Source organism: Sciurus carolinensis, chromosome 8, assembly GCF_902686445.1.
Source record: "Sciurus carolinensis chromosome 8, mSciCar1.2, whole genome shotgun sequence".
NCBI classification, from domain to species: domain Eukaryota; kingdom Metazoa; phylum Chordata; class Mammalia; order Rodentia; family Sciuridae; genus Sciurus; species Sciurus carolinensis.
The window spans coordinates 127,515,934-127,659,369 of NC_062220.1; the positions used below are offsets into that span (position 1 = coordinate 127,515,934).

Consider the following 143,436-nt stretch of genomic DNA (forward strand, 5'->3'; position numbering starts at 1 on the left):
CCAGTAAGCTCAGGTCCAAGGTCCTTCCTGGCGTCCACAGATATTTATTTTTTTTCTTTTTGAAATTAAAAATGAAAATTACCCCCACCAAAAATGGGGCCCATAAATAAGCCCCGGGAAGGAGTATTTGTACAGGGTGGTGGAGTTTTAACAGGATTTTTCTGCAGGATCAGGTTGTTGGTCTGTGATTAAATATTGATTTTGTGTAATTAGTTTTCATGTGAACTATCCTCTTGCTGATAGCTTAGAGGTTTCAGAACTAGAAAAGAAATGGAATTGGACATGGAAATTATTACTTAGCAAAGTGACAGGGAAGGGAGGGTCAGAGAAAAGACGGAGGCCTGGCTGATTTAGGCACAAAGAAAGAAAGGAAGTGGGGAGGCCCCTGGTGACCCCCTCCCAGGGATCCTGGGTCAGAACCTCCTGGGGAGGAAGGGGGTCCAGTAGGGAGAAGAGCTGTGGAGAGGAGGACCCCTCAGGGGCAAAGGCCTTTGCAGGGTCTGTGACACCTGGTCACATACTTGGCTGTGGGTTGGGAGTGTATCAGGAGGCAATTGTGTGAACGGGAAAGTGGGGAGCCATCCGGGGCCCTGGATGGGGCGGCGCTGGGCTGAGGCATGACTTCACACCAGGGCTGGGTGGGAGTCCCCTGCACACCTGGGCAGGTTTCCTGTGGAATAATCCTGTGCGCTCCAGGGCGGGGGTGTGGGAGTATTTTTCTGGGGTTGTTTCCAAGAGTCAGCTCTGCGAGGTGTGTGTGCCTGAAAGGAGGGTGTGTTGGGCCGGGTCGTGTTTCTGTCCGGGGTGTGTGTCTGAGTCGCCTTTCCCGAACACTAGGTATGCTGTGCGGCCGTGTCCTGCACCGTGTCCTCACCCGTGGGAGGCGCCGGGGCTTCTGCGTGTCTGTCGCTGGCAGTGGGAGCCTGCACGTGGGTGCGGGGCAGCCCGGGCGCGCGCTCTGCGTGATCTGTGCGCGCATCTGCCTGCACCTCTGCTCGCGCGCGTGTGTTCTTCTGCGAGTGTGAGGGCGTGTGCCCCTGCCTGGGCCCATCTGGGGCCCGTGGAGGCGCGGGCGCCCCTCCGTGTGCCTGGCCTGCACGGGCCGCGGAGTTTCTTGGAAACGGACACACTGCCCCCTAGCGCTCAGATGAGTTCAGAGTCCCGCGGGCGCAGAGCCAGGAGCTTTGGGAGCCGCAGGGTCCCCCGCAGGCCTGCTCCTGCCTCTCCCCTCCCTGCATACGCCGCCCTCCAGGAGTCTGCTGGCACTGGCTGGAGGCGACTCCTGGGGCAGAGAAGGAGGGGACACAGGATTGGAGCCCCAGGGCCGGTGACATGTGGGAGACCGGTCTGGAATGGCCTCAGTGAGCTGTCCAGAGGCTCCCTATGCAGGACCCCGAGGTCGGGATGGTGGGACGGCCCAGGCAGGGGGGAGGGTCACGAGCGAACTTCCCACTCCATGAAAGCGGCACCCAACGCCGGTCACCCAGGGGCCACAGAGGCTCCACACCGGCCCAGATTCGCATTTTGTCTGCACTGCTTCTGAGCTGTGTGACCTGGGGCAAAATATTGCCTTCTCTGAACCTCGGTCTCCCTTATTGGAAAGGGAGAATCAAAGCCATTTCAAAGGGGCCATCAGATTGGAGGCACAGTGTGCCACCCGGTAGGCTTCCCTTCATTGGTAGCGCCTCTTACCCATGATGCTCCAGCATTTGAGCCTGAAGGGACGGAGAGCGAAGGAACTATCCCAGAAAGGTCGGGTTGCTTTGACAGTCAGGCTTTATTCCCCAGCCAGGTTTGATGCCCCCTCAATGCCCCCCATCACCCCCACGCTGGTGTAGATGCACATAGGCCCAGCATCTGTCCAGGTGGCACCTCTGAGAAGCCCCAGCTGCGGCCGGGACAGAGGAGAGAGGGGCTGATCAGAGGTGAGAAGGGATAAGACCCTCGTGGAGCCAGGGCTGGTGGTTGCTAGGCAACAGCATCCCCTCCTCCTCTCTACCCAGGATGCCTGACATCTTTGGGGACCTCTCCCATCCCATCTTGCAGCTAAGTACTTATTGAGTGCCTACTATGTGCTGGGATTCAGTAGGGGAACTCAGGAAAACAGTTCCAGCTCCTAAGCCAGATCAAAGGTCACCTAGTATTTGTGGTACAAAAGATCGTATCAAGAAGGGACGAAAGAGCTGGGCTGGGAGGAGAAATAGCAGGGAGTTCCCAAAGGTTGGTTTTGAAGGTAGAATAGGAGTTGGGCCGTCAGACAAAGCCAGAGGCCTTGGTGAGCAGAGGGCGTGTGGGACGGCGCGGGCAGCAGTGAGCGAGGAAGGGCAGCATCCGAAAGCCAGGAGGTCAGCAGGACCTGGGTACCAAGGGGAGGTTTGGACCTGGTTCTGCAGAGCCATGGAGAGGTGCCAAGCGTAGCCAAGTGGCCCGGACAGAGACGAGCTGGGAAGTTTCCTTGGAAACAGGACCTGGAAGAAAAACAAGTCTTGAGCGTGTCCCCAGGCGGCCATCCCAGCAGACAGGGCCCTTGACACAGAGGAGAGTGTCCCCTTGCCAGGAGCTTCGAACTCTGCTCCCTGGAGGCCAGGACTCTCCACAAGGGACGAGGCACAAGAAGGCCGGCCAGCAGATCCAGCCCTGGCCACTGGGCAGCGTGACACCCGTCTACCTGGTGTGGGAGCCAGCGTCTGGACAAGCCCCGGCTCGCGTGGCGGACAGACACAGCAGGTCACGCGCTGCCTTGTGAGGCAGGTTCTGCTGCTCTGTTCTGGGTCTGTGGCCCCAGGACCCTGCGCGCGCCAGGCCGGTGGTACCGCTGAGCTACCCCCCAGCCCTTTTCATTGTTTTGAGACAGGGTCTCGCTACACCTGGGGGTCTCTCCTGAGGAGTGGAAGGGGGAGGGGACCATTGAAGTGTTTGGAGGCACAAATAGCAACAGCCAGGGCCACCCCTTTCCAAAGTGCGCACTGCTCCTCAGACACCCTGGACCTCGACGGCAGCCCTAGGAGGTCCCTGTCCCCATTCCCCTCAGGACGGAGGCTGGAGGAGGAGGACAGGGACGTGCCCCAGGCCACACGTGGCGGGCCTGGTCACACATTTGGGTCCCTGGGAGCCTCAGGCCACTGCTCGATGCCTCCTCCTGTGTGGATCTCTCTGCCCCAGAAGGATCCAGCGATGAGCGGCTATTTTCCATTCTCTCAGCAGAGCTCGCTGAACCCAGGCCCTGGGCCCAGCTAACTCAAACCAGCCCCACAGGCTGGAAGCGAAGCCCGAGAAACTGCAGGGCCCCATCCAGCCTCCTCCTGAAAAATGTTCTCATGCAGCAGAGGAGAGAGAGAGAGAGAGAGAGAGAGAGAGAGAGAGAGAGAGAGAGAAGGGGAGAGAGGGGAAGAGAGAGACAGAGAGAGAGGGAGGGAAGAAAAAGAAAGAGAGAGGAAGGAAGCAGCCTGGGTGTGGCAGTGCACACCTGTAATCACAGTGACTCAGGAGGCTGAGGCAGGAGGATCGTAAGTTGGAGGCCAGCCTCAGCAACTTAGCGAGACCCTGTCTCCAAATGAACATTTTTAAACAGGGCTGGGGATGTGGCTCAGTTGTAGAGCACAGGGGAGCATGAACAAGGCCCTGGGTTCAATTGTCACCTACACACTCACTCACGCTCGCACGCGCGCACACGCACACACACAAAGAAGCCCGGATGCATTACACGCGCAGCCAGAAAATGCACACGCCCGGCAGGTTGGTGATTCGCCCCTGCGGGGTGGCGGCCTCCTCCTCCCACCCCCTCGCTCTCCGTCCCCGCCCAGAATCCAGCGGGAAAGCCAGGTTCATAAACTGAACCCAATAAGCAGATGCCGTCGGGAAGCCCGGGGGAGTCCGTCGCCAGCCGGAGCCTCGGCGCCTCGCGTGCGTGCTCAGCCCCCGCGCGTCCAGGCGGGCTCTCGGCGGCAGCAGCAGCAGCAAGGGCACCGTGCTGGGCAGGCCCCGAGGGCCCAGCACTGTCCAGCGCCTGTCCCACCAGGAGGCGCATCTGGGGCCCTCCGCGCTCTCCACCTCCTCCGTCCAGCGCCTTTCCAGCAGCCCCTGCGTCCAGGAGCCTCCGGGAGGGCGGGTGAGGTGCCCAAAGGTCGAGGTCACGGCCACCCCTGGCAAGAGAGGAGAGGGGACCGTAGGAGGCAGTCTGCTCCACAGGGCTCCCGAGAGCGTGGAAAGGGGCATCCTCCCCGGACCCAGGATAGGAGGGGCCGAGTCTCCAGTTCCTGGACATCCCCAGTCGCTGGGCACCCGTGGAGGCCCCTGGGAAACTTGTGTCCAGCTTCCCCTTTTGGGGGGGGCTGGGATCCCAGGAATTGAACCACATCCCCAGCCCTATTTTGTATTTTATTTAGAGACAGGGGTCTCGCTGAGTTGCTCAGGGCCTCGCTGTTGCTGAGGCTGGCTTTGAACTTGCGATCCTCCTGCCTCAGCCTCCCGAGCCCCTGGGATGACAGGCATGTGCCACCAAGTCCAGCTGGTTTTTTTTTTTTTTTTTTTTTTTTTAATTTTTTTTGTAGTTGCAGATGGACACAATACACTTATTTTATTTATTTATATGCAGTGCTGAGGATGGAACCCAGGGTCGCTCGCATGCATGCGAGGCCAGCGCTGTACCACTGAGCCCCAGCCCCAGCCCACGGTTTTCCTATCAACTCCACAGCAGGACTATGCACGTGCCCATTTCATAGACGGAACTCGAGGAAGGCGCACTGCTCTGGGGAGGGCCAGGGAGGCTTCCTTCAAGCTAAGGGCTCGAGGGATGAGCAGGGGACCCCAGCAGGGCCCCGCCCCCAGTCAGGCTGTGAGGGTGGTGAAGTGGACCCCGAGGCTGCCACCTCCCACCGCCGAGGAGACAGAACCTAAAGAGGGCGAGTCATGTGCTCCTTCCATGAGATTTTTGGAACAGTGCCCACCTCATCGCTGTTGGACTGGGACACTGTGACCAGCCGGCTCTTCTTCTAGAATGTGCACAGCAGGAAGGCAGTGTGGCCCAGAGGGGACGGGGGTCAGCCTCAGACCTGGCCACTCTTAGGCACTGTACTTCTCTGGGCCTCAGTGTCCCCATCTGTCCAATGGGAAGAAGAAGAGTCGTGGGTTGTCAGCCGGGCGGGTGGGGCCGAGACCGCACAGAGCTCTTAGCACATAGTTAACACTCAATAAACGGCAGCTACTGCGCAGGAGGCCCCAGCAGGGCGGGTGGCTCCCTGCGGGGAGCCCGCGGTGCCCCCAGGCCTGGCTGTGCTGCTCCAGGCTCCTGGCTCCTGTCCAGGAGGCCTGGCCGGTGGGGACACGCTGGCAACCAGGACCCGCCCCTGGGTCCTCGGCTGGCCTGGGCTGCGCGGGGCCCACCCTCTCTGGCCGCCTCCAGCGCGGCCCCTGGGCCACCTGGGGAGCCCCGGGCAGGCTCCAGACACCAGCCGCCCCCACCTCGGGCGGGATGAGCTCATCTGGGTTGGGTCGCGTCTCAAGCAGCCAGGCCGTTGCTCAGAGGTTCCAGCCCCGGCGGCCCTCCGCCCCTTCCCCAGGCGGAAAGCAATCTGCCATAACTCAGGGCGGCCTCCCCGAGCCCAGGAGATGGATGCGGCGTTTTGGAATCTATATCACCCAAAACGAAATGCCTCTTAAATCACAGCAGCCAGGAGCGAGTCGGGTGGGGGCGGGGCGGGGCGGCCGGCGCTCCACGGGGCCCTGGGTCCCCTCCCCGGGCGCCCCTGGTGGAGGGAGGGAGGGCTGGACACGTCCGCGCGCACGCGCACACACGACCCGGCGCACACGCAAGTGCACAGGCACACAGCCGCGGTGAGCCCATCCTGTGCAATCCCGGCTGCTGGCTCTTGGGATCTCCGTCCCCTCCCTCCCCTGGTTCTGACCACCGCCCGCCCCACCTGGATGGAAATCCAATCAAACCAGATCGCACACGAGCCGCACCCCGGCCTCCCGCGCCCTTAAAGCACTCAGCAGATAGTCGTCCTCTGAAAGTAAAAGTCAGGCGCCAGGACGCACGCGTCATCCCAGCAGCTCTGGAGGCTGAGGCAGGAGGATCACAAGTTCGAGGCCAGCCCCAGCAACTTAGTGAGGCCCTAAGCCACTTGGTGAGAACCTGCCTCCAAATAAAAATAAAAAGGGCTGGGGGAGGTGGCTCTGTGGTTAAGTGGCCCTGGGTTCGCTCCCTGGTACCAAGTATATAAAGAAAAGAAAAGAAAAATCAAAGCCTCGCTCCCACAGTCTTGGAGGCTTTGGCAACCTCAGGTGCTGCCTCCAGCCCAGCCCTGCTGGACCCGCTTCCTCCCTGCCTGGCTCTGCAGGATCGGTACCCACAGCTGCAGGGCTCCTGCTCCGGTAGGCTCAGCTGAGTCCGTCCCTCCCGGTCACTCACGCCTGATGGCCTAAACTCGGGTGCTCTCCCAGGTCCAAGGCCCGGCATGGTGACCACCACTGGACCCTCTGCCCTGGGGCCGGACGTGGAGTGACTTCCTGGGCACCATGCAAACCAAGTTCCCGGAGCCCACAGTCCAAAGTCCTTAACTGAGCACTTACTACGTGCCAGGTTCCTGGGCCCCCGGTCATCCTTGGCTCTCCTGGGCTTGTGGGCACCAGTCTCCAGTCTCTGCCTCAACATCACCGGCCTTCTCCTGTGTCCCTGGGTCCAGACGTCTCCCTTCTAACAAGGGCCCCAGTCCTGCGGGGATGGGGGCCACTGTAACCCAACATGGCTGCATTCCAATGTGAATCCGTCTACGAAGACCCTGTTTCCAAATAGAGTCGCACTTTATTCCAGAGGCCCCAGCTTTTCTAAGACACCCTGAAAATGTTCTGCACTGTCGCCCAGATGCAGTCGGGTGTTAACGTCTATTTTATGGAGTAATATGGCAAACCATGTCATTCTAGTAGAGTCCTCTGCATCACATCTCCGACGACATCTCATACGTCTGTCCACCAACTAACCAGAAAGCCCACGTCTGCCACCTGCGGCCGGCTTGGGTCTGTCCCGCTCAGACAGACTGTCCCTTCCAGGCAGAGAAGCAGCTTGACGGGTCTCAGTTCCCCATAGGATTCATTTCCCAAAATAATTTAGAACTGTTTCACGAGATGATCAGAATCACTTTCCCATCCCCACGGCCTCCCTCGCGTGCTGTGGTAACTGTGGACCGAGGTCTCATGCGTCTCTGTCGTCGGGATCCGCAGAGTGCCACGCGGGATGTCCCACCAGAACCTGAAGAAATCACCATCGCTCCCAGAGCCTGGTAATCGCAGGAAATGGGACAAATATTCAAACTTAAAAAGAGGTCTATGTGTGCGACCTCCCTCCTGGGCGGGAAGAGGGCTGGGACCGAGGGGGACGCTCTTGCTGCAGCAGGGGACACGGCCTGAGAGGCAAGACAGACCACAGTCACCTTGCTGGAGCTTTCTAGAACTCTGGCCAGAACACAGCACGGGGTTCAGAGCCCAGAGGCTGGGCCCCTCTCCGCGCCCTGCGGAGGGACTCGGCAGACTCTCTCCTGACTCCCAGGACAAGGGCCCGCGTATCCGTCCAACCCGGACCACCCCAAAGGACTGCCATCTTCCCAGTCTCCCCGGGTGGCCAGAGCATGGGGTGACCCGCCAGCTCGCCTGGAGAAGACCTGGGATGCGCCAGAAGGGGCCGCGCACCCCGTCCCTTGGTTGCCCGACCGGACTGTGCGTCAGGTTTCCAGAGAAACTCGCGTCTCCACGGCACAGACAGCGGGCGTGCGGGAAGGTGCTCAGGACAGACAGATGCCAAGAACGATTCGGCCGGGCGCCGGGGCCCACGCCTGCCATCCCAGCAGCTCGGGAGGCTGAGGCAGGAGGATCGCGAGTTCGAGGCCAGCCTCAGCAACTTAGCGAGGCCCTAAGGAACTCAGTGAGACCCTGTCTCTAAGTAAAACACAAAATAGGGCTGGGGAGGTGGCTCGGTGGTCGAGTGACCCTGAGTTCAATCCCCTGTACCCCCCCTAAAAAAAATGCTTCAGTGACAGCAGCGCCCCTCCCCCCACCGGTGACAAGCCCCCCGGGCCGAGGCGCAGCTCGGTGGTGGAGCGCCTGCCCAGCCTGTCAGGGTCCCGATCCCAACCGCAGCCCCACAAAGAAAGAGGCGAGCGCCAGACTTCTCTGGGGTCCTCGTTTCTCAGGCGAGTACTCGCCGGATTTCTGGTCCTGGGGTGCGGGGCATGGGGAGAGTTTGACATGCGCAGTTGGGCGGGGCCAGACCCCGGTCCAAGGCTGCTGCAGATCACAGGCGGGGCTGCCAGAGGACTGTGGCCCAGCCTCCTGCACTGAGCATGCCCAGCATCTCCAGGAGCCTCTCCTTTGTCACCTGAGATGCAGCAGCTGAGATCCTGTCCCTGCAAAGTCTGGAGAAAGCCAGTCCCCCCGGGGAGCCACATCCCAGCCCTTTACAGATTTTATTTAGAAGCAGGGCCTCACTAAGTCGCTGAGGCTGGCTTCGACCTGGTGATCCTCCTGCCTCAGCCTCCTGAGCTGCTGGGATGACCAGCGTTTGACACCCGGCTGGTCAAGTCACTTTTTAAAACGGGGTTGAAACACACCTATCCCGACATTATTCACCAGCAACGAGGACACCCTAGCTCTGTCCCTCCCCTGCCACCTAGCTCCAAACTCTCACATCCTTCCACAAAGGAGATCCCACTTCCCATTCCTCCCTCCCCTGGTATCCTAGCGACCACCAATCTGCTTTCTGTCACTAGGGCTTTGCCTACTTTGAACACATCATGTAAATGAAATCACACAATATGTGACCTCTGGTGCCAGGCTTTTTTTATGTGGCAAAATGTTTCATGGCTCATGCGTGTGGTAGCATGTTTCAGTGTCTTATCCCTTTTCACTGCTGCATACTACTCCGCTGCGTGGCTAGATCACACTTTTTTGATTCATCCGTTGATGGACTTTTTTGACTCATTTCTACCTTTTGGCTGTTGTGGATAGTGCTGCTGTGAACACGTGTGTACATGAAGTTGCTTCTGTTTTTGTTTTATTTTGCTTTGCCGTGCTGGACGTTGAACCCAGGACCTCCCACGTGCCCCTGAGCTACACCTCCCGCCCTACCGCTGTTTCTTTTTGAGCATCTAGTAATGTGCCAGGCCTGGTGCTGAGTATTCAGAAGCAACAGAGAAAAAGCAAGAAACACCCGGCTCCCCGGAGCCCTGGGTCTGTGCGCTATGGTGCGCGTGGGGCACGTGGATTATAACCCCGTCACCTTCTGAGTGGCTCCATTTTGGGTTCCCCAACTCCTGACTCCACGAATCACTGGAGGCTGAGTGAAGGAAGGCAGCAGAGTCTTTGTCTCGCCCCTCACTGCGTCTCCAGCGCCCGACGGGGTGACGCACAGTAGGTCCTCAGATGCCTGCAGGATGACCGGTCCTCAGCCCCGCGCCTGCTTCTGCCTCTTGGTTGCAAATGTGTTTTTAGATCCCTGAGGATGCGGGGCCTCGGGAGCGCGGGGAGGTCGGGTGGGGAGACCCGGTCCGCGGCCGGGAGGCCCCGCGGCCGCCCCTCCGGGACCGCCTCGCTCCGATTCAGACTGACGGCCCGTTTTGCAGATGGCGAGACTGAGGTGCGGCGTCGGCTGGGGCGGGCTTGCCGGTCCCCCCAGTGCCTCTCTGTTCCTCTTCATGCTGCTGACAGCTCAGTCTGCCTCGCAGGGCACCCGGGGGGCGGCCGAGGACCGCCTGGCCCCAGACGCGCCTTCAGGTTCACGGGGGCTCCTGCCCCATCTCCCCACCTGCCGCTCCCGCCTGGTCTGAGCAGCTCCATCCGGTCCAGGCCGCGCGCGCGGTACCCAGCATTTTTTTTTTTTTTTTTGGTACCAGGGATGGAACTTAGGGGCCTCGACCCCTGAGCCACCTCCCCAGCCCTATTTTGTATTTTATTTAGAGACAGGGTCTCACTGAGTTGCTCAGGGCCTCACTTTTGCTGAGGCTGGCCTTGAACTCCCGATCCTCCTGCCTCAGCCTCCCGAGCTGCTGGGATGGCAGGCATGCACCGCTGCACCTGGCTACACCGGGCTTTTAACAAGAGCCAGGGACAGTCCAAGAGCCGTGCAGTGTCCTAGAGCAGGCAGACTCATCCACACCCCCAGAGGCAGAGGAGCGCTGGGCAAAGATCTTGGACTCGAATCAGAAACACCAGCTCTGCTCGGGCCCATTGGTGCACCCCCATGATCTCAGCACCTTGGGAGGCTGAGGCAGGAGGATCTCAAGTTCGAGGCCAGCCTCAACAATTTAGCAAGACTGTCTCAAAATAAAAAATAAAAGGGCTGGGGATATGGCTCAGTGGTTAAGTCACCTGGGTTCAATCCTGGTACCAAAAAAAAAAAAAAAAGACAAGAAAGACACCAGCTTTGCCTCCATCCTCACCAGCTGTGACCGAGGGCGAGTTGAGAGTAGTTGGTTCAGACCATCAGGAAGGGAAACTCTGATGGCCATATGTGCTGGCTCTTCCACACCTGGGTGCCTCCCCAGGAGAATTGAAAACAGGTGGCCCAAACAAAACAGGAACACAAAGGTTTCCAGAATCATTCTTCACAACAGGCGGACGGATGAATGAGCCATGTGGTCTATCCCCACCGTGGAATAATATGCAGCCATGAAAAAGCAGCGATTGGAGCCCTGATACACGTGACCCCAAGGATGAACCTGGAAAACATTACATCAGGTGAGTGGAGCCAGACGTGGAAGGTCACACGTGGCATGATTCTCTTTACATGAAATATCTAGAAGAGGCAAGTCTGCAGACACAGGTTGCAGTTGACTTTCGTCTGGCATGCTGGGTGACCCCAGGCAGGTCATGTCCTGCTCTGAACACCTCCGGGCATTACAGTGATTGCCTTTGAACCTGTTGATGTCACTGGGCTTGCGTAGGCTCCCATAGGGGACCACAGGACACAGCATAAAGTGCCACAGCAAGGCCGTAATTGTTCAAAGGAACAGCAAGGTGGGCACGCGGGAACAGAGCCCCGGGGCTCCCGTGGAGACAGCCACACGTCCCTGCTGCTGACCCAACTTTCCCTCCATTTGAAAAGGGCCCTCATTTAACAAAAAAAAAAAAAAAAAAAAAAAAAAAAAACAGCCCAGGGAAGCGAGCGGATCCTCCCAAGTCTGACCTGCCAGCGTGTCTGCCTGGCTTTCCAAGGCGCGCCCCACGGGTGCCTGTCAGGAGGACCGCCAGCCTTCGAGGGTCTGCTCCTGCTCCTGCGGGTGGAGAGCAGGTCTGTCCCACGGGCAATGCATCCTGGGAAGGGCAGAGCCATGGACGCGCCCCCTGCTGGCACTCTGCGGTATAATCCTCGCTGGCTCTGGCCCCTGGGCCTTTGCACGAGCTGCCCCTCTGGCTGGAATGCTCCTCCCCGGCACTGGCTGCTTCTTGCTGCTCTAACCACACACCAAAGGCCTGAAATGGCACAGACTGCTCCTCTGACAGTTCCAGAGCTCGGAGGCCCGATGCAGGGTTTGCTGGGCGAGCCCTGGGTGTTGGCAGGGCCGGCTCCTTTCTGGAGGCTCCAGGGCAGACTCTGACCTCTGGCCTCCTCCAGCTTCCGGAGGCTGCTGCACTCCTTGGCTCCTGCTCCTCTGGGTCCATCTTTAAAGCCAGCGACGCTGCGTCTCCAACCTCCCTCCTACCCGCATCGTCCTCTGCACACAGTCGGGAGAGGCCCCTTAGGGACAGGGAGTGTGTCCCTGTCACCTGCATAGCCCAGAGCTCCCGGCAAGCAGAGACCGGGCTCTCAGGACACCTCCCCCGAGTGGGCGCACCTGGGTCCCCTCCGACTCTGCTGCTCCCTGGCTGTGGGGCCCCAGGCGGCACCTTCCCTCTCAGGCCCAGTGTGGCTGGCCCCAACGTGGGTTTATAAGGTGGCCCTTGACTTTGAGTTGTTGCAAGAACTAAATCAGGTCCACGATGCACATAGTAGGTGTTCAACTAAACGGCAGCTCCTTTTGCTCTTCTGACAGGAGGCAGGTTCTGAGTTACGTGACCCTGTGGGGGTGACCCCAGGCCTCCAATTTCTCCATCAAAGAACTGGGTTATAGGAAAACAAACACACCTGTCATCCCAGCGACCCAGGAGGCCAAGGAAGGAGGACCGGGAGTTCAAAGCCAGCCTCAGCCACAGCGAGGCCCTAGGCCACTCAGTGGGACCCTGTCTCTAAATAAATACAAAATAGGGCTGGGGAGGTGGCTCAGGGGTCGAGTGCCCCTGAGTTCCATCCTTGTACCCACCCACCAAAAAAAAAAAAGAAAGAAAAAAGAAAAAAATCCTAAAAAACAAGTACACACAGTAGGAGCTTCTATCCGGCACCGGCACTGGGCAGAGGTGGGAGTCTGGCCTGGAGGTAAGTTCCTGACCTTGGACCAGTGGGCGTGGGCGTCACTTGTGAGAATGAGCTAGGATGAGGGACAGAGTCGCCCCGGGCGCGGGGCCGGTGGGCAGGTGGGGGAGGCGACCCTGGGCCCTGAGGCCGGGATGGCCCGTGGGGAGGGAGGCGCGGTGCTGGGAGGCCCCACATGCGGTGACTCAGACTCGACTCCCTACTTGGGCAACTGTTCCCATCCCGCCGGTGCCAATGGCCTGCGCCCTCCCCGCTTCTTTTCCTTGTCCTCCTTCCTGACAGCCGAGTCCACGGAGCTGTGTCTGAATTTCAGGAAGAGACAAGCCCGCAGCCCAAACGGCCTCCTCCTGCAGGACACAGCGTCCCCTGGAGTCCCCAGCCGGAGGCCCGGCCTCACCCCCGGCCTCACAAACACCCTGCGCCACGGCGGGTTACATAAGCGCGGTTTGGGGCCGCGAGCTGGGGCCTGGCCTTGGCTTTCCAGAGGCCTTGGGGTGACAAGCTGTTTGGCTCAGAATAAATCCAGGCGATCAAGGCAAAGGAAAAAGTCCCCGAGCCCGGGGCACAGGCACCGTGGAGGCGTGGACAGTGCCACTCGGGCCGCCCTGTGCCCCCCGCCCGGGCCTCGTCCCTCCTGGGAAGGACACCAGTCTTCATGTTTCAAACACGCGTGTCCAGGCTTTCTGGGCGACTCCGGATGGCGTGACGCCTGCTGGCCAGCGGGACCCAAGCGGGACCCAAGCGGGACCCAAGTGGGAAGGGGAGATCTTTGTGTGTCCAGGAGAAAGGACACAGGTGACGCAGGGTGACCAGCTCCTCCCGGCTGGCCTCGGGCTGCACGCCGCCTGCCCTGCTGCCTGGGCAGACGGGTCCCACGTGCCCATTTTACAGATGAGGCTGTGAGGCTGGAGGACGATGTGGGGGGGAGGGCGGGAGGCAGGTGCTCAGGAGCCTCAGCACCTCTGCCGCACCTGCGTTTGTCACACACGCTGGTGCCTTCAGTGCAGACCCCAGCCCAGCGCTCCTGGAAATGGCCTCGGGACCAAGCACGGAAGGCTGAGTTCCGGGGGGACAGGCATTGGAGCGCAGGGAACAGCATGCGGAAGGGCAGGGGAGGGCAGTCGGGAGCACGTGTCGCTAAATGCAATGTCCTTGACCGGCCGAGGGGTAGAAGAGGCTGCCACTGACTGACCCCAGTCTGGAGAACTGGGACACAGGTCAAGGATTTGGGATTTTATCCTGAGAGCATAGGAATTCAACAGTAGTGAGAGGCCTAATGTGTACTTTGCAAAGATGATTTCAGTTCTTAGGCAGCAGTTGTGTGGGGAGCGGGTAGAACACTTAGGAAGAAAGTGATAGAAATCCAGCTCAAACTGGTCGATGGAAAAAAAAAAAAGGAAATTAACCAACATCCACAATGGACACCAGTTTCAGGCATGGCTGGATCCAGGTGCTCAGTTTTGAAACCCGTCTCTTTCCATGTGTTGGCTCTTCTGGTTTCTTTCCAGACAAGCCCTCCTGGGCGGTGATATTACCCCCGAAGCTTAAGGCTGAGCAAACCCACCAGAGAGAGACGGCCTCGCAGCCACGTCCTGGGCTGGCACCTGCTAGGTCCCACGGCCCCTCCCTCAGCCCACCGCGGTGTGTCTACTGGCTGGCTCTGCCTCGGCCCTCCCTGGAGATGGGGGTGGGATCTGCCCCACCCCTCGTCCCACGTAAGACCGGAGGTGACGTCCCCAAGAGGAAGGTGGCTTCTGTGTCCAGGAGCCTCGGTCAGGCCCCCTGGAGGGGAGGGAGTCCCAGCCTTGGGCGGGAACTCTTGGATGACCTATTTGCCCAAAGTGGAAACAGAGGCGAAGGACTCACAGGTCACACTGCCACCCAGCAGTTGGGACGGCCAAACTTCCTTCAGGCAACCATGGGGGCGACAGATCCCAGCAAGGCCCCGGGACGGACTTTCACACGCTTCCTGGGAATAAGCCCGAGAAACTGGACGGAGCTGGGTCCCTGCAGCCTGTGACGAGGCCTGGCGCCGTCCGCCTCTCCCGGGTGGCCCTCCCGGAGCCCTCGGCTCGCCCACCGCCCTGGCCGCTCCAGTCCCCTCTCCCCAACCGGGAGCCGCGGGCAGAGACACCTCCACGGCTACAAGCGCTGCTTGGATGTCCGCGCCGTCCCGTCCCGTTCAGACCTCGCGTGAATCTGGGGAGCAAAGACCCCGGCCCACCCCGGGCACCTCCGGGTGGCCACCTCTCCTGAGGACACGATTTAACTCGGACCAGCGTCGAGGTCAGAGGCTGGGCCTCAGGGACACAGGCGCTGGGCTCGCTGGGGAATCCCAGAGCGTCCTGCGCTGGAGGAAGAGCCCCCTCCTTTAGGGACAGCGGAGGAAGGGACGCGTCTGCAGACAGCTCTTCCCGACAGCACCCGAGGACGATGGGCAGCGCGAGGCTGCACGGCGGGCGGCACCGCCGACCCTGTGGGAGCCAGAGCTGGGCCCTGAGGGCAGCCTCCCGAGACCCGGGCTCACACTCACTCACACGCACACGCACACACGGGCTTGTCAGAGGCAAGGCGGGCCACGGGAACACGGGGCGGCAAAGGGCTTTCCCCAGGGGTTCCACAAAGGCAAGCGCTGAATGCTGGGCCACTGGGGAAATGACAAAGCAGGGAGAAGAGGGAGCGGCAGGCCAGGCAGCAGAAACAGCATGTGCAAAGGTCCTGCGGTGGGACCCAAACAAAACAAGACAAAAAAAGAAACAGTGCACGTGGGCAGCATAGTGTCCAGGGAACGAGTTTTGGCCAAGTTGGGTGGGGGTGCGCCTGTAGCCCAGCCACCCAGGGTGCTGAGGCAGAAGGACCCCTTGAGCCCAGGAGGTGGAGGCCGGCACCCTAATCCCTTCACCACGAACCAACTGGAAACGCCTCACCTCTGCTGGGCGATCGCTGCGCCTGGGCTGAGCTGCTCCACATCCTCACCCGCCTCCGCGCCGAGGCCATTTCGTCCCATTTGGCAGCAGAAAGGAGAGCGTCAGGGTGACAGTCCCAAGCCTGGCGAGCCCTGGCCAGGAGTGCCCGGCTCCCGGCAGCCTGTGACGCGGACTCCAGCGTGTGGGCCGCCCCGTGTGGACCAGTGAGGCTCTGAGGGGCGGGGGACTCGGAGCCGAGGCCCCCCGGGGGGCGTCACCCTGGCCCAGCGCGTCCCTGCAGCATCCAGTCCAGGCCCCGAGCTGCTGGGGACGCAGTGTGGCTCCGGCCCTTGGCCACCTCCAGCTCCATGCTGCCTGGGCCCCGCCTGGCCCACCGTCCTCCTCCTGGGGCTCCGTGTGGTTTTCCGCCCTGTCCGTGGCCACCCCAGTGCCCGGGCGTCCGGGGGTCAGGCTGCTCCGGTGCCTGTTCCCCAGCCGGGCTCCCCAAAGCAGGCCCTGTGGCAAGGGCCTGGGGACAGGAAGACGCGTCAGGAGGAGGGACGGGAGGGCAGGCGGAGCCAGTAAAGGACGCAGGGCGCCCGGGTGCAGGCCATGGGGGCCGCCGGACACTGGGTTGCACCTCTGCTGACCCACAGGCGGGCGAGGGAGCTGCGTGTCCCCAACGCCCTCCTCCTCTGGCTGGCTAGGGTCTTCTGGTCAGCTGCCTGCGTGCCTGGCGGGCAGCACAGGGGCCCTGCCCAGGTGACCTCGAGGGTGGCTCAACGTGGGTGGGGCACAGATGACAGCAAGCGGGTCCATCCGTCCAGTCGCTGGGCATGCACGTGCCTGCTAGCACTGCTCTGGACACACACAGTCTGGAAGGGCACGGCCACCAAGCGCCTACTGTGTGTCAAGGGCCATGAAGCACCTGCTGTGTTAGGGCCACCAAGCGCCTACTGTGTGTCAAGGGCCACCAAGCGCCTACTGTGTGTCAAGGGCCATGAAGCACCTGCTGTGTTAGGGCCACCAAGCGCCTACTGTGTGTCAAGGGCCACCAAGAGCCTACTGTGTGTCAAGGGCCATGAAGCACCTGCTGTGTTAGGGCCACCAAGCGCCTGTGTGTCAAGGGCCACCAAGAGCCTACTGTGTGTCAAGGGCCACCAAGCGCCTACTGTGTGTCAAGGGCCATGAAGCACCTGCTGTGTTAGGGCCACCAAGAGCCTACTGTGTGTCAAGGGCCACCAAGCGCCTGTGTGTCAAGGGCCATGAAGCACCTGCTGTGTTAGGGCCACCAAGTGCCTACTGTGTGTCAAGGGCCACGAAGCACCTGCTGTGTTAGGGCCACCAAGCACCTACTGTGTGTCAAGGGCCACCAAGTGCCTACTGTGTGCCAAGGGCCACCAAGCGCCTACTGTGTGTCAAGGGCCACGAAGCACCTGCTGTGTTAGGGCCACCAAGCACCTACTGTGTGTCAAGGGCCACCAAGTGCCTACTGTGTGTCAGGTGTCACCAGACTGTGCCCTTCCTGCTGTGGTAGAATGGGCTTGTGAAAGGCGCTGGAAACTCTGGCCTTGCCACCCGTAAGCAGGACAGGCGTAGTGAGCACCTCACGACTGAATCGTCAGGTCTGTGGAAACGGCAGAGCCCCCGTCGCTGCCATTCGTTCTTGTTTTCCTCTTCGTGTCACCAGAGTGCACCCCGTTCCGGTCTCGGCAACTGTAAACCTCGTCTCGATTTTCTTTCTTTTTATTTTTGATTCCAGGGATTGAACTCGGGCGCTCGACCACAGAGCCACATCCCTCAGGGTCTCACTGAGTTGCTCAGGGCCTCGCTGTTGCTGAGGCTGGTTTTGAACTCGCGATCCTCCTGCCTCAGCCTCCCGAGCCCCTGGGATGACAGGCGTGTGCCACCGAGCCTGGCCCATATATTGATTTTAAAGATGAGAAGAAAGGAGTGCTTCTTGGATTGACGGGTTATATGGCCTTCTTCAGTTTTGTTTTTGACATTTTTAGTTGTAGGTGACAATACCTTCTTCTATTTTACGTGGCGCTGAGCATGAGCCCAGGGCTTCACGCGTGCCAGGCAAGCGCTCACTGAGCCACAGCCCTGGCCCCACAAGGTGTTATTTTCTGGTCCTGGTGGTGACCCAGGAGCCCTGCATGCTGGCAGCTGGAGGGATGGAGGGACAGAGGTCCAGGGCAGGACCTAACGAGCCTGTGCCCTGCTCCTGCCCCCAGGTCAGGGTCAGGCAGAGCTTGCTGTTCGTGCCACACGGCAAGAGACTCAGCCGTGGATTAACTTGGTTTCGTCAGTCGGAAGCCGGAGTCTGCAGCACGCATGTCGATGGGCCACACCCGCCAGCGCCCTCCTGGTCTCCACCACGATGACTCAGCCCGAGCGTCCCCTAATTGTCCCACGCTGTGTGGACTCCCAGCGGGGCCCTCCTTCCCCAACCGGCATTACTGGATCCCTGGAGGCTGCACACGGGCAGAGGAGGACCGGGAACGTCTCCCCTTACCGCCTCTCCCGGCAGCGCGCCCTGCTCTGCGCACACAGCCGTCGTCAACGGCCTTGGCAAAAGCCGCTGCCTGGAATGACCTCACTTTGGGGGTACAGGCTGGTCCCCCATGGGCCCAGCTTTCCACTTGATGACCTGCTGGGGAAGGGGCGGCAGCAAATCTGGAGCCTCGAGGACACAGCTTTTAAGTACTGGGGACTTCATTCAGGGACGCTTCACCACTGAGCTACATCCCCAGCCTTTGCCAAGTTACTGACGCTGGCCTCCAACTTGGGATCCTTCTTCCTCAGCCTCCCGAGTTGCTGGGATGACAGGTGCGCTGATTAGGGATGTTCGAAATCTATGCGAGCATACCGAACGTTGAAATATCCGAAATCTGAAGCCCTTCTGGTCCCAAGCATTTCAAAAAAGGAATATGCAAAGTATTTGTTTTACGGATGCAAAAGTCCTGTGACTTGCACGGGGTTATTCTGAAGCTCCATGGTAAGGCACTGTGGCCCGTGGCCTCGCCGCCCAGGCTGGCTCAGGCTGGCTGGGAGTCACCCCACTTGATTATTTTTGATTGGCAGGCCATAGGAACGACAGCTTCGCTTAGACACACGTGTGGGTGGCTCGGTACCACCAGCCTGCTCCCCTCCCGGTGGCCAGACAGGCATCACGTGTGAACATGGCGTCACTGTCCCAAGCCCCCCACCCACCACACGTGCATCTAACACGCTCAGGACCCAGACAGCACTGGGCTGGGCTGGCTGTCCTCGCAGCTCATCTGCAGCTTCGTCGCTGTCAATCTTAACTTTTAAGATTCGTTTTTGCTGGTCAGCGTAGTAACAGGTTTGGGTGTTTGGGCAGGACTGGGAATGTGTCACTGAGAAACGTCCCAGTCCTTTTCATTTTTTGAGACTGGGTCTAGCTAACCTGCCAGGCTGGCCTCAAACTTGGGATCGCCTGCCTGAGCCTCCTAAGTAGCTAGGATTATAGGCGTGGCCACTGCGTGGGTCTGGGTCACTCCTTTTGCTGGCTGTGTGATATTCTACGCCATTCTCCTATTGGACAAGCAAGTTATTTCCAACGCTGCTCTACTAGACTTCTTGCTTTCTTAATTCATCTATAAACACGAGGTGCCACAGGTGGCTTCCGAGTGTCCAAGGGCTGGAACTCGCCTCTACCGAGTTCACAGTCCGGTTGGAAAGACAGGATTAGAAATTTCACACATGCGATCCCCCAAACCGCAGGCTGCATGCTCTGGTGTGTGGGTGCTGACACGGGTCCCCTATTAGGGGAGAACAGAAGTTCACTGGACTAGACACAAGGGGATGAAGGGAAGGGTGGGGGAAAGGGACGGGAGACAGTGGAAGGGCTGGGACGTGACTTTGCTCCGCTCCTGTTGAACGCGCCACATCACGTGCAGTCACGAGAACGGGAAGTTACCCTCCACGTACGTCTGTTCTGTCAGACACGCTCCACTGTCTTTTTAGTCATAACTAAAAAGAATACATCTTTTAAAAAATGTCACTACGTGGCTGAACGGAGCGCGGAGTAAGCACCGATCCTCTGCTCTGCCGCTGGCCTCTGGACCCTGCTCCTCACCGAGGATGCTCTGCACAGGGCCTGGCGCTTCCGGAAGGAAGGAAGGAAGGAGTCGCAAAGGCTGTGGGACACCTGCGAGCGGGGGAGGCGGGTGCAGCTCCGCAGGTGCCATCGGGGGCTCTGCGGGCGGGATGCACCCCGCCTCACGGTGGGAATCTTCGCGCTGTTACTCGTGTTGGCCACGGAACCCGGGAAGTCACCCCTGGATGTCTCAGGGTGGAAGGTCAGCATGAAGCCCACTCCGGCACTCCCGCGTCCGGACCAAGGCCCGCATGATGGCGATCCAGGCTAGTCGTTCAGGAAGACTCCGGAGCCCACGTGCAGCCAGCTCAGGATCAGATCGACGGCCCTGTGGAAACACTGCCATATGCTTAATTGTGCTCCAATTACGCAGAACGCTCCAGAAATCACCGCTCTGGGGTGGAGAGCGCTGATGGCCATTATCACATTTGGACAGCCCTGCTCGGTTTTATGCGATCTTTGCAGCGGCTGGGCGTCGCCGGCCGGTCTAACCTGGGGAGACGGTGGCATCACACGATCGCCAGTCTCACTGAACACCCAGCACCAAGCTGGTTCCAGGCCTGAAAGAAAGGGTGGCACAGGCTGGTGCAAACGTCTAGCCACACACACACACACCAGCAGCATGCCAGGGAAGAATTAAGGCAGGTCGAAGGTCCAGGAAGGTCTGCGTGGCGGGAGGGGGGAGGGAGCAGGAGGGGTCGCACAGATGGTTCCAGGCAGCCGAGGGACCGTCTGGGGCGGGAGGAAGCAGGAGCAGACCCTGCGGCTGCAGGAGGGGCGGGGCCGGGGGCCGTGCATGACATGCACTCTGGGTTTTGCGGGAGAGCCCTGAGCAGAGGAGGGATGTCCCGCCTGATCCTTCAGAGGAGGGGCCGGCAGGACTCTTCTGAGCAGTCACCAGGGAGGCTGAGGTGGCAGAAGCGTGGCATCTGACGACCCAGGGCGGAGCCGCAGGACCCGTGGGGCGTGGAGCTGGGGTGGGCCCGGGCTGCCCATCGTGCCGGGCTCTCCACCAGCATCCGGAACTTTGCGGCCCCCCTGCACCAGCATGCTGACTGCCACCACGCGCAGAGGTCGGACCTGGTCAGCAGGACCTCAGGCTTCCTCTTGCAGTTGTTGTGGACTCGACTCTTCCTCCTGGGCAGAGCGTGGGAACAATCACAGTCGTGCCACGGCAGATAAATCCCACAGGAATTATCCTGCGTGTCTTACCCACAATGCAGCAGGGGGTCTTCCCACCTCTGCGGCCCAAGACCAAGGGCAACTTGGAGTAACGCTGGGGGTTCAGCCAGGTCACGGGGCAGGGTCACCACCCGGGTGAGCCCTGCACAGGGTGGGAACTGAAGGACCACGGTGCTGGGCTCCTGCAGACGCCAGACTCGGCCCGGGCCTGGCTGCTGCGGGGTTCCCAGGCTCCGCCCATCCGGAGGCCTCACACCTGTCTGCATGCGCAGGCGTATTTGGGGGCACTATGGCTCTAAACCCTGGAAAGGCAGATTGGCCTTTGCTAATCAGGTACAAGGAGCCCAGCTTCCTGTTCTTTCTGCCCGTAGAGAACCCGTGTTGATTAGGGAAAGAGCAGTTCCCTCTGGACTGTTCACGGTTCCAGTCCGTTTCAGAATTTCTAAGATCTAACTCCTTATTTGTTCCATCTTGAAACTTTCAAGGTCTTCATTCCTTTCAAAATAGCCGAGATCTAATTCCCACGCTAGAATGCCCTTGGTCTCGTCACCAGTCAAGGCCACCCCAGAACTTTGGCATCCAATGTGAGCAAGAGTGTGGGTCACTCCGTTCCCTGAGTACCTGCTTGCGTCCGATGTTCCTTCTGTCTGTCTTTTCTGAGTGGCAACTGCAAGCCAGGGGCAGAGCTGGGGACTGAGGGAAGAGAACTGGGGGGTGGGGGACAACACCAGTAAGCACACGAGGGCACGGTGCGGGCGCGGAATCCACGCGGTTCCCCAAGTCCACTGGGAACCAGGCACAAGCATGAGACGCAGGGACCCTGAAGGCTCAGGATCATCGTTCCAAGTTCAAGTGCTCACCAGAACTTCCCATAGGAACTCCCAAAGCCTGCGCCCCAGGTTCTGCTTCTTCAGGTCTGCGGGGTGCAGGCAGAGGGCGGGTGGGCAGGGTCAGCCCTCTGCCCGGATATGGGGGGTTTGCCTGGAGGCGGGACTTCCGGTGCTAAACCCAGGACCACACATTCTGGGCCAACTGGGGCGGCTGAAACCCCTAGAGCCAGCCGCGGGCATTACTGGGGAGTGAGCCCAGGGCCTCATGCCTGCTGGGCAAGGGCTCTGCCGCTGAGTGGCGTTGGCTCTCCCCAGGTCGCGCAGGCTGGCCTCCTCCTGCAGCCCCTCCCCCGGGGCTGGGACTAGAGTGCAGCACTTGGCGAGCTGCAGGCTCCCCAGGTAGCTCAGACGGGGGGTCTCCCGGGCTGCATGGGTACGGAGGAGGCCTAAGCCCATGGTCCCTGAGCCAGGCTCTGGAGGCCCAGGAGTGGCAGAGGGCAGGTAATCCCAGACGGGGTCAGTCACACTGGGGGGTCTGGCACCCCAATTCTGCTGACCTAGATCAGCTTCAGGGCCCCCCAGCACAGCAGGACTGACTGGCCCAACTGGGGGGAACTAACCAGGCTCATCGATACTGAGGGGCACAGCTGAGCTGCAGCTTCCGGGAGCTGCAGGGTATTTGGAATAAAGGCTCAACCTTGGAGAAGTATTAATGAAAATGTCACAGGCACTAAAGTCAAAGCAGATGTGAAGCCGGCTACGTGGGCAGACACAGCTGATAAGAAACAGCCCAGGAGAGAGCAAACCTCCTGAGATTAGGTCAAGGGCAGACCAAAAAACAAGGCACCGGGGGTTCCCCATGGCAACTCGGAGAGCGCCGTCGCCCCTGCCGAACAGGCTGACATTTCTGTGCTGCTGCTGTGTTATATACTGACACCCGACGGGGCAGCGTCAGAGGCCTCCACATCAGCAAATAAATATTACGTCTCCATCTTCAGCTAAGCAGCGCTGTGGCGCATCCCTATTACTGCATGTGGATCAGCCATCTGGAAGTTGAATCAAGCCACGGAGTCAAGAATGGGATCCAATTTTGCATTCACCAAAATAAGCCGTACTAGTCTCAATTTATGGCAGATGGTTATGCAGTCTCAGCGGGCCAAAAAAATCTCTCTGCAAAAGAATAAAGTTTATGCCAATTACTGTAATAGGAACCAGCACCACAACCGTGTGGGGTTGACTGAGATCGCAGATACCGCTATACAGCTCGTAAACCGCAGGGGGCCCGGGCCGCGGTGGGGACCCAGTTAATTCATTAGGATAACACGAGCATCACGGAGCAGGGCTGGCCATAAAAGAGAACGATTTCCTCGCAAAGGACGGGAGAGCTGAGCTGGAAAGGCTTGGGTGGGGACAGGGCCTGGCCGTGCTGCAGGCAGGGTCAGGGACATGGTTAATGACGGCGGGGGACGGGAGGAAGGCGGTTCAGTTTGGGCCTCTCTGCCCCGTTCATTCAAAACAAACCTGCTGGCACGGTCTACCCCGTGGCAGGCCATGGGGGGCCCCAAGCCTGCAGTGGCAGTGCCACCAACACCGCGGCGTCTCCTCATGGAGCTCCCAGGTGGCGTCTGTGGATGTGGTCCTTACACCAGGCGCAAACAGGGGTCTGGTTTTACAGGTCACCCCGGGCTTTGGCCTCAATGGGAATGAGGCCATCGTGGCCGAAGCCTGGCGGTGAGGCGGCCCCTGGCGGGTGTGAGCAGGTGGCTGGGCAGTGCGTTTGTCTGTCCCGAAAGCCACGAAGGAATGGCCGGCCCTGCCTTCCTTCTGGAGAGTTCTGGGCTGCAGTTCTGCTCGGGGTGGTGAAAGGCCACGACGCTGTGCTGCAGAGGACGGCGACTCTTCTGACTAGTCGTCCTGCCCCCGGGTCTCCTGGCAGCACCTCCGAGTCGCCCCCACTCGCCCCGTCCCCCAACTCTGACCCCTGTGCCCTGATGGGGTTGGAGGAAGGGGGCTCAGGCAGATTTGGGACACAAAATAACACCCTCGTCTCCCGCAGGACCCTGGTGCAGCTTTTCAGTCTGTTTTCGATCAGTCGCTGGCTTAGACGTGCTGACGTTGGGGGCTCTCGTAGGTCCACCGACCGTCCGGGATCCTCGGGGTTCCAGCATCAAAAGCCTGGCTTCCCAGGAGTCCTCTGGGCCACCAGAAGGGTTCGTCACCTTAGCCACCTACAGACCAACCGAGGGCAAATCTAGAGTGTGGAGGGCCCGTCAGCTTCTGTGCTGCTGTGACAACCCTGACTTCCGCCCGCAAGATGGCCAGGCACAGCGGGGCCGGGGAGGACGTGATGACCCACTGCTCGGTAAGGGGATGTGGCAGGCTTGGAATGCGGGCACTGGAGCCCAAGGCCCGTGTCCAGGGTGGCCCTAGGAGAGAGCAGCCTCCTCCGCTAGTTAGAACCCTGGGATCGGTCTCGACTGCCGAGCTCCAGAGGCTGTGCACCGGCTGACAAGGAAGGGACGCGCTCTTCACCAGCACAGTGAGCCCGCTGTTCCCCGCCTGGCCAGACGCCGCCTCCTACTCCCTCAAAGCCTGAGCAAACAGGGCGCCATCTCATGCCGGTGGCCCAGAGCCAGGGCTTGGCCAGGCGATCCAGTCGCCCTGCTCCCCACCCCGCAGGACAGCGAGCCCAGTGCAGCCCATGAACAGCCTGGGGGAGAGAGGACCCGAGCAGGGAGCGAATTCCAGAGCAAGTGGGAGAAGCCACTGCCTGAGGCCCGGCACTGACAGGCGCGGGGAGCGGGCCAGCAGGAAGGCAGGCGCTGACCTCAATCGCACAAGTGGAAAATCTGAGCCCGCCGGCTTGGGAGGGGCTGGAGGAAGCCTGACGTCCCCTGTCGGGTTTCTGGCATGAGCCTCCTAAGAGCAGTGAGCTCATGGGCCACCAGATGCTGACCCGAAAAACCTCATCCCTGCAGAAGGCGGGGCTGGGCAGTCACGTGGCCGAGTGTTCTGGAGGCTGCGTGTTGCAAGAAGAGTCTGAAGGAAGACCTTCCGGGCTGGGGCAACTACCCACAATCCCACTGTGCTCACAAGACCACCTCGGTGGCTCCCTTCCAGGTGTGCACAGGTCAGGTGTCCTGCTCCGTGGCTGCAGGTATGACAAGGTCTCCCCTCGAGGACACAGCAGGTACCGCAGTTTCCACATGTCTAGGAATCGCTCCCATTGGCAGCAACTTTGGGAGATGAGGGCACAGAGACCCCGAACCCCATGTCCCAGCAAGAACACACATGTGCACGCGTGGCTGTGGGCTCAGGGGTCTGCCCCCCAGTGGGGTTTGAACACAGGGCCCCAAACAGCATTTTTATCACAGAGCTGTTGCTCACACCCACCCTCAGGGACGCCACGGCAGAGGTTCTCCATGACAACCCTGGCTCCGCCACTTTCAGCAAATCTCGCGGACCTGGGTCCCGGCCCCGCATCTGTGGGAGCGAGTGGCTGCAGAGACTCAACGAGGCCACCGAGGAGGTGTGCCGCATGCCGGCTGGCGTCTGTTGTGTTCGAAATGTGACGCGCTAAGAGAAACACCGGAGAACCTCACGGGAGCTACCAACACGTCTTGGGCGCACGGCCAGGCTGGAGGGCTCGGGTAACGTCCAAGGCGACTTTCGCATCCCAGGCAGGCAGGCGCAGCAGCGACGGAGACTCACGACTGTGACGCCCAGGTTTCCTCCTGCGGGTGCTCTCGACCCGACCTAAGGACATGGCCGACCCGCCTCCCGCCACGCTCAGCCTCTCCTGGATGGAAGCGCTGGCAGCGCTCTCGCTGGGCCTTGTGGGCGAGCGTGCCATCAGGACTCTGCCCCGAGGCCCAGGTTCAGCACACACGTTACAAACCCGGAAGCCGCCCCACTCCGCGCACACCCCTGGGTCTGGCTGCGAGGCCACGCTGCTGTGCGCCCACAGAGGGACCGCCACGGCGGAGGCTGGGCTCGGAGGTCCCAGGAGCGGCAGGCTCGGCCCAGGTCAGGTCTCTGGCTCACGAACACTCTGGGCTGATTTTCCAGGCCTGGCCCGGCTGTTTCAGGAGGCAGGACACTGGCGCCGAGGACCAGATCTGCATCGGGCAAAAGTAATCGGACATCTGTGACCCTTTCCAGCAGCAGAGCATTTGGTTTAATAGCTGCAGACGCCATTTCTGGACGAGAGAAAGTGAAAGAGGAGGGGAGAAGAGGGAAGGGGCAGAGGGACAGCAGAAGCACGGGACCGGCCAGCAGTCTTCGCTGAATCCTCATCGGCAGGCCCTGGTCCTACCCTGACTTGCAGTTTGTGCGGCTGGGAATCGCGCTGGGAGCCGTTTCTAGGGACAACATCCACGTTGAGAGCGGGTTCCTTTCACCTGTGACCAACCTGCCTGCGGCTGAGGTGGTGAGCACCCCGGGCTCAGAACGAGGCTCGCAGTGGTCACTGGTTCGGGCTGTTCTGGTCTCCTGGCCTCAGGGAGCCGTACAGATACTGGAGCAGGGCACAGCCCCGTTGGGGACGCTCGAGAAGCCGTCTGTGGCAGAGGCTGATGAAGGCCATCCACGCACCACCCCACATGAGGGCCTGGCAAACGAGACATGGCCTTGCTGGCCAAATCGGGCCTGTCGTCTGAAGTTTGATTGGAACAGACGCTCGCTTATGTATTATTGTCTCTGGCTGCTTTTGCACGGCAAGGGCAGAGCTGAGTAGCTGTCACAGACCATATGGCCCAAGAGCCTAAAATATTTACTGCTTAGCCTTTTATAGGAAGTATGTGGACATCAGAGACAGGAGAGTGGCCCGAGCAGGGCGTGGACAAGGCTGGCAGCATCTCACCCGCATCTGCGGGCGTTTTTTGCGACTTGGGGGCCAACGTGCATTCCTGGCTCGGGCAGCCTTGTCAGTGGCGGTTACTCTGGAGGAGGGGGATGGCCCAGGAGTCTGGTTCAGGCTTCTTGAGTTTGAAGCGTCCCTGAAACCTCCAGCGTAGGTGCCTGGAAGGCAAGGGCAGTGGGCTCAGGGGCCCCTCGCCTGTTCTCTGACCAACATCGTCCCCTCCACCACCGAGCTGCCAACGCCTGCAGCTTTCCTCCTGATCCTCTGTCCAGACCTCAGGACACTAAAGGGGCCTTTGCCGAGGGCCCGCAGACAACTATTGTGGGCAAAAAGGAGCAGGTTCTGGGACAAACTTTCCATCAAGGGAGGTGACTTTGGGGAACAACTGTGACATCTGCTGAGGAGTGCCCAAGCGAACGTGGGGCACAAGACACTAAAGAGGACCCCGATTAGCTACGGTGTGGACCGCTGCAGAGACTCGGCATCGCCCCCAGATCCAGGTCTCCCGCAGGATGGGGCACGTGCTTGGCCGCAGGGTGTGGCGCTCAGGCAGGACTCACGGCTCCCCGGACAACTCGTGCACCGCAGCGCGCTTCCGGGAGAGAGGGCGGGAATCTCCGAGCTCCTTCCTGCGCTTTGAAAAAGTGGCACCTGGGACTGAAGCCACAAAAGACCAGTGGGCGCGGGACATTGTCACAGGCTCCTCGCGTGGCTCCTAGAGCAGCCAGGACTGAGAACCGCTGGTTTCACAAGCTGGCTTTCTTCAAATCGATCTCTCAAGAAAAGAGAAGAGTCACCAAGACATGGAGTCCCAAACCCAGTTCCCGGACAATGAGAAGAGCCTGCCTGGAACGGCAGGGACACATCCAGGGACACATTTTAACTCACGATTTAACTAGCTGACAGAAATGCACGCACAAGTCAGGCAGCGTGGCTCGTCACGAGAGGACGCCCCTTCCGGGGAGCCTAAGCCATCCTGAGGGAGCGGGAGGCAAACAGAGCTCGAGGTTCCCCTCTGAACGACGTAGGGGGCCCTGCGACGAGGCGATGTTGGAGGGGAGAAAGGAAGAGACACGGGGCTGCTTCCCGAGCCTGCCGGGCCCTGGGACTGTTAGAGATCTGCACTTCCCGCTTCTCCTCGTGCAGTCCCGCGAAGAACCGGTTCTGAAGGCCACTGATGTTGCTTCATGTCTTCAAACCAGAAAACACAGCCTGAGGGGCACGCGTGGGCTTCCTGGGAAGCACCCCATTCCCGCAGGTGCTCCAGGCTCAGCAGGGCCACCTGGAACCTGGCCCTGGCACCCTCCCTCACTCCCAATCACCCCAAGTCCTAAACTCTCTAAATCACCAGTGTCACCCAAAAAAACCCATTCTGGCGCCACAGAACTCCTCTCCTAACCCCCGTGGCCCTCGTGACACCAGATCTGAGGGCCTAAGAACAAAGTGTGAACGTCCCCTTCCAGACAAAGGATCACAGGGACTCCCAGGCCAGGTCCCTGCAACCAAGCTGCTGAGAAGAGAAGGACAAAGCGCACGTTAGCGGACGCCTCTCACTTCCTCAGAGATAAGATCTGTGCAGGAAGTTGGGCTGTGAAACTTAAAAATCTAGCAAGTTGAAGAAGGGCCAGAAAGGTCAGTTTTAAAAGCCAGTTATGACGTCCACAAAGCCAGGAGACCCAAGCAATCTCAGTTCAGTAAATGAATGGAGCAGGAAGAGGGAGCTTGCCCGGAGAGGACCTATCATTTGCTAGAGGCCACAGGTCTCGGCTGAGCCCGGCAGACTCGTGGCTGGGTGTACTGACCTCCATTTCCACACACGCTGTCCACGGGTGAGGAGGAACCCGGGCTGCCCTGGGTGTGCTGCCCGTGCAGCAGCCTAAGAGCTGGCCCCGGGGCTCCTTGGCCCCCATACCTGGGGCCTGGGCTTCTGCTTTCTGGTCTGTACCATGGGGACGGTGTCCAACCTCGCCCTCGACAACCTCTCGCGCAGTCCTTCACCTATCCCTAGGTCTGTCACCCACACTGGCCTGCGCAACCGCTTTTATCCATTCTGGAACGTCCAGTAAGACCAAGTGCAGGGCGTGCAACTGCTCAGACTGCCCAAGGCACGAGCGAGCGGCTATCAGCAAAACGCAGACACCGCCTCTGAAACAGAACACCGAAAAGCTCGCCTCAGAAGACAAACCAGACACCCTGGGAATAGGACAACAGGCATTGAATCCACCCACACCGCTGGCCACCTCTCCTCCTGCCAAGGACTCTAGAAATAAACTGACACCACAAGAACACACTTGCTACTCGTCCACAAAGGGCAGACTAGAAATGACACAGTCCTCAGAGAGGAGAGGTAAAATTAGCCCCAAACCGAAAAGCCACGATCTTGAAGCGACCAGAATCTCATGGTGAAATCCTGATGGGAGTACTTAAAAAAAAGACTGTCGCTTTCCATATTTTCCCCTCTACAAATAAGTTTTAAAAACCGCTTTAGTTTACTGCCTAGCTTTTAAAGACAGAAAAGCATTTCAGAAACTGAAAGTAACAACTTGGTGGGGCACAAGTGCCTTTCAAGAAAAACTTTGCAATAAAAACATAAAACCCGTTTCTCCCCTTTTTTCTTCCCAGAGTGGGAGTGCTGCAAATCACAGAATTCTAGAAAGACCCACGAGGAGGGCTGCAGAGTGCCGGGCAGGCCGTGGCATCAGGGAAACAACCACTCAAGCACACAAGTGGCATTTTGTGATCAAATTTATTTTTGTTTAAATCTCATTTACTTTGTTTTACTGTAATTTACACAAGAGACTGCCAAGTCAACTAGGTATTTTACATTCACCACACATCCCCTCAAATCTCCACAGTTGTTAGAAAAACATCAAAACCTGCGCGCCGGACTCTGGCTTCCGCGTGTGCGCGAGCTCCCGGGAGACTAGAGACGCCAGCAAGGGTGGGTCCACGAACGGAGGGCCGGACTCCCGCTCCACGAACGAGCATCCTCTTTCGCCTGGCACTCTGCAGACAAGGATCGCCCCACACCTCGCTCCCCACAGTGCCCGGGGAGTGAGCAGCCGTCTCCACCATGAGCACACGGGACGTGAGACACATGGGGCGTGAGACACGCGGGGGTTGCTGGGACCAGGGCTCTCAGCGCGGCAGTGGTCCGCACCACCCAAAGCTGCAGCCTCCAGCCGGGACGCAGGACACATGCAAGCGCAGAGCGAGGAGGGCAGGACCTCAGCAAAGCAGATGCCTGACGGGTGTGACTGCAGGGGCTGGTGTGTTTTAGGAGCAGCGGGAGGTTAAAGACGACAGTTTGCTGCCCCAAGGCCTCAACAATGTCACTCCGCTCAGGCTCCCGGGACTGACAGGAGAACTGCATCCAGGCGGAGAAAGCTGATAAACATCTACCTGGCTACGGCTCCTTCTCAAACACAGAAGAACAAGAAAAGGTGGCAGTGACTTCGAACCAGCACTTTCCTGATGCCTACTCAGGGAATGTCGTTGGGGGTCCCACTTGAGAGCAGACCCAGAGTCGGGCCACCCGTCCGCAGGGCCTGCCGAGCGTGCGCAGCGAGCCTGAGCCGCACTGCACTGTCCTCCCCACGGGCGGGCGGCGCCCCCAAGCTCAGCTGTCACCGCTCCCGTCCCTCCTGCCGAGCGTCCACACTGTGACTGCAGAGGACAGCCGCGTCGGAAAGGAGGCTCGCGCCCACGGCACCCTTAAGACTGATTCGCATCCATCTGTTTACCTAACGAGAACCTGAAATTTTCTAGTGTTTATTATAAATCACAAACCATCATCTCCGTTTTTCTAGGTTTGATGTAGAAAAATACTTGAAATTTAAAATACAAAACTCCAATAAAAACCAGAAAAATTTTTTAAAAGGACTTTCCCCTCAAACTAGTAAAAACCAGCCTGTAACTTTACTCCTTATTTAATAGATATCATCAAATTTGGCTGGAAGATAATGACCATCCAGAAATAAATAGTTATAAATACATTCAGAGTTTACATTCCAGATTCATGGGAGTACCAAAAATTTTTGAAGAAATCTTTCTGTGGGAGTCTGTTGCTTATGGGACTAAAATTAAAATTTATAAGAGACTGATTTAAAAGAACAGAAAAATAACAAAAGGCTATATATATTGGTCCACAGCTTGACATTTATGAAACATACCAGCTAGTATCACATCGCAGTCAATTTGTCCATTAATGGTATTACTCTGATAATTATTAAAATCTGTTCCAGGTATATATATTGAAAATATTTTCTTTTGCATTCTTGCTGAAGACAGGTACAGTACTTTGGAGAAGTCGTACTGATCCCTCCAGTATGTCTGTATGTACATATGTACACGCGTGTGTGCATCTGCAGCTGTAGCTCCATGCCTCCCACCTACAGCTGCAGACACACACACACACACGTGGCTGGGAACCTGTGCAGGTGTGTGTCACCACAGCACACGTCGGAAACTTCAACACTGCAAGACACTGGTCAGATTCGTCGTCACTCGTCACTGGCTGCACTTGTTCCCCTCACTTGACCTTGATTACGTAACTGTAAGAAAAGCGGAATGAAAACGCATTACCACACAGACACTGGCAAGATCCAAGACAGCAGATTGTCACACAGTCTCCAGAAAAACGGTCAATGTGGCACAACTTTGGGCAGAACATTGACCCCACTATGGCACCTTAGATTTTTAATGTTTAAATAGATTCTGGCCGTATTGATAGCATAACATTTTGTTACATTAGATGGAAAATTAAATTAGAAGCAAAATAAATCACAGAAACTTAGCAATAACTAAAGGAAAACTTAAAAAAAAAAAAATGAGCACTATACAAAGAGAGGGCTTTTGGGAACCCTAGGAGAGCCCCTCCATTCACAGTTGGTACGATCACCCCTTTTCATGGCTGAGCAGCCCAGTCACCCCGGTTTAGCCACTGGAGCAGCAGCTTACTAAGTGGGAAAGCGAGGAGCCACCGAGGAGAGGGGAGCACCATGCCTGTTCCCCATGAACAGCGAGGTGTGGTATTTACACCTGACAGCCTGCTGCCCATTTCTGTTTACCCAAACTCATTTCAATATGTGGTTTAGGTTGTGGTGTTCATTCTTATTCCCCTTTAGGGCAATCTGTGATCTGGGCACACGAGCTTGTGTTAGATAAATAAGATCATGGGCATCTTTCACGCTGTAAGTTAAAGCCAAAGTGCATTTGCACAGAGTCAAGCCAATTGCAAAGGTAACTGAAAACCACGTGGGAACGCTCTGTGATGCACACAAAAAAATTTCGCCTTGTTTTTTTAAGCGACTTATTGAGGTTGGTTGGTCCTTATGGTATGGGATGAAGGGTCTTTTTTCATTGAAAACACTAACATATTTCCCTACTAACCCCACATGGCTCTACTGAGAAGCAGGCAAGTTACCTGACCACTGAATGCCAGCCAGCTTCTGAGAACGTGCCCTGGGATGAGCGAGGGCACGCGGCAGCTGGCTTCTGACCTAACACTGAGCAGGTGAGTGAGCTCGGCCTGTCGCACAGATACGAATGAGTCTTACAGGATAATAACTCAGGCATTCACTGTCCATTTCTAAAATATGTATCTTCTAAATTTTAAAAATAAAGTCACATTTAACCCTTAGCACCTCTGTGCTCAGCAAGTCAACTCCCCCTTACCAACAGGTACAGGTTTTTAAACGTTCTTTTTATCCAGGTCTTCACTTACACAGTTTGATATTGTCTCTGACCCTACAGGGGACTCATCTAGACATCAGCAGCCGACGTGCCTCGGACGGTACCCTTCTTACGCATCTAAACGTAAAATAAAATCATGAGCTGCTAAAATCAGACTCTAAGTAGGGGTTAGTAAGCAAAGGGAGAAAAAGGGCCTAGATGAGCTGATGAAGGAAGGCCACCTGTTGACAACCATATGCACCTAAGAATGAAGAGCCGAGGCCCCTCCGAGATTCTTGGCTTGAAGATAGTCTTGCAAGAGGCTCTCCTCACACAGCATGAAAAGTACCTATATTTGTATCGAAGAAACGAATGCCTACAGGCTGATAGGAAATGATCACAGACACCAATGGGTATGGGATGCACGGCTGCTGTCAATACAATGTGACCAACTGCCCCAGTGGTATGGTTTGTATTTCCTTAGTCCCTAGGCCAGCGGGAAGTCACGGAGGGGGGGCCACCTCTGCTGCTTCTGAGGCCAGGTCTCTCAGAGTTCTTTACAGGAAGGTCACAGAACAGAGGGAGAATAGAAGCAGCAAGCGAGCACAGAGGCAGTATATGGCAAGAAAGTCAGCACAGAAGGTCAAAAGAAAGGCCGGGCATTAGAGCAGCCCACAGACAAACCCCAAGAAGAAAACGAAGGACTGAATGTGACAAATGTACCTTTCAAGTTCAACACACACTGCCCTCCCCACACCCAGAGGCACGGCTGGGAACACAGGAGTAACAGCTGTCCCCGGAAGCCCTTCAGTGCTGCGCTCGACTCCAGAGCTCTGTGGTGCAGGCAGGGTGCTCCTCTCCTGCCCAGCCTCGCAAGGTGCCAGGCCTTCTCTACCTGACCAAACGCAGTGGAAAGAAAGCAAGCGGATTCTGAAACTATTGGTGAGTTGAGAGCACTAGCGTGCATCAGCTTATTCCCCCAGGTGTCAGGGAGGCAGGACCTGAGGGCTGGGGCAAGGTCCGGAGTGCTGAGGAGCACTTCCGACATCAGGCCTCGCGAGCACGCACGGCCCACTGTCTGCAGATGCTCAGGACTCAAGGCAGCAGCAGTACCATGAGGAGCGAGATGCTCCCCGGCCACGCAGCAGTTCAACTTCGACAGGATCCCATCTTAAGATGATGGACTGCACAGGGACTGATCAGCCCGAGCCACATGGGTGCAAGAATGCTGGCGCTCATCACCTGAGGCTCTGGGTGACTGTCCACCCCGCGCCTTCTGGGGCAGGAACTGACTTGCACGAGAAGCAGCTGAGCCTGCAGGGCCACTGCCACAGGTGGGAACGAGTCACCAGTTCCACATCATGGGTTCAGGTGATCAGGAGACTGAACTTGCATAGGCAAGAGTGGAGGAAGAAGGGGCTTTGGCCAAGTTCTGTCCAAGGACTTGTCCGAGGACTCAGAGTCAGGTGGGGAGGGCTGAGTCACCCCTGGCCAGTGCTGACTGCTCCTCTTCAGGTAAAGACAGTTCTTCAGCAAAACACCCAGAACCAAGAGAAGGGCTCTTTCCCAAGGGTTCAAACCAACAGAAATAAAGCCATTTTCTGTTTCCTCTGCGTGCGGTAAAGCCTCGCTGGCAGTGGCAGAGCTGTGCCATGAGCTTATGAATACATGTCACCGCGCAGTTGCGGATGCCCAGGACGCCAGCTGCAAGGAGGTGCCAAGTGGGGGAGCAGCCGTCTCTGCAGCCTGGGGCTCGACCCCAGGCAAGGCGGGAAGAAAGGGATTATAACGGGTGGGGTGGTGACAGGGATGCTTTTCTGGGGCAGAGGAGGACAGCTCACTGTTCAGAGCAGGGAAAGGAAAGTGGGCAAGAGGCAGGGAAGGAAGGAGGGAGGCACCCACAACTGCTCCGGCCTGTTTTGCTCGAAAGCAAAGGGCTGAGGGGCCTTCGACTCTCACCATTTCACCATCCCACGCCAAGGATCCAGAACTCCGAGTCCTACCATTTAGTATGAGAAACTGGGGCCAAACAGGTTCCTACTGGCTGGTCTAGAAACCAAACTCAAATTATGATGTCGTCTCTATGGGAAAATATGTTCCAAATTTCAAACAATCAACCTAAAAAAATTTGGAGCAAGATCCATTCATAAGCTGGAGTCTGCCTGTAGTTTACTTTATGTATAAGATAAGGTTAAAACATTTTATTGCCTTATAAAGAAAATACGTCCTGGTCCTCTCAGAAGGTTTGTGTAAAGCTAATTAGAAGCAGACCTGCTGCAATCACCAAAAGTAAGCAAACTTAAACACAGAATCTTTACAATGAGATGTGCCAGAGAAACAGGCTCCTTCTGTGCCAGACAACCTGACTCGCTGCTGCTCTCCTTGACTAAATGAGGTCCCCCTCCCACACAGGCATGTGTCACACACCCGCACCTGCGGGCTTCTGGAGGGGGGCCTGCTGGCAGGATTGGGGGGGGCTGATGGGAACCATGAGCAGGCCTGGATATCCCCTGGGTTCGCTTCCCCTCCGCGGCCTCGCTGCCAACTGCAGACAAGCGTGGCCCAGGGCAAAACCAAAACCAGACACAGGCAAGAGGAAGCCAGGGAAGAACTCGGCCCTGAGAGAAAGGAGACACCCACTGGCACAGGAGGAGCTGGGATGGGCTGAGTATCATGACGGCAGCTGACCTCCTGCCAGGGGATCACCGGATCTGCCCCAAGCTGAAAACAAGTAAGCACTCACTGCCGGGAGGGGAGGAGGGGGGCATTTCTAGATCAGTGGCCACACACGCCTCACCTTGTCTACAGAAGAGGGAACCAGGACTTTAAATGCTGACACCTAGAATCAGCCGTGACGGAAACTGAGCCGAAGGCTCTTGCTCTTGCTTCTGACAAAGGAACTCTAAAGGACAGTGACCTCATGTGCTAAGTCCTAGTTCCCTCCTTGGTAAGAGAACTAATGAATGAGAAAGGCGGCAAGACCACTGGACATCTCACAGCTAACGAAGTCTACATCAAGGATGCTCTAGTTCTCCTTCAGGAAAGAGCTCGACAGAGAGAAGTCAGAACACATAGGGCTACTGGTGTCTGAGAAACTCCATTTTGATGAAGAGAGTAGGGAGTGGCTTTCAGTGACACTCTTCTTAATTCTAAGTCTACACTGCTACCCATGTGCAGTTTCAGAAAGGGGGAAATTAGAGGATTCCCACAGAATGCAAGCCTTACTGTTTCTAGTTCTTTCTGAGTCTCGTCTTCCATTCTCCTAATGTCTTCCATTGTCAGATCAATCCACTTGTCAATCCAACAAAAGAGCTGGCGATGAAAGTTTGTAAATATCCTTTTTTCTTGCTTTTAAAACAAAGGAGAAAAGTAACATTAAGATGACAAAAACCTGAGATCAATGACACATTAACCCATGAAATTCACACATTTGCTTGGTTTGAAAGGACTACTCTATGAAGTTTAGTGGAAATCTTAATTCCATCCTATTATCATTTTGTGTGGCAAAATAAAGAGAAAAATTTCTCTGTGAAACGGGAAATAATCTCCCCTGGCAAAGGGGTAATGATCTAGTAGAAACTTAAAAAAAAAAAAAAAAAAAAGTGGAATGCACGATCTCTATTCAACATACTCCTGCTGGACCCGATCTATTTTTACCTTTTTCTAAATGTCAGTGAGCAAAGGCCGAGGAGATTTTTTTTCTGCTATAAAACTACACATTATCATTCTTCACTTCTCTGCATTTCAAGGGAATACTTGAGGTGGAATAGGAAAAAATGCACCGAGAGAAAGAGAGTCCTGGGTTCTCTGGGATAAAGATGTTTATTAAATTAAGACTCATTTCCTACTCACCATTAATTCTTCTAAGCTAGGTTAGTGCCACTACATACACAGGGCGTGTGCGTGTGTGTAAAACCATGTATACAGATAATGGTTTTAATTACCGAGTTATTTAAGTTGTACTCTATGTTCCTGAGAAGAGAGAAGCACACAAAAACAGCGAGCAGTCCTGGACGATCTTCAGGTTTTTAAAACTTTGTCCATGAACACAAGGGACTTTATCAATCACACGTGTGACTTCCACGTACCAGAACTGGACTGCTAACCTAGTCCTCTGCCCCAAGAGGAAGGAAGCCGGTATTTACACAGGGCCTGCCGTGGCCACCTGCAAGCAGGCCCCAGGACAAGCGGGGTCCCCGGCATTGCGGAATCCTTCCCCTAAGACACAGCCAGCTGGGGGAACCAGAAGTGTAACAGGGGCTTCTTTTTAATGATAATGAAATAAATACTCATTCTACAGAAAAAACGAAGACTGAGGACACTTTCCACGTTCCCTGTGGATTTCTAATCAGGGGTATTTTGGCATCTGTTTAGGCGCCGAGGACTGAGCCCAGGTCCTCGCGCGTGCTGCACAAGCTACGGAACAGGCCCTGGGTAGCCGCAGGTCTCCCACCTTCACAGATCTTAACTACTACATGCTGCTTCCCTTTTAGTAATAAAGAAGAAAAGCAAAAAGCCAGTTAGGATCTGGGCCCTCAGATCACGTAAGAGTAATCCAGAGTGTACCCATTCTCAGTGAGGACTTCTAAGGACCCCAGCATGAAAGGACGCTTGTGTGTCACAGCGGTGGGCTGGGGCAGAGGAACCTTCAGCAGGAAAAGGCTACCCTCTCCCTCCAGCCAGGACCAGGACCCCTTGGGGACATGCTGCACGTGGAAGTGCTGAGAAAACCAGCATAAAAGCATTCGGAACAAAACCACTATGCATGTCCCCAAAGAAAGTCCCTTAAAACCTCTGGCATCTGTTGTAGTTGTTTCTAAGGATAAAAAGGGCAGAAACTGATTGCACAAATAATTTTCATCTCATAATGGAGGGGGAAAAGTGGTAAAGGAGAAAATCTCCCACCAAAAGCTGTCTCAGATCTGAACCTAACCTTAGGCACCACGTGCTCAACAGACGTTACCTTCTGAATGAAGTTCTCTACTTTGCTCTGCAAGCCCCACCACTTGAACTTGATGGTCACCAGCTTGTAGGCACACATCCGAGGGCAGTCAGGGTTGTCTGCCAGCTCCTTCTGAATGAGGAAGATTGAAAAGGACAAACTGTTAAAAACCAGCAGTCGGGCAATATCACCACAGACATACGTGAAGAAAATCGCAGTCTCTTGGGTGTTCAGATATTCAAGATGTTTAGAAATTCAAAATCACTTCTGAAAAAACAGCACCACCCTACTATGAACACTCCTTCCACAGACCAAGTCGCTTTCCACCTCCAAAACTCAACAGGCACACTGCTTTGCCTCACGTCTGCCGTCCAGGTTTCTTATGAATCACCACGTGGGCTCTACTCACATCATATCCAGAGTGGGCTTTCACTACATATGGATTTTCCTAACCCAGTACCACACTCCCCCTGTGGATGCGGCAAGTCATGGCAAAAACGACAAGGACCTGCAGTCACCTCTGAACATCTGAACATGGCGAGCGGAACGACACTGATGATGAGCTGCACAGATGATTTTAAACCAAATAAGCCGATTTTAACTTCCACAAATGATTGTACCTCATGGTTTAAGTGGTGTAGCCAGGGAACAAAACCAAATCTTGTTCTGGTAAACGGGAGAGCAAGGGAAAGGACCAGAGAGAGGTGGAGGGACTAGCTGGATCAAGAAACTGAAGTGTCAAAATACAACGTCTGCAATCTACTTTCAGGAGATGACAAGACTCAATTAGCAGCTGAAGCCACAGACGTCACCCTATGTTCAAGAGTATAAAAATTTATTCTTGATTTGTAGGTTTCACCAAAAAAATGTTAAATATGTATTTGTGTGCAAAGAGGGGACAGGACAGAAGGAAGAGGGGACGGCAAATACAGCAAAGCACTGGCAACTACTGAAAGCGGCTGTGCTGGCTGTTCTAGTCTTCCTGTTTTGGAGACAGTTGTAGATTTTTCATTGCTGCTGCTGCTGGGGGGCTGCCACCCATGGCATTTCTGCCTTAGTGAGACCAGGAAGTCACCACATGTGTTTTCAGGAGGGGCTCGTGTTTTCACTTGGGCCCACTTAGCGGATGGGCTCCCTGTCAAGGGGTGTGTGCAGGAGACCCAGAGAGTCCCGAGCAGGCCCAGAGGAGGCCGGGACAGGCCTGCAGCAGGAAGCAGCACGGCATGCTCCTGCCCCGGAGCACCTACCAAGGAACACGATGCAGCAGAGGCAGAGGCGGGGATGGTCTGGAAAAGGACGATTCTATAAGCCCCCAAAGCTAGTGGCCTGTAAGGTGATATTTAAACAACAAAAGCCCCCAAAATGTCATACTGAGGACTAACTTAGGCAGAACACGTCCTATACTTGGTAGGACTCAAGGGCTTAGCACATACCAGTTCCCTCTCTCCTCACTCGTTAACAGCTTAATTTGTCACTTTCGAGCTTCGTACGGTTTCAACCAAATTCCCTCATAAGAGTAAAAAAGCCAAAGTCGTGTGCGTTGTAGGAACCTCTTTTTTTTGGTACCGGGAACTGAACGCAGGGGCACTTGACCACTGAGCCACATCCCCAGCCCTATTTTGTCTTTTATTTAGAGACAGGTCTCACTGAGTTGCTTAGGGCCTGGCTTTGAATGCTCGATCCTCCTGCCTCAGCCTCCCGAGCTGTTGGGACGGCGCTTGCCTGCAGGAACCTCTTGTAAGAACTAAATCACCACGTCCGAGGTGGAAGCAGCCTTGCAGCAGGGCCTTCCTCTCGGCTCCACCCAGCACTCAAGACACCACAACACCAGTGTCAGTCACACCAACAGCCACGGCTGCTTCCTTTGGTCTCAATCCACTTGTGCATCCGTCTTTCAATAAACTGAGTGCGCAAAGATCCCTTCCATTCAGACACAAAAATTCAGAAAATGATCAATATCTAGGTCTTACTAAAACTTACTCAAGGCTACTTTTCATTTATGCGACCACAGAACCACATCACATATCCCCCAAACTAGGATGTCCCAGTGTTTATTTATTTTTGGTACCAAGGATTGAACCCAGGGGTGCTTAACCACTGAGCCACCTCCCCAGTCCTATTTTGTATTTTATTTAGAGACAGGGTCTCGCTGAGTTGCTTAGGGCCTCGATAAGTTGCTGAGGCTGGCTTTGAACTCACCATCCTCCTGCCTCTTCTTCATGAGTGGCTGGGATGACAGCCCAGTCCAGTTCTCTCTTCTGGACCTGCAAGTCCCTGGCACTAAGCTGGGTCTTGCTGGGTGTGGAAGTGGTCACCAAGTCTTCCATAAGCCACTGCTGGCTTTGGAGGGCTCAGCTTTGTAGAAATAAGGACAGTCTTTCAGAGATCTTCCTTCAGTAAGCAATGAGCCAATGCTGAGGAACTTTCCAATCCAGGGAACACGATTTATGTACATGTAGAAAATGGCACTTGAACTGTGAAACACCTGCTGAGCAGCGGGGCCCTACTAGGAGCTCCCACTACACACAATAACTTCCTGTGTAACGTGACAGGATCCTTAACTTCTCTGGGTCACCCTTCTCTGTGAGCAGCGGGTAGGGCAGTGAGACCTAGCAGATTTCTTCACTTTCCACTGAGGTGAAACTAGGAGCAGGGGTGAGTGAACTTGGCTCCTCGAGGGTCAGGGTTGACCCAGGACTGCAGATGATAAACACAACATGTCCTTTACATTCAAAGTCTTGTCCTAAAACTTGTAATTTTATTTTTTTCTCTGTAATATGCCTTGACTTAATAAAACGCCCTGCCTATCTCCCCAGGCTGGAGTTCCTCTCTAGCTGACATTGCTCCCTCTCTTACTTATTAACCCTAAGATGCCTTCCCGACAGAACATTCAAAGGTCCTGTTAACCACCGACCGGTGACAACTTCTGAAACCCCCAAGCGCTGGACACTGTTCTCTGTAAAAACCTTGGGTGTTTCTGGTAGAATACTTCAGAACTCCCCCCAGAGGAGGGAGAATGGTTCCAATTAAGAGTGAGCAAAACGCTGTGCAAACATGCCTCTTCCAAACTCGGGCTCCAAGCACAGGGCGCACCCTGACTTCACGACTAACCAGGTTTGTTTCTCTCAAACTTTCCATCAGCTCTGGACAATTTGCTCAAATCAATTTATAAAGTAACACTGGCCTACACAACTTATTAAAAACTAAGCAATGTAACAAAAAAGAAGCAGTTTTTTGTCTCCCCAGATCTAAGATGTATATTCATTCTCAATCTGCTTTTTTGTTTTCCATCCATTTTAAAATATTATTAAAAAAACACACACACACCACAAAACATCTTTCAGGGAAGAACATGTAAACCAACTGAAGAACAAATGGATAAAAAGCCTGCTGCTTTGAATTTTTGGTCTATTTATCACAGTATCCCTTCCTCAAATAGAAGGAACAAAAAGTAACTTCTAGAACTATAATTCCAAACAGCCCTAGGAGAAAGTTGAGCACAGATAAGCTGCCTACTTCTTCTTCAACTGTTATTAGTATACACCCAATATTTAAGGTCTCCAATTATAAACACTTACAGGAGTCATCTCTTAATCTGAGCTGTGGCCTTTGAACTTGTGATTAAATCAAGGACAGGGCTTTAAAATTCTCCACTAGATGATGAAACAGAAAACTGTGAAACTGCCCAGAAACAGCAAACAAAACCCGAAAGAAACCTTTTGGTACCGTCCTTTGGGGATGTAATCTGATACTATGTAAAGTCTTAAAGTTGTTTATATCCTACCATAGACCCTTTAATCTGGCAATTTCACTTTCAGAAATGTACCCTATTCATCAGGTAAGGAAACAGCAACACCCTAGATTTATTTGTAACAGCAAAACCCCTATACTTATTAATTATTAACCTCAACACCACTAAGAGAGAGTGGTGAAATACTTCATAGGCCTTCCAAACAATGGGCTATTATGCACAGAGCCATTAAAGGCCATTTTTCAAAGAACGGCTAACAAGGGGGGGCTACCAACATAAATAAGGTATCTATATATGGTGTAAACATTTACAGCAAAATAAACTACAGGAATCAGGAAATATACCAAATAGTAGTAATTAAATGATAGAAATAACAACTAATTTTTATTTTCTTTTGAATACAATTTCTTAATTTCAAAACTCACATTTTATCATGGAGAGGAAACTATGTTTAAAAAAATTGGTTCTAAAAAGTGTGTTGGCACACAGCCATATATTTTAGGACAAAGATTTACTCTGTCCTTAAGTTATCTGGGTACTATTTCAAATTTTAGTTCTTCTTTAACTATAAACAAGCTAAATGTTTTTCTGCTTCTTTTTAAAGTTTAATAAATCAAAGCTACATGATATCAATCTAAAAGCTGAATTAAGATCTTTAACAGACTTAGTTCAGTCCATATTATTTTCCTAAAAGTACCCACAAGGTGTATATGCAAAGTAAAACCCCAAACAAGCAGGGGATGGGGTGTGCCTGTAGTCTCAGCGACTGAGAAGGCTGAAGCAGGAGGATCGCTGGCTTGAGCCTAGAGGTTTGAGGACCACATAGTGAGATTCCACCTCCCCGTCTTAAGAGTCGAAATCTGAATTAAGATCTTAATTCCAATCCAGCCCCAAACTCACTTTCCCTCATCTAAGGCAAGCCAGTTAATATTAATTCTCCTGATCTAGGAGCAGACAAAATTATTTTGCTGCACAAATGAATTTAAGCATGAATATTTCAAAGGACAACTTTTTAAAGAAGATAAAGACTTGATGGTTACAAAAAGAACCATCAGAAGTTCTCTAAGATGGGGATCATGGGTTAACAGGAGAATCCCAACTCATAACTCTTTTCTACATAATTTAAATTTCATCAGTAATATAGTGAAAGCACTAGTTGGTTCTGAAATGTTTCCAAAATTGTATTTAAATAGTTTGTATATTCACTGAATTCCTTACATTTCATCTTACTAACTATAAATAAAGCTCACAAACTCAAATCATGTTTTTAATTTAACGAGGCATATTAGGTTACTCTAAGGTATGTGGACCAGGCCTATGGGGGCATAATGTACACTGGAACCACACAATGTAACTAAACACACACAGCGTGCAACTGGAATGGGGAGCGATGGGTCCATGCTAGCCACGAGAACTAGTTTCTTGAATCGGTGACAAAAATATACAAACGCAAAAGAAAAAAAAAAATTCAATGGCATTCTGGAAACTAGTTTTCTAAAAATGCAGGCCTCTTGTAGCCCCTTGAGACATGTCGACTTTACATATACTTTTTCTGTTTAAAAATGTGTTGGGATAGACCCATCAGCACATTGCAAAGATTCAAGAATTTCTATGAGGTTCACACTACCTTCCTATTTTGATTTTTCAATTTCAGGCAGTCTGAGAGTTCAATTCTGGCAGTTCATTCTGTAATGTTAAGTTTCCAACCCAGAGTTCATTAAGAAAGTTGAGAGATACCCACCGCTGGGGCAGCTGCAGTGTGTGCATCAGTAAATACTGACCTGGCATCGCGGAATATGTGTAAAGTGCGTGTACTGAAATTTCAAGTGAAACCCCCACTTTCCAAATCAGTCATTATTTCAATGACTGATAGCTGTCCATTTTGGTGGCCATCTGGACAGACCCATGTTGGATATTTACCTTTCTGTAAGTACGTGGCAAATCCAACCTTTAATTGACTTTTATTTGGTGGAAGACAGTGAAGATGAATCCAGCAAATGCTTACTAAGTACCTACCATGAGCAAAGCTCTCTGCTAGCCACTGCCACACATCAAGGTGAGGAGAAGCCTGACATTAGGAGAAAGAAAGGTGGGGAAGGGTAGGCCGGTATGAGCACGCGACCCACACCTGACACGGGACATGTCAAGTGCCACGAGAAGGTCATCTATGAGACCCCAGTGGGGTCAGAGGAGAGTCCGGTCTGCTTGGATAAATGGGGCGTGTTAAAAAGAAGTAAATGTGACAAAGGTTCAAAAAGTCAAACTAACTATAGGTTAAATTAATTCTACAAAAATAGGCAAAATAAAATTCAGACAGAAATGCTTCTGGCCTGTAATAGGATAATCAATCACATTTTCCAGGTTCCTCCCAAATTTAACCCCTGCCGCCCTCCCCACCCACAGTGGGGACTGAACTCAGGAGTGCTCTACCGCTGAGCCACATCCCCAGCCCTTTATTTTTTGAGACAGGGTCTCACCAAGTTTCTTAGGGTCTCCCGTAATTGCAGTGGCTGGCCTCAAACTTTTGGTCCTCCTGTGCCAAGCCTGTGAGTGGCTAGGATTCCAGGCGTGCAGCACCCCGCCTGGCTTCCAACCTTGATTTTTGTGTAGTTCACGTCTGTTTTACTTACCAGGACTAGGACATGCGCTTCATGTTTGTGTTCATTTACTGTGGAAATGACACAATGTACGAGTGAAACCACAGGTTCACATTCAAACGCAACTCATGAAGAAAACCTGTGTTTCTGGCAGCGTCAGGAAGAAGCTCTGCAAGACGTCCACGTGGCCAGCCCCTTCTCACGCACCCATGCCTCCATCTGCTTCGGCCCCACCTAGAACAGGGACGTTCCGTGGCCAAGATAAGCTACGACTAATCATGTCTCTCAGGTTCTTTGATTCTTGAAGACATGGAGCGGCTTGTTTTGGCGTACTCCGTGGAAGTTAACATAATTAATAGAAAAGAGTACGGAGTGTATTTTGAAAATTTAACCAACAAAACAAGTCACCAAACCTGGTACTCAAAAATATCAAGGGCTGGGCTGGGGAGAGAGCTCAGTTGGTAGAGTGCTTACCTCGCAAACACAAGGCCCTGGGTTCAATCCCCAGCACCGCAAAAAAAAAAAAAAAAAAAAAAAAAAAAATCCAGGGCTGGGGCTGCGGCTCAGTGGCAGAGCACTTGCCTAGCTTGTGTGAGGCACTGGGTTCCGTCCTCAGCACCACAAAAAATAAATAAAATAAAGACATGCTGCCCACCTACAATTACAAAAATTAAAAAAACAACAAATATCAAAAAGCAAGTGAAACAAAACCCCAGCCATAACAGTAGGTCCAAATTATTATACTTTGTCCAAAATGTGGCTGAACCAGAAACTCATCCTTAAGCCCCTCTCTGTCACCCACCAAAGGGTTTCAAACATGACACTATAGGGCGGCAACAGATTTTCAAGTACCTTCACACGTTTCCTGAACCTCACAGACATTCTAGGCTAAGACAGGAGTGCACCATCAGTCTCTCTACTAGGGTGGCTGCCAGGAACAGGACAATGCCCAAGAGCCACCAGGTTCTGGGTCTCTTTCCTGCCAGTCACTATCACAAAATGGATTTCCACAGCTGGGTTTTAACTTCTCCCTCAGCGCCCACTTCTATTCTTCCTCTCCCTAGCCAAGGAATGTCACATTCTCTTTATCGTAGGCCACTGGTGACCAAGGCTACCACTACCTCTTCACAGATGTAGGGTAGGAAGAGGAACCTTGGCAACAAGACAGGAAGCAAACTCACATCTCTATCTCCACCACAAAATGGCGGCCCTTCTCTGGCTATCGTGGATCGAGTGGCCACTACTGCTATTCTAGAAAGTGTCTGAAATGTGACAGCAGGTAAACAGCACGAGACTGACAGGCCATGCCCCAACTGCTGGAGATTTTTCTCAGACTAGCACTAACACTGAAGACAAACAGGACATGCCTTCATGATTAACAAAGCATACATATGAAGAGAATGTACAAACCACCATAATTTCTGGATCAACTTATTGTTTGTCCCTAACCTCTTATACTGCAATGTTCAGAGACACTTTAAAGACATGGTGAGCACTGTTAAGGGACAGATGCTTTGGCAAAGTCTCCTACAAAGACCTTTATAGAGGCCTAATGATTAACTTCTGTACATATGTAGACACAGAAGCTTAAGTCTTCATGAGGTGTCTGGCTTAAATGAAGAAAGAAATGAGGCCATGCCATAGGATCAAAATGACACCATAATCTTCAAAGGTAGCATTTCAATTTGTTAAGATGACAACTCCTCACCCAGATCAGAGGCAGTGAACTGGAAAGCTAAAAGGAATCCACATATGAAACATTTTTGATAAACCATCCAAATAGGTAGTCATGTCAATGTCACGATACGCAAAGCCCCTGAAAGGTAAAGCAGAAGCATGTACACATGTACACACACACATACACACACGGTGCTGTGGAGAAGCAAGACATTCACATCCATCAGAAGTGCACGATTCTGCCTTGAAGCAAAAACTTTAATCAGGTTATAAATTGCTCTCCTATTACTATGCACATAGTCACTAATCAAGTGTTGAACACTCAGTAACAAAATATAATTCATGTGCTCAGAATTTTAAAATCTGTTCTTCAGAGGGAAAAATGAATGTATAACTAAGGTCTGCATCTCTAGGTCTGTAGTTTTAAAAAAACAAAAGCTACTATATCATACCACAGCTTTTTTTTTTTTTAAAGTGTGCACTCTTAACAAATGTGGAAAATACAAAAATCTTTTCCTAACTAGGGAAGGCTCTCTCCACTCTGAGGCCCTCTCCTCTATGGCCGACCCACACTAAACCCTCATGAAACACAACCACAAGGGTGAAGGACAGGAACTAGGAGACGTTTAACAATCCCAGACACTACAATGACAGAAGCTGCGGGACAGCAGACAGGGATCAGGAGCACCCAGGTCAGGTTGACAGATGTCATCAACTCCAAGAGATGACAAGTGCTGAACATTCTCTTTATTTTCAAAGACAAAAGCAAGACAATGACAAGAGGGAGGGAACAGTTTCTGTGCACTTGCTCTGCGTTGGGAACGTGCTCACTACTTCAATCTTTACATCCACCTTCTGAGGAACTCACTAATATTCCCATTTTCGAGATGTGGAAACTGAGGCTCAGATTAAAGGTTACTTTTCCTCTTTTAAAAAAAATAGCTGCATCAAAGTTGTACATAATGGTGAGCTCTGTCACATACTCATACTGCACACAACATGATGAGGTCCTGTTCCCCAGCATTCCCCTCACGGACTCTGCCTCTGTCCCCGTCCCACTATGCTGATCTCCCTCTGGTTTTCAACAGGCCCCTATCCCTCTCCTTTTTCCTCTAGCTTCCACATATGAGCAAAAACACTTTGATCTCTGAATTTGGTTTACTTCCCCTAACACAATATTCTCAAGTTTCATCCACTTTCCTGCAAATGACATAATTTCATTTTTCTTTATGGCTGAGTAATCTCCATCGTAGACATACCCACTCTCCTCATGCATTCACCTGCTTAAGGGTACCAGGCTGGCTCCATAGGCCGGCACTGCCAGCTGGTCCCCGCCTGGAGATGCACTACCGCTGCAGCACGATGGCAGTAACTCTTTGGGCTGAATACCAAGGAGTGGGATGGCTGGGTCACAGACGGTTCCATTCCTGGTCTTCTGAGGAGCCTCCACACTGATTTCCACAGTGGTTGTACTAACTGACAACCCCAAAGACAGTGCCCTTCTCCTCCACATCTCCTCCAGCATTCACCATCGTCTGTACTCTTGACGGCTGCCATTCTGACTGGAGTGAGCTCCAGCTCAGTGTGGTTTTCTCGTGTGCATTTCTCTAATTGCTCATTTGCCCACTTGGGTTTTTGTCTTCTTGGTGTTCGTTTCTGAGTTCTCTATATAGTCTAGATATTAACCTGCTGTCAGAAGAGTAGCAAGCCAAGGTTTTCTCTAAGGGCTAAGTTACCCAAGCACACCTTGTATAGACGCAGCGTTTCTGATTCACCTCCGCTAGTGCTCCTGTCACTCACAGACCCTGATCAAGGGAGAGGCAGCACTGGTGGGAGAGTCCTGGACTCTCAGGAACACCAGGCACTCGCAGAGCCACACCTGCCAATATGCAACAGTGCGCACGGTGCGGACGGGTGACCTGTGGGTCACTGGATTAAGAGTTGGGATCTGCCGCATCCCTACCTCTTACACACACATTTCAGAGTAACACAGAACCAGGTGACACTGCACTGCCTCTCCTACGGCTCCTGCCTGTGTTTCTCAGGCCACATACTCACGTATGAAAGAAGCAGCTGTACTCGCCCCACAGGAAAGTCGTGGAGATTAAATGTGACCCTGTTGAGTACCTGACGCCAAGGAAGCTTTTCCTTGATCCAGTCTAGTGCAGACAGGCAGCAAATACTGCAGATGGAGGGGAAGACGCCAGCCCGGAATGCACAGGGACAGTTCCACAGAGCTCACGGGGCCGAGGCTCCGCAGCAGGGTGCCTGCCTAGTGTGGGTGAAGCACGGGGTCCGTCGCCAGAACCCCAAACAAAAACAAAACCAGAGGCCGCAGGATTGGCTCCTGGCCTTCAATCTTTGGAATGTGCACTGCTGAGGTGCAGCCGGCTGTGGAGTGTGAGAGGCTCATGGTCGGCCTTCTGAAGAGCTGCAGACCTCGCAGCCAGCACTCACCCTGCGCTGCGAGTCCAGAGCAGGATTTCCTGTCCTTCCCATGACTACTGTGTATTTCTTGCCTATCACCTCCTCTTATTCAGGAAGTCCAGAGTGCTCCACCTGTCATCCCTGCCCAGGGTCAGCCTCAGCACAATGACAAGGACAGTCTCAACAAAGAGTTTGCTGAACACATTCGCAAACCACACTGTTAGGTCAAGCCCACAGGTGCCTGCTCTCCCCCATGTCGTCCTACCTGCTACCAGTCGCCCTTATTTCCTTCTGCAGCAGTAAACGAGTGGGTTAGTGATTCCTGATTACCCCCGCTTTTCCCGAGATCATGGAAAGTCACTGAAATTCAGTTAGGCAGTATCTCAGTTTGTACGAGTGCTGCATCCCCCATCCCAGCAGAAGTTCTTAGAAAGCTGACAATCAGCCAGGCGTGGTGGCACATGCCCGTAATCCCAGCAGCTCAGGAGGCTGAATGAAGCAGGAGGACCGTTGAGTACAAAGCCAGCTTCAGCAAAAGCAAGGCGCTAAGCTACTCAGTGAGACCCTGTCGCTAAATGAAATACAAAACAGGGCTGAGGAGGTGGCTCAATGTTCAAGTGCCCTTGAGTTCAATTCCCAGTACCAAAAAAAGTAAAGTTGACAATAAGGTAAAAGTCCCAGTGCCAAATACTTTTGTGACCTAGGTTAGGCGTTAGGTTAGGCGTTCCCACAAGAAAAATATGAAATACAGCCTAATAAGCCCATCATGTGATGCAGTACTGCCTTTTAAAATCTATACCTGAAATACTGACAATGTGAAGAAAATTCAGAATTTAGTTCACCTCCAAGCCTCAACCTCACGCCCCTTTGCGTTCTATGGAAGCAGCACCAGCTGCCGCCAGCGCCCACCAGAGCAGGACACCCTGGAGCGGTGAAGGTGGCCCTGGAGGAGTTGAGGGCTGGCCCGCCGCTCTGAAGGCCAGTGCTGAGGCTCCTTCCGCCTCGGGAGGGAGTCCTGAGCCTGCGGCCAGGAGCCTGGGAAAGGGTGGGGGTGTCCTGCAGATCCACTGGAGAAGACTGAGCCATGCACTGAATCGGCTCTTCAATTCATGAATGACGTACAGCACTCTCTGGCTTTTGAGTTTCTAGTCATGGTCATTAAGTTGGGACAATTTTGACCTGAACTCTACCCAGAGAACGAACGTGAACATAAAATCAATTATAGTCATTTCTTGTAAAACTAGTGAGATTCGCTCCTCCTGGGAGATGTGTAAGACAGTCCACAAATCCCTCGACACTGACGGAGAGCCACTCACTGAGTTCTTGGGGGGGGGTGTCAGAATAACCCTCTACCTAGAAGCGACGACCTGCACTTAGACGTGGCTTCCTGATGCCCTCCGACTGTGGGTGGGAAGTCTGCTCAGGGCAGTTGGGTCTTCCAGCTCTTCTCCTGTCAAATCAGCTATAATAACGTGCCGTCAACACCAAGTCTTCATCAAGAGTCCTCGTTTAGCTCAGTGGCTATCTCTCAAGTGCATTACGCTTCTGCAGCAATTCAACTCACCACCTCGGCACTGCTTTTCTTACTTCCATGAATAAAGTAAAGACATCCTCTACAGTCAGAACTACTACCTGCCACAGAGCTGCTCTCTGGTATCCCACTTCCCAAAAATGTAACCATTCAAAGGGCAGAACGGGAGCTTGGGTGGCGCGAACCTGCTCAGTTTTGACTAAGATGAAACTCCATCCAAAAGCCTTCACTTAACAGGGATTTTTGTACCGTTTCAAGTCTCAAAAGAGAACACTTGTCTCTTTTACGAGTCATCAGAATAGCATTGTGCTGAAAGTGACAGGCTGGCTCTGTCCAGCAGCACAGACTCGCTGGCCAACTGCAACTGGTCCTAAGTCCTTATCACAAATAAAACAATTTTTGTGCCATTTCTATTTTTCACTTAAACGTCCCCAGCTTTTCAAGACTCAGGACCTGTCAAGTGTTGTGTTGCCAAGACTCTGCCTGTCAGAAAGGTCAGCCTCCAGTACCTTCCAGTTGGGCCCCAGAGGGCCTCTCTTGGTCTTGACTGACTGGAACAAGGCTGGGTCTTCATCAGCTTTGTAGTCCTGCAAGAAAAACAAAGCCAGAGGCTGAGAAGAAAACCAGAGAAGATTCTTTAACCTTACCAGAACAGGCCTCTCTGCAGCTCCCCAAACCCATGACGCTCACCATGCTTTTGCACACAAGTAGTAAAATACTTTTGTATGAAATTAAGTTTGCAGTTTGGTTCTCCTTGCTTTAAACTTTTATCTTAGGCAACATGGCTATAAAATAAAAAGTAATAAAAGTCCCGACGAGCAATCCACAGTGACTGGTCACCAGAGAGCTATCTGAGAACAAATCTGCCAATGCTTTTCAACAGTCTCAGCATTTTGATAAGCATGTAATCACATTCAAGAAATGAAACATGCCACCTCATCTTCCACAACACCTGTAGATGATGGCCCTGGACTCCCGATGCCTAGAGAGAGCACCCACGGCGACACAGATCAGAACTCCTGATGCGGCACACCCCCATCTCTCCCATGGTGGGGTCTGCTCTGAATAGCTCCAGTTCTTGGTCAGCCTCTCCAAAGGGGTTGTTTACAGAGAGCTTTAGGGGTCACAGAACTTGGTTCCTCAGAGAAGAAGAACTACATTCCCCTCAGATCCTCACTGTCGACAACAGTAAAGGTCAGGTGTCATGGGACTGCCTCAGCTACATCATGCCACAGGAGACGGGCCCTAAACTCTAGACTTTGTTCAAGGGTCTAGTGCATGTAAATTCCATTTGCCTTAATACCTTCTTCCTGCCAAAATGGAGAAAATGAAAGGAGGAAATCTTTTCTCACCTATCTGCTTTATAAAAGTTTTTGTCATCACATACACCACATACACACTCCATGGATGGGAATAAAAAATTGTGAAGTGCTTAAAAAAAAAAAAATGAGTTGTGGTCATGTGTGGCAGTGCACACCTATAATCGCAGCAACTCGGGAGGCTAAAGCAGGAGGATTGCAAGTTTGAGGCCAGCCTCAGCAACTTAGCAAGGCCCGATCTCAAAAAAAATAAAAAGGGCTAGGGAAGTGGCTCAGTGGTAAAGCACCGTGGGGTTCAATCCCCAGGACCCCCTCCTCCAAAGTTAAAACAACAGCATACAGAGGTCAGAGGAGAGGGTTGGTTTAAAATACTGCACAGAGAGAGAGAGAGAAGGGGAGGAAGGAGAGAGGGAGGGAAGGAGGGAAGAGAGAAAGGAACGGAGAGGCGAGAGAGCATGCGCGCAGATTTCCTGGGCAAGTGTTCCTCACAGCATTTGTGAAGAGACCACAGACTCTGGGGAAAATGCCGGACAAGTCAGATACGAAACTCTGCCTAAAAATCACTGTTTTGGAGATAAGGGCAGTCCCAGCACAAAGTGGGCACCGAACATGAACTAAGATCTAACACCAACTTTCACAAATCAATGAAAACATGTTGAGAAGCAGCCATTCAAAACTCGATCATTATTTAGTAGATGCATATGGTATGTTAATTTGTAGGAAGAAAGTCATAAATGAATTATGCAAAGAAGAGTAATTGTGAGGGTCAGGGAGAAAATAAAACTTTAAAGAAAAATAATTGGGTAAATAAGTGACCTTGAACTTGAAGACCGTCTAAAGGTTGTCAACCCACATGGGTTAAAAATATTAAACAAGCAAACTTAGCTGGCTACATTGAGTCAATGCTTTAAAACATGCCATGTGGTATAGCCATGGGCAGTAGGTCAGTCAGCATTACCTAGGAACAACAAACTGGGATGAGCTGCCCACCAGGAGCCAGACAGCTGAAGTTACCTCATAAGCCTGGGCCAACAGCGGAAAGTTCAGTCACTGCCAGCAAGTATGAACTCTTTAAGTTCCAACCTAGAACTGCATCCTCAAAATCAAAACTAACAACTTTAACTTCTGACTAAAAGAATCGACTGCACAAGTGGTCTCAAGACTTGAATTTGAAATCAGAAATAAGCTACTCTGCTAGCATAAACTGAACTGTATCTTACCAATCATCACTAGAACTGCATTAACACATACTTATATGCATCCTAATCTTGCATCTAACACAGTTTAGTAATAAATGATTTTTAAGTAATACTGGCATAATTTTTTCCGAAAAGCTTCACTTAGTGGTCACACCCCACTTTTTTGCAAAAAATCTGGCATAAAAACTGCAAGATTATGTGTTTAAATACAACAAATCAATAACAACAACAACAACTACAACAAAAACCCTTTTCTTTTAGGTCAGAAGCTTGGAATTAAAACCCCCAAACAGGCTTGCTTTTCCCCCAAATTAAAAATTAACATCATATTAAATAATCACTTTCAGCATCATTTCCCTCAATCAAAGTCTATTTACTGAACAGCCACCATGTAGAGGGCACACAGACAGGATGTTATTACAAGGAGTCAGAGGAGGTAAGCAGAACCAACACATCCTTCTGGCTCCTAAAGAAGTCAATCTGGTTGGGAGAAACAAAGAGAAGCAAACAAAACAAAACAAGATAACCCAACCCCCAGGAAGCACATGTTAGCTGCCAGAGATTGGAAGGAATCATAGGCAGGACTAAAACCGAATGGAACCAGTCAAGAAAACCCATTTTTAAAATGAAATTTAAAACATATTTTAAAAACGGAAAACCTTATTGTTGTTTGTATTGTGACTATATTTTGATGATTAATTTTTTAAATATATACATATTCAGTTGTAGATGGACACAATACCTTTATTTTTTTAATTTATTTTTACGTGGTGCTGAGGATCAAACCCAGGGCCTCACACGTGCTACGCCAGCGCTCTACCACTGAGCCACAACCCAGTCCTGATGATTAAAGTTTAATCATCAGTATAATGCTCCAAAGCCTGTCCAGCGCTTACCAGTTTATTCCATTTGAGGGCAAAATCCTCTTCCCCTCTTTCGCAACTGATGGAGAGTGCCGTGTCACACCATGGGCATGGCACTTGTGTCTTTGTTTTTACAAAACCTGAGCTGCTAGGGAGTCTGAATGAGCTGAAGAGAAAATACCATACATTTCCTGCATCTAAGAGGCCATCAGTTATAGGATGCTCCATTATTTTATGTACCATTAGGAAGAATACTACTCAGTCAATAAAACATGCCACAACTGGAAGACAACTCCTGAGTTTGGATTTATTAAAATAGGAGGGGCGGGGAAAGGAGGTGGGAATGAAGAACTGATATACAGACTGCAGAATTACTGTGGATTTTAAACTTGTCCACTTCAAGAGGAAGATAAAATATATCCACAAAATAAAGTATACATAATTACTGTGAGGGTTAAAGGAATAAATGCAATGACATTACATGATAAGGGCAGCAGTCCATAAACCAAGAAACAACCCATTTAACAAAAGAGAACTTGGTCTAAATTGTGGTCAGCATAAACCATTCTCATGTACAAGTAAATTAATTAAGGGGCAACTGGCCCCTGGAAATGGACCTGGGCAGGACTACAGGCCGGGTGAAGGTGTGACTCGACTGGATAGATGAGGTGGGCTGCGGGCAGCATTCCTCCTGCCTAACTCCAGCCCCATTCCGGGCTGACAGCTTCAGAAGTCACAATTCATATCTGACACAGACGAACTGACTAAAGAAAGTGTAACCAAGATTCAAAACTTCTCTGCTTTTGACCACGTACACTGTTCCAGAAAGTCCATTTCTGAACCTTCACCATCAGTGCTAGGTGATCAGGGAGATGCTTTTCTCAGCTATGGATTCACACAATCACCGAGGTGAACTGAACCTTAGCACCCAAAGCCCCTCATTTTCTAGATGAGGAAGCCACAGTCCAAGAGGAGGTGGCCTGGCTCCCCTCCCTAGGACTCCCCATCAGACCCTCTTAGCCTGTCCTGGGCTCATTTTGGCACACCACACCAGATGATGGCAAAAGCTGCCAACAAATTCTACCTCATCAGAACATTTCAGGAGCACCAAGAAGCTGCAACGCCAGAGATATCAAGGTGGATTTATTTTCCTGTGAGGCAGATACACATACATGTACACGGGGAAACTGAGTTTCCTCTCTCTGCCTTTTCCTCTTGAATGCAAAACAGCTAACATTAAAGATATTATACGGAAAATGTAACGAAACCCAATTATTAACAATAGCACTTTAACCTTGACAGTTGAGAATAATGTGTCTTGTCAAAACCTAGGAATTTTTTGTGCTTTTTAATGTTAGTCTGAATGTGTAAATGTTTAATCAGTTGAATTAAGTAGCAAGATATTAAAAAAGCAAGAAGCAGATGTAGTTTTAACAACCTCGGTTTTGCATCCCTACAATAAACATTTAATTTTTTGAACAGTATCTTCTTTGCTACAATTTTATTGTTGAGTATCTGGTTTGGTCTTTCTGTATTTGAAAACCGGCCGATTTATATCCGTATCACAATGAACAAATATATTCCTTCATGTATGACAGTTTCAGTATACAGAATGCAACCTCAGCTACCAATTATAGCTGCAAATGAGCAATAGTGTGGAATGAGACAGCCTGCTGGCTTTGTTAGTATTCTGTCTCCTCTGGGATCCCATGGGGAAAGGGGAGGCTCTGATGAAGAGAAGCCCTTGGCTCATGGTTTATTGTGCTTGCCACCAGCTGCAGACTTCTCATCTCATTAGTTCTTTTAGAATACTGTGGGTGAAGACAGCTGTAGCCTACTTGAGTCTTCAGCTCCTGGGTATTCTGAAGGCTGAATTTGCTATGCACTCTCTGTAATCCTTGGGAAAAAAGAAAGCAAATTCACTAGGCCAAGGAAATGCATTTTAAAAATGGGGTTTAAAATCATGTTTAAAAGTAGAAAAACCTTATTGCTAAGGTGCAATGGGTTTAAAATTTTTTAAGATCCAATTTTAATAATCTGTATCATGCCCAGAGGCCTGGCCAGGATAAGGGCTTAGTAAAATCATCATCACCGAGTTAGGTGTGACATCCCTAGACACTACTTGCTCCACCAATAAGTGTCTGAACAACACAGAAATACAGTGGTATCAGCATAAGGTAGATTCGAATTAGTGTTAATACAACTCTATTTAATTGAAAACTCTTATGTAAGTAAAAACGAAAGTGAGTCAAAGTCAAGACACCCTTTGGAGAACAAAATAAAATATAATCTGGCAAGTAAATGGATTACCGAGTCTTCACGCTGGAGCTACAGAATACATTCATTAAATTCTTATAAATAACTGTTCTCTGTCACTGGAATACAAAAGTTGTGCTACCTCTTGGGTGTACATCTGTTACTCACTGCAGTCTCAACAGAAACTCTCAACAGAAACCAGATTCATTTTGAAGATAAAGAATATTAGTTTATGAATCTTTTAGCACAGTGGCTGTCCCCCAAAATCCAAGTACGAAATCTGTGCTGAGCCAACCTAAGTATGTCCTTGAGCCCAGATTTAACTCATGATTATGAATGGGAAAATGAGGAGGAGGTGAGGAGCATGCTGGTAGGAGTTTCTTGACAGCTTGTGGAAAAAAATCAAGATGCGCTCCAGACACCAGAAACTGCTTGAAGAACCAGGCCCACGTTCCCAGAGGTGAGGCTACGAGCACACTAAGGAAAGAGCATGCAAACCAGCAGGACCAGCAACTCCCGGACACCTGCTCATTTCTAAGGATCAAGGCCTGCCCTGTATATCACCCCCACCCCGCCCCAGAAAGGGGGCATTTTACAAAGTCAAAATAAAAACTTGAGAGGGCTATTAGGATCGTGCAGCCTGCCATAAAATACTTTCCTTTAGCATAAGATGATTAATTAGGTGTCTATTCAAACAGCTCAAAGATAATCACCAAGTTAAAAATGAATGGGCACTGCCGCCCGACTAAGCGAAGCTCACTCAAAGCTCTAATCACATCCTCAAAAATAAAGCCCAGGATGGAAGAAAAGGCTGAAAGAAATATGAAAATAAACAGCAAACATAATTTATTAGCATTGCTCTGCATTTTTTCAGTGTAGCTGTACTTAAAAAACCAAAAGGTTTCTGGACCCTATCACCATGGACCCACCAGAGTGCAGAACGTATAACTGAAGCTGATGGAATTCAAGCCAGACCCCAAAGGGTAAGCCCATTTAAAAAATATTTGCATTAAATGTTGTAACAGCAAATAACAGAGGTGTAAAGAGAAATAACATTTACTAACTTGTTTAAGAAACTGATTTCAACAGTTATTTTCCAATAAGCAGCTTTCTTTTCTATTTTTAATTACATCTCCCCAGTGACTCCTCACCCTTTCAGGTTCCCACAGAGTACCATTAATATAGTATAAGTAAATCTCATTAATTCAGGTCCTACCACCTTGGAATTCATAATCACTCGGACAGGGGCTGGGCTGAAGTTTATCTTCGCATGATCTATGAAAAAAAGATTTGCTACACAAATTAATAGAGTAACAAGATCTCAGGAGGGCTGTTTAAACAGTTCAGAAGTGTTTTAGAGCAATTCAGAAGCATTCATTTGCATATAATTATTATGCTAATTACAAATCATTCTTATCTATTCATTAAAGCAGATTCCCAAAGGACCACTAATTGTCAATAACTTGTTGGCCTAGTTTCTGTTACTGAATGTACCTCAGAGGAACAAAAATGCATTAAAAAATATTCTACAGTTCAGCCCTCTCATTAATCCTTACTGGCTTTCCACCAACGAGTCCTACAAGCTGCATTTTTAAACAACTGTACCGGGAACTGAGAACTGCAATCAGATCTGCACCTCAGACGGAGCACTTCTGTAATCTTCTAATCTCACACTCTGCCAAAGAGTTCTGGTGGACAGGATGATCCTGACATCTAGGACGCATTCACAGGGGTCCTCGAAAGAGCTCTATGCTACCCGTGGTCGCTTTGATGGGTAGAGCACGAATCTTCCTGCTTTCTGATCTCATCCTTTCCACAGCCAGAGGTCACCAACACTGCCATTTATGAAGGCACACCTCTAAAGCCTTTGCAAGGTTACAAATTAATAGAGAAGGTGGTGGGAATTTTAGCTCTTAAAAAGAAAACTTACAAGAAAATGCCTGATATGATACATTTTATATGCCACAACACAGCAAGGGAAACCAATACTGTACTACAGAATTAGATGGGCATGTGAGGTCAAAGGGAGCAAGCCCGAAGCAATTAATAGCCTATGGGTCCCTCAGGGGAGCTGGGTTATCGATTTGGGTTTATCTCAAGTACAAATATGCAATATATGTATTATGGTAACATCATACTTACTATTACTATGTATTTATATATTTTAATTATGGCATTAAAAATGAATACATTTAAAACCCAATAAAATGAGTTTTAACATTAACATGCCATTATCTTTAAGGGTGCTTATCTGTTAAACAATCATCTATTTCAAAATTAAATTGCATATACCTGAATGTAAATAATATGTTTAGGGAAGTTTTAACAATGCATCTGTTTTCTTTTAAATGATAGTAGATCACTGAGCATATCACACTGAATTCCTTCAACTAAAATGAGGAAAAATATCCTATAGAAAATTCCGAGTGCACCTTCTCCAGTAAAATGTTAGCTCATAACTTGGCCTTCAGTTCCCAAATCCCAGGATCCATTTAACCCATTAGCACTAATTTAACAGACATTAAACAGGAAAATTACTAGGAAAAAAAAGAAAAGCGGCATCATTTCTTTACGGTAAGAGCAAAATTTAACAAGCAGCATCATTCTTGCTACTATTTTCAGAGCACTTACCTACCAGGAACAGGCAGCACCTGTCCCAGCCATGAGTATGGGGCCAGGGCAATGAGTATCTGTGCCCAAGCCCACCCTGCAGAGCACAGGCACCGGGACCCAGCTGCTGCCCTGTCTGACACCAAAGCCAACCACAATACTACACCGCAAAAGTGTTTTACACTTATCTTTGATTACACTCTGGTCCCTGAAGGGCTCTCTGCTCCTTCTCAGTCTAGAGAACCTTCTCTAAGGAAGAGTTTACATTGCTGAAGAGAGGCTTTGTTTTGAGGAACACACTTTAAAAACTTGACTTGGAGCTGTTCACACTGAGTTCTTCAAAATTATCTGCCATTAGCGGCTAACAACAACACTTCCTGGCTCTCACTAGGGAATGTGTTCCCCACCGAGGAACTGGAGCAGACCCTACTTCACACACCACCCTCTCCACCTTTTCAGCTTAAACCACGGAGGAAGTCAGGAAGGAGCATTGGTACTGGGTTCTACTGAGGAGGCATTTTGTGCAAAATATGCTGTACACACGGATTTTTAACAGGAAGTCAAAGATCCTTGCTAAGATTTAAGCAGCTAGAAATAAGCAATATGTTACTTTCCCACAAGAGGGCACTGCCACCCAGCTGTGCCTTCAAACATACCGGACGTTCTCTAAATCCACTACTGGAAGTGATCTGAAAGTACTTGACCATGTAAGGCAACAGAATAAAGTGGGAAAATATTTTCACATTTCTTTATAATAGGAACCATGTTTACATTTATTTATATCTTACTTGCAGATGGGGGGAAAATCCTCTATAACTTACCACAAAGAAAGATCTGGACAATGGTTTTGTTGTATGGCACTGCAAAGGCAAGAAGGGACGAGCGTCTGACAGTGTAAATGTTTAAGTATAAGCAAAATCACTGCTACCTCGACATGCGCACACGTCGTTTTCTCCGTTCAGGAGGCCACTATTGCACATCCATCACAAGCGGGAGCCGGGTCACACTTCTCACGTCTTCACAGTGCACGCATCAGTACAGAGCCCTAGGAACGCTCCTACACATGCCAGTGGTAAGTTATGAACTTTAGGACAGAAATCGATGTCCAGGCTCGTTAACAGCAAAAGGAAGAAGCACTCCGCTGAGATCAAGTGTCCGCTCCTGTCGGAGGGAACTACCCAAAGCAGCATTTGGCAACCACAGGACTTGTTGGAGCTCAGCCACAGGATTCTCATCAACAAAAGCTCTTTTCAGATCTAAAGACCGGGAAGCCACAGCACAGTTCTGAGAGGCAGAAAGCCCTTCTTAGGAAATAAGAAGCAACAGTTGGAACAAATGTTAACACCAAAAGGCAGCTGTGAGGGAGAACCAAGTGGAGGGATGGTCCTCGGTGGCCGTGAGGTTCCCACCCACCAAAGGCTAACCTGGAAGCTACCTTCCATTCATCCACAAGAAAATGCCATTTTGTAGCTCAAAAGCTGACAAATATTAACAATTTCACAAGGCGTGATCAAATATTTAACTTCTGCCAGTCAGATTCCTCTATTTTTCTAATTTTGAAGAGAAAAAACTTAAGCTTACTCAGATTATCAATGTAGGATTCCTCATGTCTTTAAAATTAAACTTTTTTAAAACATGCAGTGCAGTAAAACATATATTACTAAGATTATCTACTCAAATATATAACATCTGGGCACTAAATAAAGACATGCCCAACCCCTCTGAAAGCACAAGTAACAAACTCTGCCTAAGGTGCAGCTAAAAACTACAGGCCTCCAAGCACTCTAACCCAAGTTTCATCAGCTTGCCAGGGTTATTAACACTTAGAATAATACTCTTTTAAAAAGAGCAATATATATATATATATATATATTTTTTTTTTTTTTTAAACAGTACACACTCAAGATTTAAAGCAAAAGGAAATCATGTTTGTTTTCAAAGGTAACTGGAATTTCAAAGAAAGAAAGAAATATCAGGTTTATTCCTGACCTCATCTAAAATAGAACATTGTCTGCCTACTAAAACAGATCCAACAAATAAAAGGATCATAACCAAAGAACAAATGGTAAATGGTAGGGAAAAAAAAATCCAAAGGTACAAAATTTCAGAAACCACTTCATTTTCCATGATATCTCAATCCTTAAAAAATATAGATAGACAGATAATTATTTTCCCCCCACCAGGACTTCCATAAGTTGATTAGAGAGCCAAACAACCTCATGGTTTTTTTTTTTTTTTTTGCGGTACTGGGGATCGAACTCAGGGCCTTGTGCTTGCAAGTCAAGCACTCTACCAGCTGAGCTATCTCCCCAGCCCAACCTCATGATTTTTTGACACCATGATTTGTGGTGGTGGGCTGCTCATTTAGCGAAGTTCAAATCTCCAAACTTACCAATTCTGATTAGCTTATGGACCCTGACTGTGGCTGCAGCCTGGAGATGGGCACTGGTTTATGCCCGTTGTGCCCTTTGGTGAAGAAACACCCAGAACCATCTTCTGAAGAAGCAACTGTTGAAACAAACTAACTCCAGGTCACTTGGAAACACTCAAGCTTGTTCATAGATAAGAATCTTGAACTTTTTTTAGACAGATATGATTATTTCTTTATCTGGGAAAATCTAGCAGAATACCACACGCAAATACCAAGTAAATAAATAAACATTTATTAAATTAAGTAAATAAATAAACATTTATTAAAAGAACAAATGAGAAAATGGCTGAGTGGTGTTCCCTGTGAAAAATCATGCCAAAACACATCTTTGGGTCTCCAAGCCTTTTATTCTATTGCACACACATAAACCAAAATATGCCAGAGTCCGGCAGTGGAGGGGGGAAGTGATCAAGGCCACGGAGGAAAACTAGTGTTTCAGAGAACTAGGGAAGACGAATGGAAAAACAGGCGGTTGCTTGTTTGCTTTAAGTAAATTAAGAACATTTTCAATCAGCGAAGGAAGGGAAAATTGCATGATCACATGCTCTGGAGAGGCGGAAGGCTGCCACTGAGTTGAGTCCTGACTCCCCACCCACTGGACACATGACTGCTGCTTGGGCTACAAATTCCTTACAATAAAAATAAAGGCTGAGGTGAATGTTGTTGGACCATGGCCTCCAAATGAGATTCCTTACTTCCCAAATCCTAGAAGGGTGCCTGCTCAATGACCTTCACCACTAGTGGTGTGTCAGAACACTGCTTCTCAAAGGCGAGCCTGGGCAGGAAGCACCTGGAGAGCTGCGCAGACCAGAGCCTCACCCCAGAGATTCTGAACTTGGAGTCGGACACGAATTTGCATTTCTAACAAGTTTGCCAAGGGCAGACCGTGCTTGAACTGAAAGGGCCTCAAGTTCTTTGGCCTGGGTCCTAAGGGCTCTGACAATCTCAGAAGTTGGCCACAATGCTCCCTGGAAATCCTCAGGGACTCAAAAGAACGACCTCTTCATGTCCAAGGAATGCACTGAGACTGGACTTGCCCACAATGGGTACTCACACTCTGACAGACGTGCTTTCCAAAGACAAAACCAGGCAAAGAAGAGGCGGAGGTGCTGAGGGAGATGTGATTCCAGGTGCTGCAAGTGAGGCCGAGCTTTATCAACAGCCCATTCCCAGTCTGTACCCTTCAGGGAACTAAAGAAAGAAGTGACTAGTGAGTGGACCTCCAGCTCTGTGATAGGAGCCTGTGCTGAAAAGGCTGCCCACAGAAGTTTTTCTGCTGGAAAGAGATGGTGCAGTCCAGAGTCTGGCAACACAGGACCCGCTGTCCAGGGAAGGAAGGGTGGCTACCTGGGGCGGGTACCACGGCTGCAGAGGAGCTGTGGCACTCTGAGCCTACACTTTGCCTATTACTCCCAGGGGAACACTGGCGACTGGGGAAAGGCACCCAAAAAAAGGAGGGAGATTCAGGGCAAATAGGACACGGACATTGTAGTCAGATTCAGGTAAGAACAAGAGGCGTGGGAGTAATTAAGGTGGAGGGTGGGTTCGAACCCCGACTGGGAGTAAACAAAAAGCAAGCACCATGAAAGGAATCTGAGCTTTATCTGAAGAGCAGCCAAGCTTACTGGGTAACCCAAAAATGAGGCCCCTCTGGGCTCTGTAGTACAGGAAGTCTGGAAGTCCTGGTATAGGAATGTATCAATCAGGGCACCCTGTACATTCCTTCTGTGACCCAGAAACAATACGGAACCCCAGTTTCTAACTTGTGTCGCTTCAATTCTGGGGAAACCATCTTCAGTGAAACATCACTATGATCCCCAAAATGTTCAACTCTTGGTTTGGAAATGCCTCATAATGGAAAAACATTCCACCACAAATTAAAGCATTACACATGAGGGAAACAATTTTCTTCTCTTTAAGCTTCCTGCATTTTAATATGGAACTGAACTACAGTTTTCAGCTACATCTTCCAAACAATTTAATATTTTTATGTCACTAATAGTTGTCTTTTACTGATATCTACAAAACACATTTTAAGATGTATTTTTAGAAGAACACAACTAAATATTTTGAATTAACATTATTTCTACTACCAGAAAAAAAGCCTCTAAGTCACACAATATGTACTATAGAAGAAGGCTGATACAATCCTTTTTGGTTTCATATAAATACCTTAAAATATGGTTCCAATTTCTCTCCTTTTTTAAAATAGTGCTCATTTTCTTTCAAATTACTTCCAAAAACGAAGGTCTCTCTGATGTTAATCGTGTGTACACTTCAGCTTATACTTTAAAGAGTCTTCCTCTCCTGGGAAGTGACTTTTGTATACAAATCATGGAAAGCTACTTAGACAAAGTGCTGGGGATGATTAAAAGGGGCCAGATTCAAATTTATACCTTAAAAAAAGCAGAAGCAGATGTCAAGTGACTCATTTGTGTATATTTTAGAAATGAGTTGAAGATATGCATGTGCATTTCATCAGGACATTTAAAGAATCCCCAACTTTTTCTGTGGTTATTATCAATGACAACTAGAACCTGGAAAAAAAAAAAATTTTAACTAACATTCTGGTGTTTATGCTGAAACCTCTTTAATGTGACCAAAAAGGTATTTGTTCATTTAAAAAGAATTCAAAATTTTTAGAAATGAAGGCACATCATTATTTTTATAAATTAAAATTAGCAAAGAACAAAAGTAGCATTTTGTTCATGTACGACTTGAATAAAAAAAACTTCAACACCTCCAAAATGCCTCCCCAACCTTTTTGTTTTGAGGCTATTATTATCTTGAACTCATGGGCTGAGGTGATCCTCCAGACTTTTTCTAAAAAAAAAACACTACAGATGAAAACACTCTGCAAATTCCGATCCACCAAAACTTGATTGAAAAGCTCACTCCATGTTAGGAAGCAAGCACCTTGCTAGGTTCTAGAAACACAGAATTGACGGGTACAGTATTGTCATGGTCCTCAAGAAGCCCCCAATTCACTGGGAAAATAGACTTAAAAGGCTGGTGGGGGGAGGGGGCATTGGAGGGGCTGGGGATGGTCAGGGATTGTGGGAAAGGAGGTGTGTTCCGCTGGTGTGCTTTGTGACTGTTGGAGTGCCAGGCAGAATGACCCTTCCTTCCTAAAGGATATGACATCTTAATGATCCTTCACCTCTGCCCCTTGAAACAGGAAAATCTATTTTGTATGGTGGATACATTCTCATGGGCCAAAAGAAACTGAGAGGAAACATTTAAGCAGAAACCCCAGGCTCCTCACTTGTTTCTTCGGAAATGTTATCTTCTAGCAAATTACAGAGAACAGTGTATAGAGCAAGTCATACACAGATTTCCCATAAAGTATCCACAAAAAACCCTAACAACCCACGTACTTAAACACATGGGATTTCTGTAGCAACTACTCTGTGAACCTGGGTCACACTGACAGATTTCTGCAACAAATCCTTGTTCCTAGAGTTACTGTGACAATGTCACTCTTTGATTATGTAAACATGTCAAAGCATCTAGTCAAGTATTCAGTTACACCATGGATCAAATCACATCTCTTCAGAACATGATGAAGTGAACAGTTCATAATAACGACCAAAACACAGCAAGCCTACAACACCAGTGATATGGAAGCCATCTGACAACCTAGCAGAGTTAAACCCTGAAAGTAATCAACAGTCACTCTGAATTAAAATGTTTGGGGCTGTCTATATTAAATCCACCTGCAGTGACAGAAACTCCCACCAGGTGGAGTTGTGTCAAGCTACACTGAAAAATTCTTGGTTTCTTGTACTCCCCAATTATTTTGCTGTCAGATTCTGATGGGACTTAACTATTTACTCTCTCAAATTTTTAATGTAATTATTCATGTTTATAATGCAAGTGATATGAAAGAATTCAAGCACTTAAAGTTGTTTAAAAAAAAAATTTGCTCACTCAAAAAAACCCAGAGCAGGGCTGGGGTTGTGGCTCAGTGGCAGTGTTTGCCTAGAACGTGTGAGGCAATGGGTTTGATCCCCAGCACTGCATAAAACTAAATAAAACAAATAAAGAGGAAGGGAAAAAAAAAAAAAAAAAAAAAAAAAAAAAAAAAAAAAAAAAACCAAACCCAGAGCAGTTAGAAAGAAAGAAAGAAAGAAAAAAAAAAAAAAAGAAAGAAAAAAAAACCACTCATTTGAGTCAGGCAAGGAAGGACAAAAACTCCCAGAAGCTGAAGCGCCAGTCTGGGTGCTGAAAGATCGCCACATCTGCATCGAGTCGCGGATTTTTTTTTCTTTCTTTCTTTTTCCAAACCACCACTAATACATTTATTTGAAGGAATAAGGGTCAAATCTTATCAACTTTTAAACGGGGTAGGACAAGACAGACACACTGTCCTACCTTCTGGGCATTCACAACAGCACAGGTCACCAGATCTGGCACAGATGAGGGGGACAAATTCTAATTAGGTACGTGATCTCCCACGTGGAGGAAGGTGCTCTCGCCCTATCACAGAAGTAGGGCTGAGAAAAGAAGGTGGAAGCCACCAGAGCCTCCAAGCACAGGCCTCGATGAGCCTGGTGAAGATGGCTGCCCAGTGTCAGACAGGACGGGGATGCCAGGAGGGCGGGTCTGACCACGAGTCAGTGCCCTGTCACTGCAGGCCTCCACCACTCTGGTCCTCTACCCAAGCAGACTCAGCGACTTTGGGAAGAAAGGGACTTCTACCCAGTTCCCCAGCCCCTCCCCCACCTTATTTGGCTTATTATCACTACCCAGCTACCCATTCTAATGTCATTCCCACCCTCAAGGAACAAGTTTCTGGCATTAAAAATTGACTACTGGTCTGGCAGTAAGGGATCTAAGGTGATCCCTGCCCACAAAGGAGTCATGCTCTCATATAATGCCCTCCCTCAAGTGCAAATGGAACCTCTGACTTGTCTCTAACCAACAGAGAGTATCTAACCATTGGCCAGGGCTGATGGGAAGTCATTCCCTTGATGAGGCTACCTTGCCGGGGCACTGATCTGGTGCTCTGTAAGACAGTGACAGAAGACCAAAACAGTTAACCAGGCCACTGCCCCCAAACCTTTGCCACATCTCCCAGTCCTCAAACCTCCCACCCTAGTGCCCACTTAAGGGAATCACTATTACCGGCAGGGCCTTGAAAATTCTTCACCATCTAAACATCAGCAAGCAAATACATGCACAAGGATATATTTTTCTCCCTTTTAAAAATGTTACAAAGGCAGTGATTAGGGAGGCCGAGGCAAGAGGATCACAGTTTGAGGCCAGCCTCAGCAACTTAACAAGGTCCTCAAAAGTGAAAAATAAAAAGGGCTGGGGATGTGGCTCAGTGGGAAAATGCCCCTGGGTTAAATGCCCAGTACTAAAAAGTTACAAATGAAAGCATATTATACATACCCTTCTTTGTCCTTTTCCCTTTAAATTTATCTTAAAAATGTTTCTGTCAGTACAAATTGAGTGCACACCCTTTAATGCCTGCACTGAACTCCACCATATGTATGTACCATGATGTTCTGAGCCAGCTGCTGACGGAGGGAGAAACACTTGGACTTCAGACAGCTTCCAACCTCAGGTTTGGATACTTACCCCATCACATCAGGTAAAACCAATTCCTGCAAGTGGGATTTTGCTGGTCAGAGGACAGGTGTACTGTTAATTCTGCGAGACCAGTTTCACTGATGTGTAGTCCCACAGGCAAGCAGTGTGGATGCTGCGCTCCTCACCCCCTGCCAACCCTGACATTATCAGATGACATCAAGCTGACTTTGCCTTCCAGGGGAAGCCCTCCCTCACAGGTCAGTCTCCTCGCCGTCCTCGAGCTCCTCAGGAAAACCTGAAGTCCCCCTGGAGAAAGTGGGATCCGACCTAGATTCTGAAGGACACACAGGCTTTGGACAGAGAGCAAGGAGTCCCAAAAGGGAGGTGGGGAAGGGCAGTGTGCCGGGACAGGACAGCACAGGACACAGTTGGTGGCAGGCCAGTTTGAGGAAAGGAAGATGACTGACAGGCTGGGCCCTCGCCTGGAAGGAGTTAGAGGAGCGGACAGAGCTCTGGATTGAGGGTCAGAATGTCCACTTTGGCACTAGCCCAGCCGTCTTGAGAAAACCTGGGCCCCAGGTTCCTCCCTTTTAAGACAGACAGCGATCCCTGAAAACACGTCCGTAGCTACAGAACCGTGAGTTCCGATGTCAGGGGTCAGCCACACAGAACGGCAGGGGTAGAAGGGGACAGGCAGGACGTCTCAGCCCCATACTCTAGCCACTCCACGCCGACAAACTGAGGGGTGCCAAGAGACTGTTGACACACAACTGGAAAGCAAAGCCTAGGCGGCCGAGGTGCTCCTCACTCCCCAAACTCTTGCGCTTTCTCCATGTTAAACAGCAGGCCTTCAGAGTTCAATTCTGCTCTGCCTGATGGCGACTCCCTCCTGCCCGTCACGTGCAGTCCCCAAGTACCTACTAAACCTCAGCTTCCGTCGTAGGGAAACGGGCTAATGTACAGAGACCCCTCCCTCCGAGGCTCTATTTCTATTTGGAAGAGAGAGAGAGAAATGAACCAAGAAATGTCTGTGTCAGGCTAAGGAGGCCAGGAGGGAGAAGGGTGAAGAGCGGGGAGGGGGCACGCCAGCCCCAAAGCCACCCAGCCCCACGGGCTTCCACCCAGCCCCACGGGCTTCCACCCAGCCTCTTCAGGTCCCCGTCTCTTCTCTGCAATTCTTCAGCACTTGGCTCCAGGAGGAACCCTCTGCTGTCTATGAGCTATCTGAGGGCACTGGGCTTGTCTGGCTTGGACCTCGAGCCTCTGGGGGCCACGCCTACCTGGGACAGCTACCCCAGTGCTAAGCTGGTCCCAGCACTCAGAGGGCACTGCTCACCTGCTGGTTGCTCTAACACTGCCATTTTAGAATTGCAAATGCACTCTTAAGCCTTTCTTCCTTTCCGCAACAGAATGGACTAGAACTTTCAAGTAAAAAAAATCCCATAAAAAGAACAGAGTCAAAGGAACAAACTCAACAAAACTGGACTGGTAAAAAGCAACAACCTGCAGGTAGAGACCAGGTGTTTGTGACAGAAGCTAATCCTAAAAGAAATGCCAACCAGTCAAAGCCAAACCGCCAGGGCCTCTCCTAAAGAGAAGAGTGCGGGGCACTGTCCATGCCAGGACGGGACAGGCGAGGATGTGCAGGAGACAGCCCAGGAGCTCTCACTGTGACCTCCTCCCTGGACCCAGGCCTGGCCAGACGCTCCTCCCCACCACTCACACCAGCCTCTGACATCGCCAGGCCGAGCAAGGCTCTGCTCCGGTCACTTTCAGGCTTAAAAGGTGTTACAGGCCCTTCACCATCAATGGTGCCCTCGTCCTCTTTTTATAGCAGAAAAATGTGCATATTTAGTTTTTTTTTTTTTAATGTCAGGTTTTTTTTTTTTTTTTTTTGGGGGGGTGCTGGGGATCGAACCCAGGGCCCTGTGCTTACAAGGCAAGCACTCTACTGACTGAGCTATCTCCCCAGCCCCCTAAATGTCAGGTTTGACGATTCCTACATACCAGCTGTACTTTAATTATCCACAACTGAGAAAGCACACAGACAAAAAGCTGGGACACAAATGTTCACACCAGCACTATTCACAACAGCCAAGATGACTGTGGTCAGATGAGTGCCCGAGCAAAACACATCATGTCCCACAGTGAGGCACTGCTTCACCACAAAGAAGCACCCACACCCGCTACAACGTGGATTAGCCTTAAAAGTATCAGGCAAAGAAAGAGGCCATCCTCTGAGGCCGACAACAGGCAAATGCCAAGAGACCGGAGAGACGCGTGGTTGCACAGGCTGGGAGTGAGGAGCAGCAGTGGGCAGTGTTAGCGCTGCAGGCTGTCCTTCTGGGGCAACAACCATGCCCCAGGACTAGACAGCAGTGGAGGCTGCGCGACACTGAGCACGCGAAGCGTTACTGAATTAACTGTACGTTTTAACATGGTAAGTTTTATGTTGTGTGTGTTTTATCAAAATTAAAAAAAAAACACTACTGCAAGTTCAATACAATTTAAAATAAATTTGCATCTACTCATCTTTAAACTGTAACCTGGAAAACCTGAGCTATGAACACTGGAAAACAAAACCACAGGCAAACAGACACCCACAGAAGGCAGGCTCTTGAAAGCCCTCCACCACTCCAGGTAGCGGACAGAAGGACCAGGAGCTGGTGAACTGCACTGCTCTACGTGCTCCCGGGGGACCCGAGGAAATGAAGGGCCTTTCCTTCACGTGAGGTACTGAGAGTGCAGAGGGTCACCTAGCCCCGCCACGATAAAATGGCCCAGTCAGACGGCAGTTTGAAGGCAGTCTCATTTCAGAAGGCTCTGACCAGCTCCACTGCTCAGAGAAACACCTGTGGACTCTGCCCTCTCAAGCGCTGCCCTGGGTGGTCTCCAGGGGGCACCCTGGGAGGGAAGGAAGAGAATGGGCTCTGGGGCTCTCTCTAACCTGCCTCACTCCAGTGCTCCGCGCACAGCCATCTCTCCTGAGCCCAAGAACAAAGAACTGCTTTTATGTCCCCAGCAAAACCAAAGGTGCCCTTGCTCTGTTGGTGAACAACAGGGTCTGCAAACCTGCAAGCCGTAAGATCAGAGCAGTGGAACCATCCTGATTGGCCACCACGGTGTTCAGACACCAACATCTCGATGCCTGCTCCAGCGTGCCCTGTCCCAGGGTGCCACCGTCCTCCTGCTCAGCGACTTCAGGTCTGTACACTGACTCACTCCTTACTCCCAGTAACTGTTCCTCCTATCACCATTCTGTCGCATAAAGCAAACCATGGCTGGGAAAGAGGCTGAGAAATAAAAGACCTTAAAACAGACATCTCATCTGAATGACCCTTACTTCTAAGGTTAAAAAAAACACTCCATACATAATTTCAAAGGTAGAAATAACCTTAAAATTGAAATAACTTCCAACCACAGCATAACTAAGATTAAAAGGGCTCCTTATCTGTATCTGCTCTTCTAAGTTGGGAAGGGGCTCTGGCAGTGTGGGGACCAGTCAGGCACTGGGTCCCTGCTGTCAGCTCCAACTCCAGTGATTCCTGGACCTTTGTTTCAGGTCTACCTTTCCAGACGTTCACTGTTTGAGTTATTTCTGTTCAGCTGACAACACGACTCAGGTTCAGAGAATAAACACTAAAAATAGAAAAGGAAGGGGATGCTGACTGAACATATTGTGCTTGACCGTGACAAAACAAGGGGTGCTACTGCTTCCCCAAAGCTTTGGCTCTCTCCATCAGCAGGAAGAGGATCATGGGTTGTCTTCATACATAAAAAGTCTGTGACTGTGCCCTGCAAATCCACCTGGCACTTGGCATGCTGTAGAGTAAGATCTGAGTTAATATTCACCAACCTCAGCAACGAAACATGAGGGTCTTAGTTTGACAAGTGGAGTGTTTTTATGGTAAACATTTATTTTAAGTCAAAGGCCTGAAGAACAAATATTTATATTTAATAATAATCAAAACAGAAAGTTAAACAGCATTAAAGTAAGCCACTGCACATGGAACATTTTCCACAAATGGTAACTTCAGCCTTCGTTCAGTTACTGAAAACTTATATGTAAATTAAATTTTTGCCTTCTTAATCATACATGAACTCGTGTTAAAGAAACTCAAGAGAACACTTTTGTAAACAATGTTTCTTCAATGAAAACACACACCTACGTACCCCAGGTATACTGGAATTTCTTAAAAAGGCTCACTTGCACAGAGGCAAGATTCACACAGAAACAAGTTGCCCTCCCTCCGAATCTCCCTGCTGAGGCTGAGCTCCAGACTTATTTAGGTTTGCAAATACAGGCCATACATGAGAGAAAGACAATCATTTTTATATGTCAAAGGGAACACATTAAAATGCCAAGTGGCATTTTACTTACTGCTGGTTCAACCTGACTTCGATCTGCAATATCTATGTGGACAATTTCAACAGTTTTCCATGTGTTTGGATCCAAACTGTGTACCTATAAATGACAAATTTAAATGAAACAACAAAATCTAGATTATTCTTGTTAGGTAAAACTATTACACTTATATACATAATCTCTATCTTGGATCAGACAGAATACAGTATGGGGAAAGAGAAAATGCAAATTACATATCAGGTTAGCTGTCTGACATCTTGAGAGATCTAGGAATTATTACACCCTTAGGCACTCCCCCCAAATAAGTGTGGGGGGGGGGGGTGGAGGGCACTGACAAATGAACAAAAATCTGTCAATATCATCTTTTGGTTGTCCTTAGATGTAACTTATGTAACCAAATGCATCTGACCTGTGTTAACTCAACTGATAAACAACAAAGTTTTGAAAGCTGTCAGTCACACTCTAACATGAGGGAGTCTCAGAATCAGGCTCAAAGCTGCATTATATGCTCCAAAATCCCTCCTGAGTTTAACCCAAACCAGTTCGTTTTCAGTATAAGGTTGACTCCTCTGTCTTTAAGTTGGTCATTTATTTCTGAAACTCTATGAACCAATTAAGGATTGTTTAAAAACTCCAACAGATACACCTACTTAAGAGCTGAAAATGGCAGACTAACCCACACATGGATTAAAACATACCAAATCATTTCATTTAGACCCTAAATTTTAGAGAATTATTATGAAAAACAACGTGAAATGTCAAATGATCACTTGAAAGAAAACTAAAGTCAAGTGCTTCAAATTAAAATTCAAAAGTTCTATTAAAAGGCATCAATTACAAAATAGAACAGTAAGAATAGAACTTGCCACAATTATTAATTACACTCCTCTAATACTATCCTATCCCACGACTGGAACAGTAGTTCTCAAACTGGCGTGTGCATCAAAAAAATCAACTACTGGCGTCCACTCTAGAGCTTGTGACCCAGGAGCTCTGGGTTGGGGCCTGAGTATCTGCCTTCCTAATGAGTTCCCAGGTGCTACTGCTGGTCCAGGGACCACAGGTTCTCAGTGCATCCACCAAGTATGCCAGATGCCCTTCCAAGTTTCCCATCAAGCCTTAAGGATTACAGGTCTCTGAGTCTTAGCAGATGTTCTTGAAGCATGCTTTGGGGATAAACATGCATCACCTCAGAATAAATCAGGAGCCTGTAAACACTTTTGTAAATTACTCAAAGTACCTTCTCCCTCCTCACTTTTGGTCATTTCTCTGCATCAACCCATGCCCCAGTAAGGTGGAAAGGAGGTGAAAATGAAAGCAAGCATTCTGCTATGTTAGAGCAGCTCTGGCAAATATACCGAGATGAAGGCAATCTACACTAATGGTTAAAACTGGGTTTGGAGGTTATCTGTGATTTTTCACGATCCGCTCTCCTTGTTCCCACAGAGCTGCTGATAAACTGAACAACCTCACCAAAGTCAACTCAACTGTCTAGGCAAAGGACTGACAGGGAAAGCCCATTTGTTTCTGGCTGCTTCCTAAATCTGACACGGTCTGAGGTGGCCAGCAGCCAGTCTAATGCAGGTAACTTCTCTCTTGATGAAACACAGACTAAATTCCTTTTCATGGGATTTCTGTGCTGACAGTGACGAGTTGCAACTTACGTTTTCTAATGTTCCCAAGTCTGGTTTGTGCCATGTCTCAATTTTAATGAAGAAATCATCTTTCATGTATTCATTCTGCAGAAAACACAAGAGGAAAATGACAGTGATCTCTCACCAGCTCTCTGGGGCTTGTGAATGCAGGAGCCTTTCCCAGCACAAGCACCGTGCCAACAGGTGCTTTGACTACCAACAGACCTAACCTCAAGTGACAAAGAATCATTAGCTACTGATTTTTATAGACTTGTCAAGCAAACCAAATGCTGCATGCTTTTAAATTTAAACAGTCCTACTTGTCATGCAGCGTATAGGGCTGATAAAGAAGCTGTTGAGGTTTGGTCAGTAAATATGGCATTCAAAGGAGGTGGCAAAAGCAAAATGAAATCAACAGGAAGATTCTGAGTCAAGACTGGAAAGAGCCCATTACCCTGGGGGCATGTGGTGGAGCACAGGGGAGGAGCCATGCAGCAATGGGTAGTTTTAGTTTTAAAAAACAAAAATAAGAAAGGCTGAAAATAATTACATGTGCGATAAATAAAGATGGAGAGTATGGAACACAAAAAAAGTTTTACTCACCGTTACAACTGAGGCATAATGCAGAGGCAGGCAATAAAACAGGAAAAATTTCAGAATATTAATTGGAGTCAAAACAATCTGTCCCAATATTTTAAGTCACAAAGACTAAACTACCTGAAAACACAGAACATTTAGTAGCTTATGCCTTCAAAATACAGTTTGTACACAAGTGACACCATAGGATACCTTAGATTATGGGGTACAAATAAAATAGAAGACTAACTTTAAAATAATGCTAAGAATAAAGTCACATGAGCAAAACACTAGAGTCACTTTAGCAAATGACAGCAGCTGTTTCAGAAGTCCGTCTCCCTCTCCTATCATGTGGCAACCTAAGTAGACTACCGCTGAAAGTACACCAGAAGGCGCTTCTGGGTGTGGATGGGCTTTCTTTGTGATCTCAAAGGATCCGTCTGCTCACCCTAGAGCCAGCACAGTCAGCAAAGACCCAGTGGCTGCCAGCTGGGAGTAAACCCATGCCCTTCGCAAGGTCTGGGAGATGAACCCGATGTAGCCATTCCTCTGCCACCAAACAACTCTTCTCAAGGACCTGGACACTGGGAGTCCTCTCTCCTCATCCTCAGGGTAGAGGGTGAAATGCTGCTGGGGACTAGGCTTACTTGTTCTACAGTAGGGGTAGGCGTTCCAGGCTTTCTCGTGAAACACCAAGGAGCCCTCGGGAGCAATCATCCTCACGAATGTAGGAACTTTGCTGTGAGGAGAGAGATATTGGATATATTTTCACCTGGATCAACAACTTTTCTGTTGGTATCAAAGAATACTATTATGTAATGTGATCATTTTTGTGTTTGAACAGTGTTCAAGACTGTTATCAACAGTTTACTTCAATCCCAGAATAATCAGGTAGAAAATTAATGTAAAAGATAAACAAAATGATGGAGAAAGTTAAACGATATAGAGGATTTCTGTTGTTTTTTAATTTTAAATAAAAGGAATTCTTCTTAGAGGCTTTTTCTCTATTCCCCGGCGTGCAATCTGAGTTAACCACAGCTGCCTAAACTACACATTAACACAACATAAAGTTCTTCTCCTAAGACTGTACTGTGCAAGTTCATAAAACACACAAAAAGCCCCAGAATAAGAGAATATCTCTAAAAAGAGTCTAACACACTTTATAGAAAAGACCTAATGAATAGTGACACTGGGAAGGAACATATTGAAGTGAGAAATTAAAGCATATCCAATTATAAAGTTCTACAGGTTTGAAAAGTGCCTGTCACACTTGCTGCCTATGGTATGATAAAGGAATAAAAGGGTTACACATATGATTAGTACCCACCAAGCCTATGCAAATTCCTCATAATCGGGAGCAATTCCAAAAGACAGACAAAGGACATCCACCAATGTATTACCAATAGAAAACACTACTCACAGGGCTTGGAGAGTAGCTCAGCATACAGCACTTGCAGGCACAAGGCCTTGGGTCTGATACCCAGCACTGCAGGTGCGCATGCACGCGCGCGCACACACACACACACATACACACACACAAATAGGGCTATAGCTGGGTGATAGACAACTGCCCATAAAATGCGATCCATTAACAAACAAATGGAAAATCAGTTTTACCAATCTTCAAAGAAATGCAAACAAAATGATCATTTTTACTGACTGGAGCCTTCTGTAAAGAGAGTAGCTTCAACACAAAGGGTTTTCACACATGCTGGATTCAAATCTCAACATCACCACTGAGAAGCTCTGTGACCCGGGCATGTTACTGGTTTCTCTGAACTTCTCATGTATTAAGTGGAGTCCATATTACCTACTGTGCAGGTACTGAGAAGATGCAATCAGATAACATCTGTGATGTATTTAGCGCACTGTGCAGTACAATGGGAACTCAAAAAATGGTAGTTACCGATTTTAACTATGAATTGCCATGAAGCTACATATTTTTACAAGCCTTTATTCATTTAAGTTGACCAGGAACATCGTGTGGTATTATTTCATCACTTCAGTCAGCAGGTGGCCAACTATCTATACATCAAAACTATATCTTCCAACTTCAAGCACTATATATATTTTTTTTCTATACTCTAGCTATTTCTCTGAGAATTTGTAAGTGCAACTTAGTTTCAATTAAAAGAACAAACCCAGAAGACCTGGCATCCAGCAAGGAGTTCTGGTCCTGTAATAAGATTAAGCAGCTGGCCAGAGCTATTCCTGTGTTGGATTCTGGAAGCGAAGCAAGGAAGATGGCGAGGAACCTCACACCAGCCAGGGAGCTGTGGGCTCACAGAAGAGGCAGTGTGGACAACCTTCTCCTTGGAGCCCTCAGATTTCAGACCCAAGGTAATAGGAACAGGCGCACAGCTTGGGGTTTCCACTATTCTGGCAAAATGACTCACAGGAAAAGAAAAACTAATGTACGAGTAGGTGTGACAGTGCAAGTGAGAGTCCGAGGGCTGAGGGGTTCACCTGTGCCGTCAAAGACTTCACAGATGATAACGCAGAGCTGACTCTCTGGTCATTTACGCTTTTCGAATCGTGGGATGATTCAAACTCAGAAATACGAAGCCAGGATAACTGAAAAGAGTATCACCTTAAAAGTCAAAAGAACATCTAGTACAAAAATCTTACACTGCTAAAGAACTAGAATCAACAGCCCTTTAAATATGGGCGAGGCTTAACCCAAGAACACGGTAGCACATGCAGTTAACTGAAGGCGAGCTACAAGATTACAGACTTACTATCGGTAATTCGGTTGATTAACTTAGAAAAGACAGACCAAAAAAAGGGCTATGAAGCACACAGCCATTTAGTTCAGAAACACATTTAACGACCCCACAGTGGCCGACCATGACGACCTTTAAATATTCATAAAATTTTCTAAAATTTGTTGACTCAGGAAAAAAAAAATGTCAGTCATTAAACAGGCCATCAGAAACCATGTCTACAAGAAAGTCTTGCTACTTCTTCATCCTGATCCCATCTGCCCACTCCTACCTCCAGGATCCTCCTTCCACCATGTGATTCCAACAATCCATTTTTTGTTTGTTTGTTTTGACTTATTTAATAAAGTCCAATCTTTGAGCTAGTTGTTTCAGATTTACTGTCTCTCTTGCGTTTAACCTGAAGAATATTAACGAGTACTTTGCTCCTCAATGGATCTAAGGTAAGCTTGGGGGAAAGGCACAAATGGAGTAGATAAGATCCTACTTTAAGAGGAGGACCTGTCACCAATGGCGACCTTGATATAGTCCTAGCGAGGCAGCTCAGGTGTGCCATTCATATATAATTAAAAGCATGCACATCATTTTTCCATCAGAAAGTCACTTTAATAAAAGGAGAGACGGGACAGTGGTCACCAGAGGGAGGGCAAGCAGGGACTGCACGGGAAATGGAGGGAACAAAATGGCCAGATCCTAAGACAGCACAAGACTTGGGCTGCTGGAGCCCCTAAGGCCTCTGCACTACTGCACTGTGAGGACCATAAGAAGAGCAGGGACAAGACCAGGCTGGCAGATGGGACAGGAGCCAGCAGGTCGAGGGCCAGCCCACCTCCGAGGCCAGAGTCTGGATTTTGTTCTTTGTAAGATGGGAAGCCTGTGAGGACCTTAAGAAGGGAAATGACACAATCTGATTCTAAGTTCTGAGATCATTCTGGATTTGTGAGGAAAATTAATCAGAGCAAACAATAAAATGGTGATAAAAATTGATTCAAAATGGAAAACAACCTAAATGGAAGCCAAAAATATAACTCTTAGAAGAAAACATGGATGTAATATCTTCATGACCTCTGGAAAAAATAATATATATGACACCAAAAGCATAAACAATGAAAAGACCAAAAAAAAAAATCAATAAATTGGACTTCATCAAAATTATGAACATTTAAAGCTTTTAAAGACACTATCAAAAAAGTGAAGAGACTTCACAAAATGGGGAAAGAAAACTGCAAATCACATATCCACAAGGTTCCAGTATCCAGAATAAAGAACTCTTAAATGCAGCAAAAAAGAAAACTCGAGTCAAACACAGGTGAAAGATTTGAATACACAGTTCTTCAAAGACATACAAATAACCCAAAGCACAAAGATGATGCCCAACGCCACTCATCATAAGGAAAATGCAACTCAAAACCGCACTGAGGCTTGCTTTTCTCTCCCCCTGACTCTCTTTCTCTTCCTCGCTTTCCACTCTCTCTAGCGCGCACCCTTTCTCTTTTCCCCTCATTTTCTCTCTTACCCTGCAGGGAGACACTGTTTGCTTAATAAACTCCCTTATGTGGGGAAAAAAAAAAAAACCACACTGAGCTGGGGTTGTGGTACAGCGCTTGCCTGGCATGTGTGAAGACCTGGGTTCGATTCTCAGCACCACATATAAATAAGTAAATAAATAGATAAAAGATCCATTGACATCTAATAAAATATTTTTAAAAAAACCACACACAATGAGGTCTCATTTCTCCCCCTCAACACACACACAGATGGCTATAATCAAAAAGACAGATAATAACAAGTGTCGCTGAGGTGATAGAGAAAATGGAAATCCTGTAGCCCCCTGGTGGGAATGTAAAATGGTACAGCTGCTGTGGAAAAGTTTGGTAGCTCCTCAAGAGGTTAACCATACTTAAGTGACCCACCAACTCCACGTGCTGGTACCCTGGAGGAATGAAAACATGTTCACACAAACACTTATGTACAAATATTCACAGCATTATTCGGAATAGACAAAAAGCCAAAACAACCCAGATGTCCAAAAACTGATTAACACAAACAAAATGTGGTACTTTTACACAATGGAATATTCTTTGGCAACAAAAATAGTGGTACTAATACACGCTTTAACATGGATGAGCCTCAAGAATATGCTAAGGGAAAGAAGTCAACCACAAAAGGCCACAGCAGGACTCCATTTCTAACAAGAGCCACAAAAGGCACATCCGCAGAAGAAAGAAGGTGAGCAGTTCCCAGGAGCTGGGAGCAAGGGTGACCGACAACCCCTGTAAATGGGAACAGGATTCCTCTTTCTTTTGGGGTGTAGAAAATGTCCTGAAGTTAGATGGAAATGATAGCTGCACAGTTCTGTGAATGAACTAAAAACCACTAAGCCTTTAAAAGGATGAATTTTATGGTATACGTTATCTCTCTGTATTTTATGAAAACACAAACAATGGATGGCTGAACAGCCTTCTGGAGATGACTGGAGGGGTTCGAGAGCGACGGAGGAAAGAAGAAAAAGAAATGCATAAGGGGAAAAAACAGAAAATGATTTAAAATCTGAAATTGTGGAAGGGGAATAAAATAACCAGGCAAAATTTGACTAACTTCTGAGAGATATATGACTCTACAATATTAGAGAATTATTGGGGAAAAAAAAAAACTTTTGCCTAATTAGAGAACAGTAATGAAAAATGAGATGTACTATAAAGAAAAAGAATATAATTCAGAAAACACTTCTGATATTCTTCTGGATTAGAACTATTATTGATTCAGAAAACTTTCTACTGTGTAAAATATACGACTGAACTACATACAAAGAAAAAAATGACGTCCATGATGACTAATTTCTGCCTCAGGAATAAATTGTGAGTACTTATTTATTTTCAAAAAATTTTTTAGATGTTGATAAGGGTTTTATTTTTATTCATTTATTTTTATGTGGTGCTGAAAATCAAAGCCGGTGCTCACACATGCTAGGCAAGTGCTCTACCTCTGAACCACAACCCCAGCCCCATGGTTATTTATTCATCTACTTCTACAATATGTTCTCTGAATGTGAAGCACCATACATACTGAATCTTTCTACTTTCTTGTGTCTTAATGTCTCATTTTAAAACATAATTTAAGTTCCTGGAAAATGATTTCTTTTGCTTACAAAAATGAACTTTTCCTCGAATAATGAAATTTTATACAACAAAACCCCTGCTGTTTTACTTCTGGAAAACAGGGCCATTCTGGAGTTGGCAACGCTTTACAGACCCTCTACATCTAGGGCTGACTGAAGATGGTGTCAGTATAATGCTTACAAGAACTCAAAAAGAACAAAGCTTTCCCCAAGAAGGGACAAACACAAACTAACAGAAAGAACAGATCAGTGTGTTTGCACAATGAAGTCTCCAGAGAGCTAAGATTTTTCTCCTAACCATTTCAAAAACTGCAACACATTTCGTTGTCCTGTTTCAAAATTCTTTGCCAAGGCAGGCGTGGTGGTGCACGTCTGTAATCCCAGCAACTCCAGAGGCTGAGGCAGGAGGATCACAAGTTCAAGGCCAGTCTCAGCAATTTAGTGAGGCCCTAAGCAACTTAGGGAGAACCTGCCTCAAAATAAAAAATTAAAAAAAAAAAAAAAAAAGAACTGGAGATGTGGCCCAGTAGGTCAAGTGCCCCTGGGTTCAATCTCCAGTCCCCCCACTACCCCCCACCCCAAAAAAATTTAAATCTTTACCCATTAAATTCCCTCTTTCTTCACCATCATCTACTATACTAAGTATTATTAAATGTGGAAAAGGAGGTACAAAACAAATATGTTCACATATGGAAATATATGATCAGGTGTCAAAATGAGTATAAAAGACAAAAAGTGATGAGTTTAGAGAAGAAAGGTTAATATGGTATATGAATATGAATTCAAGAGGCCAAATGCTGTGCACAGGTTACAAAAGGCCCAACATTTAAAAAAAAAAAAAAAAAAAATGGGTTAAAGGGCTGAAGAAAAAGCTGGGGAAGACAGGAGACACCGAACAACTGACAAGTTCCTTCCGGAAGACAGCAAAGAGACTGGCCTGCTTAGATCTCTGGGTTTTCAGTCCGAGTGGAGGTTTAACAACTAAGGTCATGTGGCTAATCTTGACTACCTTGCTAAGTTTACTCTGGAGGACGTTAGACTTTAAAGACGTATGAGAAAATGAGATATGGTGGAACCTAGGATTCCAGAAGAATCACTCCATGGAGTCCACTGGCATTCACATCAGGAAAGGGAAAGTACGCTGACTCTCCCTGGGGATCAGAAGCAGAGCAGAGCAGTGAAGAGGCAGGCTATAGATGGCCACTCAGGTTCCTGTCCTCTCTGCTACCAAATGCAGTGAGACAGGGCCAGTTACTGAAGATTCCAGGAAACCAGACTTATGAAATAAATATCCCTCGCGGAGTCACTAATTTGAGGGTTAGTTACCTTTTGCCAACACTGTTTTTCAATCTTCTGGATGAGATGAAGTGTATACACTTTACCAAGAACTGTTCTGCTAGTGAGAAGACACACTAGCCAGGGAATCCGGAGACTTTGGTTACTCTGGGTAAAGTGAACTTCAGAATTTCAAGCCCCTCAAGTGTAAAATGAGGTGCTGATGACCTTAACCAACTGTGAAATTCTCCTGACGTTACACAGGGACAGTGCACACAGCTTGGGTCAACTAACGGAATCGATGCTGAAAAAGAAACACATCCTGGAACTAAGGTAACTTCCTCAGGGAGAGAGCTCCATTAAGTCTCTAGGGACGGCGGGTGCGCCTTCAGCATGCTGACCTCATGCCCCCGAGGAAACTGAAGAGGATGCGCCACCAGCCTTGGCCCTGGGTTGGGGTTTTTTACAGTACAGCAAAGGCCTCGGGCACTGATTACTAAATTAGATGTTCTGAAATTCGACAGAAATTTGTCCTCCCACAATAGAGTTGTCTTGCGGTCAGTGTGCTTTCGGTGTGACACTTATGAATTCGAGTACTGGCATCTGACTGCCCTGGCCCCAAGAACTGTCCTCTCTCTTAGGCTGACCACCAATCCCTGATTTGTCTTCATCAATGGCTAGGATTTGGGCCACTTCTCATCCTCACCTGGGTGGCTGCTGTCTATACCCGCCTTCCCTGGGCTCCCCCACCTCTCCGTGCCGCCATGCGCCGTGTGTGAGCTTGCGGGGTGGAGACGACCACACAGCCTCACCACCCAATCCCTGCCCCTGTTCCTTTTCATGGGAGACTTGGGTTCTGGTCTTACTACAGGCACCTGAGATTGCCTATTTCAACCAAAAAAAATCACCGTTTTGCCACTTACTAGCTATGTAACCATGCCTTTCTGACAGTACCAAACGAGTGTGGGGAAAGGGTAAAACCAAAGGGTGCTTGGAATGAGTGTAGCTCCTTCTAGGACTGAAGAAGCTGTTCCAAAAGCCCCAGTGTGCAGGCGGGCTGGCCTCTAGAGAGCCTCGACTTGACTTAACCCACGAAAAGCCTAAGAGGAATTCTGAACCTCAGACCCAAATAAGCAATTAAGTAAGAATAACTTACTGACCATATTTTTAGGTCCCTTCAACTACAGAGCGTTATTATTTATGGCTGTAGTGCTACCTAAATCAGATGTTTCAAACTGGTATTTAATAGTCTTTTTCCCAAAAAAATAAAAACACAAAAGAGTAAAAATGTTTTTAAATCACCCATATCCTACCATCAACTGATAATAATCATTCTTTTCATTTTAATAAATCTCTTTCTAGGCTCTTTTCAAGATTAGTTTTTTTAAAAAACATGAAACATATTATGTATATATAAATTATTTAGTATCTGTTTCCATATAATAACCTAGTAAACATTTCACTGTATCAAACATTTCCCCAATATTCAAACTCTTAACATTTAAACCAGAGGGCATCGCGAATCTATTTCAACCTGTTATTCACACATGGAATACCGATTTTAAAAGAACATCATACCCAGGCACACTGTCCCAGCCCTGTCATCCCAGGGCTCGGGAGGCTGAGACAGGACGATGGCAAATTCAAAGCCAGACCCAGCAACTTAGTGAGGCCCTAAGCAACTTAGTGTGATCCTGTCTCAAAATAAAAAGTAAAAAAGGGCTGGGGAAGTGACTTAGAGGTTAAACGCTCTTGGATTTAATCCCTGGTACCAAAAAAAAAAAAAAAAAACCACAAAAGAACATCATAGACTAATGAAAGAGTTTATACATTAAACTTTCTGGTTCATTTTAAAATTCCCAGAAAGAATTGAACATTTATAAGAGGAAGTCTGATGTGTCAGTAGAATTCGATTAATGGGTAAATTAAAAACTTTAGAAGAAGAAAGCTAAATATGCATAAACAAATTCAATATAGTCAGTGTTAGATTATGCCATCTGGAAAGCCAAAGTTTTCTATTAGGTGACACTTCTTTGGCAACACTAAGTTGTTAACAAATTTAAAGACACCATAAGACAATCTCTGATAACTGATTGATCAGTCACCAACTTGATTATTGCTCAGGTCAAACCTGCAACAGAAGCAAAGAAATGCTGTATTCTAACAGAGAATAATGATAAAATTTAAGGTCTATAAGGTGATTACCTACTTTATATTCATGCATCATCATGAAACAAGCTATAGAGTTAAACTGAGAAAATCTGAAAATCATCAAATACCACAGCTCATCCATAATTGTAAGGAACTCTACAAAACACGAGCATGATTTACTGTACTATGAAGAAAAAATAAAAGCAAGCAGAAATTATCTCCTGCTCTTAAGAACCTGGGAGACTACTGACAGAATGGACTTTTAAAAGCCATTACTCGTCCTTAGCTCTTGGATAAATACTGGCATGCCTTTCTATTTTAAAATATTTATGGCAGAGATCAGACTGCCAAACTTAGGAAAATGTGCAAAAGAACTTGGACAAACCAAAAAAGCAATGAACGGTCAAGTCCTACAAGAATTTCAAATGGTCAATTACCACTCAAGGACTTTCGCCCTCACTTATGAAGAAATACAAGCTTAAATAAGAGGATATTTTCTGTGTATAAAATTGGTAAAAATTAAAAAGGAAAAATATAGAAAAATGAACACCATTAAACTCTTGGGAGGGCAATTTGGCAGTACTGTTGAAATTTAAAATGAGTATGCCCTCCCAGAACTCCTACTTCTATGAATTTCTCCTAGACAAATAGTAATCTAAGGCATAAGGACATACATACAACCAGGTTCACTTTACAGAAACATTAACAGACAAAACTAGGCAACACCTAAAAGAACCTGTAACATAGGGAAGGTTAAGTAAACTATGGCATGCCCATACTAAAAAATTTTATTCAACTTTTAAAAAATCACATGGATATGAAATAAAAACATGAAGGATGTTTATGACCTATTATTACACAAAAATAAACTGTCCAGTATGAGTCTAGTCATTTTAGCAGAAAACTAAAAGTGATAAAAATGATCTTTCTATACATATGCTTATTTTTAAAAATATCTTTGAATAAGTACTGAAAATGATCTGGAAAGATAAACCCTTAACCCACTTACTGCTAGTGTTCCTCTCTGTGGTTGTGGATATTTGATGACAAGGGGTGAGGACCAAGTTATCTTAAATTCTTCTCTATTGTTTGAATTTTTGTTATAAACAAATTCGTTTTACAACTTAAAAAAAATCAATAAAGAGGAAATTCTCTCAAGAAGTTAAAATGCAAGGGTTTATCACATTGAATTAAAAACTATACCTCAGCATGTCCACTAGTAAGGTGGGTAGCTTTGACATAAGGAAGTTGGGTAGTTATGGTTTACTGACTTAATGACTGGGCGCCAAAGATGAATACGTCACTTACCTTTTCAGGTGATAGATTTTGTGTGTATACTGTCCCTTTTCTCCATCCTTCTCATAAGGCTCGTTCTTCAAGACTTCGATTCCTTCTCCTCCACCAGTCTCATTCTTACTAGCTTCTGCAACAGAGTACAGCTGCCCAACCTGATACTAAAATGTAAAAGAGCACAGATTTTCACTAACTCAAGACTAAGTGCAGAAATGTCCTATACTAAAACCTTAATAGAGAAGAGTTAGAAAAGAATATCCAAACCATGCAGCAGCATATGTGATCTCTATAAAAATACAACCCAAGTTGGAAATTAATGTTTAAAAAAAGCAGGTGATCATATAGTTTTCAGAATTTATACACTTTACAGGATTTCCAATATTCAAAAACAAATGCCCTTACAAATATTCTGTTGCTTTAATACATGCTACCCTTTTATCAAGAAAATTTCTTGATACTGTTCAACTTCTGAACAATATATATTTGTACTTTCCAAAGCATTTTTACTTCTATCATATCACATTTAACTTTACAAAATTCTGAGAAAGTATGGCAGGAATATAACGGTTACTGTGTCAATTAAAGCTGGGCAACCAGAATATTGTTCTCAATAAGGAGGAGGGATACAAAGTTTAATAAGAAAAGCTTGAAGATTCAAAGAACAATGAGGGTCCAAACTTTAGAACTCTGTTTTTTTTTCTTTTCATGACTTATGTATGACATCCCAATTTGGCCCTGGCTCAACTAAACAGAAACAGTATTGGATACCCAGAATCAGATCTTTAAAACAAAGTCTTCTAGTAAACAGGAACTGCTTTTAAAGTATTATAAATATACAAGTATTACCATTAAAGGCAGTTCCTTGCTGACGAGTTTCGTTTTCATTAGTCAATCTGAACCCTCAGCGGCCCGCACCAACACCCGTGAGGAAACAGCACTGATCTCTGCCACTACCAAGTCCCATGAGCAGCAAAAGGCACAGTTCTCATGGTTTAATGCATTCTAATGACAAGCCACAGCTCGGAACCAGCTCCAATCTCTTCACATTTGACTAAACTTCTTTCTTCCACTGAAGACAGTTTAAAGAAGCATATTTTTTTTCCTTTATATTATCAAAGTAAAGGCACAAAAATATATCTCCAATAACTAAATAATTCAAAACTAAAATTTTGAGAAAATAAGGGTTACTATAAACTGAAAATAATCTTATCTAAAAAACTCATGGGGATATGATGCTATCTGGCAGATTAATTTAAAACACACACAATCTTATTCAATTTGAAAGGGTTTAAGGAAGCTGGAACCAAACAAACTTCTTTAATGCTCCAAAAATAAGTATTCAGAGATTTTAGATCGCAAAGAGGGCTGATACACCACTAGGGTTAGTCTAGTCATGCCACAGTCTTAAGGTCTTCAAAATGTACCATTTAACATTGTCACATACACGAATAGGATGAAAATGTCTCAATCAAAAGGTAAATTTGGTCTTGATCAACACAGAGTAACAAAAACTCATACAGAAACAACTAAATAACCATATCCAAAAGAAGTGATTAATGTACTGATAAGTTGTGGCATGCTACTAGGCTTCCCTCCTGTTCTCATTTAAGAATAATCTCAGTAGAGACAGGAGACATGCTTATTAAATCTGAATATAACAAAAGGCAGTGATTATTTTGGTTGACAATACCAAGACTCAGAAAGATTTCAACAAACTGATTCAACCAGCTGAAGCAAACAAAAAATACCCTAACAAAAACAAATGTCAAGTTTCACACTCAAGTTCAAATAGTCAATTGTGCAAATAAATAGGGGTCCTGACTTGTCTCAATTGTGTTGTAACACAGTGAAACTTCAGGCACTACTGAGGTTCATACAGCTGTGCTCAAGTCTGCATTAAACAGTGCCAGACAGCTGCTCTCTGAGTCCCTGAATTTCCCCTGGTCTTCCGTCAGCTGTCACGTCTTAGGTTATCAGTTTGTTTTGTCTCACTTCCAATTTGCTGCTTCTAATCTACTGACGGTTCTAGGAAAACCAGATAAGCAAGCAGGAACTGTGTGCAAGAAGGGCCCAGAACGTTTATGAGGTCTGCTACACATATCTTAATTTTACAGACAGTCTTTGCTTTTTTTCATCATTTCTGGCTCTACTACAGGTGGCGGCAACTGCAGGACACAGGTCCTCTGTAGGTGATATATTTCTATGGCACCTGCAAATCAAGGAAGACAATAAGCTCTCACAGGCAGAGGTTGGTCAGACTGTCTGGAATACTGTTTTCAGTTCAAAGAAACAACTATGCCACATGCGGTAGGGAGACCAGTTAGTTAAGAAGTCTAGAGGTCATGTTATATTAAGCCAGATAAATGTGCTGGGATGTTTAACCTTATGACCTTTGAAAATGGAACAAAAGGTCTTGGCAGGTAGCAGAGATGGCAGGAGAGCCACCATCAGGAGGTCTGAAGGGTTACCACAGGTAGAACAGGGCAGGCTTGATATCCACTGCCCAAGAGGGATGACGTGTGAACAACAGTCAAGAATTAAGGGAAAGCTGATTTTGGCTTGAAGAAAAATGGGGCTGTAGCTCAGTGGCAGAGCGCTTGCCTAGCATGTGTGAAGCACTGGGTTCGATCCTCAGCACCACATTAAAAAAAAATAAAAGGCATGGTAACCATCTACAACTACAAAAATTTTTTTTTAAAAAAAGAGAAAAGACAAATGTTTAAAATGTCGTTTAACTGTTGAGTAACGCAGTTGATTTTCTAGGCAGCAAGCTACTTAACCTGAGAAGCACTTAAGTTGAGACTGGAGCCTCACTTCTCTCAGATGGTGTAGAAAGAATCCCTGCACTGGTTACACTTTATTCTTCTGGGGAACTGAACCCAGGGCACTTTATCTCCATGCTACATTCCCAACCCTTTTTAATATATTTTGAGACAGGGTCTGGCTTAGTTGCTTAGGGCCTCTCCAAAACGCTGAGGCTGAACTCGAACTTGCCATCCTGCAGCCTCAGCTTCCTGAGTAGCTGGAGTTTATTCTTCAAACTGCCAAAACAAGGCAGCATATCAGAAATTTGTTTGCAACTGAAAAACTGTAAAACACCACAATTCATTTTGCTACAAAACGGGAATAAAAAAATGAAGACTACCAAGATATGAGTTTACATTAACATATCAAGCAAATCATACCAATAAAATGATTCAGAAGAAAGACTTACCTCCTGTACAGAACATGGCAAAACCACACGGCTAAAATGATAAAAGAAAAGAATACATATTACACTTGAATGACTTTAACACACGGAACTCTAGATTTAAAGGATCTTTTACTTTAAATTCAATGCTAAAACACATAGGACTCTTAAATCTGAAAATAAAATTATGCCATTTATGCATGAGTCTTAGAAATTCCTACAACCCTAAATAAGGGTCTTTAAACTGCAGAAAAAGAGCTATCTCTCCTGAATCCCAATGATCATTTGTACTGAGTGTCTTCATTGTTCTAGGACCCCAAAGATGCAGTTGCAGCAATTCTTACGAGTAAAGAAACAAGAAAAAACTCATCACTGAAAACTGCAGGGTACAGAATGTATTATTTGTCAGGACGCCCTTGTGAAAATTTTAGATGGTTTCACTGACCATCTATACACCGTGCATTTTATGCTACTTCTCACAGAACACGTCTTGAATTTCACAAAAAAATGTTTCCAGAAACTGTTTCTCTACTACAAACTGTTCGAGTTTAATAAGGTAAAAGTAAGGGAGCCTTTCAAATTAATACAAAAAAACCCTTTTATTAAGGAAACTACCTTGAACTTTATAAATACAATAACTTTTTTCAGAGTAGACTCAATAAGGTTGATAGGTGTTTAATCCTGTCCAAGAATTTTGTTATTTGACATACTAAAAGGATATCTCTATAGCTCCATTTTAACTACAATGCTGCACTGAAGAATTATTTAAAATATATACATTATGGTATATTATTATATATCAGAATGCATTTTCTCTAGGTTTTTACAGAGCGATCCCTTATTTCCACCCTTAACCGTTTCTACCATAAAATCTGAAAATCAATGTCATCTCTGTATATTAATTGTCTCATACTGAGTTCCAAAATAGCAACTTCCTTTTCCCCCTACTTAGTTCTTAGTTTTTTTATAAAAAGGAGGAGGGGGGAGAAACACAAAAAGCAAACAACCTCACAGTCACCTCCACTGTCATTTTATAGAAAATGCCCAACAGTTTTACTCACTCCAATTTCTCTTTAGCTGCAGCCTCTTTTTGCTTTTCTCTTAGAGTCATTTAGTTTCTTGCTACTATTAGTGATGATTTTTTTTAACCTAGACATTCTTAGTGTCTTTCTTTAACAAAACGTGAAGAGGGCATTATTATGCCCCAGAATATTACATCTTCTTGTCATTACAGCAGCACTACACCTCCTCCCTCCACATGCCCTCAAACGTTTACCTCAATGTTCACACACCTTAATCTCCAACATGAATTGAACCTGTCTCCTGTTATTCCCTCCCCTTCAACTTGGAGTCATTTGTCGCTCTCTTTGAAACCGATAAATGATGACATAAAAATGATGACAATCTCAAAGTTACAACGGTCACTAGTTTCAATTCTCATGAAGAATAAACTTGTTCTAAGTCCCCCCATAACTAAAAATCGCTAATCATCTTAGCTGTCTCGGTAAACAGGACATAAAATTGGAGAGGAAAAGTTAAAAAGATAGAGGTTGGGACACATTTTCGGGGCTTGGAACACTAGGGTAAGAATGAAATGAATTAATCAGGCAAAAAGGAGTCCTGGAAGGCTGTAACTACAGATGACCTAGGAAGTCGGCGGGAGGTGGTTAAAAGCAAGGAGGAGAAAGAAAATGAGGAAAAGTCGTCTTTTGGGAGGCTCTTATTAAGAAAGGCCTGAACCAAGAGGTCTGTAGAGAGGAAGATAAAGAGGAAAGAAAAATATTCCCTGAAGTCCCACAAAATCAAAAAGAATCATAATTGAGTAATTTCAACAAATATGTGCTGGTATGAAGATCCCCTATTTTTGTTTAGTAGCACTTTCAAAGAAACATCTTTCGCAAAACGAAAGTGATTAAGATATTCAGAGTGATGAGTCAAGAAACTTCTTCAAGATTTGCTTAGTAAAAAATAAATGGGGGGCTGGGGAGATAGCTCAGTTGGTAAAGTGCTTGCCTTGGAAGCACAGGGCCCTGGGTTCGATCCCCAGCACTGCAAAATAAATAAATAAATAAAATAAAATAAAATAAATGAGAAAAAGAACTGACAAGTTTTGATCTTCCAATATTATTCTAAAAGCAAAATTCAATTTTCAGAGTAATTTGAAAATTTACAAACTTCTCTGAAAATCCTCATGAAATTTTTTCCATTACACTAGTGGCAACCTCTACTGCTTTAGTAATAAATGGATGGGGACTCACCCACCCTGAAAGTCATTACTGACCTTTTAATTTTTATCAAAAATAGAGTTTTGTAGGACAACAAATATTTGCCAAAATATTTTAGTTTACCAATATCTTTATATAGGAATGACCTATTCACTGCTCCTGACCGAAAACAATTTTAGAAAGTTGACTGGAGAGCAGGAAGAATCATTATTTCATTCAACATTACAGAGAACTTAGACTATGCTGGGCCATATTCTGTAATAGACACTGGGAATGCTTAAATAAGAAATAGTCTTTACTTAAAGAAAAGTCTATAAGGTGGGGGAGAACCTAGAAGAGACACACAAGAGAAGTAAGAGAAGTAAACATCCAAAAGGGCAAAGCACAGCTTATGAAAAATAATTAGACTCTGGGCACACTTCAACTTTCATTATCTCAGTTCATTCCAATTTTCATAGGGAAAGGAAAGATCTGCAAAAAGGCTAGTGTGCAAATTCTCGGTGGGAACTACTTTCTATGAGCTACTTTGGTACTACTTACATAATTGTCAAAGGATCAAATGAACACTTAATTCACATTTTTGGAGGGAGAACATAATTTCAATAGAAGAAAGAAATGACTATACATCTGATCTAAAAGCAGTTCTACTACTCTCTAAGTGGTTTGGGCCAAGTCAATTTCCTCCTATTTTACACTCTCAATCTGTCTTAATATCTGCTACTAACTACATCAGATATTAAAATAACAAATGTATGATACATTGTTATAAAATACTTAGAAGAAAAGTTTTATATAAACCCAAAGTTCAATATTATAAACGAGCTTTAATCAGAAAACTTCACTCCAGCAAAAGGCAAAAATATCTATTCACAGAATTCTTATAATTGACAAAAGTTGTAGCTTTTCATCACTTCATTTAACAAATGTTTGTTGAGCACCTACTATATGCTAGGGACTATTTAAAATTTGGGGGTAGGAGCGTGAGAAAAAGGGGAAAATTTGTAGAGTTTACTTGTATTAAGAATATATCTAGCCAGGCAGGGTGGCACATGCCTATAATCCCAGCACCTCAGGAGGCTGAGGCAGGAGGATGATGAGTTCAAAGCCAGCCTCAGCAATGGCGAGGCACTAAGCAACTCAGTGAGATCCTGTCTCTAAATAAAATACAAAATAGAGCTGGGGATGTGGCTCAGTGATTGACTGCCCCTGAGTTCAAACCCCGGTACAAAAAAAAAAAAAAAAGAGAGAGAGAGAGAGAGAGAATACACCTAGGAAAATAGGAATTCCCTGAGAAGGTGTCATTTGAGCAAAGACCTAAAAAAGTGAGTAACTGAGCTGAGGGATGCGAACTTCAGGCAGAGGGACAAAAGCAAACAGGTCCTTAACTGAGCTCATATGTAGATCAGTGAAGGAACAGCAAGGAATCTTTTGAGGCTGGTCTGGACACAGGAAAAGTACTAAACGGGATTAGAGCAGGAAAAAGTAGTGTAAGGCTTTGGAGGCTGTTGTGAAGACTCTGATTCTTATTCTGAAAAGGCAGTGTGTCTTTGGGTCGTGATTTTTTAAAGGTTGGACAATTAACGCTAAAAGTAAGATGTCTGGCAACAGCTAAAATTAAATCAAAAAAATTTTTTAAGAATTTAAAATGAAAACATGAATTTGGGATAAAAACTAAAAATAAAGAATGGGCCATACTAAAATTTCCCAGCTGCCCAAGATAGGGATGCTGAGGTCAGGAACCAGGTGTGACAGCTGAACATCCACTGTCAACCAGATTTTCTGCGATGTTAACAGATTCCGATCGTGGGAAAAACCTAAGTTCTCAACAAAGCCCCTCCATTTGACAGGGCATGTGTCTGAGCCCTCACCTGAACCCCGTGAAGCAGGTGGGGCCCCGAGAGCCAAGCGACCCCTCCCAAGGCAGCCAGCTGCCCGGCGAAGCGCGGCTTATCAGGTCTACCGGCTGCCACAGGAACTTCGGGGCGCCAACCTCGCGCAGCCGGCGATGCCTTCACCTGGCAATCACATCTCCCGCGGGTGACAAGCAGACTCCGCCCCGGGCGACAAATCACTGTCAGACCACCGCGTCTTCCCCCACCCCGGAAGTTGCGGCTCCGACCCACCGGCGGGCCTGGGAACGGGCCCAGACCCAGACCGGGGGTGGGGAGGGCCGCGGGAGAGGCGGGTCCCAGCGGAAACTCCCGGCCGCGCCTTCCAGAGCCACGCGCCGGGGCCCGCACGCCGCCGCCAGCGCCCGGCGGGAGAGGGCGGCCGCGTTACCACGGCAACGCCCGGAGGGTCCGTGGGGCGCGCCGCTGAGGGCCCTAGGGTGGGCCGGGGGAGCACGCCGGGGAGAGGGGGAGCGCCCGGGGAGCGGCCGGCCGGGAGCTCACTACGTCTTGGGAATATTCCGCCATTTCTCAGTCAGTGGATCTTCCACCGTCGTCGTCCCAGACCCTCCTTCGCGCCCACCGACCCACTCACAATTCCTTAATCAGCACCATCTTCCCGGAACCCCCTCACAGCTGCCGCCGCTACCGCCGCCTCTGCCGCCGCCACCGCCGCCGCTACCGCCTCTCAAGACGCATGCGCGGCCCCGCCTCCCTAACCTTCGGGCCACCGCCGCGCCTGCGTGTCTACACCCTTCCGCCGCTACCCGTTGCGTCAGCGCGCCAGTGGGAGGCTAGCTCCGCCCAGTTGCATGCCCCACCCCGGGCCCACGAGGCCTCCATTGCAGCTGCGCGACGCGCGGGAGCTCCAGTGGTTTCTATTGCGCCTGCGCAAGCTCCGAGCGCGCACGCCCGTCGGCTTTCAGCGACTTCTCCCACCAGCCGCTGGCGCTCGGGGCGTGTGTGCCGCCTACGCTTTCTGGTGAGTGTTTCAGTCGGTTCCCTGGAAGGCGTTTTTGCGGCTATCAGTACTGTACTCTCACAGCTCTGAGACGAGGCCCTTCTCAACCGACACCCCACTTCCAGAGTCCTCATTGGAGACTGACGGGTTCTTGAGGTCGACCATGCTGGGTTCTGCCCCGTCCCGGGTTCTGTCTGCTCAGATTCCGCGGGAGGCTGATCCACATGCCCAGAAACGCTCTTCCTAATTGCAATGTCTGTCGTTCCTTGCCCTGACTTTTAGTCCTCAATGGTAACTTTGCATCCAAACAGTCCAGCTGAACTAAACCAGTTCTCCCAGCCCCTTACAATCTCTAATTTCAGAATTTCCCTGTATGTTGTAGAGTACACAGCTCATTATAATAAAAATGGAAGTGCACTTTACTGAGGCCGACTAAAAGATTTCTGAACAGTGTGTGAAACATTGAGTGCGTCAATTGGTATAACACAACTCTGGTCAAAGACTTCCCCCCCTAGAAAGTAAAGGTTCTTTACCTGGAATCTGAAGACTTGTTAGGCTCCCAAGGAATTTGAACCGTCAGAATTTGCATGCATCATTTCATGTTTTTGCACACTTTTTTTGCGGTCTCTAGTGTTCGTTTGTTTCCTTTGCATTTTGTCATTCCATTTTTCCCCTTTTTTCCAGGATGATCTTGATTGAAAGTATTTCCATGAAGAACGCTTTAATTTTGTGAAACATAAAAGCATAGGACAAAGCATTGTGCCACTGTGGGAAAGACAGGGTTGGTCTTTAGAGTAGAAAGACCTGGGCCTGAATCTTGGCTCTTCCAACTCAGGATACATATGACTGTCAGTTGCACAATTGATGCATCTAAAAAAGGAGACAGATCTGTCTACAACAGATTGGTTTAAAGGAATAAAGGGTGTGAAGTAATTAAAGTACCTTTGTTACACATTACCTGATGTATAATAAGTGTTCAAAACCATTTATGTTTCCAAAGAGCAGGTGCAGTAATGTAAATAAGATGTAAATCCCAAAGAGCAAGATGGCAAAATAGAGAGGTTGGGTTCCTGGCTGCTCCATGGGGTGAAACCAAGAAAGCAGACAAGCAGCTTCTCCATAAGGTGGGTGAACAGGGCTGGGGAGAGAGCTCAGTTGGTAGAGTGCTTGCCTTGCAAGCACAAGACCCTGGGTTCAATCCCCAGCACCGCAAAAAAAAAAAAGGTGGGTGAACAGAAAAAGCAGGAGCAGGGGGAATTCACTGGAATATAGAACTGGACATCCAAATCAGACAGGTGACAAAGGAGGTTGGATATAATAAAATAAGGAAAAAACCCTCAGTGGCACAGCTGCTGCCATGGTCAGGCCAGAAGCACCAGCCAGAGAGGTCCCTCCGTGAGCAAAGTGGAAGGATAAGGGAATTAAAGGAACCCGCGTTTTGGGGAGGCCCAAGGCATGTTTGGCCAGAGCACAAGATCAAGGACATTGCCCAACAAACTTGAAAGATGTGCTGCATGATATCTGTGTGCGGGGAAAGAAGCCTCCATCTGTCCAGGTGGTGTATGGAGGACAGAGGAAGGGACCATTTTGCAACTGCTGTGCATGGGTCTGGCAGCTGAGGGAGCCAATTCCTGGCAAACCCATTTGGCCCGAAATAGAGGCCCAGTAAACACACACCACCCAACATAGAGTGTGCGTAAGTGACCAGGAAAAAATTGAATGTGGAGAGAGGTTTACACAGGGGACAACCGGTTGTGGAAACCCACCTGGGTCTACCCTTCCCCCTCCAATCTGGTTGCTTGCAGGACCAACAGGTAGAGATGCATCTGGCCAGGAACTCAGAAGGCCTGGGTGGGGAGAGATTGGAGGCTAAACCTGAGATCAGGAAACATGGGGTCCGCAGGTGATGTAGATGATTAGGAATTGGCTCTCCCACCACACAAGTGGAACCCAGGGGAAATCCCTGGGGTACAGTCTTTCAGTGTGGACCAGCAAGTACTGGGCACTCGAGGTGCACCGATTGAAAATCTCCAGACCAACTGGCATTCAGCCAAGAGCCTGGAGCCTACCTAAGTCTAAACCCTGCCTCCAGGAATTCCGCCTACAGTATTACCTCTCTCTCTCCAGCAGTTCAGAGGGCGGAGCATTACGCTCTGCAAGACCCCACCTAAAACTGCTGAGAAGAGCTGAGAATACTCTGAACTCCAATGGAAAGAATTTGTTAACTTTTCATCAAGATTTTTTTTCTTTTCCTTTTTTCAAAAAAAAAAAAATTATTTTTCTGTTTCATTGTGACCTTAATGATATGTAGACATTTATACATTTTCATATTTGTTTTTTCTCACTTCTGGCTTTTTTTCCCTAGTTGTAGATGGACACCATACTTTTATTTTATTTATTTATTTCTACATGGTGCTGAGGACAGAACCCAGGGCCTCACCTGTACTAGGCAGGTGCTGTACCACGGAGCCACCCAGCCCATCATTTCTAGCATTTTTGAAGCCAGTTATTTTTTGTGGATAGTTTTTTGAGAACTAGGATGTTTGATTATTATATTTTAGTTTTGTGTTCTTTTTTATTTTTTAAATTACTACTTTATATATATGTATTTTTTCTGTTCCCCTTGATTCTCTTTTCTTCCACTAATAGCCAATCTTGATTGTTCTTTCACTCTTCCTTTAATTTTTTACTTCTGTCTTCTCCTCCCTCATAATCATCACATCCTATATCACTTCGTTCTCTCCCTGTCCACCAATTGAAATTGTAAACCCTTTTGCAAACTTGCTGTTTTTATTGCAAGTAATAACTGATCATATCATTTCTGTTAATTGTAATAATTAAAATTGTAGATGTTATTGTAGTAACTATTTGGATTAATGCTGTATATTGTTTGCATTGGTGGTTGTTGTTATTTGTCTCCCCCTAAACATTGAGGTACTGGAAACCTTCAGGGACACTGTGAGTCCACAGGGTGGGAACTCTACTACCTCAAATCCATATTCTTAGATTGGTAAACACAAACAACATAAAAAAGCAAGGGAACAAAATCACCCAAACAAACCAAGATACTCTCATAACAGAATCCATTGACACCACAGTGGAAGAAATGTCAGGAAAGGAGTTTAGAATGTACATAGTCAAACCAATCTGTGAAGTAAAAGATGGTATAGGGAATGAAATCAGAGAAGAAATATGGGAAGTGAAAGATGACTTCAATAAAGAGATTCTGGAGGGGAAAAAAAAGCAGAAATCCTCAAAATAAAACAATAAGCCAAATTAAAAATTTAATAGAAAGCATCACCAACAGACTAGACCAATTGGAAGAAAGACCCTCAAGCAATGAAAACAAAATATGTAATCTTGAAAATAGAGTTGAACACGGGAGAAGATGTTAAGAGACTATGAACAGAACTTCCAAGAGCTATGGGATGAATATTAGAAAATTTCCCAAACCTAAAGAATGAGATGGAAAATCAAATACAAGAGGCTTACCGGCAAATGTACAAAATTGCAAAAGACCTGCACCAAGGCACATTTATAATGAGAATGACTAACATACAAAAAAGGGATAGAATTTTAAAGGCTGTCAGATAAAAATATCAGATTATGTAAGGAGAGGAGCAGGAGGGGGATTTCAGCCCAGACCCTCAAAACCAGAAGGTCCTGGAATAACATAAAAGTTCTGGAAGTAAATGAATGCAAGCCAAGAATCCTCTATCCAGCAAAATTAAGCTTCAGATTTGAAGATGAAATAAGAACCTTCCATGATAAGAAAAAGTTAAAAGAATTTGCACTAGAAAGCCTGCACTACAAATCATTCTTACCAAAATATTCCATAAAGATGAAATTTTTTAAAAAAAGGGAAAACCAGCAAAGGGAGGAGCTATACTAAAGGAATAGTCAATCAAAGGAGAAACTAATTCAAATTAAAAACTAGAAATAAAGCAAAATGACTGGGGATACAAACCATATCTCAAGAATAACCTTGAATATTAATGGCCTAAACTAATCAATCAAAAGATACAGACTGGCAGATTGGATTAAAAAACAAACCCAAGGATAGGCAGTCTCCAAGAGACTCACTTCATAGGCAAAGACATCCCCAGACTGAAGGTGAAAGCATAGGAGAAAACATCACACAGTGAATTGCAGAAACCAGTAGGGGTTTCTATCCTCATATCAGATAAAAATGGACTTAAAGCCGAAGTTGATCAGAAGGGACAAAAAAGGACATTCTGTACTGCTTAAGGAATAATAATCAGCAAGACATAATAGTCATAAATATTTATGCCCCAAACAATGGAGCATTTACGTACATCAAACAAACCCTTCACAATCTCAAGAATCAAATAGACCACAACACAATAATACTGGCTGACTTCAACACACCTCTCTTAGCAATCGATATGTCTTCAAATCAAAAACTAAATAAAGAAGCCATAGAACTAAAAAACGCAATTAATAATTTAGACTTAGCAGACATACATACAGTATTCCATCCATCGAGTGAATATGCTTTCTTAGCAGCACATAGATCCTTCTCTAAAATAGACCATATCTGATGCCACAAAGCAACTCTTAGCAAATACAATTTAAAAAATAGAGATATTTCCCTGCATTCTATCAGATCATACCAGAATGAAGTTAGATATCAATGATAAAATAAAAAATAAAACCTGGAGACCAAATAATATGCTATTGAATGAGGAAAGGAGAGCAGAAGAAATTAGGGATGAAATAAAAAAGAAAAACTTAGAGGTAAAAGAGAACACCCCTACAACATAGCAAAATATCTATGAAGGCAGTGTTAAGAGGAAAGTTCATTGCATTGGTTTCATTCATTAAAAGAACAAAAAGTCAATGAAAAAATGACAGCATTACATCTCAAAGCCTTAGAAAAAGAGGAACCAATCAACACCAAAAGCAGAAGACAGGAAATATTTTTGCCAGTTTATGAATTTTCATGAATGTTACATATTTTCACTTACTTAGCTTTGCAAATATTTTGTTAAATCTATCTTTAAGTATTTCATATTTTTAGATGCTATTTTAAATCTTTTTTTAATTCCCAGGGATTGATAACTTATGAAACTATGCTTGATTTTTATATATTTTCCTTGCTGGACTCACTTATTATAATAGTGTTTTTATGTATTTAATAATTTTACACATAAATGTTTTCTGTGAATAGGGTGGTTTCATATCTTTGTTTTGGTCTTTATGATTTTTATTTTTTGTGCTTCATTACACTGTTTAAGAGCACTAGGACAATGTTGGTAAAAGTAGTAAAATCAGTCTGACTAAAGTTTATCAATTTTATGGATTGCTTTCTTCAATTTAAAACATCTATTTTTCTTAATTTTTCTCTATTGTTTTTTATTTAATTGATTTTGACATTTTTATTCTGCCTAACTAATTTTGGTTTAATTTTTCCTAGTATTTGTTTAAAGGTTGAAACTTCTATAATTGCTTTTAGACTTTGTTTTCAAATAGAAACTTTTAAAGTGATAAAATTATCCCTAAGCTCTGCCTGAGCAGTATTTCACAGTTTTTAATGTTTTCATTTTCATTCTCTTCAAAATATTTCCAAATTTTCTTACAATTTCTGTTTAACCTTTGGACTACTTAGAAGTGTATTGTTTAATTACCAAATATTTGCACATTCTCCCCTATTTTTGTTTTCATTTCCAGTTTAACTTGATTATAGTTTCTAAGAATATATTGGGGAATATTTTAATCCTTTCAAATTGGTTGAAACTCGTATTACAGCCCAGTTTTGTGTGTTCACCTCATGTGTTTTGAGGTTCTGTTAGTAGATGCACACACCTTTAGGGTTGTGATCTTCTTAATTATCTTTGTGGTCACGGTGAAACTCTGTGCTTGCTTTTCCCTTTTATTCCCCTCACCCTTGAGACTTTTTTTTTTTTTTTTTTGCGGTGCTGGCGATTGAACCCAGGGCCTTGTGCTTTCGAGGCAAGCACTCTACCAGCTGAGCTATCTCCCCAGCCCACCCCCTTGAAACTTCTTGTTCTGACGTCTGCTTTCCCTGATGTTAATGCAGCCACTCCAGCTTTCTCATGATGTGTGTTTGCATGGCACCTTCTCATTACCACCTTTAACCTGCCTTGATATCAGTAGTATCTTGTGTGCAGCGTGCAGTAGGATATTGCATTTTAATCTGGCCTGACAATCTCTGCCTTTGAAGGGGAATGTTAGTCCATTTACATTTAATAAAGTTGGAAAAGTGATTGGGTTAAATCTGCCAACTTTGTGTGTGTGTGTGTGTTTACTTCAGCTTTAAAAACATGCATCTGCTGGGGATATAGCTCAGCTGGTAGAGTGCTTGCCTTGCAAGCACAAGGCCCTGGGTTCAATCCCAAGCACCGCAAAAAAAAAAAAAAAAAAAAAAAAAAAAAATCAATAAAAACATGCGTCTATATTCAATCACGGTCTACCCTTAAATCGTACTGTTTCACGTCGAATGGCAGCAACTTACAAGGATATACATCCTTCTCCTGCCTCCTTAAGACCTCCTCTTAAGACCTCACAGATGCATCCATTTTTAATTTTGCTTTAAACTAGTCTGTCTTTTAAAGAAATTAAAAATGAGGAAAAAAGTGTTTTTGTCACCTGCGGATCCTTCATTCAGTACTTAGTGTGTGCTGGGTGTCCTAAGTGCTTTGAATGACTTAGCACATTTCATCCTCTGAGCCAAAACACCAGGTGTAGGTACTACTGTGTATTTTATTTTATTTTTTATTTCTTCTAATTTGTTGTACATGACAGTAGAATGCATGTGTACATTTCGATAGATCATACATACATGAAAAGTAGAGTGGGAGATAGAAAGGTGATTAACTAACTCAAGGTTAGTCCGCTGGCCAGAACATGAACTCGGGCATCTGGTACCAGAGCCTGAGTTTTCAGCCTGTGCACTCCACTGCCCCCTTAGACTGGCCGTACCCTGGCATAGCGGGCTTGAAGGCAGGCATGCTTACCTTGATCTTCACTTTAGTAAGACTGCTTTAGGAGTCTCCTTAAGTATGTTTGCTATAGGTTTTTTAAACATTTTTTATTTGTAGATGGACACATTATTGATTTATTTATGTGCAATGCTGAGGATGGAACCCAGTGCCTCACACGTGCCTGACCACTCAGCCCCAGCCCCAGCCCTGCTGTAGGTTTTGGTTGCTGCCCTTTATTAAAGGTGTTCTCTTCCTAGTTTGAGTTTTTGTCATTACTTAGTGTTGTATTTTGCAAAATGCCTCTTCTGGTGTTTTGAGATGATAATGTTTGTTCTCTTCTGTTTGCTTAGTTTGATGTCTTCTGTTACTAAACTTTCTGATGATGAGATGTCCTTGAATTTTCAGAATAAAAACTAGCTAATAGTGATTTATATTTATTATTTTTAATTTCTCATTTGTCAGATAACCCTGGGTTAGGTTTGCTTAATAGTTCAGGAAATTAAGATTGTGAAAATGAGAGATCTTTATAAGTAGTACCGATTTAGCCTCAGATGGCAAACTAATTGCTTATTAGCTAGTTTAAAATGAAGAGGGGCTGGGCTGGGGCTCAGTGGTGGAACGCTGGCCTGGCACCTGGGAGGCCCTGGGTTCATCCTCAGCACCACACAAATAGATAGATTAATTAAAGGTTCATCAACAACTAATAGGATGCTTTTAAAAAATTAAACTAAATGAAGATGACTACTATATGTTTGTTTTCACTCAAGGGATTTTTTAAAGCACTTAATGCAGTAACATTTCATAATTCAAAATGTACAGAAGAGTATGTAGTCTTGATACCTACAGAAAACAATCCCTCCAATGTCTTTATATCCTTTGGGAGACTTTGCATATCTAAGAAAACATGTATTTATTTGTTTATTTTTTGCAGCGTGGGACCTTGCAAACATCTGTCACGTGCTAGGCAGGCACTCCCACCACTGAGCCACATCCCCAGCCCTTTCTATTTTGTTTTTGAGACAGGCTCTCACTAAGTGGCCCAGGCTGGCTTTGAACTTGCGATCCTCCAGCTGTGTGAGTAGCTGGAATGTACAGGCGAGGACCACAGTGCCCACCTCTCCCTGATTTTTTTTTTTTAACATATTGTGGTATAAACACCATTCTGCATCCTCATTATTTTTTTCTTTGTTTTTTTTCTTTAAGGACTGGATGAGACACGGGCCAGTCAGAGGAGTGGAGCTCTTACGTGTGTACGGTCCGTATATCAAACAAACTGGCCCTTCCTCACTTGACGTTGCTGGGAAAATGAAGGCCCGAGGAGAGCTGGAGATTGAGACAAGCCAGGCTTCGTGAGGACGGGTGTGGTGACAGTCAGAGCTCGCAGTGACTCTGAAACCAAACACACCCCTCTGGAGAAGTGGCACCACAGACGGGAGCTGTCCTTGGAGAACCCTCGCCTCTGCGCCATTGCTGCCGCCATTGCTGCTCTGGATCCCGGGCTGCTGAGGAAGCGGAGCCGGCGGGCATTGGAGGAGAATGTGGACAACCCAAAGCCCTCCGGGTGCTTTTCTCTGAGTTTGTCCCTGTACCTGAATCCTGAGACCTTTATTGAGTAACGACCACAGCTTTGCTGCTGCTGCTGAATTTGGTACAAATTCCTCTTGGTCAAATCTAACTCGGAGCCATACATGGAAGGGTATTCCGAAAGGCAGGTCCAAGCTTAACTGCAGTGACAGCGTGATCCAGCCAAAGAGCATTCCGTGTCAGCATGTGAGGGGGTTTCCTTTTTTTCCTAACCTTTTATTGTGGTAAAATAACACAAAAACAAAATTTCCCTTCTCGCCCCTTCCCGAGTGTACAATTCAACAGTGTTCCATGCGTTCATGATGTGCGACATCATCAGGATCCACCTCCAGGACGCCTTACTATAAACTGAAACTCTGCACCCATGAAATCGTGATTCCCGTTCCCCTTCTCCCTGGTCCCTGATAACCTTTAACCTCTCTGTGTAATTGGATCACTCCAAGTACTTCGGTAAGTGGAAGCAGGGCACGTGCCTCTTCTGGGACTGGCTCATTGCACTTAGCACAACACCCTCAGCCTGTGCACTGCGTGGCACATTGCTCAGTACCCTTCCTCTTTACGGTCCAGTGATGTCTTGTCACATGACACACACTGCTTAACTGCTCATCCACCCGTGGACACTCGGTTGCCTTCATGTGTTGGCCGTTGTGGACAATGTTGCCATGCACATGGATGCACAGGTATCTCTCTGAGACACTGCTGCTCTGGTTTAAATGTCCCCCAAAGGCCCATGTGTTACAGGCGTGGTCCCCAGGTGGCACTGTTGGGAGGTGGGACCCGTGAAGGGAAGTCGGATGGCTGAGGTGCCCTTGAAAGGGACTGTGTGACCCTGCCCCTCCTTGCCCTCTGCTCCCTGGCTTGTGATGTGAGCAGACTCACTTCTCCATGTGCTCTCACTGTGACGGCCCCAACGCCAATGGGGCAGTTGGTCCTGGACTGGAATTTCAAAAACCATAAGCAAAATAACCTTGATCTCTTCATAAGTTAATTATCTCAAGTTCCTGTGCGTGTGTGTGTGTGTGTGTGTGTGTGTGTGAGAGAGAGAGAGAGGGATGGAGGGGTGGACAGCTAACACACCTGCTTTCAGTTTGGGGATGTATACCAAGAAGTTGAATTGCAGGATCGCGTGGTGATTCTATTTTTAATTTTCTGAGGACGCATCATACTGTCCTCCTTAGTGGCTGCACCATTTTAGTATCAGCGAAGGGGGTTCTGATGGTCCCACATCCTTGCTAACAGGTGTTATTTTCTGGCTTTTTCACAGTAGCCATAGTAATAGGAACAAGGCACATCTCTGTAGTTTTGATTTGCATTCCACTAATGACAGAGATTGAGCATCTTCATATGTTCTTTTTGGCCATTTGTGTATCTTTGGAGAAATTAAGATCTTCACCCATTTTTTAACTCAGTTTTTTGTTGTTGCATATTAGGGGTTCTTTATATATTCTGAATAGTAACCTCTTACCAAACATTATTGGGAAATATTGCCTCCTGTTCTGTGGGTTGCCTTTTTACTGCATTTTGATTTTCAGTTTTCATGTAATCCAGTGGGTCTGTTTTTCTTCCATCACCTGTGCCTTTGATTTTACATAAGAAAGCGTCGCCAAACCCACATCCACAAATTCAGGCCTTGGATCTGTCGTGGGCTAATGTGTGCCTGTGGTGCGAGGCAAGGGCCTGAGGTCACCCTTTGTCTGTCTATCTAACTTTCCCAGCACCCTCTGCTTCAAGGACTCCTTTCCCTCATTGAATGGTCTTGGCACTCTTGTCAAAAACTCTTCGATCAGATAGGCAAGGACTTGTTTCTGGGCTCCCTGTTCATCCATTGTGGTGATACAAGTCTGTCTTTATGTCAGTGCCACACTGTTTTGATGACTGTAGCTTTGTAATTCATTTTGTAAACAAGAAATGCGAGCTGTCCAACTTTGCTGTCTTTTTCAAGACTTTTTTTTGGCTGTGCAGAGTTCCTTAGGATTATATGCATTTTAGAATGGGTTTTCTTTTTCTGTAAAACAAATGTTTAAAAATCCATGCTTGGGGCTGGGGAGGTAACTCAGTCGGTAGAGTGCTTACCTTGTAAGCACAAGGCCCTAGGTTCGATCCCCAGCACCCAAAAAAAAAAAAAAAATTAAAAAATAAAAATTCATGCTTTTGCGGTGTTGACAGGGTTTACATTAGACCCACTGATGGCTGTGGGCTTCTTCATTTTGTCTGTTGTACACATGCATTATAATTTAACTAGTCTGCTATTGATAGTCACTTGAGTCATATATGATAGTTGCTCTTACAAGATCGCTGCAATAAATAACCTTTTGCTTAAATATTCCACATGTGTGAGAGAAGTTCCTAAAAGTGGAATTGAGTCAAAGGGTCATGTGTATGTGTAATTTTAACAGATTTTGCCTAATTATCTTCCATAAAGATAGCACGAGGCCAGGTGCAGTGGCACACGCCTGTCATCCCAGTGGCTCTGGAGGCTGAGGCAGGAGGATTGAGAGTTCAAAGCCAGCCTCAGCAATAGCAAGGTGGTAAGCATCTCAGTGAGACCCTGACTCTAAATAAAATACAAAATAGGGCTGGGGAGGTGGCTCAGTGGTTAAGTGCCCCTGAGTTCAATCCCTGGTACCTCCCCTCCCAAAAAAAGACAGCACAAATTTACACTTACATTGGCAGTGTGTAAGAGTATATTTCCCCAAACTCATCTAACATAGTTATTTTTTTCCATACATTTATGACTTTTTTTCTTTTTTTAGGAGCCAGACCCTTGAAGACTCTCACTGAGTTCAAACCTGCTTAGGGATCAAACATAAAGTATCTGTCCTGGTGTCTGAGCACCAATCAGCTAAAGCAGCTGGTACTTAAGAATTTCTCAGTGAAAGATGAGTCCTGAGCCTCTCCAAGTTCTGCTAGAGAAGGTGACAGACACTTGCGACCCTGGTCTTTCGGAAGCATGGGATCACAGAGAGCTAATGCCACCTCGTCAGCGCTGGATTTTTCCACCTAGCTCGGAACCTTCAGCCTCCTTGGGAACTGCATCTCCATGTCTGCCCTGAAGAGCCTGCTGCTTCCTGCCGCCAGGCTGATCCTGTGAAGAAGGGCTGTACCCCGCCGCTCTGGAGGGCTGTTAACATCTGCCCAGTTTACCAGGGTGAAGTCAACCCTGAGAAACTTGCCCAGGTTCAGTTGGAGTTGATGCAGTTTCTGAGGGACATCAGGCTGGCCCTGCCATCTGTCCACGTTCATACCTACTGCTGTGTTCTCTGTGTAAGAGTAAAGAGTCTATTGCCTGGAGCCCAGTGGCTGTTGGGTGTCAGGATATGCTCATCGCATTCGATGTTTCTCTGGGCTGGGAATGTGGTTCAGTGGGAGAGTGCTTGCCTGGCAGGCATGAGGCCCTGAATTCGATCCCCAGAACTACCAAAAATAAATAAAGCTTCTCTTGTAAGCGTCTCTTATTAGGTGTGTATGAGAGGACCCCAAGTTCAAGTTCAAGGCCAGTTTTGGCAACTCAGTAAGACTGTCTCAAAAAAGGGTAGGGATGTAGCTTAGTGGTCGAGTACTCCTGGCTTCAGTCCCCAGTACCACCAAAGGAAAAAAAAAATAGGGTTGGGATTGGCCCCCAGGTTGGGATGGGTATGCGGGCCTCCATTTTAAGTCTTTTTCAACTGCATACAGAATATGTAAATTACATAGTCTTTTGCTTGCATTTATACTCCATAATAAAAATGTTTTGTAGTTAAAAAACTTTATTTTGTATAACATAGTACAGAAACAAAACATTACATAAACAACAGAACAGCAGTTGTTTCTCCAGCGGGTCAAGAAATAGAACTTTAGCCGAGTGTGGTGGCATATGCCTGTCATCCCAGCATCTCGGAAGGCTGAGGCGGGAGGATCTCCAGTACCAAGCCAGCCTCAGCAGTTTAGCAAGACCCTAAGCAACTCAGTGAGACCCTGTCTCTAAATAAAATAAAAAATAAAAACGGCTGGGGAGGTGGCTCAGTGGTTAAGTGCCCCTGGGTTCAATCCCTGGTACCAAAAATAAAACCAGAATTTTGCCAGCTCCCCGCACCTTGGTCTTCCACGTTCTCTACTACAGTCACGGCTCCTCCCTAGAAGTACCTGCCCCCTGACTCTGATGGGTATGCCTCCCTGTACCTAGTTGTGACCCAACCCATAGGCATCACCTAAAGTCTGATTTTTGTTTCTTTTCATCTACATGTAATCCGATCCTTTCCCCTGACCTCTACGACTTGTCAAGGACACTGGGTGGTTCGACCTGTAGAAGTTTCCTGTCTGGATTTTGCTGCTGTTGTGTCTACAGGCTTGCACAGATCCAGGTGTGGTATTTTGGGTATTTCATAGGTGGTTAGTGTGTTCTTCCACTGGTACATGTTTCCTGTCACATTTTGTGTCTTTAGATCATTAACTTATGAGGAACTGGATAATGGTGAGATTTCTGTTCATCATTTCTTGATTTATTGACTAGATATGTCTATGAAGAGAAACTGGTCACCTAGTGGTGCCTTTATGTAGGAAAGACAGGACGAAGGGTTGACTTTTTTTTTTTTTAATCCCATTACTTACCAGTTCTCAAAATGAGAGTTAGCTTCCTGTCCTTCTCAGAAGGCAATCTCATTAATGTAAACAAGTTTGAACTGCTGATGTCTATTTTATTTGCTCTTCTTGGTCAGACCATCCTGGTTTGTAGCTAGTTAAATATTTTGAAATTGTCTGTGGCGTCCTTTTGGTGGGTTCCTAGTACTCTTTAATAGCTTCCCTGGTTTGACAAGATCTGGCATGAAACGTCTGGTCTTGTACATCCTGTGCTGGAAATCTGCCATTTTGCCAAGAAACCTTGATTCCTTTTAGCGCCAAATTGTACTCTCTGAGCAGCGTCTCATGCTGTGTGTGTCATGGCTTCTGACTGTCATTCTCTCAAGGCCTTTAAAAAGGCCTAAAAAGCTACTAAAGTAGCTCTCGTAGCTAAAAACTTTTGTACACTATGTACATAAACATAAATTTACATTTATTGCATACATATATAAATAATGCATAAATACTTAGATCATATGCATATGACATAAGTTAGTACTTAATAAAGTTCAAATACAAATACAAGATTTAAATTTTGTTCTAAGTAGGTATGATGTATAAATAATAGAATTTCTAAGCAAATTATGAATAGTACAAGTATAAAAATAGATTTCCTTAAACACAAAGTGTCTCATGAGCTATACTGACTGTTAATCCAGGCCCAAGACCACGTAGCCTTTACTTAACCTCTTTTATGTCTGCATCCTCTTTCCCCAACACTGAGAGTCCTGGTTCCCATGGAAGAACTTCCTGTCTGCGTTGCCCGGTCCCCGTCCTGCTTCAGTTCTTTTCCACAAGAAATCTACACGCTTTCATTTTCATTGTTTTATAATTTTAAGAATGTCAGCATTTTTGTTGCTACATTATTTTGGTTGACTGTGTGTTTTGAGAAATACGACCTTGAAAATCACAATTCCGAACGCTTGAAAGGGCACAAGCGTGTCTGCTTCAGGTTTTCCCCGGTGCGGAGGAGGTGCCACTCAGGACCCCTGGGAGACCCCCAGGAGGGCGGGGCGGCCCAGGGCCAGAGCGCTTGCGTGGCCAGCCCGGGTTCCAAGCCCAGCGCCCCCAAGAAGATAAGCCCCCCTGAGGAATCTCGCGAGCTCCACGAGGGCTGAGGCCCAGGTGTCCTCTAGATGCTGATAATACCTAACCCCATCAGCAGACATTCACAAAAGAGGAAAGTAGATCACTCCATGTTTGTTGAGGAAGATATTTTGTGGAAGGAAATTGTTATTGGAATGGATGTTGAATTTTCCCCACGTCGAATTTCATGGCAGAAGGTGGCTTAAGAAGATAACCAGCACCATCACGAGGTTCAGGGAGTCCTGTACAAATGGGCCAATACTTAAAGCAGTAGCTTGAGAAGTTTTTTAAATTCTGATTTGTTTTTTTTTTCCTGCAGAACCGTGCTGAATCAAGCAGCCCCGTAATCTTGTGACTGGCTGGTGCTGGCTCTGCCACCAGAGCTGGGTGAGCCCATTACCACTACTGGACTAGAAGACCGCACAACTGTCGCCTATGCAAACAGTTCTTAGACTTTTTTTTTTCTTTTTGTGGTGCTGGGGATCGAACCCAGGGCCTTGTGCTTGCGAGGCAGGCGCTCTACCAACTGAGCTACCTCCCCAGCCCTGGACTATTTGATGATTGTCCACTTACACGCATGTGTGCTAGCTTCCACGCCCCACTATGTCTGTTAATGCCAGCGTTTTATAATGGGGAGACTGTTGACCTCGGAGTCAGGAGAACTGACTGCACCGTTTATAGGATCTGAGCCCTGTCTTGGATACAGTAGTGATATGTGCTTTAAAGGGTTTCACAAGACCACGTGGAGGGTTTCTTTCTTTTCTTTATTTTTTAAAGATACATTTATTCAGTGTCACAATCAGACTATTACATTTAGCAATCCACATCATGGGTGCAAAAAAAAAAAAAATCTACATTAAAACCCTTTGTTGGAATGCTTCACACTTTACATGGAAGGTTTCTTTTCTTTTTCTTTCTTTTCTTTTTTTTTTTGCGGTGCTGGGGATCGAACCCAGGGCCTTGTGCTTGCAAGGCAAGCACTCTACCAACTGAGCTACCTCCCCAGCCCTCTTTTTCTTTTTTTTAACTTATTTTGGTTTTTTATTTTTATGTTTTTATGTGGTGCTGAGGATGGAACCCAGCGCCTCACACGTGCTAGACAAGGGCTCCACCACTGCGCCCCAGCCCTGGCCCTGGAAGGTTCTGTGAAGCTCATGACACGTGGCAGGCACTCTGCAAGGCTTGGTTTTTTCTCCTGCCCTGGGTTCCAGATGTCTTTTGTTGCCAGGCTGCCCTCAAACCCCGAGGCTCAGGCGATCCTCCTGCCTCAGCCTCCTGGGCTGGGTCACAGGCTGGGGACCCACTCAGGTTCTGACGACATGTCCGTAGTCACTCCCACTTCCTCTTACCTTTTCACTAGGATTTCCTTTGTCAAATGTCTCATCTGTTTTTTTTCTGTTTACATGGATACCATTTAATCTGTGTCCATGCCATTCCTTGATCTCAGAATGAACTATTGTAGTAGTATAAGCATGTGTGTTTTCTGCTTTTTCTTCACCTTTGAGGATCCTGTACACCATGCTCTGACTCGTGAAGAGGTGACATCTCAACTGCTATGATGAGCATCTGTGCGCCCCGCCCCCCAGAGTTGGAAACCCCCAGAGTGAGGGCAGCCCCTGTCCTTGCCCGGGGGTCTCTTCCCGCAAAGCTCACCAGCCTGGATTGTCACAGGTGAACTACTAGTTCAGTACTAACATGTCTTTACCCTGAAGTCATAAAAGAAATCTGTATTCTAAAAATTTTTTAAGTTTTGCATTTTACGTTTGGGTCTTTAATCTACCTGCACTTGATTTGGGGGCCCCGTATAGGAATCTGTTTTTTGTGTGTTTTTTCCCCACTTGGAAAACAGTTTTAGCCCCACTTATTAAGCAGTTTGTCCTCCAGTTGCCCTGACTCTGACATGTACCCAGTGTTTTCCAGGCTTTCTCTCTGTGTGACACTTTTATAAATTTCCCATTTTGGAAGAATCTGTTTTCTCCAGATTGTGGTGTGGTGCTCTGTGACAGTTCAATCAAGATTCTCATACACGTTGTTCAGATCTTCCACCTCCTCAGGGATTTGCGTGTGTGTGCTTGATACAGAGCTGAAAGAGGCTTCTTGAAATTTCCCAGTAGTGATTGCTGTGTTTTTTTTCCCTTAGGAGTTCTGTTGATATTTTTGCCATATACTTTTAAGACTCTGCTGTTCAGTGCAGAACAATCTTTCAGGTGAATCGGTCGTCTCCTATGTAACGCCTTTCCAAATACGCTTTTACCTCACTTCTGGTATTCAGATGGCTGTACCAAGTGGCTTCGGCATAGTGTACTCCTGGAATCCAAACAGTTTATTCATTCTTGTTGCTGTAGAATAATCCATTCTAGGAATACACCACTACTTATCCACATGACTGGTTATCCACATGAGTTGTTGCCAGTTTTTGACTGTTACAAATAGTGCTATTTGTTTTTTAGTGACATTTGCACTCATTTCTGTTGTACAGATGTAAAATTGCAGGCAACAAGAAACTGCCAAATAATCTTCAAAGTTTTAAATACATGTTATGCTCCTACAGAAATACTTGAGCATTCTGGACATTCCGTAAACTCACCAACATTGGTGTTCTTGATCTTTTTAACCTTTGACCATCTGACAGATGGGTAATGGTTCCTCATTGTGACTTTAGTTGAATTTGTCTAATAACTAAAATGCTTGTTGACCATTCATTTCTTGTCATTTGTGAAGAATCTGTTAAACTCTTTCACCCAGTTTTAAAAAATTGTGTTGTCTTCTTAAATTGAGTCGTTAAGTGTTTACTTTTAATATATTCCATATATGAGCTCTTGGTCTGATACTTGCATAATTTACTTAATGTATGATTTATTTAATAAAAAGTTACAAGTTTTTAATTTTAATTAATTATAATTTATCAAAATTTGAGACCTTATAATTCATACTTTTGGCATCCTAAGCAATGTCTTCATACCTCAAGGTTGTCTTATGTCTTCTACTAGAGGTTTTGTGGTTTTAGTAATCCATCTCAAGTTAATTTCTGTAGCATGAAGGAAATTTTGAAGTTCATTTTGTGTGCATGGTTATTCAATGTCCATGTCTCTATCCTTACAGTGGTAACACACAGCTTTGCTTACTGTAAGTTTGTAGCGAGTCTTGAAATCAATCCCTTTTGTTTTGTTTTTTTCAGAGTTATGTTGACCACTTTTTTTTTTTTTTTTTTTTTTTGCGGTGCTGGGAATCGAACCCAGGGCCTTGTGCTTGCAAGACGAGCACTCTACTGACTGAGCTATCTCCCCAGCCCATGTTAACCACATTTGCATATAAATTTTGGAAAGAGCTTATCAATTCCTACAGAAACAAACCTGCTGGGCTTTTGAGTGAAATCACATTGACTCTACTACTCAATCTGGGGAGAATTGAACTCATTACAAGATTGAAATTTCCAGTCTATTAACACAGTATATAGCTCCATTTTTTAGATCTTCAATCTCTCTCAGTCTTCTTTTATACTTTGGATTACATAGGTCTAAAAGTATGTTAAATTCGATCCTAAGCATTTTGGTTTTTGATGCTGTTATGGTTTGGATGCGAGGTGTCCCCCAAAAGATCTCGCATGAGACAATTCAAAGAGGAGAAACGATTGGGTTACGCAAGTCTCAAGTCAATCAGTGAATCAGCCCCTGGTGGGATGACGTGGTGGGTGTGGCTGGAGGCGGGGCCTTGGGTGCGGCTGGGATGTACGTTTTGTACCTGGTGAGTAGATCTCTGCTTTCCGATCACCACGTGAGCTGCTTCGATGTTCAGCCTCACCTGGAGCCCAGAGGAGCGGAGCCGGCCTTCTGCGGAGCGAGGCCTCGGAAGCCCCGAGCCCCCAGGTAAACTTCCCCCTCTGCCGCGCAGGCTGACTACGGCAGGTGCCTCACCATGGTATCTTCTTACTTGCATTTGCATTTGTCATTCCATCCAAACACATTGGTCATTTCCGCATCTTCCTGGTTCCTGTTATCGGGAAGTGTGCTCTTCGCCTCTGGTAATGTTTCGTCTCCGTGTCCACCTTGTGTCGTCTGAATGTGGCCGCTGCGCCCACGTCACTCAGGTTTTTGCAGTTTTGAAGACTACGTCTTCCTGTCCATTTATGTCCTGATTCTCTCTCTCGCCCACTGCATGTAGCTGGGTCTTATTTTAGACGTTCCGACGACCTCGCCTTTCAGAATGTCCCGTCGCTGACAGTCGCGTGATTACCGGTGGATGTCTGTCTTGTGGGGCTTTGTCACTGCTGGATCCTTCGCTTTCATTCTCCTATTTCTGCCATGACTCTTCCTGTTTTTCGCTACAGAAGTTAAAAACGCGTCAGCCCACTCGTCGTCGACAGCTAAGTCCTACCTGCCTCGGCAGGTGGCACTTCGGAGCCTCGAGTCGTGCAGCTTCACTGAGCGGGTCCCCCCAGGCGTGTGTTGAAGGGTGCTGACCGCCCACTCGCAGTGCGAAGTTCCGCTTTTACAGTCCTACCTTCTCTGAGATCCATGGGGAATATTAGTTTTCCATTCCCCTTTATGGCTTCTGGGTTTCTTCCTGAAGCTCTGTATTGTCACCAGGTGTCCTCGCTGCTTTTGCTCACGGATCTTCCCTTTGCACTGCTGTAATACAGGTCTGTTGACAAGGAATTCTCTTTGTTTTCTTTCAACTAAACATGTCTTCACTGTACCTTAGTTCTTAGGGGCTATTTTTACTGGATGTAAATTCAGGATTAATTTTTTTTTCTTTTAGAACTTTAGAGGTGTTACTCCTGATCTTTCGGTCTCAATTGGCCTGATGAGAACTGGAAAATGTCTTGCCGATTCTCCCCTTGTGAGTAACATGATGTGGGTTTTGTGTGTGTGTGTGTGTGTGTGTGTGTGTGTGTACACATGCGTCTTTCTTTTCTCCAACTGTTTCATCTCTTTAATTTTGATTTTTATCATTTTGATGATTTGTTTCTGTTTTTGCTTTGTTTTTGTGGTTCGCTGAGCTTCTTGTCCGTTTGTTTTCTTTGATTCTGAGTCTGGTTTTCACTGTTACTCATTCCTGCAAGGTTTTTCTGCTGGCTCTTTCCTCTTCTGGGACTCCAGCTGCATATATGATATGTCTTTGCATGTTGTCCCATGAGTGCCAGAGAGCCTGTTCATCCTTCAAAATGTCTTTTCTCTCTAAAGATTGGCTAATTAGACTAGGAGGAGGAGGAGGAGAATGTGGGAGGGAGGGGGATCATGAACTGGAATTGACTATTGAATTCTATGCCCATGAGAGGATGTTGGGATGAACCAACTACTATGAATAACCACAAGGCCCTTGGGAAAAAAAGAAAGGAAAAAAGATGGGCTCATTTCTGTTGATGTCTTTAAGTTCACATATCCTTGTGTTATCCTCAAACTGCACTTAATCCATCCAGTGAATTTTTATTTAAGATACAATTTTTTTTAATTTAAAATGTCCATTTATTCTTTTTCTATAATTTCTATTTCTCTGCTAAGATTTTTTTAATCTTTTTCCTACAAGCACATTCTCCTCTGTGTCTTTGAGGGGATATTCTGCCATAATAACTGGTTAAATGTGGTGCCTGTAATTTCCAGCATTTGGGTCCTGGGCCTCTCTTGGTCCGTGTCCGCTGGCTGTCTCTTGGGTATGGTTCACATGTTCCTGTTTCATTTATGTGATGTGCTTTTCCCCTGCTGCCCTGGGGAACTCAGCCAGGGCCTCGTACACCCTGGGCACCAACTCTGCCATTGAGCTACTTCCCCGCCCTTACGTGGATGCCTTTGGAAAGTGTTTTAGACCTGAAGGACACATTGCAAAGACTTTGGATTCTGTTATGTTCTTCCTAAGAGTATTGATTTTTTTTTCTATTTCTTTCTTTCATTCTTTCTTTCCTTAAGTTAGGCCATTAGGTTGGGAGAACTGGAAACTCTTATCCCTTTCACAGTTGACAGCAGCTGAGAATCTAGCCCCTTATCCCGGCTACCTGGAGTCTACCCTTCACATACGTGCTTCAGAAGTTAGCCAGCGATTTGAAGGAAAAGCAGTTGGTGACTTTTCCATCTGTTCTTACCTTTATAGCATATTCTCTTCATCAGCTACTGCATTGTCTCTAAAATGTATCCTCTGGGGCAAGAAAGTAAAATTGTGGACTTCTAAAATCCTTTTTGACATCTAGGCATGCCATGGGTGGGTGGGCCCAAAGAGGAAAATGGAAGCTCAGGCCACCCGCCACAGGACCTTCCTGCTTGTGATTCTCCCCAGTGCCTTTAGGTAAACGGGGTTTTCATCACTTTGTCCAGTGTTTATAGTTGTTGTTTGTGGAACTGTTACTCTGGTAGGTATTACTTGGCCAGGAGGAGAAGTAAAATATGGGCCGTGTTTTATGCGTGCATCTGAGGACATTGATCCCGTGGGGTAGCTCGTGAGCCTCTGTTTTAAGCACGAGTTACATTACATGACAGGCAACAGGAGCATTAGTCATTTTCTCCAGACTTGGGCTCTAAACTCCGTAGTGAGAACGCTGCAAACTTCCAGGGACAGTAGTTTCAGCAGATCTTGTTTCATATCCACGTAGAGCCCAATCATGGAAAAACCCATTTCGTGTGGTCAGTAAGCATCAATCATTATGATAAACAGCTTCAGCCCTTGTAAACAATTCCAAAATAATATATAATTCAGAGTTGTGATGAATCGGGTGTGCCCAAAGAAAAGAAAATTGCTGACGATATTAGGAAGTTCAAGATACTAACCATCTGTGACTTGATGGAGGGGGTGTACCGTAAAGATATATGATGCCATTTGTAAAACTAATTTCTCTTTCCATTTAATCTCTTGTTGCCTAAGAAAATGCAGCTAGTAATTAAGATGCCGTTTTGGTCTTGCTTGTAAATGCTGTTGCCTTCATTAAATTTCACACTTGTGAAAAGGAGCTATTAAGAGACAGCCTAAGGTAACACTTTTGAATAGCTAACTTTGTTAAAAATACGTTTTCCAAATTTCTTGCAATAAAATGTAATTGCATTTTCTGTTTTTACTTGCATAGAATCTTCTCACATATTATCAATTAGAGATGTCTTGGTGCTAGAGGGGATATTCTGTTAAACTGGAACAGTACAGTCACTTCCGAGTTTTCCTATCCTTGCTATATATAATTAATAAAGTTTTCTGATTTTTCTGATAGTTTTTCTTACAGTTTACTTCTCATAAGGTTAAGGAACAGCAGGGGATAGAGTCTATTATGAACACTATTATGTATTTGAAACAGTGTCCAAGTTTTAAAGATTTGTGATTAACTTATCCAAAGTTTTTAAGGAGTAATCAATAAATAATCATTAAGCCTTACACCAGAGTTCCTTGATAGAAGCTATAAAGTTAAATACAAAACAGGGAAGAGAGGAGAAAAAAAGGAAAGACCTACGCAGTCTTCGATCGTTGGTGATACAGTCATGGCCAATGGAAACGTGTTCTACTTTACAACAGTGGATACAGAGCCTAGCGCAGTGGCGCACTCTGGTGACCCCAGCAACTCGGGAGGTTGAGGCAGGAGGATCACCAGTTCAAGGCCATTCTGGGAAACTTAGCAAGACCCTGTCTCAAAATAAAAAGGGCCAAAATGAAGCTCTGTGGTGGAATGCCCTCTGAGTTCAGTCCCGTCGGGATGCATAATAAAATCATCGCTACTCTATGTATGAACCGTGAACTTCTTATTTCAGGTCTTTATTTTGTGTGTTCTGAGTTCTCCATTGAACTTGTAAGTCCTCTTTTCTGTGATGAGATAGTAAAACTGATGCAGATGCTTTGATCCTGTCCCAGTGCATCTTAAGACAAACCTTCATGGAAATACCTGTCAGTCTCCCACGAGAAGCGTTCAGTACTTCTTTCCATTATTTTAATTTCATGATTTTTAATAGTGACGGTATTAACATGCTTGCTTCCGCTTTTTTTCTTAGATACTGATAACATTATTCTCCTTTATTATGCATGAATTTTAACCTCAAAAAACCAGTTGCATAAAGAGTCTCGTTTTCTTTTAGGTTCATTTTGTTCTCTTTCCCTGGGGTTGTTAACAGAACTGTGAACGCGCATGCTACTTTCCTTCGCCACTGGGATGGCGCAGCGCCGCAGTCACCTCTCAGCCCCCGTGACTCTCCAGTTCCAGTTACCCGTGTGGTCCGGTATATTTAACGGAAAATTCCACAGGAAAGCAATTCACCAGTTTTACACCGTGTGCCATTGTGAGTAGCCCGATGAAATCTCGCACATTCCACCTGGGCTGTGAATCGTCCGTCCAGCACGTCCAGGCAGCGTGCTAGACATGTGGGATCCTGAGTAGCTACCTCGGTTATCAGACGGTCTTCAGTGGCAGCAGCAATGGGCACAGCCTGGATGCGGGAGGACTGCTGCAGGGGTGGCTTACTCCATGGAACGTAGTGTCCTCCAAGATGGGGCCAGCGACAGAGGCCCCTTCTGCCAAAGGCCGCGTAGTATTTTATCACTTGCGCGCCGCTATTGTCTGTGTCGCTTCATCTGTTGATGGACACCCCTTGGCTGTGGTGACTCAGTGATCGTGGAAGTGCGGATATCTCATAGAACACCGATTTCTTTTCCTCCAGGATTACCTAGAAATGAGGTTGCTGGATCGTATGTTGAATTTTTTGAGGAACCTCTACTGTTTTCCACAATGGCTCTACTAATTTACATTCCCCCAACGCTGTGCATTCTCTCCAGTAGTCACCTCTCTTTTTATTTACTTATCTATTTATCCACTTTTTATTTTTATTTATTTATTTTGTACTGGGTACTGAACCCAGGGGTGCTCTATCACTGACCTACAATCTTATCCCTTTTTTTTTTTTTTTAATTTCGAGACAAGGTCTCACTAAGGTAGTGGCCCAGGCTGGCCTTGAACTTGTGATCCTCCTGCCTTATCCTCCAGAATAGCTGGGACTGTAGGCCTGTGCCACTTCACCCAAATCTTGGCCCATTATTTAATCAAGTTGTTTTCTTGTATTAAGCAGAGTTCCTTTTATGTTTTTTAATATTAATTCCTTACCAGATGATTGGTTTGCAAATATTTTGTCCAGTATCACTCTGGTGATTTGTTTCCTTTGCAGTATGGACTCTTTTTAATTGGTGTAATCCCATTTCTCTGTAAACTTGTGTATTTGGGGTCATATCCAAAAACCTATTGCCTGGAACGAAGGCCTCTTAACTTGACTTAATCTGAAATATTAAGAAAAGATTGATGAATGTGACTACATAAAAATCAAAGAGCGTTTGCCTCGAAAAATACCGGAAGTGAGAAACTAGGAAATAACATTTTTTATTTATTTTAATTCATTGTTATTAAGCTCATTTAATATACATGTAGCTTTTCAAATATAAGAAGAGAAACCAAAACCCAATAAAAGGCCAGGGGAAAACTTGAGCATTCCGTTCTAAGGAAAAGAAAGTCAAGTGGCATCTGAACGGATGAGCGGAAGCTCAGTCCCACTCGCCAGTGAAATAACATTAAAACTGCCCTGTGACATGCGGCGATGAGACCCTGCTCGGCAGGCAGCAGAAGGAACCAGCCACCGCTGCCAGAGCCGGCCGAGTGGAGGATTCCAACCACAAAGCCGTGCGCTGGTGCACGGTGTGACCTTCTGCAAGAGGCCATAGGGACAGAAGTCCGTGGTCACTGGGCATCAGAGTAGTGGACAGGATGGAACTGGAGGAACTGCACAGGGTGGTGAGAACGTTCCATGTCTTGGTTGCGGTGATGGTTACACAACTGTATTCACCAGAACCCACTGGGTGCTCACCCCAAAGGCGAGTGCTTTTGTATGTACATCTGTGAACCTCAGTCGGCTTGACTTTTAAAGCAATCATGTAAAACCACCCCACGATGGCATTTCTTACCAGGCAGCTTAGTAAAAGTCCAAAAAAATGGAGATGCTGTGGACAAATGGACATTCTCATACTTAACTGGTGGGAGCACATAATGACACAACTTGTGGAGAATTTGACAACGTCTAACAGAATCATGCGCGCATTTACCCATTGACCTAGCAGTTCCATTTCCAGGAGCGTTCTCCATCTTTTTATTACTGCCCGGGTCCCACCTCATCCCACAAAATATGAGACTGCTTTTGTTCATCGTGACTTTCTGAATAACCCATGAATTGAAGAAATCACAAAGGACATTGGAAAATATCTTGAACTAAGTGAAAGTGAGTGCAAACGTAAGGTTTTGGGGGGCGGGGTGCCACGAGAGCAGCGCTTTAGAAAGTCACAGCTTCGAACATGTCAGGAGAGAGGACAGGTCTAGAAGTAGAAATCTAAGCTTTTACCAGAAGAATTTAGAAACAGAAGAGCAGATCAAGCTCAGGGAACTGGAAGACGGAAATAATAGAATTCAGAACAGAAGTCAATGAAATAAAAACAAAAAAAAAAAATCAATGAAACCAAAAAGTAGTCCTGTAAAATGATTTTTACATATTGTTTTTAGCAAAAGTAGCCAAGAAAACCTCCGTCATAAGGAAATAATGTGGACTTTTTTATCAGAAATTATGCAACTTAGATAAATTATATAAATTTTTAGTACACAAATTACCAAAACTGACTTATTAAAAAATTGGAAATCTGAATTTACATATATCAAGTTTAAAAGCTGAATTAGTGCCAGGCACAGTGGCGCACGCCTGTCATCCCAACAGCTTGGGAGGCTGAGGCAGGAGGATTGTGAGTTCAAAGCCAGCCTCAGCAACTTAGCAAGGCCCTAAGCAACTCAGTGAGACCCTGTCTCTAAATAACATACAAAACAGGGTTGGGGAGGTGGCTCAGTGGTTAAATGCCCTGGGGTTCAATCCACATTAAAAAAATTTTTTTGTTCTACCCTGAAGCAGTTGAATTAAGAGAGAAAATGAGAGGAAAAGAAAGGGCACGCACTAGAGAAAGTGGAAAGCGAGGAGGAGAAAGAAAGCAAGTGAGTAGGAGAGAAAAAAATTTTGTTCTAATTAGTACTTAAATATTTTTCCTACAGAGAAAAGCCCTATCCCATAAGGCTTTCCTGCTAAGTTCTACCAAATAAGTCTTCATACCAAGTTTTCAGACTTTCCCAAAAATGAAAGAGGAGGTTATATTTACTATATGAAGCCATTGTTACTCTGATGTTAAAACCAGAGAAAGTACTGAAAAAACTACAGAGGAACAAATGTCTTTTATAAACAGCTGTGAGCCAGGTGCAGTGGCACATACCTGTAATCCCAGCAGCTTGGGAGGAAGATTGCAGGTCCAAAGCCAGCCTCAGCAACATAGAAGACCCTATCTCAAAATAAAAACTAAAAAACGGACTGGGGATACATGGGTCTGTGGTTAAGCACCCCTCAGTTCAATCCCAGGTACCAAATAAATCAATAAACTTAGATGTGGAAATCATCAACAAAATATGCTGCAGGAATCGCAAGGTTGGTTTAACATCCAAAAATCAATGAATGTAATTCTATGTATTGATAGCATAAAGGATAAATAACACCTGGTCATTCCAGTACACACAGAAAAAGAATTTGACAAAATCCAGTACCCCTTTATGATAAAAATCATGCAACAAACTAGGATTAGAAAGGAATTTCTTCCCCCTGGTAAAGAGCATCGGAGAAAACCCCACAGCTAATGTCATACTTAAGACGAAAGACTGAGAAAGAAAAAGTGCTCAGGAATAAATTCAATGAAATACAAAACATTGCGTGAGTTTGCTAGGACTACTATTAAAAAGTGCAACAGACTTGGTAAACAGCAGGAAATTTTTGTCTCATAGCTCTGGAGACCTAGAAGTCCAAGGTCAAGGTTTCAGCAGGGTTAATTCCTTCTCTAAGGGAAGGAATTTTAAAAATCAAAAAATCTTTTTCATTCCTCTCCTTATGATCTGTGGTTCACCAGTAATCTTTGGCATTCTTTCAACTTCTGTATGACTTCTGACACGTTTCGCTTCCTCTAGCCGTCCGTCTGTCTGTCAGTTTCTCCTGTTTAAAAAGGTACCAGTCCTACTGGATTAGGGTCCAACCCTAATGAACCTGTAAAGACCCTATTTCCAAATAATACCACATTCACGGACCGAGGCTGGGGCTCAATGGGGGAGCACTTGCCTAGCGTATGTGAGGCCCTGGGTTTGATCCTTAGCACCACATGTAAATAAATAAATAAAAGTACAACTAAAAAAGATTTTTTTTAAGATATTAAAAAAAAAAAAAGATTACAGGTCAGAGAAATTAGTACTTCAGCACCTGAAAGGACATAATTCTACCCATAATATATATATTGTGAATGTACAAAGTAAAGTAATTAAAAAAGTTCTACACGTGTAGACAGACATCCCACACTTGAGGATCAGAAGACTCATTAAAGTGGAAGTATGCTTTAAAATGATTTTATATTCAGTGCAGTCCCTAGGAAAAACCTAACTGGCTTCTTCCTACCAATTCATATTCTGAGCCTTAAATTTACATGGAAATTTGAAAAGCCAAAACAGTTTTGAAAAACAACTATTTTGGGGGGACTTAACGTACTGATTTTGAAACGCTCTACAAAGCTAATCAAGACAGTGATGTAGAATGAGGATAAGCTCAGACCCGTGGAACAGAAATGAGAGTCCAGGAATAAACCCACACCTCCAGACACTGATTTTCAACACACGTGCCAAGGCGAGTAGGAAAGAATGAGGTGGGACCATCTGCCTCGTGCTATATACAAAAACTAACGCAAAGACGATTAAAGATCCGAAAGTTAGCTTGAACTATAAAGCTCTTAGAAGAAAACAAAGGCATGCACCACCGTGCCCTGGGATTAAGCGGTGGTTTCTGAGATCGCATACCAAAAGCACAAGCAGCCAAAGAAAAGCAGATTGGACTTCATCTAATAAGTGTTTCCAAAGACACCACCACCAAGTGAGAAGAACCAGGCACGGTGCAACCTCTGTGCTCAGGAGGCTGAGGCCGGAGGATCGCAAGTTCAAAGTTAGCCTCAGCAATTTAGCAAGACCCTGTCTCAGAATAAAATCTATAAAGGTCTGGGATGTGGCTCAGAGGTTCAATTCCTAGTACCAAAAAAACCAGTGAAAAGACCACCTCCAAAGTGGGAGAAAATATTTGGAAGTGGAACTCCATAGGGAATTTGTACCTAAAATATACAGTGTCCTCCTGCCACTCAGTATTGAAGGGACAACCCAAAGGCAGCATGGACATAGGACCTCAATTGACGTTTCTCCAAGGGAAATATAAACATTTCCCATGAGCACATGGAAATGAAACCTGGAGTCAACGGCCTCACTCGCCCTTGTTGACGCACAGTCGCTCATTTCGGAAGTCACCAAGCCCAGGTGGGTTACCGACCTCCGCTCACGTGGTGCTGTAGCTGACACCTCTGACCCGGGAGCGGGTGGCCAACGGCCGCCCGGGGCATGTTTTCAGGGACTCAAAGACGGTTTCTGTCAAAAGGACCAACCCTTCATTTGGGCCTGCACAGTGTCCACTGGGTGACCTTTGGAGGTCGGGAGGCCACAGTCCCCACCTGAGATTGTGTTGACCCTGCTGTTTTCTGAAGACGCATCCCTTGCAGAGCCATGGAGTCTGATCACAGCTGTGCAGCCACTGATTCTTCACCTCCCCTCAGCTGTCCCCACCCCTTAAACCACCCGCTTCTTGATCCTGGAAGCACCAAGCCTCCGTGCCCAGCTGCGTTTCTAGTAAACTAGTAGCTGCCCACTGCCACTGCCCGGGCGAGGCCCTTGGTTCCCTCGGCGCCTCGTGAAGCACCAGCTGACTGGCCAGCTGGCGGGCAGGGACTTCCTGACCACATGGAGTCCTGTCCTTCTGGCTGGTTTGCTCTGGGGGCGTCTTCACCTGCATACGCTGGTCACTGCCAGGCTGGGCGCCCAGGGGTGACTGCAGCCTCCAGAGGTCCCTGTGCCCTCTCCTCTCTGGCGTTCTGCCTCGCTCTCCCCGCGCGCTCAGCTACCTCTCCTCGCCCGGTGTCCTTCCTGTCCCTGTCCTGGGGACACTCAAGGCAGTAGGCTGGGGGAACCACAGAGCTCCTGGGTTTGTTCCTGTCCCTCAGGGTCAGTGAGCCTGGCATCTGGACAGTGGTTCCGTATGTTTCATCTGCTCTCTGGTTTCAGACAGGACGGTAAATGTGGTCACTGTTACTCCAGGTTGACTGGAAGCGTGTGGTTTTTTAGTTTTTTTGTTGTTAATTGTTGTTTTTGCAAAGTTTTACTCAATGGGGAAAAGCTTGTTTTTCCAACATATAGTGGAACAATTGGATTGCCATATGCAAAAGAATCAAGAAAGAAAAATTTTTAAAAAGAACATAGGCCCTTACTTAACACAATGCCTTAAAATTATCCAAAAGGATCATTTGCAGACCTAAAGCTATAAAACTAATAGTGACAAACAAAGGAAAAGGCTTCTTTTTTTTTGTTAATTTCGGGTAGATAGTGATCCCTTAGGTCATACCATAGCGTGACCCCCAAAACCCAGTGAAAGAAGAAAGCAGCAAACTGGACTACATACCCAGCAATTCCACCCTGAGGGACGCCCCCAAGAACTGCCCAACAGACACCGTTTACATTCCGAGCATCCTTATGCACAGTAGCGAAAAGGTAGGAAACACCCACGTGTCTGTCGACAGAAAATTGGATAAATAAACTGATTGTACAATGGGATATTTTTCACCTGTAAAAAGAAATGAAATTCTGATACAGGTTTGACGGGGACGAACCTCGAGGACTTTATGCCAAGAGAAACAAACAGGTGCTGTGGACAAAACCTACAATTCTGCTCCTAGGGCCCCCGGGACAGACACTCTCATAGGGACAGGGGAGCCCAGGCTTCCGGGTGGTGGGAAGAGTGATTGTTTCCTGGTCTCCTTTCCAGGCCTGCCAAGGACCAGGAACTGAGTGGACTTGCTTGTTGCTGTTTTGGTGCCAGGATTGAACCCAGGGTGCTGAACCTCTGAGCCACATCCTCAGTTCTTTTTATTTTTTTATTTTGGGACAGGGTCTCCCTGAGTGGCTTAGGGCCTCTCTAAGTTGCTGAGGCTGGCTTTGGACTCGCCATCCTCCTGCCTCAGCCTCCCGAGTCTCTGGTATTACAGGCCTGCACCACCATGCCAGGCAAAACCGAGTGGTTTAAAAAGCAGACATGTATTGTCCCCTTCGCCTTCCCTCTGTGCATATCTGTGTCCAAATGTCCCTTTATATGTCCCCAAATTTCCCTCAGATTAGGGCCACCTAGAAAAACTCATCTTTTTTTTTTCTTTCCTTGATCCTTTATTTTTTTGAAGGATGTATGTTAAAATCTGTAAGTGTGATTATGAGTTTGGTATGTTTCCTACACGTTATATCAATGATTGCTTCATATTTTTTTAGTTGTTCTTAGATTAGTAGTTCTTTTAGTTGACAAGAATGTATTTTGACATATCATGCATACATGGAGTATGACTTCCCATTCTTGTGGTTTGTATGTGATGTGGAGTTTCACTGGTCAGGTATCCACATATGAACAAAGGAAAGTTATGTCCCATTCGTTGTACTGTCTTTCCCATTTCCATCACTATCCCTTTTCCACTTTCCACCCTGTCCAATCTAGTGACCCTCCTTATGGGTGACCATCTGCATATCAGAGAACATCTGGCCTTTGGTTTTTTGGGATTGCTCGCCAGCATTTACTGTTATGTGTATTTCACTTAGCATGATATTCTCCAGCTCCATCCATTTACCAGCAAATACCACAATTTCATTTTTCTTTATGGCTGAGTAATACTCCATTGTGTATATACACCACATTTTCTTTATCCATTCATCTGTTGAAGGGTACCTGGATTGTTTCCATAGCTTGGCTATTGTGAATTGAGCTGCTGTAAATATTGATGTGGCTGTGTCACTGTAGTATGCTGATTTTAAGTCCTCTGAGTATAATCTGAGGAGGGGAATAACTGGATCAAATGCTTGTTCCATTCCAGGTTTTCTGAGGAATCTCCACACTGCTTTCCAGAGTGGTTTGCACCAATTCGCAGTCCCACCAGCAAGGTCTGAGTGTGACTTTCCCCCACATCCTTGCCAGTATTTACTGTTCTATGTATTTTGATAGTCGCCATTCTGAGTGGAATGAGAGGAAATCTCAGTATAGATTTATCTGAGTGGAATGAGAGGAAATCTCAGTATAGATTTAATTTGCGTTTCTTAATTGCTAATGATGTTGAACATTTTCTCATATATTTGTTGACTGATAGTATTTCTTCTGTGAAGTGTCTGTTCAGTTCCTGTGACCATTTATTGATGGTTGTTGTTGTTATTTTGGTGTTCAGTTTTTCGAGTTCTTTATATATCCTGGAGATGAATACCCTGAGGTGCAGGTGGCAGAGATTTTCTCCCATTCTGCAGGCTCTCTACCTTCCTGATTGTTCCCTTTGCTGTGAAGAAGCTTTTTAGTTCAATACCATCCCATTTATTGATTCTTGATTTTACTTCTTGTGCTTTAGCAGTCTTGTTGAGGAATTTAATTCCTAAGCCTCCATGATGAATTTTGGGGCCTGCTTTTTCTTCTACTAGATGCAGGGTCTCTGGTCTAATTTCTAGGTTCTTGATGCACTTTGAGTGGATTTTTGTGCAGGGTGGGAGACTGGGGTCTAATTTAATTTTGCTACATGTGGATTTCCAGTTTTCCCAACACCATTTGTTGAAGAGACTCTTTTCTCCAGTGTGTACTTATGGCACCTTTGTCCAGTATGATATGAGTGTTCATATGTGGGTTGACTCTGTGGCTTCTGTTCAGTACCTTTGGTCTTCGCGTCTGTTCTGGTGCCGATACCATGCTGTTTTTGTTACTGTAGCTCTGTAGTATAGTTTAAGGTCTGGTATTGTGATGCCTCCTGCTTTACCCTTCTCTCTGAGATTGCTTTGGCTATTCTGGGCTTATTATTTTTCCAAATGAATTTCATGACTGCTTTTTCTATTTCTATGAAGAACGTCATTGAAACCTTTACAGGAATTGCATTAAATCTGTATTGCATTTTTTGTAGTATGGTCATTTTGACAATATACATTCTGCCTATCCAAGAGCATGGGAGATCTTTCCATCTTTTTTTTATTGTTTGTTCTCTTTAGTTATATACGACAGCAGAATGTGTTTTGATTCATTGTACACAAATGGAGCACAACTTTTCACTTCCCCGATCATTCCATCTTCTAAGGTCTTCAATTTCTTTCTTTAGACCTCTGTAGTTTTCGTTGTAGAGGTCTTTCTCTACAATTGATTCCCAAAATTTTTTTGAGGCTATTATGAATGGTTAGTTTTCCTAATATCTCTTCCTGTTGACTCACCACTGATATATAGGAGTGCAATTGATTTATGGGTGTTAATTTTATATCTTGCTACTTTGCCGAATTCATTTGTGAGTTCTAGAAGTTTTCTAATGGAGTTTTTTGGGTCTTCTAAATATAGAACCATGCCAATGACCTCACCTTACCTTGACGACATCTGCATCTACATCTATTTTCAACTAAGTCCATATTCTGTGAGGTACCAGGGGTAATTTTTTTTCTTTCTGCACTGAGGTTTGAACCCAGGGACACTGTCCCCCTGAGCTACATGCCCATCCCTCTTTATTTTATTTTGAGGCAGGGTCTCACTCATTTGCCCAGGCCAGCTTTGAATTGGGCTCATCTCACCTCAGCCGTGCACATTGCTAGGATTACAGGTGTGTGCTGCCATGCACTGCTTCAAAAACATATCTATTTTTACTGAATGAATCCTAAAAAGGAGCATCTGAGAACCTATTTCCCTCCTCTCAAAGGTCAACAATTAGCGGAAAAGGAAACCAAGGTTCATGGCGTCCGGCCCTCTAGCAGCAGCGGGTGATATTCCACCCATCCCCGCACGTCTGCGTCTCTGCTTTAAGGCGACCAGACGCTTGTGCTTGGGAACTTGAAGGTCTGCAGACAATCCCCGTTCACGATGAGACATCATCCTCTGCTGTCGGTAGCAGGGCTGCCGGTCCTGCGGGCCGGTTTGCTGCGTGAACACTTCCCCTGGACTTCACCCACACTAGGTCCTCACTCTTGACCTTGAGGAACTCCAAGGGACATGCCAAATTTCTTTGACTTAGTCGGCCGACTCCAGCCTCTGGAAGCCCGGCTCTGTGCAGGTCCAGAGCAGCCTCACAGAAGGACAGATCGTTTTCCATTGCCCATTTTCTGGTAGGATCACTGTGTTTGAATTTGATTGATAAATTTAAGATATAACACCATTTTGATTTGGTTAGGTCTGTCTTTCTACATAAGCCTTTTTAACATAATTTCATTCACACACACACACAAAGATTGAGCTGGGGCTGGGGCTGGGGCTGGGGCTCAGTGGCAGAGCGCTTCCCTAGCATGTGAGGCCCTGGGTTTGACCCTCAGCACCACATAAAAATAAATAAATAAAGGCATGCTGTCCACTGACAACTACACAAAAATAAGGGGAAAAAAAAGAAGGTTGTTTCAAGGGACAGGGTCGTCTCTTTTCCATGATCAGTCCAGGACATCTTCCAGGTTAGGTGTAAATAACACGTCTGCTCTATGTGGACTCTGGAGGCTGGGCCTGCCCTCCCTGGAAGGTCCCGGATGTTTCCTGAGGCAAGCTGAGTGTGCTTGTTGGCAAACTAGTCTGTGATAGGACGCCCTCCGAAGGACAAACTCTAAGCTTATCTGGAAAATGAAAGTAGGCGACTATTCATTTGTTAGCCATATTCAAATGCTGCTAAATTAAAATTGGATTCATATCTTACTAGATGCCATTTTATGGTCCAACTTCATATCCTGAAAATGGAAAGGGCAGATACTTTTCCGGGCCTTTTACCCTTTAAAAAACTGTTTTACATACAAGAGGAGCAGGATCTTAGAGCAGTGGATCGGCTGCCTCTCCGGGCAATGGGCCATTAACGTTTGGGCTCCGGTTACCAGAAGGCCCGAGTCCAGCCCTGCCTGGGTCCAGCTCCGTCTGGGATAAATGGGACGTCCCCAGCCTGGAGAGCAGAGCAGAGCACAGGACAGGGACCAGCACGGCCCAAACTCAGAACCCTGAAACTAGGGAGCCCGGCTCGCGAAGGTCGGCCAGGGCCCGGGAGCGGCTGTGGGCGACGCTCTCCAGCAGGTCCCTGAGGTCCGCGGTCTCAGGGGCCACAAGGGCCATGCCAGGCCTCTGTCACCGAAGATGAAGCGAAGACGGCAGCGGGTCGGGGCGGCGGGCAGCGCCTCGTCCTGTCCACCCCCGCTTGTCCACCCCTGCCCGACCACCCCCGCCTGTCCACCCCTGCGGGCGGTGGACGCGCTTGTCCGCAGCCTTGCTGGTCCCTCAGGCGCGGCCCGGGCTGCGCACCCCGAGCTCCTCTGCAGACGTGGCCTCCGACGGCCCCGCGCCAGCCCGCTCCGACCTGCTCCCTAACGTCCACCCCACGCGTATTCTGTCTGGACGCAGCAGCCACCGGAGGGCTCTGCGCCCCGTGGGGGAGGAGCGCCTCCACGTCCCTTGGCGTGACCCAGGCCCGTCCCGGGGTGCAGACGGGGGAGGCCACGGTCCCGCCGGACTCTGAGTGCCGCCAAGAGGGGGCCGCCCTGCCACTCACGTCTTCTTGGAAGCGCCCTTGGGTGTGGCCACTGACCGCAGGTGGCCATCCGACGTGCCTGGCAGGGCAAGGCCCTGGGTTTCAGCCTCGGCCCCGCAGATAAACAAATAAAATAAAGATCCGCTGACAACTGAATTTTTAAAAAGAAACTCCCTCTGTGTCCTTCCTCCACCTTCTCAGCACCTGACTCATTTTATTTTTGTTTTTATGATTGTTACTCTTCCTAAAAATTTTTGTAAGTCCAAGAGTGTGTATGCGTTTCTGCATATATTATAGCAAGATTATTTATGAAGGTGTTATGCAAATCCTGTTGCACATGGGTTTTCTTTCAAAAGAATTCTTTTGATTACGAATTTTCAATGAAAAAAACCCCCATTGTTTGCAATTTATTCTTCAAAAAGAAAATGCTAAATACCAGGTATTCTTTTGTGGTCAGAAGGTGTCTAAAAAACATAGCCTTAGCCAGGCATGGTGGCGCACGCCTGTCATCCCAGCGCTTAGGAGGCTGAGGCAGGAGGATCTCAAGTTCGAAGTCAGCCTCAGCAACAGCGAGACACTAAGCAACTCTGAGAGACTCTGTCTCTAAATAAAATACAAAACAGGGCTGGGGGGGTGGCTCAGTGGTTGAGCGCCCCTGAGTTCAATCCCGGTTGGAAAAAAAAAAAAAAGCATCCGTCAGTGGATTCAAGCAGCCTTCTGTAGTTCTAGAAAGTGCGAGGTCACGTGCATGTGCACCTGTGGGAGTCCAGGTGGCACGAGGCCCAGGGCTTGAGTGGGGAGCAGTCTGGTATCTGCTCAGTGGTGAGGTCACGGCCCCATAGAGCGCTGTTGGCGTAACTGCTTTTACTGGTTTTTTTGGAGATTGAAGTGGAAGTAGCAGTTCGGCCTCAGTAGCCAGCCGGAGGAGAGTCTCCCTCTCCTGTGGTTGTCCTGCCCAGAGACAGGAAGAAGCCGCCCACTCTGCCCCTCTGGAGGGACCCTGAGACTCCTGGCACCTGGACAGATTCACTCCTGCACGGTCATCTGACGCGTCCGCGTGTCCCCTGATGGAAAGCACAGCCCCTTTGAGGTTGGTGGCCAGTTCTCCTGGACGTAGGTGACTGTGTGCAGATGCATCCTCTGTGCTGTTCCTGGTCACTAGAGGCTGTGGCCTCCACCAGCCTCTCACGGAGGGCGCAGCTTCGCCGGTTCCTCCACCAGAACGAGGCCTCTGGTCGGGTTCCAGAGGGAATCTTGGGCTTTGCTACTCTGCTGGGATTAGCCAGGGGTTGGAAATTATTCTCTAATACGAGGAAAGCCACGCGACCTCTTCCGTGGGACCGCCTCCTGAGTCCGTTTTCCAGGAAACCAGGGGTGTGCCAACGCGAAACCCTCTCAGCACAGTTTTTATTTTAACACTGGATGTAAATTTTTCTTAACCATTTTTCAGTAAAAATATTTCAGACATCAAAGTAAAGAAAATAACAGTGACAGTCTACCCACCTGCCATCTACCCGGAGACGAAACCTGACCAGCTCGACAGGAAGCGCTGGTCCCGTCCTCCCGGATCCCGGATCCCTGCGTGCCCGCCCTGCCAGTCTCCCTCACTCCTCCTCGGGACCTACCGCGGTGACAGCAGACCTCTAGCTCCTGCCCCTTCCCTCCATACGTTTTTGCACCCTCGTTTTCTTGGGCCTCCCAGGTGCTCCTGAAAAGTGACAAGCACCCAGAGAAACCACTCGGACGGGGAACTCAGAGACTTCGTTAGGCGGGTGAACAGTGCCTGCCCTGGGGACAGGGGCAGGGGCGGCGGGGCGCTGCTCTCCAGGAGCTGAACCTGGCCCTGGGCTGAGCTCCACCGGGCCACTTGCGGAGCAGTTCAAATCCCCGGCTGGGGATCAGACCACTGGCTGCCAGCACAGGCTGACAGCGGGCCAATGGCTGGCTAGGACCGCAGGCTGACAGCCGGGTGCTGTCACCGCCCTCGCCTTCCCCGGCAGGCTGTCCTGTGCCCCAGCGCCCAGGAGGGAGCCCCGCGAGGTCGTGTGGTGCGCTGGTCCTGGGCGAGGGCGGCACTGCAGGGCAAAGCCAGCGCCGCCTGCTGCCCGCCGTGGGGAGTGGACTCCGGCGGGGCCACGCCGACAGCCCACCGAGCGGTTTTGACGCAGTGCGCGGCGTGGTCAGCCGGGCTTTCCTGGGCCTGCCTTGGGCGACGCGTGAGCTTCTCAAAGCGCGTCTTCACGTGGAGCTAAACGGACTAAGCATGGTCCAGTCGTTCCCAAGCCACTTCGGAAGCCGTCGTCAGAAGGGCTTCCGTGAGGGGCTTCTGTCTTTCCTGGGGTCGGGCCGGGCTGTGGGCCTTGGGTGGAAACCACCGAGCGGCGCGGCGATCCTGACCGTGTCCGGTGAGGGCTTCACGGCAGCGCAGCACGATTCCGACCCCCGGTTCCGATGGTGTTTATTTTGGTCACTTGGTGAAATGTCCGCCAGACTTCTCCTAAAGCTGCCCCTTCGCTCTTTGTTTGGATGTCTGGCACCGAGGCCGTGTTGTCGCCTTGAAAGCGTCTAAACACCCCGTCCCCACACCCACCCGGTCCCGTGGAGTGACAGGTGGCGGACTTAATAACCAAAAAATCAGACAAAACTCAGGAACCAGCAGCTCCAGCCCTGGACGCCAGGCACTGCTGGACACCGTGTCCTAGGGAAGGAGAAGAGCGAGGAGAGCCCAGGTCGCCCCCTGGCACCCGAGAGCGCCAGCCTGGTGTCTGAGTCGGGGCGCGGGCTCGCGGGCTTGGCAGGGCTGACCGCCGACCCCGGGGAGGAAGCAGTGGGGAAAGAAGGCGCCCGGGAGGGCGGCAGCCGGGCAGCCGAGCGGGAGCCACCTCCTCGGAGCGGGCCCAGCCCCAGCGGCGACAATGGCTCAGGCTCCCGCAGCAGAGGGGAGAGGCCCGCACACGGCCTGGCCAGACCCCCAGGAGGGGCCGCGCAGTGAAGGACCGAGTCCGCCCGACCCCGAGGCTGCTGCGCGCTGACCCAGCAAGCTTGGGACGTCCCTGGAAGGTCGCCTGGCTCCCCCAGAGCGCAGCCCAGCGCCGCCCACCTTGCCCACGCTGGCGCCCCGCGACTTAGGCCAGCAGCACGCCTACCCTGTGGCCACTTTGAAGTCACCGCTGTGGTCAGGACAGGGGCGCCTGGGACCTCAGCGACTTGCAGGGTGCGGAAAGCACACCCGCTGAGCCCCGCCGGCCGGTCATCTCGGGGCAGAGGAGCAGGAGGCCGCGACCCCAAACCAACAGAAGCAGCTGGAGTAAGAGGACAAAGGCACGCGGCCAGCAAGTCTCCGGAGGCCACGCTCCCTGTGTCCCAGCAGGCACCGGCCCTGTCCTTTCCTCAGTGGAGGCCCGGCCTCCCCGACCGTCAGCTGCGGTCGGTTTGGACGTGCGACTCCGGGCTCCTGCCTTAGTCAGCGGCCTTCCCACCCTGCGTCCTGCCATGCCCGGTGGCGCCGCTCCGCCTCCGGGTCCCCGTGGCTCCCCGAGCCCGACAGACTCTCATGCGCGGTGCACGGCCTCCTGGTGCCTCGCGTGAAGCGGCCTGCGAAGCCCAGCCCTGGGAGCCGGGTGTCCTCGGGGCTGCTGGGGCGCCGCGCAGGCCCCCCCGGCCGTGTCCAGGCGGAGGGGCAGCGCCGTCCACGCGTGCGCCGCGCCTGCCGAGCGCCCCGCGCTGGCCTCGCGATGGATACGGAGAACAAGAGGTTCCCAAAATAACGAGGCCTGAGAAAAAGAAAAGGAGCAAAGGGAAGGCCACGCGTCCACAGCTTTCCTCTCCCCAGAGGAGCGGCGTCCGACGCTGGCCGCCGGCGGAGCAGCTTCACGGTCCCCGAAGGCAACGGCCGCTGGGAGGCGCTGCTCCTCAGCGCGGTCCGCGCAGGCCCGCCCAGGCCTGGCCGGAAGGCCGCGTTCCCGACTGAGCAAAACCGACGCGTCCCCTGGGCCACCCTCGAAGTAACCCGTATGAACCCAGCCCCTTCTTTGTTCAGGGGCTCGTTCCACCAGGAGAGTGGGTCCCCGGCGCCACTTCGTCCCCCGATGAAGGGCTGAGGGGAGGCGTGAGGTTCGCGTCCCTGCCGGTCTTTTGGTGCGAACACTCACGACGCCCCCTCTGCGGGCAGAGGCGTGATGCCAGGCCCTCTGCGTGTCTGTGTGCTCGTCAGTGCGGAGCATGTGGCGTTGCCCTGCCCGCCGCACACGGCGCCACCGTCACCACTTCTCCGCGTGGCTGTCCCGTCCCCCCACGCTCTCAGCGTCCTCCCCCAGGTCAGACGTCACCGGGCTCGTTCCGTGAGGCCCTTGGTAAGCTCGCAGGGCTCCTGGTTCCTAGCCGAGTCCCGTGGGCCCTGCGCGCACATCCTGGTTAGAGACCTGCTGGAGAAGCTCGGTGGAGGCGCGGCCTCCCCGCCCAGCCTGGGCTCCCGCTCTGGGTCTCGGGTGGGGCCGCCGTCCTGTTCACCTCAACCTGATCGGCCGAGGTCCTGGGTGTCTCAGGCTAGCGGGGACTTGGTGAGGGGACTGGGCTGCTTACAAACCCCGCAGGACCGGGAGTGACTGCCGGCTTCTCCGGGTTGCCGCTCACTTTCAGGAACACAGGACAGTGCAAAGGCCACCAGTCTCTGAAGACCAGGGACCCCTGCCGGGACTTCAGCGATTTACAAGAAAACACTGAAGGCGCCTGAAATCAACCACTCTGGAGTTTGGGGCTAACCTGGGAAACTGTCTCGAAATAAAAAAAAAAATGAAAGGGTTTGGGCTGTAACCCAGGGGTAGAGCGCCCAGAGTCCAGTCCCAGTGCAGCTAAGCGCACAAACGGAGACCTGGAGGGTGTGGCAGTGTGTGGCAGTGTCCCCTGACCCGGCGTCCCTGACAGAGGAGCAGACACACACCTGTTTCTCTCCCTCTCGAAGTTTAGGCGAGAGCCCCCCATGAAGGACCAGGGCCGGGAGAGTTGGCACACACCTGCAGTCCCAGTGCCTCCGGAGGCCCAGGCAGAAGGATCGTGCTCCGAGGCCAGCCTCCGCAGCTTAGCAAGAGCCCGTGTCAAAATAAAAAATGAAATGGAGGGGATGCAGCTCGGCGGTAGAGTGTCCCTGGGCTCAGTCCCCAGGACGGAAAGAGAAAGAACCTCACAGACCTACCGGGGACCTGGGGAAATGGAATCTGAACCCTGGTCCCGCAGGGCAGGGGGCTGCAGGGCGTTCCCGTCCACCAGTGGGAGACCGTGAGCAGCCCTCTGTCCCTACGTGTGCGCACGCTGTGCCCTTCAGTGTTGTGGCAGCTCTGAGAGTTCTGCATTGAAGTGATCTTGTTAAATTTTATGGAAAAGTCCAGATTTTCATCGGACCCGCGTCTCCTTTTAGACTGACTTTAGGATGAAGACACTTTTGTGATTTTGGAATTTCCTCTTCGGGAACGTGACTTACCTTTCTTTCTAAACATCCCTAGTGAGCCTCACAGTGGCCCGGGGCCTTTTCCGTTCTGTTGGTATTTGATCCGGCCGTGGGCATGGAAAAGCACACCCAGCCTCTTCTTTGTGGACAGTTGTGAACAAAACCAACAAGTACCCCTCTTAATGGACGTTTGGATGGTAAGCCGAGCGTTATTTAATGCCCTGCCAGCAGTTACTGCTACAAAGAAAATCAAAGTTGGGGTCAAAGCAGTAGAGTGTGCTTGCCAGAGAGCCTTGTAAGATGGGGTTGCGAGGGAGGTCTCTGAGGGGCACCACTGAGCAGAACACCAGGGACCTGGTAGGCACGCCCTGCGGCTGCCTCGCAGAGACTGAAGCATGTGCAAAGGCCCTGAGGCAGCAGCACGACCAGGCAACAGCAAGCAGACCTCTGTGGCTGGATGGAGCAAGCTGGGCAGAGAGCCGTGGGCCAGCCACAGAGGACCTTACAGACAGCAGAAGGGCTTTGGCCTCTGAGGAAAGCAGGTGAGATGAGCTGACCTGTGTTTTAAAACAGCCTCTGTGGCTGCCTGGGGGAGAACAAGCCCAGGGCCAGGAGGACGGGAGCCGGGCTGCTGAGGAGGCCATCCCAGGGGTCCAGCAGGGGGAGCCAGGGGCCCTGCTGGCCTTGGCAGCAGCGAGCTGGGCTTGTAGGTGGCCCTTTGTGGGTGTGAATGGGAGGAGGAGCCCAGGTGGCTTCTCAGGTTTTGTCCTGAATGCTGGAAGTGTGGAGCCGCCATTGGCTGAGTTTTCGGAGACTTCAGGGGACAGTGCTGGGAGAACGGTCGGGGGGTGCTGTTTGTTTTGGTTTGGTTTTGCAGTGCTGGGGTGGAACCCAGGCCTGCCCTCGTTAGGCAAGCGCTTACCCCTGCGCTGCTCCCCGGCCCCTGGGTGTTTCCGGTTTTGAGTGAGCTTCGCTTGGTGACATTACATACAGAGAAGCACAGGGACCATGACCAGCCCACCCCAGCAAGCAGGCCCGTAGTCTCTGCACCACAGGAGTAAGCAGCATGCTACCTCTTAACACGGTGACTTTCCTTGGCACACACTCTCTGTGTCTGACCGCTTGAGCTCAACATTTTGCAAGGTTCTTCCACGTTGAACTCTTGCCATAAGTTTTCCGTTGTGTGACTACACCATCTCTAACCTGGCACAGCTAGTCATCCATCAACTAGTTTCTTTAGAGTTACTGTCTGTTATGTCCTGCTTCAGAAACATTTGCTGACTTTAATGTTAGTCAGTTGTATTCAACAACATATTAAGAAGATCGGACACCCTGACTGAGTTGGTTTTATCCCAAGTATGATTTAACATGTGAAAATCAATAAATGTATATGCAAATAATAAATGTCCTTAATTAGAATTAAGGACAAAAAAATCACTTAGTCATCTCTACAGATGCAGAGAAAGCCTTTGACAAAATTCTAGCCAGTACAACTAGGCAAGAAAGGAAATAAGAGGGATAAAACTAGGAAAGGTAAAAGTCAAATGATCGCTCTTTGCAGATGATGTGATCCTAAACTTGGAAGATTGAGAAAGCTCCACCAGAACACGCCTAGAGTATCGAACCCAGCAAAGGAGCAGGTTCCAGTGTCAACACAGAAGAAGTTAATGGCTTTCCTATGCACCAGCAGTGAATCTGCTGAGAAAGAAATCAGGAAAACAATTCCATTTACAACAGCCTAAACAAAAAATACCTAGGAATAAATGTAACCAAAGAGGTAAACCTTAAAGAAAGAAATGGAAGAAGACACAAGAGGCAGAAAGGTCTCCCATGTTCATGGATAGGCAGAACGAATATTGTTAAGATGGCCATTTTACCAAAAGCGATGTACAGATTCAATGCCATCCCCACCAAAAGGTCAATGAAATTCTTCACAGAACTAGAAGAAACAGTCCTAGAGTTCATTTGGAAGAAGAAAGGACCCACGATAGCCAAAGCAGTTCTAGGTAAGAAAGAGCCAGGCCAGCGGCTCACGATGCTGACTTTGCGTCGTGCATAGAGCTCTCGTAGCAAGCTGTGCAACACCAGCATAATACGGGCGCGGGGACCGGTGGGCAGAATAGGGGGCATGAGACAGGCACACCAGCACAGTCCACTGATCCCGATGAAGCCGCCACACTGGAGAGAGACGGCCTCTGTACTGAATGGCGCTGGAGAACTGGTTGTCATTTGTGGAAGACCGAGGGCGGAGCCTCTCTCTCGCCCTGCACAAAAGTCAACTCAAAATGGATCAAAGACCGAGAAATCAGATAGAAACCACAACACCTAAAATAAACCAGGGCCAACACTTCAACACATAGATGTAAGCAACAAGTTCCTCAGGGGGACCCTAAAGCTCAGGGTCCGGATAATGCCAGGGGTTAATAAATGGGATGGCATCAAATCAAAAAACTAATGCATAGCGAAGGAAGCGATTAAATATGGAGGGAGAACCTACAGACTGGGAGAAAATCTTCGTTAGCTACTCTCCTGACAGAGAATTAATAGCCAATATATGAAGAACTAAAAAAACTTAACACCAAAAAAACCCCAATTAATCAGTGGGCAGATGAACCAACAGACACTTCTAAAAAGAAGAAGTACAATAGTCAACAAATATATGACACAAATGTTCAATGTCATTGGAAATTAGGGAAATTTAGCCAGACAAGGTGGCGCACGCCTGTCATCCCCGTGGTTGGGGAGGCTGAGGCAGGAGGATCGAGAGTTCAAAGTCAGCCTCAGCAAGTTAGTGAGGCGCTAAGCAACGCAGTGAGACCCTGTCTTTAAATAAATACAAAATAGGGTTGGGATGTGGCTCCATGGTCGAGTGCCCTGGGTTCAATCCCAGGTACCCCACCCCCACCCCACACACAAAAGAAATTAGAGAAATATAAATCAAAACTACGCTGAAATTTCATCTCCAGTTAGAATGGCAACCATCAAGAATAAAAATAATAATAAATGCTGGAGAGGATGTGGAGGAAAAGGGACATTTTTACACTGTTGGTGGGACTGTAAATTAGTACGGCCACTGTAGAAATCCATATGGAGGCTCAAGAGCCTCGGCATGGAACCACCAAGTGACCCAGCTAAACCACTGCTCAGTGTTAACCCTGAAGAATCAAAGTCGTCTCACTACAGTGACACAGCAGACCCGTGTTTGTAGCAGTGTAAATCACAATAGCCAAACTATGGGACCAGGGTCTGTGTCCAGCATTTGACGGATGGATATAGAAAATGTATATATGGACAATGACGTTTTTTGGTTTTTGTGGGTTTTTTTCCTTTGTACCGGGGATTGAACCCAGGGGTGCCTAACCACTGAGCCACCTCCCCAGCCCCTTTTTTATATTTTATTTAGAGACAGGGTCTCACGGAGTTGCTTAGGGCCTCACTAAATTTCTGAGGCTGACTTTGAACTCATGATCCTCCTGCCTCAGCCTCCTGAGCTGCCAGGATGACACGTGTGCCACCGAGCCCAGCTCACAGTGGAGTGTTATTTAGCCACGAAGAAAAATGAAATTATGGCTGGAACTTGGAAACATTGTGTTAAGCAAAATACGCCATGCTCAGAAAGTCAAAGGTCGTGTTTTCCTCATGTGGAAGTTAGGAGAAATCAAAAGAAATGTGAGGGAGGATCTCATGAAGATCAAAGGGAGCTCAGACGAGAAGAGGAAGAGGACGGGGAGCAGGGGAGGGGCGGAAATGCCAGGGGCTGACACTGGTCGCACTGTGTCGCGTCCACCTGTGCATATGTAACAGGAATCCCACCGTTGTCGTTGTGGGCGACTGCGATGCACCAGTGAACAGTGTGGGAGAAAGAAACACCTTCCAGTTTTGAGATTTTTTTTGGGGGGGTGGTGGGGATTTGAACCCAGGGCCTTGTGCTTGCAAGGCCCACACTCCACCAACCGAGCTCTCTCCCCAGCCCGGCACCTTCCAGTTTTGAGGACAGTCTTGTTTTCTTCTAGAGTCTCGCTTCTCCTCTTTCCTTCTCGTTTAGATGTGAGTTTGGGGAGAGTCGGGTTTTAGATGTGGGGTGATGTGACCCCGAGTTTGGCCCAACAGCACACAGCAGGCCTGCGCAGCCCGGTCGGAGAGCGCCTGCTCTCGGCCGGGAGTCGGGCCTGGCGGGGTTCCCGCCATCCCGCTCTGTAATGGAGCCAGTTCCTGCGGTGCACCTACTTTTCCAACAGGCTGCCGGGCAGGCTCGACCTCCCTGCGTGTCCTTAGGAAGCTGAGGCTCTGCTCGGGAGCGTCTGCCCAGCGCGGCCCTGACGCAGAGGGAAAGGGCGCTCGGCGCGTCTTCACCCACCAACGACGCCCGCACCTGCCCTCCGCACCTGCAAGCCAAGGAAGGGCTTCCACAGAACGGAACAGAGGCCAGCCGCCTGCGCACAGCCATCTGACACTTGAGGACGGTGCCGAGGTTCAAGGTGGAGCAGAGACAGACTTTTAAACGAATGGTGCGGGGAAAACTGAAAGCCATGTGTAGAGGAAACTAGATTCCTAAATGCACAGGCGTCACATCAGAGCGGATCGGACACTCAGCCGTCAGGCCAGGGACCCGCGGTCCTGGAGGAGAGCGCAGGCTCAGCACGCCAGCACCGAGTTCCTCCACGAGACCCGAAAACTCAAGAAATAAAACCAAGAATCCGTAAGCGGGACGCTGTCAAAGGAACGAGCTTCTTCACAGCACAGGAAACGATTAGGAGCGTGGGGACAGAGCCTAGAAAACGAGAGGACACCTTCACAGCTGCCCCTGACAGGGGGTTACTACCCAGAATATGTGACGAATCCAAACAGCACCAAGAAAACCAGAGAAGCCAATCAAGAAACGGGCGACTGATAACCGTCTCGAAAGAAGAAACATCGATGGCCAACAACGACGCGAAAGAGTGTCCAACGTCGCGGGCAATCGGGGAAATGCAAACCAAAACTACACCAAGACCTCCCCTGGCTCAGTCACAATGGCGGTCACCAGGAACGCAGCGACGGCGAGGGGGCGCCAGGATCGTGGGGGAAAGGCACCGCCGTCCACGGCTGGTGGGACCGCTGAGCAGCACAACCACTGGAAAAGCAGTGTGGAGAGTCCCCAAAACTAGGGATGGAACCCCCAGATAACCGGGCTGTCCCACTCCTGGGTGTTTGTCCAAAAACTAAAATGAGTGTACGATAGTGATGCAGACACGTCAGCGTTTATAGCAGCAAAAACCACAGGAGCCAAATTATGGAGTCTACCCAGGTGCCTGTCAGTGGGAATGGGCCAAGAAAACGCGGTACCCATGCACCATGGCCTTTAGGCCGCCATGAATGTGCGTGCATCCAGGCATTTGCCGGTACGTGGGTGGAAATGGAGAACATCACGCTGAGTGAGGTTGGCCAGGCTCAGAATCCAGGGTCACATTTTCTCTCATGTGGAAGTTAGAGCAAAATAAAGGAAAGGAGGGGAGGATCAGGTATCATAAAGATACAGGGAAGATCAGTAGAGCAGGAGGAGCTGTCAAGAGGGAGAGGGAGGGAGTGCAGGATGCGCTTTAAAAATCATGCTGCCTGCGTGTGTAAATAGCACAGGGCATGTCGCCTTCATGAATCAGTAGAAGGAACCTATCAAAAATAAACAGATGAGCCAGGCTCGGTGGTGCCCTCCAGGGAATGAGTCCCTTCATTTCTCAACCCTGGTTTCCTTCTAGGGGAAGAGAGAGGAAGAGTCCTGGTTGGGTGCATAGCGCACGCCTGTCATCCCAGCGGCTCGGGAGGCTGAGGCAGGAGGATCAGGAGTTCAAAGCCAGCCTCAGCAAAAGGGAGGCCCTGAGCAACTCAGTGAGACCCTGTCTCTAAATAAAAGACAAAATAGGGCTGGGGAGGTGGCTCAGTGGTCAAGTGCCCCTGAGTTCCATCCCTGGTACCCCAAATTAATAAGCAACAGGAAGAGCAGGGGCATGGAGGAAGGGGAGGGTGGGGAGATGAGCCGAGGTCGAATCCCAAGCACGCCTGGCTTTGTGGGGATGAGCCAGCTGCTCTGCATCGCTGTCATGCTCTAATCAAACGTAAATGTCAAAGCGTAGAGAGCGTGTCCCGGGCTCTCCGGCCCAGCCTTCGCTTCCTACTCGAGGCACGCAATTTCTGTCCCCACCCGTTGGTCCTGGTGTTCCGGGACTTGGGCCCCTGGGTGCTGGGGGCGGATGGTGCAGCCTCTTTGGCTCCCACCTGCTTTCTGCTCACGCCTGGCGAGTCCCAGCTCACTCCTCTTCGCGGGAGCAGAGTTCCCTGCGACAGCCTCCAGGAAACTGCCTTCCTCTGCTCCTGCTGCCAGGCACGTGGCTCTTTCCGGTCTGGGCTGCGTCTTGTGAGACTACCGAGCGGGGTTTTTTCCCTCCTGACCCTGATTTGCCTTCCCTGGTGACAGTGACGCTGAGCCAGTACTTCCGTCTCTGTGGCTTCATCTGCCTTCACTGCGCATTGCCGTCTCGTGATCGAGTGGCGGGGTCTTCCAGATACGGGGCTCTTGTTGGGTGAAGGGTCACAAAAAAGTGCCACAGACTCTTTTTTCTGAGCTATTCTTCCCTTTTCATTTTCTCAGCAAAAACTTCTGACAAGCAGGAGGTTTTAATTTTTATAAATTCTCATTTATTAACTTTTTCTTTTATGGTTAGTGCTTTTCATGCCCAGGAAGAAAAATCTTGCCCGGATCCAAGATCAGAGAGATGGTCCCCTGGATATGAAGCTTTGTGGTTCCAGCTTTTCCATCTGGTTCGGGACCATCTTGAATATTTGAGTGTGGTTGGAGTTCATCGTCCAGGCTTATCTTTTCTAAGTGAGCGGTAATTGTTTTAGTGCCATTTATTGAAAATGCCTCCCCTGCCACTGACCCACCTGGGCATCTCGTGGACAGTCCCCAACCACGTGGGCCAGGCCTCTCTGTTCCCTCCGTACATTCCGGGTGCCATTCTATCCACCAATGTATCTGTTCACGTGTCCAAATCACAGAGCTTTACTTGTGGTGGCTTTAAAGGAAGTCTTGAAGTCAACTTCTTTTTCAAGTCTGTTTGATTCTTCTAGGTTGTTTGCATTTCCAAATACATTTTAGACTTGTCAGTTTTAATAAAATGTGTCTGCCATTTTTTTTCCGGTTGATAGTTTGATTGCAAGTGGAGATAGTTTGATTGCAAGTGGATTGAATCTGTAGAGGAGTTTCATCCATGAACATAGTATGTCTCTCCATTTATCTATGTTTCTTTAGTTTTTCTCAATGGTGTTATGTAGTTTTCAATGTAGAAATCTTACATGCTATTTGTTTGATTTATTCCTAGACATTATACATATTTATCAATTTTATTCAGATATAATTTATAGATATTTTATATAGTATAACTCACAGTTTATATGTTATATATACATATATATTATATATATATTTTTTTCTTCTTTTTTTTTTTTGTACTGGGGATTGAACTCAGGGACATCGACCCCTGAGCCACCTCCCCGGCCCTATTTTGTTTTTTATTTAGAGACAGGGTCTCACTGAGTTGCTTAGGGCCTTGCTGTTGCTGAGGCTGGCTTTGAACTCCTGATCCTCCTGCCTCAGCCTCCTGAGCCGCTGGGACACCTGGCTCCCTGGCTCATTTCTAACCTGCTTCTAACGTGGGACAGGTTCCAGCTTCTACAGTTAGGCCCACTGGATGGTCACCAGGGAGGTGGCTGAGCCTGGCGCAGCAGAGGGGTCTGGGACGTGGCGACCTCAGGGACTTTCCCAGGCTCTGCCCTGGTGTCTTCCTTCTCTTCCCTGACCTGCTGGATTCCTCTGTCACTCTGGCCTGCTTGCGGCCCTGCTGTCTCTGCTGACCTCAGTCCACCTTGTTACCTCTTGGCTCCTGGGTTGCTTCCTGAGGTGAGGGAGTGACAGCGCCCACAGCCTCTCCTGAGGTCTGCCCCCGACCATGGCCGCTCCTGCCTGCTCACCCCAGCCAGGAGGGAGAGGCCTCAGGACAGCGGCCGCCGGAGCCCTCTCACCCCGGGGCTGGCCAAGGCAGGTCTCAGGAGGGGTCAAGGCCAGGGACTAGTCACCTGGCTGGCTGACCGTGTGTGTCCAGGCAATAACGGCATCTAGGTGGATACGCTTTATCTCAGGAACGTTTTATCCCCTGATTTAACTTTCTGCTTGTTTTTGATTTGCTGGTTTTTATTTATAACACCAACACTTAGCAGACATTTGTGGAATGAGTGACTTTGAAATGATAGATAAGAATCGTCTTTTTGTTTTTCTTGGTTATATACCAATTTGATTTTACTTTCCCATTTTTGGTTCAAAAAGAAAATGTCTGTTCTTCAGAAAGGTCTGTACGCTTTTGACAGAAGCCCAACACGGGCCCAACTGGGACTGAAAGTTACTTTAGAGTCTTAGGACTTTTTATTTAATATCGACATATTGGAAACGATTCTCTACCGGAGAGCATTGCTATCCCCAAGCTCAACTGCACAGTTGCTGCCAGTTTAATAAATACCTCGAGGTCGGATGAAGTTCCTTTGAGAAGCGGAAACGCTGCCTTGGCGCCCACGGTCCCTCCCATGGATCTGGATCCCGGGGTGTGGCCGGGCGGAGCTCCTCGGGAAAGTCGAGGAAGGGCTTTAAATTGAGGAAGGTGCCAAGTTGCGCCCGCTGTCTGGAGCCCTGAGGTTAGACGCCCCACCACCCCGTGACTGTCATCAAGGGAGAGCTCCGCAGGCCTCGCGTCCACATCCGCACCAGCTGTGGGCGGAGGCCGGGGCCGGAGTCCAGGCTGCCCGAAGGCCTCTCCCTTTGCAGGAAGCTCCCGCACAGCCCTGGTCTGCAGCCCGCTGTCGGCAGCGACAGGGAACAGGAACTGCATTTCTAAGCCGAGGGGACCACACTGTCGTGCCGTGACCCTCTGGCTCCTGCTTCCTGAGCCTCCATCTGCAGGCGGTGGAGCCCAGGTGGAGTTCCGCTCCGGCAGTAGTGACAGGGATGGCTGGGATTCCCCAGGCGGGGACCTGCGCCCAGGCTTGTTCCGAGGGTAGGCGGGTGGGTTCTGCCCCTCGGCGAGCGCTCAGGGTGGTGCTTTCCACGGTCTGTCGCCGGCACGGGCACCGTCAGGGCCTCGGTAGGTGGAGGCTTTGGAGCTGTGCAGGAGCGCGGCGGTCTGCCTCCCGGAGTGCGGCTGCGCAGAAGCCACACTCCGCCCGCGGTCCCAGTTTGAGAAATACAGGGGTTTAAGGGCCAGTATTTTATTAGGAATTTTATGTCCCAAACCATAAAAGAAATTTTCTTTTCATAGACTCACTGCTGGCTTTAGAGTTAAAATGACATTGTGAAATGATTTGAATATCATTTTTTGTTTTTAGATTTTCCTTTTTTTTTTTTTTTTTTTTTCGGTGCCAGGGATTGAACTCAGGGGCACTTAACCCCTGAGCCACATCCCCAGCCCTGTTTTGTCTTTTATTTAGAGACAGGGTCTCACTGAGCTGCTCGGCGCCTTGTTTTTGGCTGAGGCTGGCTTTGAACTCGCCATCCTCCTGCCTCAGCCTCCCGAGTGGCTGGGTTGACAGGCGTGCGCCACCACGACCCGCTGTTTTTATATTTTCTAAACAATTTGAAAGGAGAGATTATCCGGCCCCTGGAAATCTGGTCAAATACTCTAAAGCCACTGAACCTGTCGTCTTGGAGAGTCGGCTGAAAACAAGGGAAAAGCGCAAAGGGGAGGGAGTCCTGATCGCCTTTCTCGTTTCTTTTTTCTGCTGAACCATTTCAGCATTTCTACATTTTCTTCAAAACTTCTGATATTTTTTCTGAAAGTCACATAATATTCTTTATTATTCGCTTGTCCTTACATTCACTGGGATGGAGCTGGGGCCACGGGCGGGTGGCTGCGGAGGCTGCTGCGGGTGAGGGCGGTGCTCTGACCTGGCCAGGGGTGTCCGGGTCAGGTGCGGAGGGCTGTGCCCAGCCTGTTCTGTTGCGAGGCAGGGGCACCTTCAGAGGTGGGCCTGGGGGCTTCGGTGTCAGGAGCTGCCTGGGGGTCGTGGAACCGGGCCCTGCTCACCTTGGCCCTGTGGGCCTGGCTCCTCTCCCGCTCCCTGCGGGTCCTGCCCGGCCCAGGAACGGAGGCCCCACCCTGGAGCCCGAGGCCACCCCTTCTCCCAGGAGTCACTGTCCCAGGTGGTGTGAAGGTCATCCCTGTGAGCCTCTGCAGACTCTGGCCTCACTGCCTCCCGCAGCAGCCTCCGGGTGGAGGCCGGGTCTGGATTCCTAGCAGCTGCGTGCGCTTCCCTCCTCACCGCCCCACACCGCAGCCTCCCCCAGGTCGCCCTTACCTGTGGCGGTGGCCAGCCCTGCCCTTGCGGCCCCCTTGTCTGGTTTCCTCTCCCTTCAGCCTCTGGCGTGGGTCACCTGGCTGGGCCTTCTGGATGTCCTGCTGGCCATAGGCCTGGCAGTCCTGTGTTTCCAGTCCTGCCCTTGAATGTCACCCGTGTCACCTCCAGGCCCCCATGGCTCTTCGGCAGCTCCCTGTGTCCCCGATGGTAAATCAGTGTTTTTCAGCTGTCATGCAGTCGCCTCTGAATCCGTGGGCCTCACGCTCATGGATCTGAACGCCCGTCAATCAAAAAACACGTGGGAGACACTTGTGTCTGTCCTGAGCGGGTGGCTGCTGGGTCCTCGCGGAGGCCAGGGCCGGCGATCCCGCAGCCTCACCCTGCAGTCGGTTCCGGGAGGAAGGGAGGGGACTCGAGGATGAGGGAAGAGGTGTGTTTAGGGCCAACGCGCGACAGCCCCCGGAGGGCCGGGCACTGCGGAGTGTGGAGCCAGCCCCGTGAATACGAAGGGACAACCCTGATTTGTTTCCTGAATGTAGCACATAAACAGGAATTTGAATGAATGTGTTTTGCTTTATTGAGTAAAAGTGCGGCTGCTGTGGTCCAGCGTCAGTGTAGGCCCGTGTGGGAGGAGTAAGAAACGCCAATGTCATAAATGAGAGTAGAGCCCAGAAACTCCCGGGGTCACTCTGGAGGGCCCCGAGTCCCACATCCACCGCCTGGCCCGTGATGAGCTCTTGCTCGCTGCTGTCAGTCAGTTTAAAACGCCCGATTAACGAGGGACACCTTCCCCTTGGCGGCATCTAGCTGGCTTGGATTGCATCCTACCGTGTGGCAGTAATGACACTGATTCTTTGATATGTGCCGAGGCTGAGGACGTGGCCTGTTGGTGGTCATCTTAATAAGCTAGTAACCCGGGTGAGGACGTGGTTCCTGTACCGCCGTGTCCTAGGCCTGCCTGCCAGGGCTTGCAGCCCACCACGCGCTGGGCAATTGTTGTCTGGTCAGTGACGAGAGTCGTGAGTTACGAATCTCCCTTTGCGACAGCGTGTCTTCCCAAAGGTCTCTGTTTTCCTGTTCCCTTGTCAGCTGCGCATGGATCAGCCATTCCGGACCCTGATGCATTAGAGGGTTTTCTTCCAAAAAGTATATCATTTTTAAAGAGTGTATGGCATATTGTCTTTACTAATATTTTTATTTTTGTTTATTTTTATATTTATCGTCTTTTAATTAGTTTTTGTTGCTTTCCTGTTCACGGCATTTTTAAAATTAATATGTTTAACTAGATAGACATAGAACTCTCTGCTTGCATTTTTGTGTGATCATGCATATTTAACTTATTCTAAAAATAATCTACACTTCCTTCTATTCTCCATTCTTCATCTCCAGTTGTCATGGTTTAGCTATAAATGTCCCTCAAAGGCTCATGCATGAGACAATGCAAGAATGGGAGCGGCGAAATGGTTAGATTATGAGGACTTTGCGTCACCACTGGATCAACCCGCTGAGGTGGACTGACGAGTGGAAACCGCAGGCAGGTAGGCTGCGGCTGAGGAAGCAGGCCCTGGGCTGGGTCTTTGGGGTCTGTATCTTTCCCTGGTGAGCAGAGCTCTCTGCCTCCTGGTGGCCTCGCCCGGAGCTGCTTCCCTCGCCCTGCCCTTCTGCCCTAATGTCCGCTTCACCTCAGGCCCAGGGCTGTGGGATTGATTGACCGTGAACTTGAATGCCCAAGACCAGGAGCCCGAATAGACCTTTCCTCCTCCGAGTTGTTCTTGGCAGGCACTTGGTCACAGCGAGGCAAGGCTGACTAAAACTCCCCGGTTTACATGTTATTGTCTGCTACTTTCTATTGTTACCCGAATACAACCCTCTTTGTATGGTGGGTGCTTGGTTCACACTTACCTGTTCCTTTGTTCACTAGCCTATGTTTTTTCTTAGATGTTTCCATACAGGATTGTTTTCCTGTCTTTTTTTGGTCGCTTGCTGAGATCCGGGATCAGGTAGTGACGACGTCTGTGTCTACTTACTCTGCCGTCCCCTGCCCTCGGCTGTGACTGCAGGAAGGGTAGGTGAGCGGGAGAGGCACATGGACACGGCCATCGGCGTGTTGTGAAGAAGCCACACAGGGTGGGACGAAGGAGATTCAGAGACCGCACTTAAAACCGAGGGAACGCATGCTTTAATAGACACCGAAATCACAAAGGAGAAGGCCAAGTGCCTTAGCAGTCTCCATAAAAATATCAAGTTCTTCTTACATGGCAAATTTCATAATATAAAAAGTTTAATGCTATCTGGAAACTGTGTCATTTACAAAAAAAGTCCACGGAGGCCAAAGATGGCTAACACTGCATGTAAGGAGATGTAAGAGCGGGAATGCCAAGAGGGGGGCGCCGTGGCCCCATGCACGAGGGTCTCGGTGGACAGACCCTCCTGAGCTCGCGCAGTTTTTGCCGTTGCCTGCTTGCGAAAGCAACGCAGATTATTGCATGGGATTCCTGCAACCTGAACCGAGACTAGCGAAGGGACAGTTCTCCTAGGGGCCTGGGGTGTGTGGCTGGGAGGCAGGAACGGGGACTTGCTTGGCACTCACCCAAGGGTCCTTGGGGCAGAGGAGGGCAGCCCCTGGCCTGGGAGCAGGGGACTGCTGGCCTCTAGACCCGGGTGGACTTGAGGACCGGCTGCCTTGGTGCTCACCTGGGCGGGTGGAAGGGCAGGTTTAGTGCGCATTCCCCTTGACGCTTTGCCCCGGTTAAGAGTCGCCAGAGCAGCTGAGTTCCCTGGTGGGAGCTGAGAGGGCGTCCACCTTTCTCTGTGGTCCTTCTGGGGTCTCTACGAGAGGGGGTCTTACTGCTGCGGTCAGTGTTTGATCTGAGGGCTGGAGTCGGGTGGGCGTTCGGTTTCCTGAGCTAAAGCACCTGCAGCGCCTCCCAGATGGACAGTAGGTGCTTTTGCAAATCTCACACACCCGAGTCCCCCCACAGCTGTCCCCCGCAGTCCTGCTTCCTGACCCTCTTCCTGGGTTGTGGAAACAAACGATCCAACCGTTTTATTCCTGTCGCCTAGACCAGGACTTGCAGACTTTCTCTTAAAACACCAGTATTAGACTATCTGAGGCTTCGAGGCCCAGAATATCGTGTAGGTACTTATGTAACGATTTAAGGGGCGAAGCCACTCAGCGCCTGTCCCCAACCCCCAGGAATCGGACTTGCCGGGTTCAGTCTGCAGGTCACGACTGCCACTCCTGCGCC

The 143,436-nt window shown here is 48.1% G+C and overlaps 2 protein-coding genes and 1 long non-coding RNA gene across 11 annotated transcripts in view; 1 reads left to right on the forward strand and 2 right to left on the reverse strand.

The window, feature by feature from the left end:
* Positions 1 to 29,029: 29,029 nt before the first annotated feature.
* Pitpnb (phosphatidylinositol transfer protein beta) lies at positions 29,030 to 90,276 on the reverse strand. 2 transcript variants are annotated; one of them, XM_047560356.1, is made up of 12 exons: positions 90,149 to 90,276; positions 85,464 to 85,494; positions 82,265 to 82,410; positions 72,340 to 72,431; positions 71,720 to 71,727; positions 71,147 to 71,221; positions 69,498 to 69,581; positions 49,410 to 49,487; positions 36,939 to 37,049; positions 35,201 to 35,323; positions 32,028 to 32,113; positions 29,030 to 30,855 (listed from the first exon to the last, which is right to left on the reverse strand). In XM_047560356.1, exons 1-11 carry the CDS (start codon positions 90,166 to 90,168, stop codon positions 32,066 to 32,068), a joined length of 816 nt encoding a protein of 271 aa, XP_047416312.1. In that variant the 5' UTR covers positions 90,169 to 90,276; the 3' UTR covers positions 29,030 to 30,855; positions 32,028 to 32,065. The 2 variants fall into 2 exon arrangements, with proteins under 2 accessions (XP_047416312.1, XP_047416310.1); XM_047560354.1 differs by lacking the exon at positions 32,028 to 32,113.
* Positions 90,277 to 90,467: 191 nt separating this feature from the next.
* Positions 90,468 to 105,197, forward strand: LOC124990372 (uncharacterized). 3 transcript variants are annotated; one of them, XR_007109760.1, is made up of 6 exons: positions 90,468 to 90,535; positions 91,520 to 91,638; positions 98,683 to 99,513; positions 101,817 to 102,042; positions 103,325 to 103,403; positions 105,065 to 105,197. It is a non-coding gene; the product is annotated as an uncharacterized LOC124990372 (long non-coding RNA). The 3 variants fall into 3 exon arrangements; XR_007109759.1 differs by lacking the exons at positions 103,325 to 103,403; positions 105,065 to 105,197 and having other exon boundaries at positions 98,683 to 99,249; positions 101,817 to 102,737; XR_007109758.1 differs by lacking the exons at positions 103,325 to 103,403; positions 105,065 to 105,197 and having other exon boundaries at positions 101,817 to 102,735.
* A 37,149-nt stretch (positions 105,198 to 142,346) lies between these two features.
* Positions 142,347 to 143,436, reverse strand: part of Ttc28 (tetratricopeptide repeat domain 28) — a 567,342-nt gene continuing 566,252 nt past the window's right edge. For all 6 annotated transcript variants that reach the window (XM_047560776.1, XM_047560775.1, XM_047560773.1 and 3 more), the window contains one exon: positions 142,347 to 143,436. This exon is cut by the window's right edge and continues 3,836 nt beyond it. The gene's annotated coding sequence lies outside the window, so the exon portion shown is untranslated.

Excerpts from the sequence above, each read along its gene's own strand:
- Pitpnb (XM_047560354.1), bottom strand. The coding sequence starts at position 90,168 with ATGGTGCTGATTAAGGAATT. Across the intron at positions 72,432-82,264 it reads AAAATCTATCACCTGAAAAG|CAAAGTTCCTACATTCGTGA; the intron begins GTAAGTGACGTA and ends CTCTCCTCACAG. Across the intron at positions 35,324-36,938 it reads TAGAGAACTTCATTCAGAAG|CAAGAAAAAAGGATATTTAC; the intron begins GTAACGTCTGTT and ends TTGTTTTAAAAG.